Source organism: Carassius gibelio, chromosome A22, assembly GCF_023724105.1.
Source record: "Carassius gibelio isolate Cgi1373 ecotype wild population from Czech Republic chromosome A22, carGib1.2-hapl.c, whole genome shotgun sequence".
NCBI classification, from domain to species: Eukaryota; Metazoa; Chordata; class Actinopteri; order Cypriniformes; family Cyprinidae; genus Carassius; species Carassius gibelio.
In genome coordinates this window covers 7,440,879-7,554,783 of record NC_068392.1, presented here as the reverse complement: position 1 = coordinate 7,554,783, position 113,905 = coordinate 7,440,879, and the positions used below count along the sequence as shown (strand labels likewise).

The 113,905-nt window shown below is 40.8% G+C and overlaps 6 protein-coding genes across 20 annotated transcripts; 2 read left to right on the top strand and 4 right to left on the bottom strand.

The window, feature by feature from the left end:
* The first annotated feature begins 4,309 nt into the window (after positions 1–4,309).
* Positions 4,310–4,867, top strand: LOC127942449 (transcription factor 15-like). Its single transcript, XM_052538152.1, has one exon. It carries the CDS (start codon positions 4,310–4,312, stop codon positions 4,865–4,867), a length of 558 nt encoding a protein of 185 aa, XP_052394112.1.
* Positions 4,868–7,166: 2,299 nt separating this feature from the next.
* LOC127942462 (eIF5-mimic protein 2-A) lies at positions 7,167–12,035 on the bottom strand. The gene is made up of 12 exons (XM_052538161.1): positions 11,887–12,035; positions 11,093–11,165; positions 10,836–11,012; positions 9,853–9,947; positions 9,646–9,711; positions 9,410–9,545; positions 9,211–9,320; positions 8,678–8,848; positions 8,398–8,544; positions 8,177–8,315; positions 7,926–8,048; positions 7,167–7,831 (listed from the first exon to the last, which is right to left on the bottom strand). Exons 2-12 carry the CDS (start codon positions 11,154–11,156, stop codon positions 7,800–7,802), a joined length of 1,260 nt encoding a protein of 419 aa, XP_052394121.1. The 5' UTR covers positions 11,157–11,165; positions 11,887–12,035; the 3' UTR covers positions 7,167–7,799.
* Positions 12,036–12,536: 501 nt separating this feature from the next.
* On the bottom strand, positions 12,537–73,568 carry LOC127942464 (hatching enzyme 1.2-like). 5 transcript variants are annotated; one of them, XM_052538175.1, is made up of 5 exons: positions 73,457–73,568; positions 30,543–30,621; positions 13,362–13,502; positions 13,161–13,278; positions 12,537–13,061 (listed from the first exon to the last, which is right to left on the bottom strand). In XM_052538175.1, the coding sequence occupies exons 1-5, from the start codon at positions 73,523–73,525 to the stop codon at positions 12,671–12,673; spliced, it is 798 nt and encodes a 265-aa protein (XP_052394135.1). In that variant the 5' UTR covers positions 73,526–73,568; the 3' UTR covers positions 12,537–12,670. The 5 variants fall into 5 exon arrangements, with proteins under 5 accessions (XP_052394135.1, XP_052394134.1, XP_052394138.1 ...); XM_052538174.1 differs by lacking the exon at positions 73,457–73,568 and adding an exon at positions 30,702–30,841; XM_052538178.1 differs by lacking the exons at positions 13,161–13,278; positions 13,362–13,502; positions 30,543–30,621; positions 73,457–73,568 and adding exons at positions 26,617–26,653; positions 26,747–26,864; positions 27,206–27,284; positions 30,702–30,840 and having other exon boundaries at positions 12,537–13,024.
* Positions 19,162–76,460, top strand: LOC127942463 (hatching enzyme 1.2-like). 11 transcript variants are annotated; one of them, XM_052538170.1, is made up of 5 exons: positions 19,162–19,309; positions 32,565–32,631; positions 32,738–32,878; positions 32,962–33,079; positions 33,192–33,745. In XM_052538170.1, exons 1-5 carry the CDS (start codon positions 19,241–19,243, stop codon positions 33,580–33,582), a joined length of 786 nt encoding a protein of 261 aa, XP_052394130.1. In that variant the 5' UTR covers positions 19,162–19,240; the 3' UTR covers positions 33,583–33,745. The 11 variants fall into 11 exon arrangements, with proteins under 11 accessions (XP_052394130.1, XP_052394122.1, XP_052394128.1 ...); XM_052538162.1 differs by lacking the exons at positions 32,565–32,631; positions 32,738–32,878; positions 32,962–33,079; positions 33,192–33,745 and adding exons at positions 19,390–19,468; positions 19,576–19,716; positions 19,800–19,917; positions 20,038–20,576 and having other exon boundaries at positions 19,173–19,309; XM_052538168.1 differs by lacking the exons at positions 19,162–19,309; positions 32,565–32,631; positions 32,738–32,878; positions 32,962–33,079; positions 33,192–33,745 and adding exons at positions 28,357–28,476; positions 45,851–45,929; positions 46,037–46,177; positions 46,261–46,378; positions 46,493–47,054.
* On the bottom strand, positions 62,576–63,647 carry LOC127942466 (uncharacterized). Its single transcript, XM_052538179.1, has 3 exons — positions 63,377–63,647; positions 62,972–63,244; positions 62,576–62,695 (listed from the first exon to the last, which is right to left on the bottom strand). Exons 1-3 carry the CDS (start codon positions 63,645–63,647, stop codon positions 62,634–62,636), a joined length of 606 nt encoding a protein of 201 aa, XP_052394139.1. The 3' UTR covers positions 62,576–62,633.
* A 13,922-nt stretch (positions 76,461–90,382) lies between the features above and the next one.
* aox6 (aldehyde oxidase 6) lies at positions 90,383–113,218 on the bottom strand. The gene is made up of 35 exons (XM_052538627.1): positions 113,087–113,218; positions 112,776–112,833; positions 112,161–112,257; positions 111,852–111,960; positions 110,771–110,897; positions 110,630–110,691; positions 110,173–110,256; positions 109,660–109,740; positions 109,283–109,427; positions 109,074–109,166; positions 107,994–108,145; positions 106,536–106,629; positions 106,292–106,401; positions 106,032–106,216; positions 105,335–105,497; positions 105,167–105,256; positions 104,774–104,943; positions 103,105–103,231; positions 102,877–102,999; positions 102,691–102,787; positions 102,497–102,621; positions 101,605–101,738; positions 96,763–96,854; positions 96,591–96,673; positions 96,232–96,423; positions 95,531–95,758; positions 95,336–95,431; positions 95,138–95,266; positions 94,907–94,981; positions 94,411–94,463; positions 94,132–94,246; positions 93,961–94,026; positions 91,507–91,695; positions 91,092–91,259; positions 90,383–90,959 (listed from the first exon to the last, which is right to left on the bottom strand). The coding sequence occupies exons 1-35, from the start codon at positions 113,138–113,140 to the stop codon at positions 90,903–90,905; spliced, it is 4,023 nt and encodes a 1,340-aa protein (XP_052394587.1). The 5' UTR covers positions 113,141–113,218; the 3' UTR covers positions 90,383–90,902.
* Positions 113,219–113,905: the final 687 nt, after the last annotated feature.

Genomic DNA, 113,905 nt, shown 5'->3' with positions numbered 1-113,905 from the left:
CATCATTCATTTACCTTCATGTTGTTCCAAATCTGTTTCTTCATGTTGTTTTGAAGAATGTTGGTAGCCCCATAGTTGCTGGTAGACATTGACCTCAATAGCATTTTCCCCCATACTATGGAAGTCAGTGGCTTCCAGCAACTGTTTAGTTACCAAGAATACCAACATTCTTCAAAATATCTTCTTTTTTGTTCAGCAGAAAGAAACTCATACAAGTTTGGAAAAATTTGAGGACGAGTAAATTATGACAGAATCTTATTTGCAGGTGAACTATCCCTTAATGGTCCTAAAAAATAGCCTTGTTTTTTATTGAAAGCTAAATCAACTTTTCATGAAGTCCTGACCTCATACGTAAATGAAAACTAGATGTTTAGTTTATTATTTTGCTGTTGTTGTTTTCAGTTAATATTCAACAGATTGCTGAGAGTCGGTCCTTTAGATCTTGGAAATGTCTCATTATAATGTGACCCTGAGAAAGGAATTTATAGCTATAAAGTGTTTCATTTTTAAATACCCTCTGGGTGTGCATCTAATATGTGATTAATCAGGCATGTGCATGAATCATTTCAGTGTGAATATGTTTCGTTTTAAGAACTGTGCTTCTCTGGTTTATGCTTATTAAATAATAAATTAATTAATAGTGTAGTTAATCTAATGCACTGTTTTTGTATTATATGTATTTATTACTTATTGAACACTAGTTTCGTTTATGATACTGCAGATTTAATAGAAATATGACATGAGAGGCTGTACATTACAGTCATATAACAAGAGTCAAAGGGGTTAGTTTATAAGCTTCACTTTGTATCATAACGCACTACCTCACATTATTGCTTTTATGTACTCTAATTAAATTTTGCCTGTCTAGAGGTCATATTGAAAGATCATATTGAAGATAAGTGAGCTTAATTTGATCTATTATTTCAACTAGACATGAGTCATGAGGTGAGATTTTACTTATCAGCAATGCATTGTTTTCTATGGTCAGTTAGCAGATTAGATTCAAAGCAGTAAGGATGCAGAGAAAATGGTCTCAGGTAGGAGTTGGAAGAACATGAAAATGGCAAGAAACACAAAGCTGGGAGGAAAATCTGAAAGCGGATTAAGACAGGTTACTTTGTCAATAAATATGTTGTTAGCTTGGATTGCAGATTAGCATAAGCTTGAAGTTCAGCAAGTTATTGTGTAGGCTGTTTTCCTCAAAGATGATTTTAATTTCATTTTTTTTAAGTGTTTGCTGAATGAATAAATGTAATGTAAATACAAGTTAATTAGTTACCTGACCGTGTATTTGTCTGTTGTTTTGTTTAAAGTAGTTGTGTAGCCAGTGGCTAGCTATTCATTAGTATAGCCTAATATAAACCTCTTCAGAGCAGTCTGCTTCCTGCCAAGGCCCTAATCACCCTGATTCTGGGTTTATTTTGTGTTAATGACCAGCTAACATTACATTATTGCTGAATGAACAGTTCATTCAGGAAGATAAATGAAATTGCTTCTTAATGTAACTGTATGCTAGTCATGTAGCTACAAATGTATGTGGACAATCCTGCTAAAACTAAAGTGCTGTAGTCCATGCTCATAAAACCACCACACAGGAGATTAGAAAAGGGAAAATAATAAGGGAGAGCAGTTTTCTGGCCATAGTTCAAATCTCTCAAGCATGATTACTCAGAGAAAACCATATATCCCAGAAACCTATCACCTCAGACTTTTTTCCTTTCTCCCTTGTGTTTTGAGTAACAAGAAGGTACATGGTGGACTGTGGTCCAAAACTGCAGTAGTATTTACTTTTTCCCTTGTAGAGATCTTCTCTGGGAACTCTTTTCTTTGAGAGGTTTCCGTAGCCTTTGGGGCTGTCTGTCCCTGGGCTCCAATTAGTTCCCTTTAATGGTCAGCAAGGGCACTAGAGAGACCCTCATAGGGTTCTCCAACCGAGCTGGAGAAATGAAAGCATGAAGTGTGTCTCTCATCTGTGCTGGACTGTCATACATTTTTGTTTTGTACCTTATTATATGGTCTCCTACTCGGTCTCTTCCATTCCAGTCTTTTGTTCTGTTTAATGGTTTGTTCTCGTTATGGAGTTGCTTTTGATCTCTATAATTTAGAGTGGCACAAACAAAATTAAAACCACCACAAAGCATCCGAGAATTGATTAAATTCTTCTTTAATACTTTCATTGTTCATTCTGCTTTCCAAGCTTTTAGAAGTTTGCATGCATTCAAGGGCAACATGCATTCAAACCAGTATTTTATTTATAAAATTCACCCCTTTAGTTCACTTAATTTGGAGATAATATGGTTTACATTTTCAAAAAGAGTGAATTTAATACCAGATGTAATATATTAAGGACATGAAAATGTACTACAGAACAAGATGCTAATGGTCTCTTTGTGCTTTTGTGCAATAGACTACCCAGGATCTCACAGACATTATTTGCAATTGACCTTAGCACTTGGTTTATGTTTTATGGTATGGTTTCAAAACGGATTAGTTACTTTTAAAGTGTGCAAATGTGTAGGTGGATGGGGTGTCCTTTGTATGGCGACCTGTATATAAGAGCAATCCAAAAGTGAAAACTGCCAATAACATGTGAAGTTTTCGTTGGGGGTTTGTAAGTGCTCTAATTTGGGAATCTAATCATACTCTTTCCAACAGCGTTTTAAAACAGGTGCTTAAAAGGTGTGCACAGAGCTTTATAATCTTGCTCCACAGGAAGTTAGGCCTTTAAAATGCTAATTGGCACTCAACTTCGTTCAACTGGAACTGGATTGTAAACTGTCATATTGTCTTTGTAAACTTGAAGCTGCAATGAAAATATGAACCATTTCATGCTCCACTTGATTCCACAAAGGTGTGTATCCAGGAAACCATCGCTATAAGCCAATGTCTGACTTCTGCAACTTACCAGGTGCTTTCACCTGCAAATTTAAGTGCCATGCAAACTCTCGGAAGATTATAATGACATACCTTTGTTTTGCATCCCTGCAGGCACTCTTAAAGATTAGAAGCGATGCTGTCAGGATAAACAAGAAACCCGTTGGAGCGTATGTTTGGGCAGCTCATTGTGGATGCAGCACGTGTTAACGTCCATGCATGAACTTGGGAATGCCAGTATAGAGTAATGTAGGTCTTCAGGAAGAGCTAAAAGGTTAAAGAAATTAGTGAAGAGATGTCATTTTGTGAATTTCTAAGAATAATTTATTCAGGCAAACCTACCAAATGGCCAAAAGGAAGTCGATAGCAATTTAGGTTTAAATGAAGCACTGACATGTTCCACGTGATTTGATTGTTCGTAAAACAATTTCCACACTGGAACCTCTAACATGGTAACTGTGCATTGAAACCTATTTTTGTTTTCATGCCTAATTAGTTCACTTATATTCTTGTCAATTCTTAGACTTTACTTGTGCTTCATGCCTTAAAAAGCTGGAGCAACTATCTCCAGTGGTGCACTATTGACATCTAGTGGTGAATACTGAAAAATATGAGCCGAGAACTCCAGAACACGAGTATACCTACAAGCAAATGATTGCTTTTGTTACCTTAATATTAGTTAATTATGACACCTTGATTTGAGTAAAACATTTTCCAAGAACTCTCTTCACGGTTATTCTCATTGGTAGCATGTCAAACGGGTGTTCTGAATTACATTTTGTCAGATTTGAAACACTGCCCCCCTGTGTGCAGTAAAATCCCTGGAGTGACACACAGCTCATGTGATACGAATTTTACAGGCAATGACAACAGTCTCTGTCTGTAAACTTTTCTGAGCTAAATTTAGCACTGGGTCAAACACAACAAGGTTGCTTAGATATTGCATACACATTATATAACATAAAAATAAATGTACAAGTCATAGAGAATATGAAATGTTGAGCAAACAATATCAGGGGTGAGGGATGAATGGATCAGAATGAAGGGACAAAAGCAGAGGTGGGTCTTCTCTGAGAAGGTAGATCAGATCACTATTCTGGCTTCCTGTTGACTTGCACAAGGTCACCCACAGGACCTAGTACCGACATATTTCCAGCCAAAATCCATGTACGTGTGTTGGTCCGTGCATTTCTTTATATATCTTCAAACGTCCTCCTTCTTTGGGGCATGACAGGTGTAACCCCCCATCCCCCCCCCCCCCCCAGCTCCACCTGTCCATCCTTCTCCACAGCCACATGGTGGCGGACAAATCCAGAAAGGGAACAGTCATTCAAGAAATGGCATGCTGAAGTGCCACGGGGCCACGGAAGATCTCTGGATACCGGATCAGACACAGCTGCCCCCCGGCTGCTATTTTCACTCAGCTTAAAGCACCATGGGCAGCCAGCATCTACGCCATGGACTAACGACAACAACAAGTCTGTCTCTGCATGCCATGAAGTCCACCACAGGGGAGCACGAGCATCCTGCACACGATACCTTGAGCTTGCCCTCGGACCCTGACGAGCTGGACAGTGGCAGTGAAAGCTCAGAGAAATCCACCGGAGCTGGGAGCCCCATGCAGGGCCACAGGGAGGCGGGGAGACGCAGAGGGGGTCGTAGACTTGCAGGGGTGAGCAAACAACGCCAGGCAGCTAACGCTCGGGAGCGAGACCGCACACACAGCGTCAACACTGCCTTCACGGCTCTGCGTACCCTGATCCCCACGGAGCCGGCCGACAGGAAGTTGTCAAAAATCGAGACCCTGCGATTGGCATCGAGCTACATTTCACACTTGGCCAATGTACTTCTGCTAGGGGAGGACTGCAGGGATGGGCAACCATGTCTGAAATATCACAACATCTTACAAAGCAACTCCAACCTCAAAACTCCACCAGTCCGCCCCATCTGTACCTTCTGCTTGAGTAACCAAAGGAAAATGGTGAGTCCTTGAAGGTGTTGAACTATCAACTGCCACCTGTTGATTCTGTGAAGGTTAGTTGGTAATGTATTTGCATGCCTAAACTTCATATTACTTAAGGAGTACCTTGCAACTCCCTGTATTGTTCTCTTAAGTCTTCAACTGCAATAATGCATGCCTATGTACTTTGCATAGAATTGTAAACTGATTGCTGTGCAGGTGTGAATTCTAACACCTTTTAATTATCATGTACTTCTGCAGCTTAGAGACGGGGAAAAGCACACAACTGCGTGACAGCAGAAGTTCTCCCAAGTGACGCTGCTACATACGAGCTCTCAACTTCTGAATGTTTACATGTAAAGAGACATTGCCTTGCACAGAGACAAAACAATTTTTTTTTAATCTCTGAGGACAGACAAAACAAGCAACATGAAAAGAGACGAATCTGCACTTTTTCTGCATGTGTGTTCACCTTATCAACTGTGTTTTGGTTAATGCAACCTTAGAATATGTGTAAAGTTGCAACTGGTGGGAAGCTATTTCAGTATCAGATATAGTAAGCTACACCATCCCTCGCCATAAAAAAACTGTCTTGTGTCTGCCTCTTGCACGTCACATGATGGTAACTGAAACCCTACGGTTTGCAGTGGTCGCTGTCAGTACAACGGTGGGCAAAAATCTCATCCCCTCCCTCTTGTCTCCACATCTAAGCCAGGACCACGATCCCAACATGGCTCTCGGGAGACTGTAAACAAGATTCTAACCTCAGCATGATAATTTGGGTCGGGCAAAGCATGCTAAATATTTATAAGAAAGTTCAAGAGGCACATGACTGAATGTTTTAGTTGGAAGTATTTCATAAGAGCATAATCTTTCTTGTCTTGGGAACTGGTGTTGGTCAAGGTACATGATCCCTAACACGGGACCTGGGTTATGACCCTGATCCCAATTGTTATGTAGCCTTGTCTCGAATGCTACCCTAAATCCTTTGAGTTTATGAGATAATGTCGTAAAGACTGTTGAGTAGCAGTGATCACCAAGGCAGGTTCAGGAAGAAGGAACATCGAGGTCACACCGTAACAAAGGGCATGCTTGTGCTTCTAAATCAAAAAAATGCCAAATTCAGTTTTGTACATTTAAATGAAATTGCACGAAGGAAGGCCATTTGAGCATAAGTTTAACTCACGAGCGCCTAGGTCAAGGCAGAAGCTTACTGCATTGCATGCATTTCAATAATTGTTGTGGTTGATGCGTCAATTCTGCAATAATTTGCTATATGCAATCGTCTATACTATATCATAGACATACTATATACATACTAAATTGATTCAGATGTCAAAATGTTTTTTTGTCTACTGATTTGCACCAAATTTAAAAATATATATTTACGAGAGTGGTCTTCTGAAAAATTAGTAGCTGCAAGTTTCATCTGGGAATTTCACTGCCTATTGCTAATTGCCGCTCTCTTGCTTTTTATAAAAAGTGTGCATGAATTAATGAAAGGCCAATTTGATTTGGAAAAATGTGTCAATGTATCCCACAAGTTGGCACATTTTAAATTGACCGTCTAGGGGCAGGTTAGGTCTTGTAGCATGTGCTACGTTCAGGTACACCACTGAAACATCAACTACTGAACCTTTTATGTTGTTTACATTAAGAATGACAATTTTGAGCTTAACAGTTACTGTGATTAGAATTTATTTTCAGATACTGCATCTTTGATGTGACGTTTGAAGGTAGAATTATTTCAGTGAAAGCATCAGGATGCATCAACCAGTCGTTTCTATCCAAAATGTTTACTTGCGTGTCTTGCACAAATCAAAACTTCAGCTTGTAGGTTTGTCTAAATCTGGAGAACGACAGTTGTCGTTATATGGTTGTTATAAAAAAATAAAATAAAAAAAAGTGCAATGCACTGGAAATATAGTATTCCAGTAAGGCTTTTGTAAATATTTGCACTTTCATTAACCATTAAATTTATAGGTCAAAATTCATAACAACAACATGGCCTACCTTTAAAAATCTTAACACGAGCATGTCGTATTTTATTACTTGAATTGTCCGCTCTTCTAAAAAGTGGTCCTTTGCACATGCCAAGCATCAATTGAGCTGCTAATAAGTATTTTGTACAATAAAAACATCTGTACTCATGACTTTTTCAAACAATAAAATTATTTTTGAAAACTGTTCTGAATGAGCTCCATCTTGAGGTGCCCCCTAGAGGAAGCCATACTGCACGCAATTTTAAAATGGTGGACTGAAATCTGATTTTGCAATTAAACAAAGCAAGCCAAGAACCACAATGCATATACTTCTAGGTTTTTATTTCTTAAAAAAAAGTCAAATCGCTTTTCAATTCAGATTAAAGAAATCTGTGACAAATAAGATGAAGATACACAGAAGTTGGGAGTCATTTAAGGGTCTTTACAGGGTGATCTGCAATTTGATTTCAGCACTGTACAGTTTCATAGGCAGGGAACAGAACGCTGATGATGTTATGGGAGAAGGACTTAACCCTTTGGCAATAACATCACAATGAGACCGTTTTTCCCCTTTGTGGACACTGATCATGACAGGGCATGAAGGCGTCAATACCATATAGAAAAGGGCTTTTTAAAGGCAAACAAGGCAGCCTGATCTAATTCAATGGAATGTCAATTCATAAAGGAATCACTGTAACAATAATTTAAGATGTCCAAACTGTATCAACACTTAAAAGTTCCTTGAGTGAGTAAATAATTACAAAGGTTGACCACAACTTGTGCTATTTTAAGTGTAAACCTTAATATTAGAAAAACCTGTTAAAATAAATCATGTCATAAAGCCCTTAAATGACATCTAAATGTTATGGTTTGAAAAAACAGGGAGGTAGAAATCAAAAAAAAAAAAAAAAAAAAAAGCCAAAAGAAATATAAAAAAAGAAAAGACAAGCACTTCTGTAACAAAACATTCTGCTGACATTGTTTTAGTCTCCCTCCTCTTCCTCAGATTCGGACTCTGAGAAAAACGACAAAAAATATAATTAGAGGAACTATTTTAATGAGAAAGTTTCAGAGAGAAAGAATATAATAAACCCATGAAACCTGCTTACCCTCTTCAGCGTTCTTCAGCCACTCTACAAACTTCTTCATCTGCTCAAGGAAGACGCTCTTTCCTTTGGCCACATGGGATTCTGTGTACCACTTCAAAATAACCTCCTCACTCAATACATCAGCTAGAGGAAGAGGAGAAAAAAAAAATATATCTTCAAAACACTTTACCTCTGCACAGACTAGGTACAAAAACTAGCAAGCCTTGGGCTGAAGTGCAAAGTTTTGAAACGATCAGCCATCGAAGACACACCTTTGTAAAGCAGCACCACGATCTTCTGGAAGGCCTTCATGAAGTGGATGTTGTCGTAGCAGTACTCCTGGATCTTCAGGAGGAGGGTGAGCTCAGACAGGCCCTGGGAGGTGAAGGCCTTCAGCAGTGGGCTGTATTGCTGCAAAGAGTTAGACCAGATTAGTACCAGTCATTTGATTAAAGGAAGTATTGTGGATCATTCCAGAAGCATCATAGATAACCTTCAAGAGTTTGATGGCTTGCTCCGTGACGAGCTCCTCCTTTTTATTCCACTCGACAGAGCTCATGACACTGGTCCACACGATGCCGATCATGGTCTGCTCGGAGATGCTCGTTTTCTTCATCTCTTCACGAACGTAGGCAATCATCTGGGGAGCAAGCGAGACGAACGTTAACCAAATACAGGCACGGTAAAGCTTCAAAGCCAAAATACGGATGAGGAGTCAAAATATTCTTGTTTTGAATACAAACGAGAATTCACTTAAATGGGCAGAAACTCACGTCTTTGAGGGTCTCGCCGCGTGACATCTGCTCTTGCAGCTCTTTCTGAAGCTCTTTGCGGGCTCCAATGGACTGCTGGTTGCGAGCGAAGTCTGAGAGCTCCTTCAGCCCAGCGTCGGTGAAATATTTCGAAAAGTGTTCACAGCTACGCTTGTTGGCAGGGAACAGCTCCTGTTTCGCGCAAAAGAGGTTACACCAACATCAAAGAGGAAAAAAATAATGTTGTATTCTTATTTTATTTAATTTTCAGGTTTAGTTCTAGTAATGCCACTTAATTTTTGTTAATTTAATTCATTTTTATTAATTATTGCCGAATAATGTTATTAAACTGTTTACAGATTTAAGAAAATATTCAAAGACCATGTTTAATTTCTGATTTTTAATAACATAACCAAAGTACTATCCACACACTAAACCTTTACCATTTTGTTCATAGATTTTTACTTCACTTTTACATTACTCCACCCAAGCTCTATTTTGGACGCTTTTGGGATTTTGTGTGCTGCATCCCAAGGCTGCAGTACAATATTTACCATCAGCCTGTTGTCCATGCCAACTTTACGCAGGCTAGCAGAAACTGAGTTGATGTCTTTTTCGTGGATCCAAGATTTGAACAGTTTCACAGCGAAGGAAGCGGACACACCTGCAATAAAACCCAGATGACAACTGTTACAAATTCTTCACTCAAAGTGCCACTGCTAGTCTAGAGCCAGTAAACAGGTCTGTCCTTACCTTCCTTGACCAAGTTCTCATTAAAGAGGCTGTTCAGGATGGAGGCTGATATATTGCCATTGGCCAGCAGGATTCCGGTAAGCATGGCCAATTTATTCCTCTCCGACTCTGTGAACCCTTTTAAAAACAGCAGCAGCTGTGAAAGAAAAAAAAAAAAATGATACTTTCCAGATGTACAATGACACACTTTGTTTGACTAATATAAATAATATCCTGAGTTCAACAACTCTGCTTGCCTTCTTGATCTCCTCTTCAAACCCTTTCTCCAGGTACTTGTAACGCCTGATCAGCTTGTTAAAAACCTACAACACAAGGTGAACACGTTCAGACATGTAAAGAGAAAGCTGGTGAAGACAAAATTAAACCCATCACAACGACATTAATGCAGAACAAGCTCCAAAACTAGACAATTTTCCAGTCGGGTAGCACATAATTGTAAATACCTGAGCGTAAGCCTGCATGGTCTCCAGGTCTTCACTTGCCGTGAAGAGGCAGTACTCAGTACGGGTCATGTCATCAGACAGAGTCCCTCCTGGGGCTGCAGGGAGGTTAAAAAAATTTTTTTTTTAGATGTATACTTATATATATATATATATATATATATATATATATATATATATATAAAAAAAATACTAGTTCAGTCTTAAGTGTATTGCCACATCAGCTTCACAGGATATTTAATGGCAAAGATTATGCATTTAGTAGAACAATACAAAATACAATAAACAACTATAAAAAGTATTGCACATACATTTTGATAAAATATAATTTAAATGCACTTTTGAAAGAAATTGCAAAAGTGTTTCTGGGTCCACCTTAAAAAAACAAGTCCTTAAAGAGTTTTATGCACATGTTGTACAATCAAGTGAGACCTGTGATATTAGAAAAATACTAGTAAAATAAGAAATATTTGGCAAAAAAATATTTTAACTAAACAGTAGAAAATATTTAGCAAAATAAGATGTTCACATTACACAAATTAGTTAATTATTTAGCAAAGGTAAAATAATAAGTGTATAAACTGAAGTGGTTAAAATATTTCGTTTTTTTTTTTTTTAAAGTACACTTCATAAATATACGAATACAAATTTTACAACACTTTTAAATCTACACTGTAGATATATTGACAAATTATATTAGTTGAAAACATTAACCATTCAGATGTACACTACATTAGTAAATTACTAAAAGTAAAATATACAAATGTCAATATTCATAAATGATTAGAACACTTAGTAAAAAAACTTTAGATATATTATATATAAATTAGTGAAAATATTTAGTAAAATTTTATAAATATATTGTAGATACACATTTATACAAACATATAAAAAAAGACTGATACACTTATTTCTAAACATTTAGCAAAATTAAATATATATTAATAATTAGCTATAATTTTGTGTGTGTGTGTATGTTTGCTTACCCAGCATTCCTCCAGCCACCAGGATGTCGAAGAGAGTCTCAGCATACCGGCGGTAGTCAAGCTTGGCACCGGAGGCGTCGAGGAACTTAGCAACCGCTTCCAAATCTGTGCCAGTTTGGTTCAAGCCTTGAACAATACTTTCTTGAAACTGAGTAGGGTCAAATCTCTCCTTTTCATCTGCGAGGAAACAGAGGAAAGTTTCAAACGGGAGGCACAGCTTTAAACCACACTTAATAAATGTTCCTTAGACTACGTACCTCTTTTCCGAGTTTTAAAACGCTGGCCAGTAAGCGTCGGCTTTTGCTGCTTTTGATTATTCATAAAAGACACCTAAAAAGACACAAAATTAAAAGAAATATTAGGGTGTGTGTGGAGTTCAGATTCATTTCACTGAAGAACATAAAGAAACAGCAGACGTGGGATGACATTCCCAACCCAACAAAACGATCAAAAGATTCGAATAGAAAAGGTGCAAAATAAAACACTTAAAACTTTAATAAACTGGGTTTAATCACGGCTCCAGTAAAACTTGTATTAATCCAGCGTGTGGTTACACGAGTTAGCGTTATCACGTTGTCTCTTGAACAAACTACATACGTTCATGCTATTAATAGAAAAATCAATCATGGTTGTATACAGATATATTGCGACAAAAGTATTTAAGAATGATTTTTATGTATCTGCATCTCACGCGCCGGTCTCGTGCTAAAGCTAACCGGCTAATATGAGAGCTAACCGGCTAATATGAGGCCTAACCAGTTCGAATCACATTTTATAACAACCTATCATCACTACATATATAGATATTTAAAATTGAAATGAAATAATAGTTCACAGACCTAAATAAAATAAAAAAATATAAAGGACAACACATTACATTGCTTTCATTTAATTGGCATCATGTCGTTAGCTCCGCCATCATGATTTAAACAGCTGATCGCAAACGTGAGCCTAAAAACCGCCATCCTTTTAAAACACAGGTTTGCAACAACTCCGGATTAAGCTGTATGCGCTCATTATAGGTATATTAACAAAAATATGGAGGGCTTACCGAAATGAATGCAGATAAAAAACGGCTTTTTGAACCCAAGAACAAAGCAAGACAATGGAAGGTCCGAAACCGACACACAAAACCCCTCTAGGATGGATGGCAGAGGCTGCTGCGCATGCGCGGAGGAACCACTGAAAAAGCAATGGATCGCTCCATTACAGGGGAGAGCAGAGGTTTGAAAGGTGCTGTGTTAATATGGTCAAGCAAAATATATATTTAAAAGTATTCTTTTTGCAACGGTACATAGTATAATGTCACAAAATGTTCTTCGAGTCAAAAATTTGCTTGTATTACTGCTTACGTGGAAGTTTATAAAAAGATCACCCCTCTGTGCTAACAGTGATTCATAAGTCCGATGCTGGTCATACCATTGCAATGAGGGGTGTGATTTCTTTATTGCCAAGGTCGAACCATAGAAAGCATTTAGTTAAAAGGGGCCAACTCGAAAATATATATTTATATATTTTACTTTAGATTGTAGAAATTCGAATATGATTTTTATACTTTAATTCAGTCATGATTTTACACCGACATATATCAATATTTCATGTCCATTTATTTATTTGGTAAAAAGTCATGTATACGTGCTCATGTATTATTGCAAAATAAATACCTTTACCTTAATAATAAAAACTGCAAACAATATAAAGTTTTATGTACTTTGATTAACTTTATTTTTCCCACCACAATCACACATTTCAGAACTTGAACACCACCATAAAGTAAGGACCATGATCACTACTCATCTACAGACACGTGATCCATATTTAATTATTTCTCATCTTCAGCATCCATACAGCTTGTTGACCCTTAGAATGTCGATGTTGGACATTCCCTGGCTCTGTCCGATTTCCACCGTGTCATCAGGAATGGGAATGATGGTTTTCCAGCCGGGCTGGATGGAGAAGGTAGTTTTTCCATAGTGCAAGACGGAGCCGTAGTCATATGGAGTGTTTTGGTTGTTGGTTTTTTGTTTCTGGAAGTTGTCAACCTTATCAGAAATGATGTTATCCCAGTTGATCTTGACGTACTGGTCGCGATCGCTCCTGGTGTGCTCATGGTAGAAGCCCAGAGCATGAAGGAGCTCATGCTGAACAAGGCCGTGATACACACAGTCATTCCTTCTGAGGGAGACCACCTGCATGCCACCGGTTCTACCATAAGAAGAGAAGCACCTGAGAGCAGAGAGGAAATAATGGGGTTAAATATAATCAATGTTTTGGACTAAGTTAATTTGGACTTAAATGTTTTTAGTTTTGTATGATAGTTCTCACCCATCTCTGTTCTCAATACTGAGGTAGTCGGTCTGAGTTGATCTGGGCACAAAGCGGATGCAGGTTCTGGAGTGAAAGGTGGACATGGCGTTCGTCATCACTGATTTCTCATTAGAAGCTGCAAACAAAAAGACACACAGGTTTAAAATGAGATCTACACGAATGATAGATATGTTTAGTGAATGAAGAAGATTCACTCACAGTATTCCCTGCTCACTACGTAAGGGACTTCCACTATGTTGTTAGAGTTTTTCTTCCAGAAACAGTTGTTGTTAAAACAGATGAGAGCATTTCTGGTTTTGGGAAACACCAGATCTCCTTCAATCAAGACTTCAGAAGATCCTGTATTAAAGAGGACCATACTTATAAAATAACAGAACATATTTATACATCTTGACCCCTTTTTATCACTATTTTGTGAAACCCATTGCAGTCTTTATAGAAATCTACAAGGTGTCTGACCATTGTTGGTCTCCAAAATCCTTGTAGTGATGTCCACTCTTTCTGGCTCTGACACAAACCCTTCCTCCTGCAAAAACAGATGTTTAAAAAGACTCATAATCATTTGAAGAACGTTGATCATTTAAGTGAGACACTAGACCGGATCTTACCCTGAGAGGAGACGCCTGTGAGACGCCAAACAGCAGCAGCAGAATGGAGAGGGAGGCTCTTGTGTCCATGATGTCTCAGTGTGTAGAGATGTTCAGGATGCTCCTGTGCTGAGCTTTGGTGTCTTTGTGCTGTCAGACCTGGACTTTATATTCACTTGAGCAGGTGGGTCTACTGGGGGATTATGGGTAGGGTCTTAGTGTCCAGAGACTAATGTGTGTAACTAATGGGAGGAAACTCTGACCTAACCTGTTAATCCAAAGCCTAGCAGAAACAAATACTACAATAATGTTCAAGTAATGTATTTATTGGTAACCCTAAAGTGGACATTCAGTGATGTTGGTGTTTTAGTGCGTGCATACAGGGGAGGCCCCAGAACTTCAAGCACTGAAAAACAAAACTGCTTCCATTTCAGTGGAACTGTATATTTTATTCCAGTTTAGTCCAGTTATTTTCCTCAGTTGCTGGGATAATAATAATAATAAGTTATAATAAGTTGTATGTATGTATTGCTGTTGAAAAGGCTTATTATATTTTACTGGTTTGTTTTATTCTTATTGATGGACTGTGAATTATTGACAGCGTAGTCTAGTCTTGCCCCCAGAGTTTGACGCAACATTTAATGTTCCGCTTTAACTTGATGAAGGGATCACATGTATTCAAGCCATAGATGAGTGTGCGTAACTTTGAAAAAGACCACGCAGACATTTGTAAATCCATACACAATCATAAACTGCATTGTGTATGTCAGCTGGCTTGAAATTTTATTAAAAACAGTGATTGGACTCATGGACTTACGTGCATTCTTACAGATGCCCCATGACGATCCCATCTAAACCAAACCGGTTTAAGAAACATACTTAACAATTGCCTTTCCAATTCTCAAGCATACTTTATAATATGTTTTATTATAAATGTTTATTTGGTCCTAACCACATTGATAATTTGGTGCCTGCACTTAAAATCCATGTTAATTTTGTTGGATCAGTTAAGCAAATGTAAGAACCATTTCTGATTTTGTATGTTTTTGGACTAACAAGCGAGTTTCCTCCCTGTAGTTACACACATTAGTCTAGACAAGACACTACCCATAATCCCCCAGTAGACCAGACATAAGAACCAATGCGGTTTGTGAGCAAGTTCTTCTTTTCCATATATGCTGTAAAGTGCACTAACTTTGCTGCACTTAAACAAAGCAAATGATTTCTCATAAACACCAGGTAAGAAGTGAAGTGTTTTAGCAAATACAGCTTCAATTATAGTCAGTTTTTCAAATTCAGAAGACTTGAATAATGCACACAAATCAAGTATTGTTATGGGCTTTTTGGAGCTTGACAGTCAGAATGACCATCCCTTGATTCTTGTGTTTCACGGATGAAATGTCATTATGATTTGGAGAGACATGCAGGTGAGAAATGATGGTATCAATCATGCTCTGGGCTTCTATCATGAGCAAACAAGGAGTGATCGCGACCAGTACGTCAGGTTCAACTTTGAGAACATATCTCCTGATATGGCCTACAACTTCTAGAAACAAAACACCAACAACCAAAACACTCCATATGACTACGGCTCTGTCATGCACTATGGAAGAACAGCCTTCTCTATCCAGCCCGGCCTGTAAACCATCACCCCAATTCCTGATAAGACGGTGGAAATCGGACAGAGGCAGGGAATGTCCAACACCGACATCATGAGGATCAACAAGCTGTATGGATGCTGATGATAATTTGTATATGTATGTGGTGTGTCAGATAATATAATGTAGTTCACATTCCCGTAAATGAAGAATCGAATGAGGTGATGGTCTTTGTCTTTTATTGGTGTTACATTTCTGTAATGTGTGGCTGAGTAGAGAAAAATCAGTTAATAAAAAATAGACATGCGGTTCAATTGTGTTTTTTTTTTTTTAAATGAAATGTCTGATTTCATAAATTATCAGAAGACACATTTCATTTCTGTCCTATGTCAAAGATGGTGAGTGATGACATACATGTATAGCTAGCGCTAGTGTGCGCTGATTGTAATAAAAGCTTATTGCAGTCATAAAAAGCTTATTAAGTTAGCTGAAGAAAAGGTAGATTTGTCTAATGTGAATCCAAAAAGTAAGACTTATTACTCCTTGGCCAACTGTTATTTGGTCAATCTAACTTGTAAGACACAGTCTTAACACAATGTCTATATTTAAGCAACTGTCCCCAGGGCAGAGCAAATCATCTTTTACTCTTGAGTAACATCCAGATTCTTTTTTTTCTTTTTGTCACAAATATCAAGTACAACTGGATTCCATTAAATGACTTAGATTCATTTTCATTTAAAAAAAAAAAGTTAACCAAAGATAAACTGCAGTTCTTTACTACTATAGGACAGGAAAAGCCACTACATCTAAAAGAACAAAATGTTTATTAGATCCTGTACCCACTAAATAACTGAAAGATTTGTTACCTGTAGCCGAATAACTGCTTCTCAATAGTATTGACTTGTAGTTATCTTTAGGTCACGTCCCAAAACCATTCAAGCTGGTGGTTATTATGCCTCTTATTAAGAAACCACAACTAGATCCTAGTGAACTGGCAAATTATAGGGCCATTTCAATTTTTCCATTTATGTCTCAAATTTTAGTTATGTCTGCTCAATTGTGTTCCTTCCTGCAAAAAAAAATCTGTATGAATAATTTCAATCAGGTTTCAGGCCCCACCATAGCACAGAAACTGCACTTGTTAAAATTACAAATGACTTGTTTCTTGCGTCAGATCAAGGCTGCATCTCATTGCTAGATTTATTTGATCTAAGTGCTGCATTCAACACCATAGATCATGACATATTCATAGATCGATTACAAAACTATACAGGTATTCAAGAGCAGGCTCTAAGATGGTTTACTACCTGTCCGATCGCTACCATTTTGTTTATTTAAATGGGGAGTCATCTCATTTATCACCAGTAAAATATGGAGTGCCACAAGGATCTGTCCAAGGTCCTCTGCTATTTTCAATATGCATGTTGCCCCTTGATAATATTATTAGAAAATACAGGATTATATATCTCACTATATATCTCAACGAGACCAGATGAAACTTCTAAATTATCTAAGCTAACAGAGTGCATCAGATGATGCTAACCCTGAAACAACATACAGAACTACCAAATATTGCTACAAGTGTGAATGCATCACATAATACTTGCTGTTAATAGTGTTCATTGTCTGGTTGACTACGTCTTGTAATAATTTTTCTGAAAATTTCTGTCATATGCACATAAACTGACAGTCACCACTGATACTAAATATTGTAGAAACTTAATTTTCTGTAAAGTTGCTTTGCAATGATTTGTATCGTAAAAAAAAACGCTATACAAATAAACTTGAATTGAATTGAATTATCTAAAAAATTTATCCAGTCAACACCTATTTTGGTTCTTCCAAATCAAACACTTTATACAGAAGCAGTTCCCTCACTGTCCTTATTGTCCCACTGAAACGCACATTGACTATTTTCTTGATTTGAATATCAAACATAAGCATCTAATCTCAGTGATTTATAATTAATAAAGTCAAATAATGAGGATCTTACTGACACTCTTAAAGATACCTGGGAGCACAACCTAGGAGTTACTATAACAGAGGATCTAAGCCATAACATCTTGACACTCCTCTTCCTTAGGTGCATGGTTTAATGTAGAGAAAAATATTATTCAGAGCTCAATGCCCAATTGGCAAAATGTTTCCCAGACAGGAGCGCTGCCTGTAACCGCTTCAGGCTTTCACTTGCTGAAGATGAGTTTTATGCAGACTACTTAATATAGTTCATGTGTCTGTAGGTGAATAATGTTTAATGAAGGGATGGTCTTTCCGATGGTGTTGAATTTCTGAAATGTGCGAAGAAAAAAAGTTAAACGTTTTAACAAAAGTGAACCTTTTTGTGGACTGTCTTTACATCTAATAATTCATTTTCAGACACTGACAGCACAGAGTGAAATAAATGAATGAAGGAGTATTTAAAGGAATATGTGTGTGTGTGTGTGTGTGTGTGTGTGTGTGTGTGTGTGTGTGTGTGTGTGTGTGCGTGCGTGCGTGCGTGCGCGTGCGTGCGTGCGTGTGTGTGTGTGTGTGTGTGTGTGTGTGTGTGTGTGTGTGTGTGTGATTCTGTATGTTTTTGGACTAACAAGCAAGGTCAGAGTTTCCTCCCTGTAGTTACACACATTAGACTAGACACTAAGACCCTACCCATAATCCCCCAGTAGACCAGACACAAGATCCAATGCGGTTTGTGAGCAAGTTCTTCTTCTCCTCATATGCTGTAAAGTGCACTAACTTCGCTGCACTTTACAAAACAAATGATTTTTCATGAACATCAGATACGAACTGTACTGTTTTAGTAAATACAGCTTCAATTACAGTCTGTTTTTCACAATCAGAAGGCTTTTCAAATTCAGAAGGCTTGGGATAATTCACACATATAAAGTAGTGTTATGTGCTTTTTGGAGCTTGACAGTCAGAATCACCATCCCTTGATTCTTGTGTTTCACGAATGAAATGTCATTACATTTTGGAGAGACATGTGGGAGAGAAATTATGGCATTTTTATTATTGGGAGAGCTATTCTGTTTATATAACTATAAATGTATTAGTAGTAGCACTTACAATTCATTTAAATTTGGGAAATTTTAAGAGCCCTATTTGTATATTTACATTTGTAGTTCTGTATTTTTACGAAAATTTACAGATGATAATAGCATAATGTAAGGCTACAATAAGTAAATTCTCTTTAAATTTTCATTATTCATCAGGAACAAACTACAATACATTTTGGATGAAAAAAATAACTTAGGATACTGTAGGCTTTTGTTTCAGATTAATTTTTGTCAGCTGAAGTAATAATTTAAATGTTTTTTTTTTTAATTATTATTATTATTATTTATCTTTTATCATTAATTACGACTCTCTCAAAGCAGCTTTAGGCCAATGAAGCAATCTTATTGTTGAGTCATGATGGGCTTCAATTGAACTCAACTTTGAACAGTTGTTGTACTGAGACATTTACTAAATTGCAGTTAAGAACACAGAAACATTTAGCCAAATTATTATGAAGCATCCCAACAACTGATTAAAGTATCCAGACTACATAAAATATAAAGTTTTGAAGAAATGGAAAAAGGTTAATTTCTGAATGATTTAGCACGATACTGTTCTAGGGCACTAAAAGAAAAATTGCTAGTCTGCTTTATTGATAAAACCAAGACATAGCATAAACTAAAACATATTATCTATTTCTGCAAGGATTTGGACTAAAAACTAAGTTTAGAGTTTCCTCCCATCAGTAAAACACATTAGTCTCTGGACACTAAGACCCTACCCATAATCCCCCAGTAGACCCACCTGCTGAGGTGAATATAAAGTCCAGGTCTGACAGCACAAAGACACCAAAGCTCAGCACAGGAGCATCCTGAACATCTCTACACACTGAGACATCATGTACACAAGAGCCTCCCTCTCCATTCTGCTGCTGCTGTTTGGCGTCTCACAGGCGTCTCCTCTCAGGGTAAGATCCGGTCTAGTATCTCACTTAAATGATCAACGTTCCTCAAGAGTCGTTTTAAACATCTCTGTTTCTGCCACCAGGAGGAAAGTTTTGAAGGAGTGTTTGTGTCAGAGCCGGAAAGTGTGGACATCACTACAAGGATTTTGGAGTCCAACAATGGTCAGACACCTTGTAGATTTCTATAAAGCCAACAATGGGTTTCACAAAATAGTTGGAAAAAAATAGTTGTGAAGTACAGATATTTCATTTATTCTCTTTAAAAACAGGATCTTCTGAAGTCTTGATTGAAGGAGATCTGGTGTTTCCCAAAACCAGAAATGCTCTCTACTGTTTTAACAACAACTGTTTCTGGAAGAAAAACTCTAACAACATAGTGGAGGTCCCTTACATAGTGAGCAGTGAATTCTGTGAGTGAATCTCCTTCATTTACTGAACATATCTATCATTCGTGTAGATCTCATCTTAAACATTTGTGTATTTTTGTTTGCAGCTTCTAATGAGAAATCAGTGATTACGAACGCCATGTCCACCTTTCACTCCAGAACCTGCATCCGCTTTGTGCCCAGATCAACTCAGACCGACTACATCAGTATTGAGAACAAAGATGGGTGAGAAGTATCATACAATATTAACATGAAACATTAACCAGTCCTTAATCCAAAGTCATTAAAAAAAAAAAAAAAAAAAATCTATATAAATAAAACCCCTATATTTCTCTCTGCTCTCAGGTGCTTCTCTTCTCTTGGTAGAACTGGTGGCAAACAGGTAGTCTCCCTCAACAGACAAGGCTGTGTGTATCACGGCATCGCTCAGCATGAGCTCAATCATGCTCTGGGCTTCTATCATGAGCAAACAAGGAGTGATCGCGACCAGTATGTAAGGATCAACTTTGAGAACATCTCTCCTGATATGGCCTACAACTTCCAGAAACAAAACACCAACAACCAAAACACTCCATATGACTACGGCTCTGTCATGCACTATGGAAGAACAGCCTTCTCTATCCAGCCCGGCCTGGAAACCATCACCCCAATTCCTGATAGGACGGTGGAAATCGGACAGAGGCAAGGAATGTCCAACATTGACATCCTGAGGATCAACAAGCTGTATGGATGCTGAAGATGAGTTTTACATGTATGTGGTGTTTAATGTAGTTCACTTTCCCGTAACTGAAGAATCGAATGAGGTGATGGTCTTTGTCTTTTATTGGTGTTAAATTTCTGTAATGTGTGGCTGAGTAAAGAAAAATCAAGTTAATAAAAAAAAATGAACATGCAATAAAATGTATTTATTTTTCTCTTTAAAATGAAATGCCTGATTCCATAAATTATCAGAAGACACGTTTCATTTATGTCATAGATGGGGAATAATGACTAGCACTGATTGTCATAAAACAAAGCTTCTTTCAGACATACAATTAAGTTCCAGGGGCATGTTGCATAAACTGCCTAGATTAGACTTAAAAAGTTGGTCATCCAATTAATTTTTTTCAAGACTGGTCATAAATTTTAAAGTCAGCTTTAAAAAGGTAGTTTGGTCTAATGTGAATCAAAAAAGTAAGACTGCTTATTCTAAGTCAAGTCACCTTTATTTGTATAGCGCTTTAAACCAAAAAGATTGTGTCAAAGCAACTGAAAAACATGAATTAGGAAAACAGCTTGTCAATAATGGAAAATTACAGTTAAAGGCAGTTCATCATTGAATTCAGTGATGTCATTATTCTCAGTTCAGTTTAAATAGTATCTGTGCAATCATGTGCAATCAAGTCAACGATATCGCTGTAGATGAAGTGACCACAACTAAGCAAGCCAGAGGCGACAGCGGCAAGGAACCAAAACTCCATCGGTGACAGAATGGAGGAAAAACCTTGGAAGAAACCAGGCTCAGTCGGGGGGCAGTTCACCTCTGACCAAACGAAACAAGCAGTTCAATTCCAGGCTGCAGCAAAGTCAGATTTTGCAGAAGAATCATCTGTTTCCTGTTCTTGTCCCGGGGGTCATCTGAGACAAGGTCTTTACAGGGGATCTGTATTTGGTGCTGTAGTTGTCTTGGTCTCCGCTGACATTCAGGGCAGTAGAGGTCCTTTCTAGGTGCTGATCCACCATCTGGTCTGGATACGTACTGGATCCGGGTGACTGCAGTGACCCTCTGATCTGGATACAGACTGGATCTGGCGGCTACGGTGACCTCGAAAAAATAGATAAACAGGTTATTATAAGCATAGATGTCATTCTTCTAATGATGTAGCAAGTGCATTGGTTGTTATGAGAAGTGTTCCTGGTTCCAGTTTACCTAATCAATGCAGCCTCAAAATCCATTAACGGATTTTGATATTAGAAGCATATTTTTGTGTTATGTGTAAGCCAGGTTAAAGAGATGGGTCTTTAATCTAGATTTAAACTGCACTGTCTGCCTCCCGAACAATATAAGGTAGATTATTCCAGAGTTTAACCTGTTAAATGTCACCCCGTCCCGTATACGGGACGCCTACGTTGACTATACTATATTACAATCAAATCTAATCTAATCTTGACAAACTATATATCGTTGGAAAGGTCTAAGACTCCCAAATATATATTTTACCAATATTTTTTGTTAAAAATTATGTAGGAAAAGTAATAGATGAATTTATGACAAGAGTGCACCCTCAGAAATCTACATTACAAAAGGAGCTTTTACCTTTGTTTAAAAAAAAGACTTCCTCGTTGCCTTTTTCCCTATCACTTTTTAGAAATCATCAGAAGTTATATATCACTTGAAAACATAAAATCTCAAAATTCATCCTTCAAAACCCATTTTAAAATCAGACATTGCATTACCATGTAAAATGGTACATCAAAAACATGTTACAAAATGTTTTCAGTCATGAATTATAAAAATTTAGGTTTGTATCATGCACATTCATGTCTATCTTCAAAAACATGAGTGACAGTTAACAGGTTAAGTGTTAAAGAGGAAAAGGATCTGCCGCCTGCAGTTGATTTTGATATTCTATGTATTATGAAATTAAAGTTTTGAGAATGCAGAGGATGTGGAGGACTATAATGTAACAAGAGCTCATTCAAAAACTGAGGTGCTAAACTATTCAGGACTTTATAACTAATAAGCAAGATTTTAAAATCTATACAATGTTTGATAGGGAGCCAGTGCAGTGTTGACAGAACCGGTGTAACATGGTCAAACTTTCTGGTTCTAGTAAGAACTCTAGCTGCTGCATTTTGGACTAACTGGAGTTTATTAAGCGTGCAGAACAACCACACAATAGAGCATTACAATAATCTAACCTTGAGGTCATAAACGCATGGATTAACATTTCTGCATTTGACATTGAGAGCATAGGCCATAATTTATATATATATTTTTGAGATGGAAAAATGCGAATGTGAAAAATAAATGTGGCTTTATAGGGAAATAATGCTATCAAATAGCACACCTAACTGAGCAGCCATTAAGTCTTAGACAACGTTCTAGGTTATTACATGCAGAGTTTTTAGGTCCTATAATTAACACCTCTGATTGATTTTACAGAATTTAGCAGCAAGAAATTACTTGTCATCCAGTTTTTATATCGACTATGCATTCCTTTAGTTTTTCAAATTGATATGTTTTGTAGAAATATAGAGCTGAGTATCATCAGCATAACAGTGAAAGCTAACACCGTGCTTCCTGATGATACCACCCTAGTGTAACATGTAAATCGTGAAAAGTAACGGCCCTAGAACTGAGCCTTGAGGTACTCCAAACTGAACTTGTGATCGATATGATACCTCTTCATTCACTGCTACGGATTGATGGCAGTCATTTAAGTACAATTTAAACCATGCTTCTTCACTTCCATTAATGCCAAAGAAGTTTTCTAGTCTATGCAAAATATTGTTGTGGTCAATAGTGTCGAACGCAGCACAAAGATCCAATAAAACTAATAGAGAGATACAACCACGATCAGATGATAAGAGGAGGTCATTTGTAACTCTAAGGAGAGCAGTCTCTGTACTATGATACGGTCTAAATCCTGACTGGAAATCCTCATAGATAAAAGTTTTCTCTAAGAAGGAATATACTTGTGAGGATAATACCTTATCTAGTATCTTGGACAGAAATGGGAGATTCGAGATTGGTTTATAATTAACTAGCTCTTTGGGGTCAAGTTGTGGTTTTTTGATGAGAGGCTTAATAACAGCCAGTTTGAAGGTTTTGGGGACATATCCTAATGAAAATGAGGAATTATTTAATAGTCAGAAAAGAATCTATGACTTCTGAAAGCACCTCTTTTATGAGCTTAGGTGAAATAGGGTCTAACATACATGGTGTTGGTTTAGATGAATTAACAATTTTAATTGTTATTTTAATAATTTTTGTTTTCTTCTAAAAGAGATGAAAAGTAATCAGATCTAGCCGTTTTTAATGCTTTTCTGTAGGATAGGTTACTTTCCTGTCAAGCAATACACAATACTTCTAGTTTTGTTTTTGTCCAGCTGCGCTCCATTTTCCAGGCTGGTCTCTTTAGGGTGTGAGTATGCTCATTATACCATGGTGTCAGACTGTTTTCCTTAACCTTCCTTACGCATAAAGGACCAACTGTATTTAAAATGCTAGAAAAGAGAAAGTCCATATTTTCGGTTACATCATCAAGTTGTTCTGAGGTTTTGGATATGCTAAGGAATTTGGATACATCAGGAAGATAACTTAAACAGCAGTCTTTTGTGGTAGAAGTGATGGTTCTACCATACTTGTAGAAGTAGAATTTACAATTTTAGTTAAATGACATTGCAAAAAACTAAATAATGATCTGAGATATAATCGATTGGCTGCATAATTTCAACACCATCAACATCAATTCCATGTGACAGTATTAAATCTAGAGTATGATTACGACAATGAGTAGGTCTTGAGACGTGTTGTCTAACCCCAATAGAGTTCAGAATGTCTATAAATGCTGATCCCAATGCATCTTTTTCATTAATAACATGGCTATTAAAATCACCAATAATTAAAACTTTATCTATAGCCAGCACTAACTCAGATATGAAATGACCAAACTCTTTAATAAAGTATGTATGATGCCCTGTATAAATAAATAAATAAATAATATTCTGATTTTTCCAGATCAAACAATTTATACAGAAGCAGTTGCCTCACATTCCTAATTGTCACCCTGAAATCGCTCATTTCTAATTTACTATAACAGAGGATCTATGACATAACATATTGATATTCCTCTTGCATTCCTCGTGCATGGTTTAATGAGGTGTAAAATACTATATACATATATTTTTGTCCTTTTCATTTTAGAGTTGGAGTCGAATATGATTTTTACACATTAATTCAGGCACGATTTCACATTGACATCAATATTTTGCTCTGCATTTAACCCATCCGAAGTGCACACACACAGAGCAGTGAACACAAACACACACACGGTGTGTGTGTGTTCACTGCTCTGTGTGTGTGCACTTCGGATGGGTTAAATGCAGAGCACAAATTCTGAGTATGGGTCACCATACTTGGCTGAATGTCAAGTCACTTTTACTTTCACATTTCATGTCCGTTTATTTATTTGGTAACTAGTCATGTATACATGGTCATGTATTATTGCAAAAAAAAAAAAAAAAAAAAACACCTTTACCCGATTCATAAAAACTGCAAAAAATATAAAGTCTTATGCACTTTGATTATCTTTATTTTCCCACCACTATCACACATTTCAGAACTTGAACACCACCAGAAAGTGCTAGATGCTAGAAAAGCTAGAATGCTAGAAAAGAGAAAGTCCATATTTTCGGTTACATCATCAAGTTGTTCTGAGGTTTTGGATATGCTAAGGAATTTGGATACATCAGGAAGATAACTTAAACAGCAGTCTTTTGTGGTAGAAGTGATGGTTCTACCATACTTGTAGAAGTAGAATTTACAATTTTAGTTAAATGACATTGCAAAAAACTAAATAATGATCTGAGATATAATCGATTGGCTGCATAATTTCAACACCATCAACATCAATTCCATGTGACAGTATTAAATCTAGAGTATGATTACGACAATGAGTAGGTCTTGAGACGTGTTGTCTAACCCCAATAGAGTTCAGAATGTCTATAAATGCTGATCCCAATGCATCTTTTTCATTAATAACATGGCTATTAAAATCACCAATAATTAAAACTTTATCTATAGCCAGCACTAACTCAGATATGAAATGACCAAACTCTTTAATAAAGTATGTATGATGCCCTGTATAAATAAATAAATAAATAATATTCTGATTTTTCCAGATCAAACAATTTATACAGAAGCAGTTGCCTCACATTCCTAATTGTCACCCTGAAATCGCTCATTTCTAATTTACTATAACAGAGGATCTATGACATAACATATTGATATTCCTCTTGCATTCCTCGTGCATGGTTTAATGAGGTGTAAAATACTATATACATATATTTTTGTCCTTTTCATTTTAGAGTTGGAGTCGAATATGATTTTTACACATTAATTCAGGCACGATTTCACATTGACATCAATATTTTGCTCTGCATTTAACCCATCCGAAGTGCACACACACAGAGCAGTGAACACAAACACACACACGGTGTGTGTGTGTTCACTGCTCTGTGTGTGTGCACTTCGGATGGGTTAAATGCAGAGCACAAATTCTGAGTATGGGTCACCATACTTGGCTGAATGTCAAGTCACTTTTACTTTCACATTTCATGTCCGTTTATTTATTTGGTAACTAGTCATGTATACATGGTCATGTATTATTGCAAAAAAAAAAAAAAAAAAAAACACCTTTACCCGATTCATAAAAACTGCAAAAAATATAAAGTCTTATGCACTTTGATTATCTTTATTTTCCCACCACTATCACACATTTCAGAACTTGAACACCACCAGAAAGTAAAGACCATCATCACTACTCATCTACAGACACATGGTCCATATTTAATTATTTCTCATCTTCAGCATCCATACAGCTTGTTGACCCTTAGAATGTCGATGTTGGACATTCCCTGGCTCTGTCCGATTTCCACTGTCTTATCAGGAATGGGAATGATGGTTTCCAGGCCATAACGGATGGAGAAGGTAGTTTTTCCATAGTGCATGACGGAGCCGTAGTCATATGGAGTGTTTTGGTTGTTGGTTTTTTGTTTCTGGAAGCTGTCAACCTTATCAGGAATTATGTTATCCCAGTTGATCCTGACGTACTGGTCGCGATTGCTCCTGGTGTGCTCATGGTAGAAGCCCAGGGCATGAAGGAGCTCATGCTGAACAAGGCCGTGATAAACACAATCATTCCTTCTGAGGGAGACCACCTGTTTTCCACCAGTTCTACCATAAGAAGAGAAGCACCTGAGAGCAGAGAGGAAATAATGGGGTTAAATATAATCAATGTTTTGGACTAAGGTAAGTTAAATGTTTTTAATTTAGTATGATAGTTCTCACCCATCTTTGTTCTCAATACTGATGTAGTCGGTCTGAGTTGATCTGGGCACAAAGCGGATGCAGGTTTTGGAGTGAAAGGTGGACATGGCGTTCGTCATCACTGATTTCTCATTAGAAGCTGCAAACAAAAAGGCTGACAGATTTAAAAGGAGATCTACACGAATGAGAGATATTTTCAATGAATTAAGGAGATTCACTCACAGTATTCCCTGCTCACTATGTAAGGGACCTCCACTATGTTGTTAGAGTTTTTCTTCCTGAAACAATTGTTGTTAAAGCAGTAGAGAGCATTTCTGTTTTTGGGAAACACCAGATCTCCTTCAATCAAGACTTCAGAAGATCATGTATTCAAGAGAACCATACTGATAAAATAACAGAACATACAGTATTTATACATCTTGAACACTTTTTACTACTATTTTGTAAAACCCACTGCTGACTTTACAGAAGGTGTCTGACCATTGTTGGACTCCAAAATCCTTGTAGTGATGTCCACACTTTCCGGCTCTGACACAAACACTCCTTCAAAACTTTCCTCCTGGTGGCAGAAACAGAGATGTTTAAAACGACTCTTGAGGAACGTTGATCATTTAAGTGAGACACTAGATCGGATCTTACCATGAGAGGAGACGCCTGTGAGACGCCAAACAGCAGCAGCAGAATGGAGAGGGAGGCTCTTGTGTCCATGATGTCTCAGTGTGTAGAGATGTTCAGGATGCTCCTGTGCTGAGTTTTGGTGTCTTTGTGCTGTCAGACCTGGACTTTATATTCACCTCAGCAGGTGGGTCTACTGGGGGATTATGGGTAGGGTCTTAGTGTCCAGAGACTAATGTGTGTAACTAATGGGAGGAAACTCTGATCTTACCTGTTAGTCCAAATCCTTGAAGAAACAAATACTAAACTAATGTTCAAGTAATGTATTTATTGGTAACACTAAAGTGGACGTGCAGTAATGTTTGTGTTTTAGCACCAGAACTTCAAGCACTGAAAAATAGAACTTCTTCCATTTCAATGGAACTGTACGGATTTATTCAGTTGCTGGGATAATAATAATAAGATATAATAAGTTTTATGTATATGCAATATTGTCTTTCCAGTTCTAAAGCATGCTTTATAACATCCTTTATAATAAATGGACTTAAATTTTTATTTGGTCCTAACCACAATGATGGGTTTCATTTGACCTCAACTTTGAACAGTTTTTGTTCTGAGACCTTTTACTAAATTGCAGTTAAGAACAAAGAAACATTTAGCTAATTATTATGAAGCAACCCAACAACTGAATAAAATAACCAGACTACATAACAAAATATACAGTTCTGCTGAAATGGAAGCAGATTTGTTTCTCAATGACTTAGCATGATACTGTTCTAGGGCACTAAGAAAACAAAAAACTACAGCTAGTCTACTTTATTGTTAAAACAATTAGATAGCGTAAACTAAAACATATTTTCTGTTTCTGCAAGGATTTGGACTTACAAGTATAAGGTTACAGTTTACTCCCATTAGTTACACACATTAGTCTTTGGGAACTAAGACCCAACCCACAATCCCCCAGTAGACCCACCTGCTCAAGTGAATATAAAGTCTAGGTCTGACAGCACAAAGACACCAAAGCTCAGCACAGGAGCATCCTGAACATCTCTACACACTGAGACATCATGTACACAAGAGCCTCCCTCTCCATTCTGCTGCTGCTGTTTGGCGTCTCACAGGCGTCTCCTATCATGGTAAGATCCGATCTAGTATCTCGTTTAAGTGATCAATGTTCCTCAAATGACTCTTTTTTTAAACATCTCTGTTTTTGCAGGAGGAAATGTTTGTGTCTGAGCCGGAAAGTGTGGACATCACTACAAGGATTTTGGAGTCCAACAATGGTCAGACACCTTGTAGATTTCTATAAAGCCAGCAATGGGTTTCACAAATAGTTGGAAAAAATTGTCGTGAAGTATAAATATCTCATTAAATCTCTTTAAATACAGGATCTTCTGAAGTCTTGATTGAAGGAGATCTGGTGTTTCCCAAAACCAGAAATGCTCTCTACTGTTTTAACAACAACTGTTTCTGGAAGAAAAACTCTAACAACATAGTGGAGGTCCCTTACATAGTGAGCAGTGAATTCTGTGAGTGAATCTCCTTCATTTACTGAACATATCTATCATTCGTGTAGATCTCATTTTAAACATTTGTGTATTTTTGTTTGCAGCTTCTAATGAGAAATCAGTGATTACGAACGCCATGTCCACCTTTCACTCCAGAACCTGCATCCGCTTTGTGCCCAGATCAACTCAGACAGACTACATCAGTATTGAGAACAGAGATGGGTGAGAACTATCATTCAATATTAACATGAAACATTCACCAGTCCTTAATCCAAAGTCAAAAAAAAAACAATAATCTATATAAATAAAACCCCTATATTTCTCTCTGCTCTCAGGTGCTTCTCTTCTCTTGGTAGAACTGGTGGCAAACAGGTAGTCTCCCTCAACAGACAAGGCTGTGTGTATCACGGCATCGCTCAGCATGAGCTCAATCATGCTCTGGGCTTCTATCATGAGCAAACAAGGAGTGATCGCGACCAGTATGTAAGGATCAACTTTGAGAACATCTCTCCTGATATGGCCTACAACTTCCAGAAACAAAACACCAACAACCAAAACACTCCATATGACTACGGCTCTGTCATGCACTATGGAAGAACAGCCTTCTCTATCCAGCCCGGCCTGGAAACCATCACCCCAATTCCTGATAGGACGGTGGAAATCGGACAGAGGCAAGGAATGTCCAACATTGACATCCTGAGGATCAACAAGCTGTATGGATGCTGAAGATGAGTTTTACATGTATGTGGTGTTTAATGTAGTTCACTTTCCCGTAACTGAAGAATCGAATGAGGTGATGGTCTTTGTCTTTTATTGGTGTTAAATTTCTGTAATGTGTGGCTGAGTAAAGAAAAATCAAGTTAATAAAAAAAAATGAACATGCAGTAAAATGTACTTATTTTTCTCTTTAAAATGAAATGCCTGATTCCATAAATTATCAGAAGACACGTTTCATTTATGTCATAGATGGGGAATAATGACTAGCACTGATTGTCATAAAACAAAGCTTCTTTCAGACATACAATTAAGTTCCAGGGGCATGTTGCATAAACTGCCTAGATTAGACTTAAAAAGTTGGTCATCAAATTAATTTTTTTCAAGATGGGTCATCAATTTTAAAGTCAGCTTTAAAAAGGTAGTTTGGTCTAATGTGAATCAAAAAAGTAAGACTGATTATTCTAAGTCAAGTCACCTTTATTTATATAGCGCTTTAAACCAAAAAGATTGTGTCAAAGCAACTGAAAAACATGAATTAGGAAAACAGCTTGTCAATAATGGAAAATTACAGTTAAAGGCAGTTCATCATTGAATTCAGTGATGTCATTATTCTCAGTTCAGTTTAAATAGTATCTGTGCAATCATGTGCAATCAAGTCAACGATATCGCTGTAGATTAAGTGACCACAACTAAGCAAGCCAGAGGCGACAGCGGCAAGGAACCAAAACTCCATCGGTGACAGAATGGAGGAAAAACCTTGGGAGAAACCAGGCTTTGTTGACAGTTGTTGTTAAAACACGTAAGAGCATTTCTAGTTTTGGGAAACACCAGATCTCCTTCAATCAAGACTTCAGAAGATCCTGTATTCAAGAGAACCATACTGATAAAATAACAGAACATACAGTATTTAAACATCTTGAACACTTTTTACTACTATTTTGTAAAACCCATTGCTGACTTTACAGAAGGTGTCTGACCATTGTTGGACTCCAAAATCCTTGTAGTGATGTCCACACTTTCCGGCTCTGACACAAACACTCCTTCAAAACTTTCCTCCTGGTGGCAGAAACAGAGATGTTTAAAACGACTCTTGAGGAACGTTGATCATTTAAGTGAGATACTAGACCGGATCTTACCCTGAGAGGAGACGCCTGTGAGACGCCAAACAGCAGCAGCAGAATGGAGAGGGAGGCTCTTGTGTCCATGATGTCTCAGTGTGTAGAGATGTTCAGGATGCTCCTGTGCTGAGCTTTGGTGTCTTTGTGCTGTCAGACCTGGACTTTATATTCACCTCAGCAGGTGGGTCTACTGGGGGATTATGGGTAGGGTCTTAGTGTCCAGAGACTAATGTGTGTAACTAATGCGAGGAAACTCTGACCTATACCTGTTAGTCCAAATCCTTGCTGAAACAAATACTAAACTAATGTTCAAGTAATGTATTTATTGGTAACACTAAAGTGGACATGCAGTAATGTTTGTGTTTTAGCACCAGAACTTCAAACACTGAAAAATAGAACTGCTTCCATTTCAGTGGAACTGTACGGATTTATTCAGTTGCTGGGATAATAATGATAAGTTATAATAAGTTTTATGTATATACAATATTGTCTTTCCAGTTCTAAAGCATGCTTTATAACATTCTTTATAATAAATGGACTTAAATGTTTATTTGGTCCTAACCACATTGATAATTCGTCCCTGCACCAATGTTAATTACCATGTTAATTTTGATAGATCAGTTAAACAAATGTAAGAAGTATTTTTGACCCTGGACAACAAAACCAGTCAAAAGGGTCCATTTCTCGAAACATATATATATATCATCATGTACAACCATACATTAACGTAAACCATACAGGTTAGGGTCGGACAATATTTGGTCAAGAAACAACTATTTTAATATTTGGAATCTGACGGTGCGAAATCACCTTTAAAGATATCGAAATGAAGTTAGCCAGGCATATTACTAATTAAAATTAAGTTTTAATATATTTACAGTAGGACATTTACAAAATATCTTCATGGAAAAAAGATCTTTACTTAATAACATAATTAAAGAAAAATCGATAATTTTGACCCATACAAAGTATTTCATGGCTATTGCTACAAATATACCCCAGCGACTTAAGACTTGTTTTGTGGTCCAGGGTCACATTTGTGATTCTGTAAGTTTATGGACTAACAAGCAAGGTCAGAGTTTCCTCACTGTAGGCTTTTGTTTCAGATTACTTTGTGTCAGCTGAAGTAATAATTTAAATATGTTTTATTTTTTTTCATTATTTATTATTATTTATCATTAATTACGACTCTCTTATGGCAGCTTTAGGCCAGTGAAGCAGTCTTATTGTTGAGTCATGATGGGCTTCATTTGAAGTCAACTTTGAACAGTTTTTGTTCTTAGACCTTTTACTAAATTGCAGTTAAGAACAAAGAAACATTAAGCTAATTATTATGAAGCAACCCAACAACTGAATAAAATAACCAGACTACATAACAAAATATACAGTTCTGTTGAGATGGAAGCAGATTTGTTTCCCAATGACTTAGCATGATACTGTTCTAGGGCACTAAGAAAACAAAAACTACAGCTAGTCTACTTTAGTGTTAAAACAATTAGATAGCGTAAACTAAAACATATTTTCTGTTTCTGCAAGGATTTGGACTTAAAAAGTATAAGGTTACAGTTTACTCCCATTAATTACACACATTAGTCTCTGGACACTAAGACCCTACCCACAATCCCCCAGTAGACCCACCTGCTCAAGTGAATATAAAGTCTAGGTCTGACAGCACAAAGACACCAAAGCTTGGCACAGGAGCATCCTGAACATCTCTACACACTGAGACATCATGTACACAAGAGCCTCCCTCTCCATTCTGCTGCTGCTGTTTGGCGTCTCACAGGCGTCTCCTATCATGGTAAGATCCGATCTAGTATCTCGTTTAAGTGATCAATGTTCCTCAAATGACTCTTTTTTTAAACATCTCTGTTTTTGCAGGAGGAAGTGTTTGTGTCTGAGCCGGAAAGTGTGGACATCACTACAAGGATTTTGGAGTCCAACAATGGTCAGACACCTTGTAGATTTCTATAAAGCCAACAATGGGATTCACAAAATAGTTGGAAAAAATTGTCGTGAAGTATAAATATCTCATTAAATCTCTTTAAATACAGGATCTTCTGAAGTCTTGATTGAAGGAGATCTGGTGTTTCCCAAAACCAGAAATGCTCTCTACTGTTTTAACAACAACTGTTTCTGGAAGAAAAACTCTAACAACATAGTGGAGGTCCCTTACATAGTGAGCAGTGAATTCTGTGAGTGAATCTCCTTCATTTACTGAACATATCTATCATTCGTGTAGATCTCATCTTAAACATTTGTGTATTTTTGTTTGCAGCTTCTAATGAGAAATCAGTGATGACGAACGCCATGTCCACCTTTCACTCCAAAACCTGCATCCGCTTTGTGCCCAGATCAACTCAGACCGACTACATCAGTATTGAGAACAGAGATGGGTGAGAACTATCATTCAATATTAACATGAAACATTCACCAGTCCTTAATCCAAAGTCAAAAAAAAAAAAAAATCTATATAAATAAAACACCTATATTTCTCTCTGCTCTCAGGTGCTTCTCTTCTCTTGGTAGAACTGGTGGCAAACAGGTGGTCTCCCTCAACAGACAAGGCTGTGTGTATCACGGCATCGCTCAGCATGAGCTCAATCATGCTCTGGGCTTCTATCATGAGCAAACAAGGAGTGATCGCGACCAGTATGTAAGGATCAACTTTGAGAACATCTCTCCTGATATGGCCTACAACTTCCAGAAACAAAACACCAACAACCAAAACACTCCATATGACTACGGCTCTGTCATGCACTATGGAAGAACAGCCTTCTCTATCCAGCCCGGCCTGGAAACCATCACTCCAATTCCTGATAGGACGGTGGAAATCGGACAAAGGCAAGGAATGTCCAACATTGACATCCTGAGGATCAACAAGCTGTATGGATGCTGAAGATGAGTTTTACATGTATGTGGTGTTTAATGTAGTTCACTTTCCCTTAACTGAAGAATCGGATGAGGTGATGGTCTTTGTCTTTTATTGGTGTTAAATTTCTGTAATGTGTGGCTGAGTAAAGAAAAATCAAGTTAATAAAAAAAATGAACATGCAGTAAAATTGATTTGATTTTTCTCTTTAAAATGAAATGTCTGATTCCATAAATTATCAGAAGACACGTTTCATTTCTGTCATAGATGGGGAATAATGACTAGCACTGATTGTCATAAAACAAAGCTTCTTTCAGACAAACAATTAAGTTCCAGCGGCAGGTTGCATAAACTGCCTAGATTAGACTTAAAAAGTTGGTCATCCAATACATTTTTTTCAAGACAGGTCATACATTTTAAAGTCAGCTTTAAAAATGTTGGTTGGTCTAATGTGAATTAAAAAAGTAAGACTGTTTATTCTAAGTCAAGTTAACTTTTTTTCTATAGCGCTTTAAATAAAAGTGTCAAAGCAACTGAAAAACATTAATTCAGTGATGTCATAATCTCAGTTTATTTTAAATAGCATCTGTGCAATCATTTGCAATCAAGTCAACGATATCGCTGTAGATGAAGTTACCCCGACTAAGCAAGCCAGAGGCGACAGCGGCAATGAACCGAAACTCGAATCTGTGATAGAATGGAGGAAAAACCTTGGGAGAAACCAGGCTCAGTCGGGGGCCAGTTCTCCTCTGACCAGACGAAACCAGTAGTTCAATTCCAGGCTGCAGCAAAGTCAGATTTTGCAGAAGAATCATCTGTTTCCTGTGGTCTTGTCCTGGTGGTCCTCTGAGACAAGGTCTTTACAGGGGATCTGTATTTGGTGCTGTAGTTGTCTTGGTCTCCGCTGACATTCAAGGCTGTAGAGGTCCTTTCTAGGTGCTGATCCACCATCTGGTCTGGATACGTACTGGATCCGGGTGACTGCAGTGACCTTCAGATCTGGATGCAGACTGGATCTGGCGGCTACGGTGACCTCGATAAAAGAGAGAAACAGATTATTATTAGCCTAGATGTCATTCTTCTAATGATGGAGCAAGTGCATTGGGTGTTATGGGAAGTGTTCCCGATTCCAGTTTACCTAATCAATGCAGCCTCAAATACATTAACGGATTTTGATATTAGAAGCATATTATTGTGTTATGTGTAAGCCAGGTTAAAGAGATGGGTCTTTAATCTAGATTTAAACTGCACTGTCTGCCTCCCGAACAATATTAGGTAGATTATTCCAGAGTTTAAGTGTTAAATAGGATAAGGATCTGGCAATTTTTTTTATATGGACTATGCATTCCTTTAGTTTTTCAAATTGGTACGTTTTGAAGAAATATAGAGCTGAGTATCATCAGTGTTAGGGGAAATTACAGTTAAAAGCCAAGGACCAGATATTTGGCAATGAAGACCAGGAATCAGAGATAAGTTCAATTAATAATAATAATTTTACTTGAAGAAAATAGTTTGCAATTTCATCAGCAGAAGTGAGCTTCAATACTCTCGACGGAGTTCGTAGGCCGCCCCCCTTACAACTCAAAATCAACCACAGTTATACCCTGACAGAGGATACTAATTGCGTCAATACATAAGTCAACAAAATTCTGATTGGTTTAAAAACCTATATAAACTCTCCAAAGACGTATATCTGATACGCTGGACACTGGCAGTTGATCGTTTGTCCTGGGACTGTCTGAGCCTCTCCCTGTACAGACACATACTAACACACATACACAGAGAACTTATCTAAAATTCAAGGCTTTCTAGCACTGGTGAGTTTCTTATTATTATGGTTGGATACACACACATAATATGTGGACATTAATCTTCATGAAAATAAATACAGGGTAGAAAAGGATTCTTTAATATCTCAGAAGCGCACATAAGGTTACACATTTCACTCTTGCCATAACTTGATTAATAGTCAAACAATAAATCATGTAATAATATAATTAATATCAGTATGAAGGATATGGCAACTCGGCATCCACTCCTTCATCAGCATAACAGTGAAAGCTAACACCGTGCTTCCTGATGATATCACCCTAAAGTAACGGCCCTAGAACTGAGCCTTGAGGTACTCCAAACTGCACTTGTGATCGATATGATACCTCTTCATTCACTGCAACGAATTGATGGCGGTCATTTAAGTACAATTTAAACCATGCTAATGCACTTCCATTAATGCCAAAGAAGTTTTCTAGTCTATGCAAAATAATGTTGTGGTCAATAGTGTCGAACGCAGCACTAAGATCCAATAAAACTAATAGAGAGATACAACCACAATTAGATGATAAGAGGAGGTAATTTGTAACTCTAAGGAGAGCAGTCTCAGTACTATGATACGGTCTAAATCCCTTTTATGAGCTTAGGTGAAACAGGGTCTGACATACATGCTGTTGGTTTAGATGAATTAACAAGTTTATACAATTCTTCCTCTCCTATAGTAGAGAATGAGTGGAACTGTTCCTCAGGGGGTATATAGTGCACTGTCTGATGCGATACTGTAGCTGACGGCTGCATGGTAACAATTTTATCTCTAATAGTATCGATCTTAGAAGTTAAGTAGTTCATAAAGTCATTACTGCTGTGATGTTGGGAAACGTCAACACTTGCTGATACTTTATTTTTTGTTCATTTAGCCACTGTATTGAATACATTTCTGGGGTTATGTTTGTTTTCTTCTAAAAGAGAGGAAAAGTAATCAGATCTAGCCGTTTTTAATGCTTTTCTGTAGGATAGTTTACTTTCCTGTCAAGCAATACAAAATACTTCTAGTTTTGTTTTTGTCCAGCTGCGCTCCATTTTCCAGGCTGGTCTCTTTAGGGTGTGAGTATGCTCATTATACCATGGTGTCAGACTGTTTTCCTTAACCTTCCTTATGCATAAAGGAACAACTGTATTTAAAATGCTAGAAAAGAGAAAGTCCATAGTTTTGGTTACATCATCAAGTTGTTCTGAGGTTTTGGATATGCTAAGGAATTTGGATACATCAGGAAGATAACTTACAAAGCAGTCTTTTGTGGTAGAAGTGATGGTTCTACCATACTTGTAGAAGTAGAATTTACAGTTTTAGTTAAATGACGTTGCAAAAAAAATTAATAATGATCTGAGATATAATCGATTGGCTGCATAATTTCAACACCATCAACATCAATTCCATGTGACAGTATTAAATCTAGAGTATGATTACAACAATGAGTAGGTCTTGAGACGTGTTGTCTAACCCCAATAGAATGAAAGAGTTCAGAATGTCTATAAATGCTGATCCCAATGCATCTTTTTCATTATCAACATGGCTATAAAAATCACCAACAATTAAAACTTTATCTACAGCCAGCACTAACTCGGATGTAAAATGACCAAACTATTTAATAAAGTCTGTATGGTGCCCTGTATAAATAAATAAATAAATAAATAAATGATATTGTGATTCTTCCAGATCAAACAATTTATACAGAAGCAGTTGCCTCACATTCCTAATTGTCGCCCTGAAATGCACATTGACCATTTTCTTGATTTGAATTTTAAACATAAGCATCTAATCTTAGCATCTAATCTAATCATAAGCATCTCAGTCATTTCTAATTTCAAATAAAGTGGACCTTATTGACACTCTTAAAGATACAGTACCTGGGAGCCCAACCTAGGAGTTACTATAACAGAGGATCTATGACATAAAATCTTGATATTCCTCTTCCTTAGGTGCATGGTTTAATGAGGTGTAAAATACTATATACATATATTTTTGTAAGTTACATTTTAGAGTTGGAGTCTAACATAATTTTTATACTTTAATTCAGGCACAATTTTACACTGACATCAATATTTCATGTCCGTTTATTTATTTGGTAACTGAACTGCTTCCATTTCAGTGGAACTGTACGGATTTACTCAGTTGCTGGGATAATAATAATAAGTTATAATAAGTTATATGTATATACAGTATTGCTTTTCCAGTTCTAAAGCATCTTTATAACATGCTTCATAATGGACTTAAAGGGGGGGGTGAAATGCTATTTCATGCATACTGAGTTTTTTACACTGTTAAAGAGTTGGATTCCCATGCTAAACATGGACAAAGTTTCAAAAATTAAGTTGTACGTTTGAAGGAGTATTTCTGTTCCAAAAATACTCCTTCCGGTTTGTCACAAGTTTCGGAAAGTTTTTTTCGAATATGGCTCTGTGTGACATTGGATGGAGCGGAATTTCCTTATATGGGTGCTAAGGGCACGTCTGCCGGAAGAGCGCGCACTCCCGTATAGCAGAGCACAGAGAGGCTGAGCACAGACAATCATTGATCAGAGCGAGAGCGTTGCAAAATGTCACAAAAGAAGTGTGTTTTTGGTTGCCAGGGCAAGACAACCCTGCACAGATTACCAAAGAAAAAACAGCATTAAGGGACCATTTTTATTTTTACAGAGCATCAACGGAGTTGTGGAAGTGTTTGTGTTTGTTCCCTGCATTTCGAAGATGCTTGTTTTACAAACAAGGCCCAGTTTGACGACGGATTTGCGTATCGTTTATTTCTTAAGGATGATGCAATCCCAACGAAAAAGGCTCACGATCGTGTGTTGGAACCGCAGGCGGTGAGTAAAACTGCTTAAAATATCTCTGCCTCCTTGTTAGTGCATCCCCTCCCATGCCGGAGACCGTGTTCGAGCCCCGCTCGGAGCGAGTCGTTGCTGCTGCTGCTGCCTCGGGATCTGATTCTGGATCATAAATAAACGGCTGAATCTGACTGTTAGCCATGGTTTGTTTTGGATGATGGTTTTTTCCTCAAGGTAATGTCACAGCTTCCAAATGCTTTCAACGCAAAAGCCTACTGGTGCTCGTGATTCTTTAGCTCCGCCCACACGTCACGCCTCCAGGCGCTCGTGTTTTTCTGGGAAATATCGGTACAGACTATCTTTCTCTTATGAATATAATAAAACTAAATACTTTTTGGAGTTATGAAGGATGCAGTACTACTCTATAGGTACTCAAGATTAACAGGAAACGAGCATTTCACCCCCCCTTTAAATGTTTATTTGGTCCTAACCACATTGATAATTTCATCCCTGCAATTAAAATCAATGTTAATTTTGATAGATCACTTAAAAGCCATGTTGCAGGTTAACCACCACTTTCGATTAATGGGTACATAAATCACTCAAGATATGTATATCATTTTTAAAATGTCTCAAAAATGGTCTTAAAGACCAGTTCCTCTTCAGGAGGAAAGCGTCAATGCGCTTTGGGGAATGCGCCCAGCGTGTGCGACTCTGAATATCGTGTGAAATCAGACCAATGGAAGAGAGTGACGTCACCGGCGGAGTGACGTAAGCGACCAGGAAGCTATAAAAGCACGTGCCACGCAGCTGGCGTCAGCTTCGCGTCTTTCAGCAAGCGCTCTGTGTGTGAATGTCAAACTGTTTGTCTTGTGAGTCTTATTTACTCTTGTCTGTCCAGTTAAGAGCTCCTAGACATGGCAAAGAGCAAGGCGAAAGTTAAGCACACTCATGGTGATTCCAAATCGCGCTATAGGTTGTGTGTTCTTCCCTGCCCGAGATATATAACGGGTGGGGATACACACAACCTGTGCGTGGTTTGCCTAGGTTCAAAGCACGTTGAGTCGGCTCTCGAGGGGGCCGACTGCCCGCACTGTGAGCGTATGTCAGTGCGGCTGCTTCGTTCCCGGAGGGCCCTCTTCGAGGAGGGGGCCTTCGCCAGCGTTCCCCGCGGTGATTGACCCGCTTCTGCTGAGGCAGAACGGCGGCTGCACTCATGGGGTTCGCAAGTGGATCTGGTGGAGGGAATGGAGACTCCTTCCACTTCTGCCAGATCCGGCACCCAATCCCAAGAGTCGAAAGCACGCTCAGCGGTTCCTTTCACTCAGGGAGAGGGGTCGACGCTCCGCCTCTCTTCCTCCGAGGAGGTTGACGTGGAGTCGATCGACAGAGATTTGCTACCCCACTCGCCGCAGTATGAGGAGCTCTTGGAGGTGGTTACTCGCACGTTGGCCAAGTTAAGCATCGATTGGCCCGCCGAGAAAACAGCTGAACCTCAGAGAAGCAAGCTCGATGAACGCTTCCTGCGCGCGAGTCAGCCACCTCCCAGCCGGGGCCTGCCATTTTTTCCCGAACTGCACAAAGAGATCGCCAGGTCGTGGAAACGCCCATTTTCGGCCCGCCTCTACATCCCCTCGTCAGACTACTATGGAAACATAGTGGGGATGTGAGAGCACGGTTATAGAGCACCCCGGGTGGAACAGACGCTCACGAGCTATCTGTCCCCTGGCGCGGCATCGTCTCTAAAGGCCCCGGCATTGCCGTCAAAGCCACTCAGAGCAACATCGGCTTTGGTGGGCAAAGGGTATGCGGCTCCAGGTCAGGCAGGTGCATGTCTGCACACCATGGCGGTGTTACAGGCATACCAAGCCGACCTGCTTAAGGAGCTAGATGAGGGAGAGGAGATCAAGTCCTACGACATTTCAGAGCTAAGAAGGACCGCTGATCTCTCCCTCCGTGCCACCAAGGAGACCGCCGAGCGATTGGGTGGTCCATGGCAGCTATGGTGGCCGCGGAGAGGCACTTATGGTTGACCCTGTCTGATATGAAAGAGCAGGACAGGGTCTGCCTCATGGACGTCCCGATTCAGCCGACTGGCCTGTTCGGCGACGCAGTCAATTCTGTCGTCGACAGGTTTCAGGAGGCTCGCAAACAAGCGGCAGCCCTCGTCACTCCCTTGGGGCATCTGTGGGGGAGATGCCCCAGCCTCACCCTAGCTCCTCGTACCACGAGGCCCAAAAACAGAGGGTCGCCTCTCGTGCTCCTCCACTCTCAGCCGAGGACTTCCAAGCCGAAACAAGATCTCAGGGCAGTTATCGAAGCTAAGAAGTCCTCGGCCAAGAAACCATGACGCCTAGAACCAGGGTTTCAGAGGGCAGCCTCTGCTGGGGTAGAGCGGTACACACCGCATTACACGGTGCCCGTCTCGCCTCAGCGCCCTCTGGGGGCCGGTCTGCCAACCCTGCCAGTGTTCCAGGACGCAGCAGGTCCCAGCGAGCATCACTTTCAGTATCTTCCGCACGTGTGCGTAGCGGGGCTGAGACGCTCGCCACCCCTGCGGGGGCCTCTTACACCAGAAATCAGTCTCGAGAGACTGATTCCCTTAGTAGATTATTGGAAACTACTGCCAAATGTATATCGATGGGTCCTGCACACAGTAGAAAAAAGATACCGTATTCAGTTCGGCTCCGTGCTGCCAGTATACAATGGGGTCGGCAGGGTCTGGTTATGGAACAGGAAGTGAAAACCCTATTAGAGAAGGAGGCCATCGAGGTGGTCCCTCCTCAGGACAGGGAGTCCGGATTTTACAGCTGGTATTTCATAGTTCCAAAGAAGGATGGGGGGTTGCGTCCGATTATAGACTTGAGGGTCTTAAATCGTTCAGTTATGAGACTAAAATTCAGAATGCTCACAATCAAGCATGTTGTAGCTCAGATCAGGTCCGAGGACTGGTTTGTCACAATACATCTCAAAGACGCATATTTGCACATATCCATCCTTCCACAACACAGGAAGTTTCTGAGGTTCGTTTTCGGGGGCGAAGCTTACCAATATCGAGTACATCCCTTTGGCCTTGCACTCTCACCCGCATGTTTACAAAATGTGTAGACGCGGCTCTGGTCCCCCTGCGCATGCAGGGCATTCGCATTCTCAACTATATCGACGATTGGTTGATCTTAGCTCAGTCAGAACAGGTTGTGGTTCGGCATCGAGATGTCGTCCTCGCACATATGGGGGAGCTGGGTTTGAGACTGAACGCCAAGAAGAGTGTGCTTTCTCCGGTTCAGAGAACCACCTATCTAGGCGTAGTATGGGATTCGACCGTGATGCAGGCACTATTGTCCCCTGCTCGTATCGAGTCAATCCGCATCTCAGTCAAGAGAGTCAAAGAAGGCCAGTCACTCACTGTCAAACAATTTCAGAGATTGTTGGGTCTGATGGCAGCTGCGTCCAACGTGATACCTCTTGGCCTGCTGTACATGAGACCCCTGCAGTGGTGGCTCAAGACCAAGGGATTTTCCCTGAATGGCAATCTACTTCGCACTATCAAGGTCACGCTGCGCTGCCTCCGTGCCTTAGACATGTGGAAGAAACCTTGGTTCTTGAAACAGGGCCCGGTGTTGGGAGCTCACCGACAACACATCGGTGGTCTCTTATATCAACAACTAGGGAGGTCTGCGTTTGCGCCCTTTGTACAAGCTGGCGCACCAGATCCTGGTGTGGTCCCAGAGCAAACTCCTCTCATTAAGAGCAGTATATATTCCTGGGAAACAAAATATGGGAGTAGACATACTGTCGAGGCAGGGGCCGAGGCCCGGGGAATGGAGACTTCACCCAGAAGTAGTGAAGCAAGTTTCTACAGGCTAGGCTCTCTGCAGGGTTGACCCACTCCACACTGAAGGTCTACGTGGGGGCTATTGCGGCCTACCACGCCCTTCTCGATGGCCAGTCTCTGGGAAGACACCCCCTAGTTACACGTTTCCTCCACGGTGCGCTGAGACCTCCAGTACGGTATTCCCCCGTGGTTGTGGTGTTAGAGGCAATGTGCAAACCCCCGATTGAAACTATTCAAGATATCTCAGACAGACATCTCTCACTTAAAACCTCCTTTCTGTTGGCTATCACCTCTCCGCAGAGAGTAGGAGACCTTCAGGCCCTCTCTGTGGCCTCTACTTATCTTGAGTTTGCACCAGGCATGACTAAAGCGTTCATATACCCTCGAGCGGGATATGTTCCTAAGGTTCCCTCTGTTACACCACAACCTGTAGTGCTGCAGGCCTTCTGTCCTCCTCCCTTTCGGGAGCCCGACCAGGCGAAGCTAAATTGTATGTGTCCAGTTCGAGCGCTGGACGCATACGTCCACAGAGCTGCCCTGTGGAGAAAGACCGACCAATTGCTTGTATGCTATGGTCCCCCCAAGAGGGGTTCTCCTGCTTCTAAGCAGACTATTAGTCGTTGGATAGTCAAGGCTATCAACGCTTCCTATGAGTCCTCTGGTTTTCCCCTGCTGTCAGGAGCCAAGGATCACTCTACTCGGAGTATGGCGGCCTCCAAGGCCTTCTTAGCAGGTGTATCCATGCTGTACATCTGCAATGCTGCGGGGTGGTCCACGCCCTCTATGTTTGTTAAATTCTATGGCCTAGACATGCCAGTCACTCCAGGCACTTCCGTCCTCCTGTCCTAAGCTGTGCTCTTCGGATACACACTAGGCAGGGGTTTGGTAGTCTGGCAGCGTTGGTACTCGTTCCCCAAAGCGCATTGACGCAGCTCGAGTTCCTGAAGAGGAACGTCTCTAGGTTACGTATATAACCCTAGTTCCTCGAGGGAACGAGACGCTGCGTCTCGGAGCCATAACCCCGGCACCCCTGCCGGCGCTAGCTGGTACTCGAAGCTGACGCCAGCTGCATGGCACATGCTTTTATAGCTTCCTGGTCGCTTACGTCACTGCGCCGGTGATGTCACGCTCTTCCATTGGTCTGATTTCACACGATATTCAGAGTCGCACACGCTGGGCGCGTTACCCAAAGCGCATTGACGCAGCGTGATGAAGTCACGTTAGGGAGAAGTGGAGGAAAGGTAGCCTCAGCCTAGTATGATGCCGCGTTGCAGGCAACCCGTAACCCGTGTTTTTCCAACCTTAAAACCGTGAAAGTGCACTGGAACGGCAGTCAAACCCGTGACTTCCCACCCGAGTTCAGAGGTCACACAGCACGCAAAACAACGATGGCAGCTCCTACGAATAATACTGCCTACGGATGCAGTGTTTATGCAAGTGGTACACGTTGAAAAACAATTTTAGGTCAATGTAACGTTGCAATAAAATAAATAATCTAGCTACAATTCCTTGCGCTCAGAAAGTTTTGTGTAACTTGCCTGGAACGATACAAAGTCGTTAGTATGGAATAGTGATTACGAGCTCAAAAACCTGCCTGGAACGCAGCATCAGAACTAACGTTATAGCGACTGACTGGGATAAGGAAGAGGTGGCAAGGGCCAACATGTATGATGGCCCGCAGCCGTGTAATTTCAAACCAGCCATACGTGAGAGGGCAAATGAGGAGAACTGATGTCCGTCAAAGCCTATGCATGGTCCGAGGAGAATGAGTGGAGAGTTGGTGAAGTGTCCTGTGTTGCTATCATTTAGCATCGCAGCAATGAGCACTGGAGCTAGTCTACGAGCAGCAGTGCACAATAACGGCACATATATTTTTTTTTACTGTCATTGAATAGCACCGAGTGAAAAATCAATGTTTTCTTTATACCTAGTGGCAGTGATCGTGACATTAGTTCAGATAAGTACCGGTAACCTTTGTCATAGTGTCGTAAACTGGTAAACTGGTAAACTGGTAGAAATAGAAGGCATCATGCTAGCTATATGGACGTTTCTAAGCATTTATCTCATCCTCCGGTGAAAATGTTGTTGCAAACGTAGCCGCGTGTCTGTCGCTGTGTTTGGCAGGTGCTGTCCCATGGAAACTGTGTTGGGAAACTTGTGCTGTAGGGAAGCGGGTGCGTTTGGGTCGCTGTTGGTTGATATCTATCTATCTATCTGTCTGTCTATCTATCTATATATCTAGTCTATCTATCTATCTATATCTATCTATTTATCTATATTCTGTGCTATCTGAATACTCTCGTCTACGACTCCTCTCTATAGTCACTCTCAATGCTCTCAAGGCGTTGGTAAATTCTCTCCCCAACTTGACGTGTTGCAATGCTTTGTGGAGGAAAGGAGACCGCTGTAAGATAGTACCTAATTTTCGTGTTATATTCCGTTTTGTGATACCAAACAACATAAAATACATTGGATAGCAGTTTAAATGTTTATTACCAACAAGCATATTTCACAAATTCGTTAAAAAATTAACCCTGCAACACAGCCTTTAAGCAAATGTAAGAACCATTTGTGACCCTGGACAACATAACCAGTCATAAGGGTCCATTTCTCAAAACTAAGATGTATATATCGTCATGTACAACTATACATTAACATGTATGGTTTGTTAGGATCTGACAATATTTGGTTCAAAAAATCACCTTTAAAGTTATCCAAATGAAGTTCTTAGCCAGGCATATTACAAATCAAAATTAACTTTTAATATATTTACAGTAGGAAATTTACAAAATATCTTCATGGAAAAAGATCTTTACTTAATAGCTTAATGATTTTTGGCATTAAAGAAAAATCAATCATTTTGACCCAAGAATTTCATGGCTATTGCTACAAATATACCACAGACAATTAAGGGTAGCAAGGGTCACATTTGTGATTCTGTATGTTTATGGACTAACAAGCAAGGTCAGAGTTTCCTCCCTGTAGTTACGCACATTAGTCAGATTATATTTTATTATTCATCAGAAACAAACTAAAATAAAATACATTTTGAATGAAAAAAATTATAATTTATGATACTGTAGGCTTTTGTTTCAGATTACTCTGTGCCAGTTTAAGTAATAATTAAAATGTTTTTTTTTTTCATTATTTCTTATTATTTATCATTAATTACAACTCTCTTATGGCAGCTTTAGACCAGTGAAGCAATCTTATTGTTGAGTCATGATGGGCTTCATTTGACCTCAACTTTGAACAGTTTTTGTACTGAGATCTTTTACTAAATTGCAGTTAAGAACAAAAGAAACATTTAGCTAACTATAATGAAGCATCCCAACAACTGATTAAAGTAACCAGACTACATATCAAAATATACAATTCTGCTGAAATGGAAGCAGGTTTGTTTCTCAATGACTTAGCATGCTACTGTTCTATGGCACTAAGAAAACAAAATCTACAGCTAGTCTACTTTAGTGTTAAAACAAATAGATAGCGTAATCTAAAATGTATTCTCTGTTTCTCCAAGGATTTGGACTAACAAATAAGGTTAGAGTTTCCTCCCATTAGTTACACACATTAGTCTCTGGACACTAAGACCCTACCCACAATCCCCCAGTAGACCCACCTGCTCAAGTGAATATAAAGTCCAGGTCTGAAAGCACAAGGACACAAAAGATCAGCACAGGAGCATCCTGAACATCTCTACACACTGAGACATCATGGACACAAGAGCCTCCCTCTCCATTCTGCTGCTGCTGTTTGGCGTCTCACAGGCGTCTCCTCTCATGGTAAGATCCGATCTAGTGTTTTGTTTAAATGATCAACGTTCCTCAAGAGTCGTTTTAAACATCTCTGTTTCGGCCACCAGGAGGAAAGTTTTGAAGGAGTGTTTGTGTCAGAGCCGGAAAGTGTGGACATCACTACAAGGATTTTGGAGTCCAACAATGGTCAGACACCTTGTAGATTTCTATAAAGCCAGCAATGGGTTTCACAAAATAGTTGGAAAAAAATCGTTGTGAAGTACAGATGTTTCATTTATTCTCTTTAAAAACAGGATCTTCTGAAGTCTTGATTGAAGGAGATCTGGTGTTTCCCAAAACCAGAAATGCTCTCTACTGCTTTAACAACAACTGTTTCTGGAAGAAAAACTCTAACAACATAGTGGAGGTCCCTTACATAGTGAGCAGTGAATTCTGTGAGTGAATCTCCTTCATTTACTGAACATATCTATCATTCGTGTAGATCTCATTTTGAACCTTTGTGTATTTTTGTTTGCAGCTTCTTATGAGAAATCAGTGATTACGAACGCCATGTCCACCTTTCACTCCAAAACCTGCATCCGCTTTGTGGCCAGATCAACTCAGACCGACTACATCAGTATTGAGAACAAAGATGGGTGAGAAGTATCATACAATATTAACATGAAACATTAACCAGTCCTTAATCCAAAGTAAAAAAAAAAAACAATAATCTATATAAATAAAACCCCTATATTTCTCTCTGCTCTCAGGTGCTTCTCTTCTCTTGGTAGAACTGGTGGCAAACAGGTAGTCTCCCTCAACAGACAAGGCTGTGTGTATCACGGCATCGCTCAGCATGAGCTCAATCATGCTCTGGGCTTCTATCATGAGCAAACAAGGAGTGATCGCGACCAGTATGTAAGGATCAACTTTGAGAACATCTCTCCTGATATGGCCTACAACTTCCAGAAACAAAACACCAACAACCAAAACACTCCATATGACTACGGCTCTGTCATGCACTATGGAAGAACAGCCTTCTCTATCCAGCCCGGCCTGGAAACCATCACCCCAATTCCTGATAAGACGGTGGAAATCGGACAGAGGCAAGGAATGTCCAACATTGACATCCTGAGGATCAACAAGCTGTATGGATGCTGAAGATGAGTTTTATATGTATGTGGTGTTTAATGTAGTTCACATTCCCGTAATTGAAGAATTGAATGAGGTGATGGTCTTTGTCTTTTATTGGTGTTAAATTTCTGTAATGTGTGGCTGAGTAAAGAAAAATCAAGTTAATAAAAATGAACAAGCAGTTAAAAAAAAGTATCTCTTTCAAATGAAGTATCCTATTTCATAAATCATCAGAAGACACATTTCATTTCTGTCCTGTGTCATAGATGGGGAGCAATGTTATATTCTAGCTCTAGTGTGCGCCGATTACCATAAAACAAAGCTTATTTCAGACAAACATTTAAGTTCCTGAGGCAGGTTGCATAAACTTCCTACAATAGTCTTTAAAAGTTAGTCATCTAAATTTATTTTCTTCAAGACTGGTCATAACTATTTAAAGTCAGCTGCAAAAAGGTAGATTGGTCTAATGTGAATCCAAAAAGTAAGACTTATTACTCCTTGGCTAACTGCTAGTTGATCAAACTATCTTGTGAGACGCAGTTTTCAGTTTAAATACTATTTGATTAACTTGATTAACATAATACTCTTGATTAACACCCAGATTTTCTTGTCTTTTTGGAATTTCTTATTTTATTTTTTTGTCACAAATAACAAGTACAACTGGATTCCTTTAAATGACTTAGATTTATTTTTCATTTTAAAAGTATTATGACATTTTTAATGTAAATCTCAAATTGGGCTGACAGAAGTTTTTCATGCTCTGCACGTCACTAAGCATGACACACACTAAAATACCCATCCTTTAATAAATACAAATAATGTGGATCTTATTGACACTCTTTAAGATACATGGGAGCACAACCTAGGAGTTACTATAACAGAGGATCTATGACATAACATCTTGACACTCATCTTCCTTAGGTGCATGGTTTAATGCAGTGTAAAATACTATTCAGAGCTCAATGCCCAGTTGGCAAAATGTTCCCAGACAGGAGTGCTGCCTGAAACCGCTGCAAGCTTTCACTCGCTGAAGATTGAGTTTTATTCAGACTACTTAATATAGTTCATGTGTCTGTAGGTGAATAATGTATAATGAACTGATGGTCTTTCTGATAGTGTTGAATATCTGAAACGTGTGAAAAAAAAATTATTAAACATTTAAAAAAAGTTAAACTTTTTGTGGACTGTCTTTACATCTAATAATTCATTCTCAGACACAAAGTAAAATGAATGAAGGAGTCTCCAAAGCAATATACATACATTCATGTGTAACGGAAACAGGTCAATTTAGCTCAAAGGGAATCATTTAATATTTTAAAGGGAATTTGAACAGAATCACTGTTTCACGGCTGGTCACTGAGACGCCCTGCGATTCAGTGAACGAGCCGTTTAACATCAAATTTGCGCTGGATACTAATATCCAAACTATAGTGAAACTCTATCAATTAGCACAGCAACAAGATCGGCAGTTTAAGACATTAGCTTGTAAGCACAAAACACAAGATACTTCTCTTTTCAATACGAATAAGGCTTTATTAGATAAATCTAAGACATATAAACTAATCTAACCCATAAACGCATGCACTCACACATTCATACAAGTTGCAGGAATATCGAAAGTTAGGGAAAGATGAGATTAAGAGAATGGAAATATGGAATCCCAAGTTTACAACAATACGTTAAATTGCATAGAAATGAACAACCATCAATCACGTAATTAGCCCTCGCATTGAGTTCCTCAGTGAGGTTAAAATTATATTAGATACACCAGTAAAGGTCAGAGTCTGGAGGTAAAGTTACTTGCATCTCCTGTGAAAAAGGAGTGTCGGTGAAAGGGCTATCCCGAGGTCGTTGATTGGCTGGAAGTTCAGTCGCTGGAGTGACGTCTTGGGAAGCCCGTGGTTGTTGGGCGTTGGTTGAAAGTGCAGAGTCGTGTGCACTGGTTGAAGTTGAACGGGCATCCGAGGTCAGGCGTCGGAGACTCGACGTTACAAAACTTAACTCAGAACACGAAACTCTCAAACGGAAAAGAAAAGAAATAAAGTTTGACGAGACAAGGTTGTGTTCCTTCTCATCGTGGCTAAGTAGCAGCAGGCTTGCAGGCCGAAGCACGCTGGAACCGCGCTCAAACAGTGATGACTAAACAGCATGGCTAGAGAAGCTAAAGCTAGGTTGCAAAGCTAAAAGCTAAGGGCAGGCATGACTGATAGCACAAGCAAGGCTAGAACTAAAAGCAGACATGGCTAATAGTAGCAGCATTGCTAGAGACTAAAAGCTGGCATGACTGATAGCAGCAGCATAGCTAGAGACTAAAAGCAAAGATTTTATGGTGTCCTCACTATTTAAACTGGCCTGTTGGCCACACCTCAAATGTTGTCTTGACCAATCAGATATTGTCTTGGCTCGGGGGTATCATAAATCATATATTTATCTTACCAAGCATGTGGTCCGAATTTTCCTGCCTTGCAGGGTCTAATTTTGGACATGATTCCTATTACCAGGTTATGATATACTTGACAAATAAATGATTGTCAGGACAATATCAAGCAAGAAAATTCAATCACACACATACCAAACACGATTATGAATCGTTAAGCTATACCATAGTTATTAAAAAAAAACATACACAATAAGTGATTATAACATGATAGTCAAATGTGTGGGTTACACATAAATGAATATGGAGTGAAGTGATGGACTGATTCATTTATAAGTCTTTTTAAGTTCATTCTGGTCCATATACATGTACAAAAAGCAGTTTCTTTGCCATTCTCATGACAAAGAGATGTTCTGTGAAGACTAGAGGTGGGCAGATCGATACTAATATCGATAATATCGATACCAACGTTGGTATCGGTATTGATCGATACCAACGGGAAAATATCGATACTTAAGTTTCAGTTTCTCTCGTTTTGCGACCTGGCCGTGTTTGCCAAAATGCTGCTGCTGTCACAGAGCAGAGCAAGCTCTCAAGAGTGCTGCTCGTGCTCGACACTGCTCTCCGCCCCCTCTCCTGTGTTGTACCGTCACGTGACTCACCACTAGCGCTACCACCAGCAGTCAGGCGCGCGCACCGCTCAGCCGCGCATTTCTAACAGCAGTCAGTCAGAGGCGGAGAGAAAGAGGAGCGTTGTATGGCTGTATTTTCAGGCCGATCTACCCTTTTTGTGTTAGCTGTGAAAGGGATACTAGTTTCTATATTTAAACTTCACCTAGATGTGCACCAGACTTAATTATTTTTATTATTTTATCAATAGCTGATTCTCCAAGAGCAGTGGATATTACAAGGCGCCTATCAGAAATGATTGTGAAGGACCTGCAGCCTCTTTCCATAGTGGAAGATGTCGGCTTCAGGAATTTTGTATAAGGAGAATTTGTTTTACATTGTGAAGTAAAACTTTGTGACTTTAAGAAAAAAATCCTGAAAAGAAGTGCACTAAAGAGGAGAAACATTTTTTTATTAACATGCTACTTGAAAAGAGAAATTGTTTTTACATCTTTTATATTTGTGAAGTAATCATTTTGTAACTTTGTTTATTTAAATAAATCAGAAGTAACCAAAAGTTGTTTCTGAACAAAAGCTTTTGTAGTACTGAGTAATAACCCAAAATGCAAATCACAAAAACAAATTAAAAGTCATGAAAATTCATTTAGATTTAGGTTGAAGACGCATCCACCTTAATTATTAAAAAGTATCGGTATTGGTATCGGTATCGGCGATACTGGCCCTGTATTTACTTGGTATCGGATCGATACCAAATCTAGCGGTATCGCACACCTCTAGTGAAGACAGAGGTTTAAAGCCCCTCCCCCCTTAGGAATTTCAGTCTGGTTCTGCTAGGTGGGGGGAAGTCAATGGAAGTGTTTAACTCATGGGTTTCCATGTGATGTCCAGCGTTGCATTTTAATTACGAACAACAAATTTGACACCAAATTTATCTTCTTCGAATTGAAATTGTAAATAATTGTTCTAGTGGTGTTAATGTTGAAAGCTGTTGTGTGAACAAGTTGGTTGGTCATCTTGCTTGGTTCTTGTGGCACTAGAACTGATTTATGACTTCCTGAGGAATTCGGCTCGTGTTTCAACACACAGCTTTGATAGACTCTTTAATTGTTCTGGTTCGACTCATTTCTGTTACACATGTGACCCTGGACCACAAAACCAGTCATAAGGGTCCATTTCTCATAATTGAGATGTAAACATCATCTGACAGGTTAATAAATAAGCTTTCCATTGATGTATGGTCTGTTAGGATCAGCCTATTAAAAAAAAATATATATCTTCATGGAACATGATCTTAACTTATTTGGCTAATGATTTTTGCCATAAAAGAAAAATCGATAATTTTGACCCATACAAAGTATTTTTTGGTGATTGCTACAAATATACTCCAGCGACTTAAGACTTGTTTTGTGGTCCAGGGTCACATTTGTGATTCTGTAAGTTTATGGACTAACAAGCAAGGTCAGAGTTTCCTCCCTGTAGTTATGCAAATTAGTCAGGATACTTTTTATTTTCATTATTCATCAGAAACAAACTAAAATAAATTACATTTTGAATAAAAAAAAATAGCTTATGATACTTTATAGTTCATGAAGAATCGAATGAGTTGATGGTCTTTGTCAGAAGACACGTTTCATTTCTGTCCTGTCATAGTTGGGGAGCAACGATATGCTAGACATGGGCGTAGGTTTGGTCTCAGCTTTGGTGGGGACACCCCCAATCCCAAGTTTACAGCAATACGTTAAATTGCATAGACATGAACAACCATCAATCACGTAATTAGCCCTTGCATTGAGTTCCTCAATGAGGTTAAAATTATATTAGATACACCAGTAAAGGTCACAGTCTAGAGGTTACATTGCCTGAAGGTGTCCCTTTGTTGTCGCTGATTGGCTGGAAGTTCAGTAGTCGCTGAAGTGACGTCTTGGGAAGCCCGTGGTTGGACATTGGCTAAAGATGAAGTTGTGTGGCTGGTTGAAGTTGAACGGGCACCCGAGGTCAGGTGTCGGAGGCTCGACGTTACAAAACTTAACTCAGAACACGAAACTCTCAAACGGAAAAGAAAAGAAATAAAGTTTGACGAGACTAGGTTGTGTTCCTTCTCATCGTGGCTAAGTAGCAGCAGGCGTGCAGGCTGAAGCACGCTGCAACCGCACTCAAAGAACAGTGATGACAAAGAGCATGGCTAAAAGCTAAAGCTAGGTAACAAAGCTAAAAGCTAAAAGCAAACTAAAAGCAGACATGACAAATAGCAGAAGCATAGCTAACAACTAAAAGCATGACTAGTAGCAGAAGCATAGCTAACAACTAAAAGCATGACTAGTAGCAGAAGCAAAGCTAACAACTAAAAGCAAGATTTTTTGGTGTCCTAAGTATTTAAACTGGCCTGTTGGCCACACCTCAAATGTTGTCTTGACCAATCAGATATTGTCTTGGCTCGGGGGTATCATAAATCATATGTTTATCTTACCAAGCATGTGGTCCGAATTTTCCCACTCTTGCAGGGTCTAATTTTGGACATGATTCCTATAACCAGGTTATGATATATTTGACAAATAAATGATTGTCTGAACTAATTCAAGCAAGCAGATTCGATTATATCAATACTAGACATGACCATGTATCCTATAGTTATCAAAAGACATACACAATAAGTGATTATACATGATAGTCGAATGTGTTGGTTACATATAAATGAATATGGAGTTAAGCGATGGAATGATATTCATTTAGAAGTCATTTTGGAGTTCATTTTGGTCCATATATATGTACAAAAGACAGTTTCTTTGTCATTCTCCGACATAGGGATGTTCGGTGAAGACCAGAGGTTCAAAGCCCCTCCCCCCTTAGGAATTTCAGTCTGGTTCTGCTAGGTGGGGGGAAGTCAATGGAAGTGTTTAACTCATGGGTTTCCATGTGATGTCCAGCGTTGCATTTCAATTATTCAAATTTGACAATCTCTTCTGTGAATTAAATTGTCAATAATTGTTCTAGTGGTGTTAATGTTGAAAGCTGTTGTGTAAACAAGTTGGTTGGTTGGTTATCTTCCTTGGGACTTGTGGCACAGAATGTTTTATGACTTCCTGAGGAATTCGGCTCGTGTTCCAAACACAGCTTTGATAGACTCTTTAATTTGTCTGGTTGGACTCATTTCTGTTACAATCGTTTGAAATGGTTAGCATCTCCAATAAGCATTAATCCACAAATGACTTAAGCTGTTAACGTTTTTTAACGTGTCTGACACTCCCTCTGAGTTAATTCATTTACTCAAACAGTACACTGAACTGCTGTGAATAGGTAAGTCAGAGGTATTTATAATATGGTATTGATTACTTGATTGTGGTCCACCGGTGTTGATTAGGCTAAGTATCTGATGCGCTCCTATGGCCTATGCTCAACAGGAGCTCACAGCGTTGGAATAGTGAGCCCTACCACCTATGAGGAGGAGCAGAATGGTTGTATAGCCCGACCAGGAGGGCCCGAGTTGCCTCGACAGGAATAGGTCATGGTGTCGGCTTATGGGCCCTACTGGTTGATAAGTCCCTGCTACTCAGAGGACGAATGGCAAATGGGTGACCGAGAGGGCCAATGAAGCCTCTGACTGGAGATGAAGACTCAGGTTGTAGGACTTCTGGCTCCTCTCAGTTTGGCAGGTAAAAATGTTTTTGGGCTGGCCGGCAAGAAGACTCTTGCGACATCCAAAGGGAGATCGATACTCACAGCATCGGATGAATGAGACTCGCTTGCGGGGGGGCAAGTATGGATCCTGACCAGGAGAACTTTCACAGACATCTGACGGGAGCACACGCATCAGATGTGTAAGCCTCACCAGACGGAGAGAGGAAAAGAACACCCGTGCTGGAAGGCTCTCGCAACATCCAATGGGATGAGAGCGGAGAGAGTTTAGACAGTATTTGGCGGGAGGTCGAGACTCGTGGCGTCAGACAGTTAAGCTTGCCTACCATTGAATGAAAAGGTAAAGTAGTGTGGCCGGGAGACTCTCGCCAATGTCCGACGGGAGCACACGCATTGAATGTGAAGCTTCGCTGGCTGAAGGATGGAAAAGGTAAGTTTGTCTAGCCTGAAGTTTGTCTAACCTGAAGACACTGCCACTCCCGCAGCCCTCTCCACTAATTTCACTTGTTCCCACACTCCTCGTACCACTGGGAGGGGTGGAGGTACTGTTCTCCTTATATCAAAAGAATGGAAATTTGATCTTCAGCCATCACCTACAGGTAATGGTTCATTTGAATCACATGCCATTACTGTAACCCACCCTTTTAAATTCCACTTTGTGGTCATTTATCGTCCCCCAGGTCAATTGGGAAACTTCTTTGATGAATTGGATGTGCTGCTATCAAACTTTCCTGAAGATGGTACTCCTCTGGTACTGCTTGGTGACTTCAACATCCACCTAGATAAACCCCAGGCTGCTGACTTCAAAACTCTGCTCGCCTCATTTGATCTCAAGCGGGTGTCTACTACAGTGACTCACAAATCGGGCAACCAACTGGAACTCATATACACGCGCTGTTGCTCTGTGGACAACTCTTCAGTTGCTCCACTGCACACCTCAGACCACTTCCTCATTACTGCTAACACTTACTCCTGAAGTGGCACACACTCCAACGCAGGTCACCTTTTGACAGAACCTACGCTCACTCTGTCCATCTCGCCTATCTTCTGTGATTTCATCCTCGCTTCCTGCACTCTCTCTGTTTTCAGCTCTGGACATGAAAAGCGCTATAGACACTCTTTGCTCCACTTTAATATCTTGCTTGGACAACTTTTGCCCACTGTTGTCTAGACCAGCACGCACCGCCCCATCTGCCCCCTGGCTGTCTGAGGTTCTCCGTGAACATCGCTCTAAACTCAGGGCTGCAGAGAGGAAATGGCAGAAATCAAGAAACTCTTCTGACCTCAGTGTGTATCAGTCTCTCCTCTCTTCCTTCTCTGCAAATGTCTTCACAGCTAAAACATCCTACTACCACATCAAAATTAACAGCTGTTGTGATGCTCGGACACTCTTCAAGACTTTCTCTTCTCTTCTTAATCCGCCTCCACCACCTCCTCCATTGACTCTTACAGCGGACAACTTTGCAGTTTTGTCCACTTGATCCGATCCCCACTCACCTCCTTCAAGCGATCTCTTCTTCAGTCATACCTTCGCTTATCAACTCCTCTCTTCACTTTGGAACATTTCCCTCAGCATTCAAACAGGCTCGGGTTAGCCCACTACTCAAGAAACCATCTCTAAATCCAGCGCTTCTTGAAAACTACAGACCGGTATCCCTTCTTCCATTCATTGCAAAGACACTTGAGCGAGCTGTGTTCAACCAGCTTTCTATGTTCCTTGTACAGAAAAACCTCCGGGACAGCAACCAATCTGGCTTCAAAAGTGGCCACTCAACTGAGACTGCTCTGCTCTCGGTTACTGAAGCCCTGCGACCAGCAAGAGCAGTTTCAAAACCCTCAGTACTCATCTTACTGGAACTGTCTGCTGCTTTTGACACCGTTAATCACCAGATTTTCTTCACCCTCAGAAAGATGGGCATCTCTAGAACCGCACTACTGTGGGTTAAGTCCTACCTCTCTGACAGATCCTTCAGTGTGTCTTGGAGGGGTGATGTTTCTAAGTCACAAAACCTTGCTAGTGGGGTTCCTCAAGGCTCAGTACTTGGACCACTTCTCTTCTCTATCTACATGACATCAGTAGGATCTGTCATTCAGAAGCATGGCTTTTCTTATCACTGCTAAGCTGATGACACCCAACTCTACTTCTCATTCCAACCAGATGACCCAACGCTCGCATTTCAGCCTGTCTGAGTGACATTTCTTGCTGGATGAATGACCATCACCTTCAGCTTAACCTTACGAAGACAAAACTCCTGGTGATTCCAGCTGACCAGGTCCTGCAGATTTGCCTTATACAACATTAGGAAGATTAGACCCTTCCTGTCAGAGCAAGCCATCCAACTTCTTGTCCAAGCTTTTGTTCTCTCCAGACTGGACTATTGTAATGCTCTCCTGGCGGGCCTTCCTGCATGTACTGTCAAGCCTCTGCAATTGATCCAGAATGCAGCAGCGAGGGTTGTCTTCAATGAGCCAAAAAAAGCTCACGTTACTCCTCTCCTCATCAGGTTACACTGGCTACCAGTAGCCGTTCACATCAAATTCAAGTTACTGATGCTTTGCTACAAGATTACCACTGGCACGGCACCAACATACCTAAACTCACTGGTTAAATCTTATGTGCCCTCCAGAAGTCTGCACTCTGCAAGTGAACGATGCCTTGTGGTGCCATCACAAAGAGGTTTAAAGTCACTCTCACAGATCTTTTCCTGGAATGTGCCCAGCTGGTGGAATGACCTCCCAATCTCAATTCGTACAGCTGAGTCTTTACTCATTTTCAAGAAACATCTAAAGACTCATCTTTTTTGCCAGCACTTAACCAACTAATACTAGCACTTACTTTCTTTTCTTGTTTTTTCATTTATTTAAAAAAAAAACACACCTGTCTATGTGTTCTGTACTAGACTAACTGAGACTTGTCATGGCACTTGTATACTGTTGTTGTTCTCTTGTTGACCTGACTGCTTCTATTGTTCTCATTTCCTCACATCCGATGGGAGCACAAGCATCGAATGGGTAAGTCTCACCTGCCGTAGAAGGAAAGGTACAGTTCTGTGGCCGGGAGGCTCTCACCGGCATCCGATGGGAGCACACGCATCGAATGGGTAAGTCTCGCTAGCCGTAGAAAGGAAAAGGTAAGTTTATATAGCCTGGAGTCTCTCGTCGACATCCAATGGGAGCACACTGCATCGAACGGGTATGCCTTGTAGGCTGTAGAATAGAAAGTAAAGATGTCTGGCCAGGAGGCTCTCGCTGACATCTGGTGGCAACTCAATACTCATGGCACCAGATGGGTAAGTCTCGCCGACCATAAAAGGAGGAAAGTTGGGGTTGGCTAATTGGGAGGCTCTCGCCGATGTTTGATGGGAGCCCACGGCATCAAACGAGTAAGCCTTCTGGCCATGAAATTTGGAAGTTAGAGTTTCTACTCGGAAGGCTCTCTGCAGGCATCTGGTGGGAGCTGAATACTCGCCACACCAGATGGATAAGTTTCGCCGACAGTAAAAGGGGAAATGGATGCTATTTAGTTGGGAGGCTCTCGCCAGTTTTTTGGATTTGTCTATGAATAGTGGTTCGTCTGGGTATTTTACCTGTATGTTACCTAGGTATTCTAAGACGGATTGGTAAGGTTGGATTGGAGATGAGAGATTGAAAATGTAGATAAAATTACCTTACTTTGTTTGGTCTGTCCTGCTTTGTTTGATAAGGAAGGAAATTGTTTCGTTGTCGAGTATGGTAAGGTCTGATAGGTCAAGTTGATTTTTTGATTGGATTTAGCACTGGGTGAAACTGCCTGGAGAATGGTGTCGTGCGATGCATCGAAAAGTGGTTTTAGAGGGTGGGTTACGGGAATATAAATTCTGAATAGAGAGGAACTTGTATGGGGAATTTGTCCGCCACTGGAGCCAGCGTCCCGAATTTCTGAAACAGAAAGCGAGACGGGCAGGCAGTGATTGGGTTTTCTGAAGCTGGAACGTGCTTCCTTTATTATAAATTGGTTGCATAATGCAATCCATATTAAATGTCTAAGGAGAGACATTACGGCAGGAGAGTGAGAACGGCCATTATTAATGCACTGAACAACTGCTTCATTGTTGCAGTGCACTAAGATGCTTTTAGATGCCCATTCATCCCCCCAACAGAAAGACTAACTACAAGGAGGTAGAGCTCAAAAAGAGCTCACTGGGGAGAGTCCTGCTGCTGTGTGTGTGTGTGGGGAGGGGGGGGTTTGGGCATGTAGATGCAAACCAGCATCCTAGGTAAAAACCTCCGCAACCGATTGAGGGAGCTGCATCTGTAAATAGTTGTATGTCAATGGGAGACGAAATGAGATTGTTGTAGAAAAGGGAAAGCCCATTCCATCGTTTATACATTAATATCATTATCCATAATTTAAGTTTGTCGCAGCATGCGAGGGATAAGCGAACTAGGTCCTTGAGTGAGTGGACTGAAGATGCGAGTATTAGGAGATGCAAGATAAAGGCTCGTCCTTGGGGAATTATGTGTATTGCAAAATTTAAATGCCAGAGCAGAGAAAGGAATTTGTGTTTAGAACAGCTTGGGCTGCCAAGCAGGGTAGAGGAGACGAGGATAGTTCTATCTATCTTCTCCGCATCTAAGTTCAAGTATATTTTTAAATATCCTTCTTGTAGCAAGTATACACATGAGTGTTCTAGTACTTGTTAGAATACTGTTTCAATACTTCTAGGGACTAAATTGGCACACTTTCTAGTAAATAAAAGTAAACTTCTAACTATACTATTACTATAACAGTAGCTGTATGCAAAAATAGTTTACCTCTATGTCTGTAATTTGAACTGCAATTATACTAAAAGTGAATTTATAGGTATACTGATAGTTTAATAATTAAATATTTTGTACATTTTGAAGTATAGCCTCAGTAAACTACTAGTTTAGCAGTTTTGTACTGCAAGTAATCTCATGAGTTTTCTTTAAGTGAACTTTACATCATATTTTAGTGTAGTACTGGTATAGTACTATGTCCCTATTTAGGTTTGAATTTGTCTGTGTTTTGTTTGTATTAATATCTGAACATCCAAAGAAAGAACAGGTATCTGCTTGTAAACAATATATATATATATATATATATATATATATATATATATATATATATATATATATATATATATATATATATATAGCTTCATGCATTAGTTTTTCAACACTTTAATGTGTTTCATTAAAAACAATAAAGAAATAAAATTTTGAACCAAAAGCTTCAGAATGATAATCAAAACGTAGATGGAGTCAATCAACACCCCAAAGCTTGACTGTCATTATTACCTTTTCCTCTGTCGACATTTTATTCCATAAAGTTACAGTTTTGATGCTGTTTCATGTCAGATTATCATGTTACATCTATCTGTTGTTCCCCTTTTCTTCTTCACTTGTTTTTGTTTTGGAAATTCTGTACAGAAGATGTGTACTAGTACATGAAGCCCATTTCTGAGTAGTACATAAAAAGTAACTAAAAGCATACTTTCCTATTTTTTGTTTTTGTTTTTTTGTTTAAAATAAGTAATAGCACACTTGAATAAACTTCTTTTTTGTAAGGGTAGTCATGTAAAGGTGCTGGTCATATAATTAGAAAATTAGAATAGTTTATTTATTTCACTAATTCCATCCAAAAAGTGAAACTTGTAGTCAAAAGTCATGAGTCAATAGGCATTTATTTGGCATTTGCATATTTAAAACTGGGGAAAACTGGGCATTGAAATGCTTGTGACGAGGCTCAGACATACAGTGACAATAACAAGACATAAAAGACATAGATGTACGTGGAGATTTTTGAGTAAATTCAGTGCCCATAGACAGAAAGACAATGACACGGAATTCAAGAAAACAAGTGAACAATTCAGGGGCATAATTTATGCATGCCGCAATGCATGCTGGGAGTCATGGATGAGTTTTATCCTGTGCTGGTACGTTAAGTCAAGGAAAAACAGTAATATACTGTAAAATGTAAATGTCAGATTTACAAAATTAAAAAAAAAAGTTAATTCAACTGAAATATCTGTGAACATCCATAGAAAAAAAAATTTATGCAAAGTCATACACTGATAATGAGAGTAAATACTGAACTTCAATGTATTAATGTGTGTTTGCACAAGTCATATTGACTGAACATAATTCAGTCAATTATGAGACACAAATTCTGATCTTCTGCTGCTTTATATAAAGACAGTAAATGTGGAGTAGCTGATACAGTGGTGATCTCTGTGTTAAGTACTTCAGCACATACATGTGTGCTATAGACGGTTTCAATGGCATCAACATAAACAAACGTTACTGCGCGTGCACACTTTTGTGGACTTAACTTAACTTCCGGTAGACTCAATAGAATCAATAACAACAGCCAAGTCCCTCTAGAGTAGATATTTTTTGATGACAAACAAAATATGTTTGCTGCGTGGATCAGGCGGACTTAATGAAAATGCAAATTCATTCTTTGCCAGCAGGAGATGTTTTAAAGCATAGACATAAAGCGCGAGATATAGAGGTTTCCCCAGTAACAGCTGTAAACAAAGCAGATCTGGTATGCTCACACGCTGCTTTATCAGGCATATAACATGCAAGCCTCCGTCAGAAATACAGCGATATAAAAACACCCGTGCCTCGTTTTGATATTTAAACATATAAATGTAAGGAATTATTATTATTAAACGTGCAGTACGTACTGTTACGTTACTCATGTTTATTTAACTAAGCCTTTTTGAAAATCGATCAGTTTTGAAATTGTGGCGAGTCTCCAAAAATAAATAAATGTATGGGAAACACATCCCGCAGCACAACCACCTGAGCCCAACTTAAGTCTACTCATCACCTTGACTTTAACTGCGTTTGTAGAAGGCACCGCAGCCAGACCGATATACAAAACACAGACTGGAAGTTAACTTAGGTCCAGGCGCGTTTGCCCGATGAAACTGTCTATAGCTGACAATGAGCTGCAGTGATTTGAGTAAAAGCCATGCTTTTAGTTACTTTACTACTACACATTAAGTGTTTGCATTTTTATATTAAGAAATATTCCTTCTCAGTGGACTCAAATGAAATAAGTTCATAGTACCAACTCCGTAAGAATGTTAGCAGTGGGAGTGGAGTTAATTTCCATGGTAGAATTTACGGTAAAATACTGTAAAAAAAATAACAGTGGTAAATTAATGGTTGAAAGCTGTATATTAACAGTACTTTACTGGCACCCCTGCTCTGACAACAGATCAGTAAACTGGGCTTCTCCTTTATTCACATGAAAAGGCTTTCTCACTCTCACTTTATCTCCAACCGCAATACTAAGAAATTTAGATCCTCTTTTACAATCGTTGTATTGTTTGCTTTTGTTCTGTCTTTGTGTCACATGAGCTCTAACCTGAGCAAATTGATCAGGGGTATCCTCAGGCAGAAGAACATTCAACTTTGTTCTCATAGGTAGACCTCTCAAAAGCAGAAAAGGGGGCTCACCTGTTGTAGCATGGGGTGTCGCTCGATAGCTCTTCAACATGGTCAGGACTGCTGATTTCCAGGGCTTATGCGGCACTTCAGCTGCCTGAAGACACTCTTTAGGCCCCCTGTTGAACCATTCGATGGCCCCATTAGCCTGAGGATGATAAACACTGGTCTTTATGTGCTTTATTCCCTGTGTTTTCACAAAATCAGCAAATTCAGATGAAGTGAAGTGTGGCCCATTGTCTGTCGTGATGGTGCAGGGGTTTTGTTGTCTTGACAGCGCACGCACGTGGATACCAGACACACTGGGAAGGAACTTTTACATGCACTCTTTCCAATTCGAAAAATGGAGAAAGAGTCTCTGAGGCACCGCCATCATCAATTAAAAAGGAGAAGGTGTGTCCTGTTTCAAACTTTTTTTTTTCATGCACCTACCTTTACTAACATGCGAGTTCACCATCCTTCCTCCTCGTTAACCTCTAGAGTTGTGAGTTTAGACTATTTTTTTAACTGTTCCTGTGGTGTTGAGCAACTAAAATTCATTTTAATCCTATAATTTTATATTATAATTTATTTAAAGTGAATAAATTGTAATTAAAAATAAATTAAATTAAATAGCTAAAGTAAATCGTAAGTGGAAGTGCATATGTCAATTCTGTCATGTGCAGATGTCACAAGGTGACGATCTTTAGGGGCGGAACCAAAATTCGCCACCAAGTAAGGGAAGAGAGGGATATTAGTTTAGAAAAACAGAACACCGGAACTTCCGGTAGCGCCGTAAGAGGGAAAATCAGGGAATTCGATGCACCTGTGCCTAGTTAGGGACAGCGGTTGGTGATTGGAGGATACGCTGGACAAGGCAGTACTTAAGGCCAAGTTATTTCACAGTCTGGGAGCTCTTTCTGGTGTGTGTGAAGCACTGTGTCGTGCCCGTCTTGGTGCGCTGCTGGTGGCTGTCTAACTCTCTCTCTCCCTCAGGCTGGAATTGTATGATTGTGAAGACATCGCGAACCTTAAAGGTTGAGAAGTGAACGGATTATTCGGCGAATTGAGACGACGTGAAAAAGGGGATTGGAAGCGGCATTGATGTGAGTACTAAGAGCAAGCCGAAAGTGCCCTGTATATTGACCTGGCGTTGTGTAGATCTCCCCAGGAGGAGGAGGGCGGCCCTACCCCTAATATAGCGTGGTGGGAGAGCCGAAGGAATACTTATTGAAGTAGTCACAACGACGACATCACTAGCTAGGCCGCATATTCCATCGCCAGATCCGAACCAAGCGAAGTGAAGGAAGACGGGTGTCCTTTTCGTACACTGAGTGTGGTGGGTGAGTCTTCGTGCTGTGAAAACCTATAATTTTGACGTGGTGCTGTATATTGCTGTGGGTTGCTGTGTATTGCCGTGTGTCCTGTCAGATAAACCCCCGCCTTCACGCACTCCGCCGCGGGAGGACAAGGAGACTGCTGGTTCTAGCCTAGTTCAGTACAGTATATGTTGTGAGCGTGCTTCAGATCTCCGGAGATAGCACAGTACGCTGTGTTCAGCCCAGAGGTGAGAGCCATTCAAAGCAAACTAACTGTGCTTTGTGTCCAATCTGATACCTGCGGAGAGAAAAGGAAAGAGAGAGTGAGTAACACAAGGAGAAACAGAGGAAACCTGTACTTACAGTACGCTGTGTTCAGCCCAGAGGTGAGAGCCATTCAAAGCAAACTAACTGTGCTATTGTGCCCAAGTTGATACCTGTGGAGAGAAAAGGAGAGAGAGTGAATAACACGAGGAGGAATAGAGCGAACCCTGTACTTGCAGTACGTTGTGTCCAGCCCAGAGGTGAGAGCCATTCAAAGCAAACTAACTGTGCTTTGTGTCCAATCTGATACCTGCGGAGAGAAAAGGAAAGAGAGAGTGAGTAACACAAGGAGAAACAGAGGAAACCTGTACTTACAGTACGCTGTGTTCAGCCCAGAGGTGAGAGTCATTCAAAGCAAACTAACTGTGCTATTGTGCCCAAGTTGATACCTGTGGAGAGAAAAGGAGAGAGAGTGAATAACACGAGGAGGAATAGAGCGAACCCTGTACTTACAGTACGTTGTGTCCAGCCCAGAGGTGAAAGCCATCCAAAGCAGAGTAACTGTGTTTTGTGTCCAAGTTGATACCTGTAGAGAGGAGGAGAGAGAGTGGATAACGCGAGGAGAAATAGAGCGAAACCTGTACTTACAGTACGCTGTGTCCAGCCCAGAGGTGAGAGCCATTCAAAGCAAACTAACTGTGCTATTGTGCCCAAGTTGATACCTGTGGAGAGAAAAGGAGAGAGAGTGGGTAACACGAGGAGAGACCGAGGAAACCTGTACTTACGCCGCTGCCTGTGGAGAAAGAGAAAGCGAGTGAGCACCCAAGGAACGAACTGTGTGAACCAGTACTTACTGTGAGCTGCAATCAGCGAAGAGGTGAGAGCAAAACCAAGCCGAATTAACTGTGCCTTTGCGTCCCAGCCGTTGCCTGTGGAGGAAGAGAAAGAGAGTGAGCACCCCGAGAACGAACTGTGTGAACCAGTACTTACCGTGAGTTGTATGCAGCGAAGAGGAGGAAGAAGGAGGGCGCTACGGATACCTAAGACTCTGGCCGGGCCCCGAGTCCCACGCCCCGGATCCCCGTGGCCCCCTTGCTCCCTGACCTCTTCCCGGCCATAGCCCATCTGGAGGGCCGAGTCAGAGTTTAGTTTTAATTGCCTTTCCCTATTCCCCAAGCTATTTTTAAATATTTAAATAAAGATTGTTTTATCACTTACTTGTTCTCGTGTTGTTTGGCCATTGGGTTGGCTTTGGGGACCTCCTCGAGGTGGAAGTTGAGAAGGGGTGTGGCTTAGTCAAAGCATAGCCGCCCCTGGGTGTGACAGATTTTGGCGTAGTCGGCAGGGTTTCCACCTCGAGTTGAGTAACCAAGGTCGTCCAATGACCGACGACGCGGGGCCTTCAGCCCAACCCCGTGCTATGCCCGTTTTTATGGGGAGCCCCTGGATCCAAAAGTATGGGGGGACAGAATCCGAGGTACGATTGTCTGAATGGAAGGCCCAACTAGAGTACCTGGCCGACCTACAGGGCCTTAGTGCAGCCCAGCGGCTTCAATTTGTGTTAAACTCCCTGGATGGAGAAGCGCGGCGAGAGGTGCATAACGCCCCCGAAGCCGTTAGAGCCAACGCCCAAACCGTGTTCCAGTTCCTCACTGAACAGTATGGTGACCACACCCCCGTAGCTGTCCTTCGCTCCCAGTTCTTCAATTGTAAGCAGGGCCCCCGTCAACCGATTAGAGCTTTCGCCCTGAGGTTGCGAGAGCAATTCGCCCGACTACAGACCCGTCAGGACCACGGGTTGGGAGATGGAGAGACTCTATTGCAGGACCAGTTTCTTCTGGGGCTGAAGGAGGGTCCGGTGAGACAGAGTCTACGTATCCAGTTTCGAAGGGACCCGGGTCTTACGTTCGAAGATCTGAAGAAAGAGGCACTGGCCCTGGAAGGTGATGAGACTGAGGTGAGTGGTCCCCCAGTGTGTGCGGCCGTCAGTGAAGTAGCACCAGCACAACCCGGAGGCCCTGACTGGAAGCAAGCACTGAAGGCTGAACTTTTGAAAGATGTCCGCGATCAGATGTCTGAACTGTCTAAAGCCCTCGTAGGAGAATTGCGCCAAGGACGGGCGCGGGAGGAACCATGGCCGGCGCCCCGAGACCGAGTGTACTCAGAGGGAGGCCGAGAGCCGTTCAGGCGCCCGAACCACTTTAATCGGCCCCGTTTTAAATGGGACGAGCAAGGGCGACCCATCTGCAACCGCTGTGGCAAACTAGGTCACTATAGCCGCCAGTGTGGGCCCCGCAGGGCGTCAGAAGGGGGTTTTTAGGTCGGCCGGCCACTGTGGGTCGTGTGGCCGGGACCCCTCGAGAAGACCCTGGAAGAGGATATGGCTCTAGGAGCCAGATGATTGGGCGTAGCCCCGTGGCGAAGGTGAGAGTGTGCGGCAAGGAGATTCAATGCCTGGTAGACACAGGCTCCCAAGTGACGTTATTTGCTGAGAGTTTATCTGAAGAAGTGTTTGGGAAACAAGGGGCACCAGGGGCGGAGGCCCCCTGGCTTATTCTGAAGGGCGCAAACGGCCTCGACATCCCATATATTGGCTACCGATTGACGGACCTAGAGGTTCACGGAGTGATGGTCCCCCAGAAAGGTGTGATTATCGTGCAAGACCATTGTCTGGGTGCACATCGAGCCCTGTTGGGCATGAATGTCCTCGCTGATTGCTGGGAAGAGCTATTTCGGGCTAGGCCCGTATCGAAGATACCACCTGCAGAGAGGCCCAAGTGGGAGTGTGTGGTAGCTGACTGTCGAAGGGTGCAAATGAGCCAAGTCCGCAGAGAACAGGAAGAGGTAGGAAGAGTGATGTGTCGTTTTGCTTTTTCTGTCCCCGCAAAAAGTGAGGCTGTTGTGTGGGCGCGAGTACCGCCCCGAAGAGCGGGCCCAGAAGAGTGGGTGCTGGTGGAGCCCCATGTGGATTGTCCACAAGTGGAAGTGGCACGAGGACTAGCGACGGTCCGGCGGGGGAGAGTCCCCGTGAGGATACGGAATGTACACCCATACGCGGTGCAATTACCTCGGCACCAACGATTAGCCCGTCTGACAACGGTTACACCCCACCAAGTAAGGGAAGAGAGGGATATTAGTTTTCGTCAGGTGTGCCCCACTGTCATCGAGGTGGCCCTGACACAAGTAGACACCCCATGGGGTGGTATGGAGAGGAGTGTGCCGAGCCACCTGGCGGGTGAGTCATTACAAGGGGAGGATTTAGAACAAGCACAGACACAGAAGTTACAGGCCCTCCTTCGGAGATGGCAGCATGTGTTCGCCACCCACGATGAAGACTACGGATGCACCCAGGTGGTACAACATCATATACCTACCGGGGATGCAGGGCCCAGCCGGGAGAGGTATCGCCCAATTCCGCCCACTTTGTATACCGAGGTACGTACACTCCTGCAAGGCATGCTGAAGCAAGGAGTTGTCAGGGAAAGCAGCAGCCCGTGGGCGGCCCCCATAGTGCTGGTGCAAAAGAAGACGGGGGCTTGGAGATTCTGCGTGGACTACCGTAAGCTGAACCTCGTGACTAAGAAAGACGCTTTCCCTTTGCCGCGGATCGAAGATTCGCTTGCCAGCCTCACGCAGTCGGCATGGTACTCTACCCTAGATTTGGCCAGTGGCTACTGGCAGGTGCAGGTGGCCGAAGCAGACCGGGAGAAGACTGCCTTTACAACCCCGTTTGGACTATTTGAATGGGACCGGATGCCTTTTGGGCTCTGTAACGCTCCGGCCACCTTCCAGCGGCTGATGCAGCGGTGCTTGGGAGGTCAGTTAATGGAGTCAGTATTAGTTTACCTGGATGATGTGATTGTCTACTCCCCAGATTTTGATTCACACCTGAGGCACCTCGAGGAAGTCTTTCGGGCCATGGAGAAGTACGGATTGAAACTACAGCCCGATAAGTGTCACTTACTACGGAGAGAAGTCAACTTTCTGGGCCACGTGGTCAGTGCGGCTGGAGTGTCCGTAGATCCTGGAAAGGTATCGGCCGTGAAAGACTGGAAGGCCCCGAGGACAGTGAGGCAAGTGCGATCCTTTTTAGGATTTGTGGGATACTATAGGCGTTTCATAAAGGACTTTTCAAAAATTGCTAAACCCCTTAATCAGTTGCTGGTTGGCACAGGTCGTAACCGGGGCCGGGGGTCGCCCAACGTAGACTGGGATGCAAATTGTGAGTCGGCGTTCCAGACATTGAAGCAGGAGCTGCTACAGGCCCCTATCTTGGCATACGCAGATTTCACAAAACCATTCCTTCTGTATACAGATGCCAGCAATCTCGGGCTGGGAGCGGTGTTGGCTCAACGGCAGGACGGAGTCGAGAGGGTCATCGCGTACGCCAGCCGGAGCCTCCACCCAGCCGAGAGGAACGATGCGAACTATAGTTCTTTCAAATTGGAGCTGCTGGCATTGAAGTGGGCCCTAAGTGAGAAATTTAAAGACTACCTCTGGGGTGCCAAGGTGACGATCATTACAGACAATAACCCATTAGTACACTTACAGACGGCGAAGCTGGGAGCCGTGGAGCAGCGGTGGGTGGCCCAACTGGCCAACTTTGACTATCAACTACAGTACCGACCAGGGCGTGAACACACGAACGCGGACGTCCTCTCAAGGCTGCCCGAAGCGGAAAGCCCCGGAGGGGCCAGCCCGGAGGAGGGCTATATGGTAGGAGCAGTAGAGGCACCAGGCAGCAGACAAGAGGCCGTGCCTGAGAACTGGGGATGGGATCCCCGTCGGTGGAGGGAGAGACAGGCCAGGGATCAAGATGTGCGGCTGGTAAGAGAATGGCTGGAACAGGGCCGACGGCTGACGCCAGCGGAGAGGTTAGCCCAGACGGATACTGGGAGGAGGCTGCTGGGGCAATGGGACAGGCTGGAGCTGAGAGATGGCGTTCTGTGCAGAAGGGTCAGTGACCCGAAGTTGGGCGAGGAAGTACGCCAGATCGTGGTACCCGCAGATGAGGTAACGGCGTTAGTTTCGGCGTACCACAACCAGTTGGGGCACCAGGGACAGGAGAGGACCGTGTCCCTGCTTAGGAGATTCTTCTTTTGGCCCGGGCTAGAGGCATCGGTGCACGCCCTAATTCAAGCTTGCCCGAGATGCATATTGTTTAAGTCCAGACGGGAGGTCCGAGTGCAAATGGTACCCATCCATGCGAAGGCCCCCCTTCATATCATGGCTATGGACTTCTTGACACTGGGCCGACCACGAGATCGCTACCAGAACATCTTGGTAATAACGGATTTGTCCACAAAGTACGCTTGGGCTATCCCCACCCTCGACCAGACTGCAACCACCACCGCTACAGTTTTATGGCGGGCCGTCTTCCAGACGTTCGGATGCCCGGAGTTTCTGCACTCCGATCAAGGAGCCAACTTTGAGTCCAGGGTAATTAGAGAACTATGCCAGTTGTACGGTTGCACGAAAACTCACACCACTTCGTATCATCCTCAGGGGAACGGCGGCTGCGAGAGATTCAATCAGACCCTATTGGGGCTGCTGGGGACCTTGGACCAACAACGGCAGGACGATTGGGTGAGTGCATTGCCAAACCTCCTACAGGCCTATAACAACAGTATACATAGTACTACGGGTTACGCCCCCACGTACCTGATGTTTGGCAGACACATACGAATGCCTACTGACTTGGTCCTAGGAGTGACAGCCGACCAAGAGGAAGCAAGTGTAACGGAGTGGGTGGGGCGCCATCACCAGCGCTTGCATTTCGCCTACGAGCAGGTGTCGAAAAGGATACAGACGGCAGGAGAGAAAAGTAAGCGGTTGTATGATCGGACTGCTAGAGAAGCCCCTCTACTGCCAGGAGAGAGGGTGTTGGTGAGAGATAATCGGCGGCAGGGGAAGGGGAAACTGAGTGACCGTTGGGAGGCCACCCCTTATGTAGTCTGCCGGCAGCAGAGGCCGGGACAGCCGGTCTATACCATCCGGCCAGAAGGGAAGTCAGGCCCCGACCGTGTGGTGCACCGGAACATGATTCGCCCATGCCCTAACTACCCTGAAGCCGTGGAAGAAGTCCCCACGGAACCTGTACCAGCGGCCCCCTGGATTGAAGGTTGGGCTGTGGTACCAGGGAGACCCGTGGTGGCACCACCCCCGATCGCCCCGAGAGAACCGGAAGCAGCCCCTGAACAAGCTGAGCCCGATTCACCAGTGAGACGATCCCAGCGAGAGAACCGAGGCCGACCCCCTGCCCGCTATGGTGAGTGGACAGCCCGAGGACGTTCTAGGGACTAGAACGGATTGGCGGGGGAGGATGTCACAAGGTGACGATCTTTAGGGGCGGAACCAAAATTCGGGAAGTTTGCCGTAAGAGGGAAAATCAGGGAATTCGATGCACCTGTGCCTAGTTAGGGACAGCGGTTGGTGATTGGAGGATACGCTGGACAAGGCAGTACTTAAGGCCAAGTTATTTCACAGTCTGGGAGCTCTTTCTGGTGTGTGTGAAGCACTGTGTCGTGCCCGTCTTGGTGCGCTGCTGGTGGCTGTCTAACTCTCTCTCTCCCTCAGGCTGGAATTGTATGATTGTGAAGACATCGCGAACCTTAAAGGTTGAGAAGTGAACGGATTATTCGGCGAATTGAGACGACGTGAAAAAGGGGATTGGAAGCGGCATTGATGTGAGTACTAAGAGCAAGCCGAAAGTGCCCTGTATATTGACCTGGCGTTGTGTAGATCTCCCCAGGAGGAGGAGGGCGGCCCTACCCCTAATATAGCGTGGTGGGAGAGCCGAAGGAATACTTATTGAAGTAGTCACAATGACGACATCACTAGCTAGGCCGCATATTCCATCGCCGGATCCGAACCAAGCGAAGTGAAGGAAGACGGGTGTCCTTTTCGTACACTGAGTGTGGTGGGTGAGTCTTCGTGCTGTGAAAACCTATAATTTTGACGTGGTGCTGTATATTGCTGTGGGTTGCTGTGTATTGCCGTGTGTCCTGTCAGATAAACCCCCGCCTTCACGCACTCCGCCGCGGGAGGACAAGGAGACTGCTGGTTCTAGCCTAGTTCAGTACAGTATATGTTGTGAGCGTGCTTCAGATCTCCGGAGATAGCACAGTACGCTGTGTTCAGCCCAGAGGTGAGAGCCATTCAAAGCAAACTAACTGTGCTTTGTGTCCAATCTGATACCTGCGGAGAGAAAAGGAAAGAGAGAGTGAGTAACACAAGGAGAAACAGAGGAAACCTGTACTTACAGTACGCTGTGTTCAGCCCAGAGGTGAGAGCCATTCAAAGCAAACTAACTGTGCTATTGTGCCCAAGTTGATACCTGTGGAGAGAAAAGGAGAGAGAGTGAATAACACGAGGAGGAATAGAGCGAACCCTGTACTTACAGTACGTTGTGTCCAGCCCAGAGGTGAGAGCCATTCAAAGCAAACTAACTGTGCTTTGTGTCCAATCTGATACCTGCGGAGAGAAAAGGAAAGAGAGAGTGAGTAACACAAGGAGAAACAGAGGAAACCTGTACTTACAGTACGCTGTGTTCAGCCCAGAGGTGAGAGTCATTCAAAGCAAACTAACTGTGCTAATGTGCCCAAGTTGATACCTGTGGAGAGAAAAGGAGAGAGAGTGAATAACACGAGGAGGAATAGAGCGAACCCTGTACTTACAGTACGTTGTGTCCAGCCCAGAGGTGAAAGCCATCCAAAGCAGAGTAACTGTGTTTTGTGTCCAAGTTGATACCTGTAGAGAGGAGGAGAGAGAGTGGATAACGCGAGGAGAAATAGAGCGAAACCTGTACTTACAGTACGCTGTGTCCAGCCCAGAGGTGAGAGCCATTCAAAGCAAACTAACTGTGCTATTGTGCCCAAGTTGATACCTGTGGAGAGAAAAGGAGAGAGAGTGGGTAACACGAGGAGAGACTGCCTGTGGAGAAAGAGAAAGCGAGTGAGCACCCAAGGAACGAACTGTGTGAACCAGTACTTACTGTGAGCTGCAATCAGCGAAGAGGTGAGAGCAAAACCAAGCCGAATTAACTGTGCCTTTGCGTCCCAGCCGTTGCCTGTGGAGGAAGAGAAAGAGAGTGAGCACCCCGAGAACGAACTGTGTGAACCAGTACTTACCGTGAGTTGTATGCAGCGAAGAGGAGGAAGAAGGAGGGCGCTACGGATACCTAAGACTCTGGCCGGGCCCCGAGTCCCACGCCCCGGATCCCCGTGGCCCCCTTGCTCCCTGACCTCTTCCCGGCCATAGCCCATCTGGAGGGCCGAGTCAGAGTTTAGTTTTAATTGCCTTTCCCTATTCCCCAAGCTATTTTTAAATATTTAAATAAAGATTGTTTTATCACTTACTTGTTCTCGTGTTGTTTGGCCATTGGGTTGGCTTTGGGGACCTCCTCGAGGTGGAAGTTGAGAAGGGGTGTGGCTTAGTCAAAGCATAGCCGCCCCTGGGTGTGACACATACATCAGCAGTTACATGTTTAGGGGAATAGGGCATTATTAATATACCATGTAAGGTGGTATGTGTTAGAAATGGGTAAACCACTATCAGTAAGTTTGCCCATGGTGTGGGGGCACCGCCGAGCAAGGCAGTTTCCCACATTGTCCCTCAGAAACATACCCCTTGTCCCCCCTTGGGCTATTTAACAGGTGGTCACCCTACTGGGTAGTTGGAGGATGAAAGAAGAGCAGTTGAGCACAGATCGATAGATAGAGTTCATTGGCGCACAGGACTCCTCTTGGGACAATCACCACCTACATTTTGGAGCATAGTACGTACCTGCCATGAAACAAGGAATGAGTGCTGAATGCCGACTGACTTGACCACCATGGATCCGGTGTGATGAGAATTTTTTTTTAAATATGAAAGACAAGAAAAGGAAAGTGCTAGTATTAGTTGGTTAAGTGCTGGTGAAAAAGATGAGTGTTTAGATGTTTCTTGAAAATGAGTGAAGACACAGCTGTATGAATTGAGATTGGGAGGTCATTCCACCAGCTGGGCAATAAAGGAAATTTCCAGGGTTATTCATCCAAAATACGGGAAAATTTCAACATTCATCTTTCTGTTGCTATCCCTCTTCTTACAGCAAAAATTTGTTACTTCAAAACTGCTGCATTAACTAAGCGACATGTGAAGCTAGGTCTTACGTGACTTTGCTTACAAACACTCACAACAACCATTCTAATCTTAAAAAGCTCAACATCACGCTAAGGTTGCTTTCAAGTAAGCAAAACTAGGAGGGTTGACAGCTAATAACCACACTTTTGAAACACATAGTTAAAAGTACGTGTGAATGGTTGTTGATCTGCTGCTCCTGAACCCATCCATTTGTGAACTGTACATGAGACTCCAATGACTTGTATCCTCGGTACTGTTCTGAAGTGGAGGCGCTCATAAAACAAATAAGGTAACTGAAAATATCTGTAATGCAAAAGTGCGGCAGCAAGTTGTCATCGGTGATCCGCTCTTTGTTGGGAATTTCATATGGATCCAAACTGTTAATAGTGCCGATATTGTCCATATACGAGTCTCTGGCATCCATATTTAGCATATCTTTTTAAATCCCACAAACTTTTCACTTTTTTAACATCTTTTTTCTTTCTCCCAACTCTGCTTCTTCTCATTCGACTTGCTGTATGTTACATTCGCGAGGCCATTAACATGGCCGCCACATCCCAGAATGCAATGCGGCACCCAAGCCCTATAATGGCCACAAATCTGTGTTTTTAGAGTGGTAAAAGCTTTTTGATGTAGTCGCACTGTTGTATTGAGTCATTGTTTATCATAAAATACTGAGCATGTATAAAAGCATATACCCCACTGGATTAGTATTTAAATAGTACGATAATGTTGAACTTTATTCCCGAAAATATGGCGCTGTATTAAGCATTATGTAAAAACTGTTCTGTTGCTTGTGAAAACGTTTCTAAAAAATATTAAAAATATTTTTAAAATATTGCATTTAATTCACCATCTGTGATAAAGTATGCAAACACCAAGTGAGTGTCACTAACGGGACTTGAAACGGCTGCTCTCGTTGATCGCTGTCTGTAGCACTGCTTCAAGTCGAACGCACCCATTGCGATTGAACCAAATCATTTAAATGGTTGATTCATTCAGGAACTAAATACTAACATGTTGCTCAAAGACGCAAAACAGTGGCTGTTTTTGGAATGAATTTTGTTTTTAGAAATGGAGCAAAAACAGAGAATATATTGTCTAAAACTTATTGTTTATTGAACTGTTGCATAATATCAATATCACATTTGTAATTATGCTGCCTTTGGAGAAAAAACTTTGGAGTTTTGCTTTTGGAAGTTGTCAGCCTTATCAAGAAATATGTTATCCCAGTTGATCCTGACGTACTGGTCATGATCGCTCCTGTGGTGCTCATGGTAGAAACCCAGGGCATGAAGGAGCTCATGCTGAACAAGGCCGTGATACACACAATCATTCCTTCTGAGGGAGACCACCTCTTTTCCACCAGTTCTACCATAAGAAGAGAAGCACCTGAGAGCAGAGAGGAAATAATGGGGATAAATATTAACAATGTTTTGGACTTATGTCAGTTTATTGTTTTTGGTTTTCTATGATTATTCTCACCCATCTTTGTTCTCAATACTGATGTAGTCGGTCTGAGTTGATCTGGTCACAAAGCGGATGCAGTAGAGAGCATTTCAGGTTTTGGAAACACCAGATCTCCAGAATTCTCCAGATTTCCATTGCTGACTTTACAGAAGGTGTCTGACCATTGTTGGACTCCAAATTCCTTGTAGTAATTCCTTAGTGCCCTGCCTAGTGATGTCCATTCTTTCCGGCTCTGACACAAACACTCCTTAAAACCCTTCCTCCTGCAAAAAGAGTTATGTTTATAAAGACTCTTTTGAGGAATGTTGATGATATAAACGGTACACTAGACCGGATCTTACCCTGAGAGGAGACGCCTGTGAGACGCCAAACAGCAGCAGCAGAATGGAGAGGGAGGCTCTTGTGTCCATGATGTCTCAGTGTGTAGAGATGTTCAGGATGCGCCTGTGCCGAGCTTTAGTGTCCTTGTGCTTTCAGACCTGGACTTTATATTCACTTGAGCAGGTGGGTCTACTTGGGGATTGTGGGTAGGGTCTTAGTGTCCAGAGACTAATGTGTGTAACTAATGGGAGGAAACTATGACCTCACCTGTTATTCCAAATCTTTGCAGAAACAAATACTATACCAATGTTCAAGAAGTTAACTTATTGATAAGACTAAATTGGAAATGCAGTAATGTTTGTTTTAGTGCATGCAGCATACGAGGGAGGCCCCAGAACTATAAGCACTGTAAAACAAAACTGCTTCCATTTCAGTGGAACTGTATATTTTATTCTCTAGTCCAGTTTTTTTTTTTTTTGTCAGTTGCTGGGATAATAATAAGTTATAATAAGTTGTTTTTATATAGCGCCTTTCCAGTTCTCAATCATGCTTCATAATATGCTTTATAATAAATGGACTAAATGTTTCTTTGGTCCTAACCGCATTGATGATTTGGTCCCTGCACCTAAAATCCATGTTCATTTTGATTCATCAGTTTAGAACCATTTCTGATTCTGTATGTTTTTGGACTAACAGGCGAGGTCAGAGGTACACACATTAGTCTCTAGACACTAAGACCCTACCCATAATCCCTCAGTAAACCATGCGAAAGAACCAATAGAGTTTGTGAGGAGGTTCTTTTACCTCTTACTGCTTATATAAGTCCACTAACTTTGAAAAAGTGACTTGACATACAGCCAAGTATGGTGACCCATACTCAGAATTTGTTCTCAGCTTTTAACCCATCCAAAGTGCACACACACAGCAGTGAACACACATACACCGTGAACAAACACACACAGCAGTGGGCAGCCATTTATGCTGCAGCTTCCGGGGAGCAGTTGGGGGTTCAGTGCCTTGCTCAAGGGCACCTAAGTCATTATCAAAGAGTCAAACCCTCTAACCATTTTAACAAAACAAATGATTTCTCATGAACAGCAGTAACAAACTGACTATCACTGTTTTAATGAACAACTTCAAATATGGTCTGTTTTTCACAATCACCTTAATTCAGAAGACTTGAAATAATGCACACAAATCAACTTATGTTATATGCTTTTTGGATATAGACAGTCAGAATCCCTTGATTATTGTGTTTCACGAATGAAAATGTCATAGCGTTTTGGAAAAACATGAGGATGAGAAGTTATTGTACTTCAAATTTGGGCCAGCAATTCATTTTATAAAACTAAAAACTATAAACATACTGGAAGTATCATTTCCAATTCTATCAAATTTTGGAATTTTCAAGAGTTCTCTTGCTACTGCTCTAGGGCACTTAGAAAATCAAAACTACAGCATGTCTGCCGTACTTCAGTGTTTAAACCAATAAGTACTGTAAACTTAAACTTATGGTCTGTTTCTGCAAGGATCTTGACTAAAAGGTGAGGTCAAAGTTTCCACCCTTTAGTTACACACATTAGTCTCTGGACCCTACCCATAATCCCACAGAAGACCAACCTGCTCAGGTGAATATAAAGTCCAGGTCTGACAGCAAAAATACACTAAAGCTCAGCACAGGAGCATCCTGAACATCTCTACACACTGAGACATCATGTACACAAGAGCCTCCCTCTCCATTCTGCTGCTGCTGTTTGGCGTCTCACAGGCGTCTCCTCTCAGGGTAAGATCCGATCTAGTATCTCACTTAAATGATCAATGTTCCTCAAATGAGTCGTTTTAAACATCACTGTTTTTTTCCACCAGGAGGAAAGTTTTGAAGGAGTGTTTGTGTCCGAGCCAGAAAGTGTTGACATCACTACAAGGATTTAGGACTCCAACAATGGTCAGGCACCTTGTAGATTTCTGTAAAGTCAGCAATGGATCCCATTTCTAAAGAGTGTTCTGAGGTTATAAATATATTGTGTTATATCATCATTGTGGTTCTCTTTAATACAGGATCTTCTGAAGTCTTGATTGAAGGAGATCTTGTGTTTCCAAAAAACAGAAATGCTCTTTTCTGCTTTAACAACAACTGTTTCTGGAAGAAAAACTTCAATAACATAGTTGAGGTCCCTTGCACAGTGAGCAATGAATTCTGTGAGTGAATCTCCTTCATGCATTGAACTTATCAATCCTTCATGTTAATCAAAATCAACATTTAAAGCTGGTGGCCCCTTTCATTTGCAGCTTCTTTTGATAAATCAGTGATTGCGAACGCCATGTCCACCTTTCACTCCAGAACCTGCATCCGCTTTGTGGCCAGATCAACTCAGACCGACTACATCAGTATTGAGAACAGAGATGGGTGAGAACAATCATAGAAAACCAAAAACATTAAACTGACCTTAGTCCAAAACATTGATTAAATTGAACCCCTTTATTTCCTCTGTACTCTCAGGTGCTTCTCTTCTCTTGGTAGAACTGGTGGCAAACAGGTGGTCTCCCTCAACAGACAAGGCTGTGTGTTTCACAGCATCGTTCAGCATGAGCTCCTTCATGCCCTGGGCTTCTACCATGAGCAAACCAGGAGCGATCGCGACCAGTACGTCAGGATCAACTGGGAGAACATCTCTCCTAATATGGCCTACAACTTCCAGAAACAAAACACCAACAACCAAAACACTCCATATGACTACGGCTCTGTCATGCACTATGGAAGAACAGCCTTCTCCATCCGTCGTGGCCTGGAAACTATCACTCCAATTCCTGATAGGACGGTGCAAATCGGACAGATGCAAGGAATGTCCAACATCGACATCCTGAGGATCAACAAGCTGTATGGATGCTGAAGATGGGGGATAATTAAATATGTAACATGTTTCTGTAGATGAATAGTGATGATGGTCTTTACTTTCTGGTGGTGTTCAAGTTCTGAAATGTGATTGTGTTGGGAAAAATAAAATTAAGCATCATACAAAACAACTTAAGTTTTTTTGCAGTTTTGTGTCTGATCATGATATAAACAAATTTAGATTTAGATTCTTGCAATACACTCCAAAAAAGGTTATGACAGAGAAAAAATAAAAGTGAAAAAAGTATAATAGAATATCCAAGTGAAAATGTTGTGAATCAGTTCACAGTAAACAGATGAATGGGTAAACAGTGAAGGTATCATGTTTGGGGTATTTTCGATCTTTCACCAACTACTATACATAATACTGTGAAAAGATTCAAAGATTCTTGAATCTAGAGAAGTCATTAGTACATCTGAATGTAATAGAAAATCAACCTCAAGAAGCAGAAATTTCAAATCATTAAATCATCACATTATTCAGTTTAGATCAACAAAATCTACACTAGACATAAGATTGATCATCTGCAGAACAGCTAGGAAAAGATTTGAATATAACAATGCGGTGAGGACCAAAGAAATATTTAACCCAACTAGATCCAGATCAGAGGGACACTGCAGTCACCCGGATCCAGTACGTATCCAGACATGATGGTGGATCAGCACCTAGAAAGGACCTCTACATCCCTGAAAGACAGCGAAGACCAGGACAACTAGAGCCCCAGATACTGATCCCCTGTAAAGACCTTGTCTCAGAGGACCACCAGGACAAGATCATAGGAAACAGATGATTCTTCTGCACAATTTGACTCTGCTGCAGCCTGGAATTGAACTACTGGTTTCGTCTGGTCAGAGGAGAACTGAAGGTTTTTTTCTTCATTCTGTCACCGATGGAGTTTCGGTTCCTTGCCGCCGTCGCCTCTGGCTTGCTTAGTTGGGGTCACTTCATCTACAGCGATATCGTTGACTTGATTGCAAATAAATGCACAGACACTATTTAACTGAACAGAGATGACATCATTGAATTCAATGATGAACTGCCTTTAACTGTCATTTTGCATTATTGACACACTGTTTTCCTAATGAATGTTGTTCAGTTGCTTTGACGCAATGTATTTTGTTTAAAGTACTATTATATAAATAAAGGTGACTTGACTTGACTTGACAAAAACTACAGCCTGTCTACTTTATTGTTGAAACCGAGCTGCAACCTGCCGCTCTCTCTCATGAAGCCAACACGGAAGAGATTAAAACATGTTTACAGCCGAGAAGCTTGGGTTCGGGGGAACCTGAGTGCCCTGCCGGAACGTTCGCAGCTGGCTAAACGATGGATGCGTGGGAGAATTGGCGGGTCATGTGTCAGATGGCTCTTTCCATAGAGGACATTGAAGATATCTACCTATTCACAACATTGATAACAGGTATTCTGCTGATTGGAATAGGCTTTGCCCTGGGTTATCAAAAAATTCAGAAAACGGGAACAGCTGTCCAAATTCTCACAAGGCTGTCCGTCATGACTGAAGCAGTGGGCAGAGCGATCAGCATTGAGACTGAGACTATTAACCGCTATATGGATAACATCACTGTTACGTCCAAGATGTATTGCATGCTGTGGATGTGTTCCCTGTTTTCTCCTCTCTAACAGGATTGGTCCCAGGCTTAATGAGGGACTGACCAGAGACGGGAACTGTACTATAAATCCCATGGATCTCGCTGCAGGGCGCTTTCCCTTTTTGCTCTCACCTTTGTTGTTGATAGCCATGAGCAATGTGCTGTGTGGCTCTATTTGTTTGGACATGCTGTCTCCTGTGTGTTAAGCTGTAGTGAAAATGCTGTTAGATCTTAAGTAGTTAACAGAGTGATGTTAACAACATATTTTTGGAGAGCTTTATGACTTGAACCCCAACAGTTCAGTGTTTGTTTGTGAACTACACGTGAGGCCGTAGGGGGTGAGTGCCTTCGGCCATTACCCTTTTCTCCTGTTTTTGGATAGGTAAGGAGTGAGATGGGATTTTTTTTTTCTACAAAATTGCTACAGCATCAGATTGATCCAAACATCAACCAAGAGAATAAAAGAGTATTTAAACAGCTAATCATTGGTGTGTCATAGGTTGCGATCCTGACCTAGACCGGGGCCGTAACATAAATTGGGGGCTCATCCAGTCGGTTGTTTGTCACAGATGGTCTAAATTGGGCGTTCGTCCGTTGCAGATAACAAATTATAGAGGCTCACTTGATGCTGGTAATAAATTGTGGAGGTTTATTTTTGGCATATTAGTGAAGGGCAAGATGATTTGGATATGTATTTATGGCTTGTTAATGAAGGTACCCTATGTTGCGGATTCGTTCAGTATGTATCAATGAGGGTATTTGGCAAATTAACCATGCGTTTGTTTGCCTGGTAATTTTTCTTGTGGTGCAGGATGAGTTTATGGTCAAATATTGAATTTGATTTAACGTAATTTATGTTAGCTCCTACTACAGAGGAATTTAATAAGTGTTTTAAGGCTGATTTGTTGCTGATTTCTTAAATTTTCCTGTTCCTAGGGAGGGGCCAAAACGGGTAGTTAAAGAGAACTTGTATAACAAGTTGGTAGAGGCTGGAATTTTCCTGGATGAATGCGTGGAAGGGTTGCCACGGAGTGTTGAAACGGAGGTAGGTGGAGAGCCTCTTTCTTTACCTAATATAGATCCTAGTCTGTGAACTCACTCCCGAACTTGCCCCCCCCCCCTCTTCTGCCACAGGCACCACTGAACTATGAACCCCCCCCCACCAATATACGATGACATGCGTCAGTCACTTCTCCATGGAACTGACATCATTCCACTACCTCATCAGTCAGTTAAATAAAATAACTGCTCTTGAGCCCTTTTTCACTTTAATCAGACTTAATAATCTTTTGTTTTTGCACTAAAAAACCTTTTTATCTGCACTTTTGTTCACTTCATTGATTTGCACTCTATCTGCCTTTTGCTTTGCGCTGCTTTAACTTCATTTTTAATTTTATTATATGTCTTTTTTAACATTCCCTTATTGTATAATTGTCTCTACATTTTATATTTTGATCTAGATTTTTAGGCTTTAATGTTCTCTGTGGGCACTGGGGGTCTGAAAGTAACGCAGTTTCGATTCTCTGTATGTATGTACTGGACATGTGGAAGAATTTACAATAAAGCAGACTTGAACTTGAACTAGTCATCCGTGTTTTGATCCTATGTTAGTAATTAAATTGAAGGAGTTGGATCTACAGTTAAAGAAACAGGATTATGATGCGCAGCTGCTTCATTTTCAAACTTTGGAGGTTGACAGTAAGTTTAAATTGCGTAAAATTGCGTATAACTGCAAGCCAAAGAGCAATTTAATGCACCTGTGCCTAGATCGAGACCTCCATCTCCTCTTTTGCCAGTGAATGTGCCAGTTTCAGCTGTCACAGAGCAAAGTCCGCCAAGCGCTACTTCGTCTGTTGGTGAGTCCATAACTAGTCTTGATGTGAGTAAATATGTCACACTTGCTCCCCAGTTTAGAGAGACTGAGGTAGATTCTTACTTCATTGCTTTTGAGCTTATTGCAGCTTCTTTACATTGGCCAAAAGGATTGTGGTTGTTGCTTCTGCTGTGTAAGTTAGTGGGTAAAGCTGAGGAAGTGTGTACAGCTTTACCTATCGAGCAGAGTCTGGATTATGATATTGTCAAAGCTGCTGTGTTGCGAGAGAGTGAGTACCTGAAACTTATCGTCAAAGATTCCGAAACCATCAGATAATATCCAACAAACATTTAGTGAGTTTGCTCGTGAGAAGACCGTGTTGTTTGATGAATGGTGTACAGCAAGCAGAGTTACCACTTTTGAGCAGTTACGAGAACTCTTTTTGTTGGAGGTTTTTCGGTAAAAGTCCATACTGCTTCCATTGTTTCTCAATTTTCTAGTTCACATACTGATTTATACTGTCAATTTATTATGAATGGTTCTGTATATCTTTCAGCGGAGCAGAGAAATTTGAAGCCTATTACAATCTTACGAGATACGGGTTCAGTCTTTCATCTTGGAAAGTGCACTGGAATTTTCTGAACAGTCATACTGCGGATCGAGCGTGTTAATCCGTGGCATTGAGCTTGGTTGAGGAATAGTGCCCTTACATTCAGTTTATCTCCAGTCTGACTTGTTCACAGGCTTCACAAAGTTGGGAGTACGATCTCAGCTTCCCATTGATGGTGTGGATCTAATCTTGGGTAACGATATTCCTGGTGGTAAAGTGTTTCCTCAGCCTATCGTAGTGGACACTCCAGATGTGACCGAGTTGCGTGAACAGATTGATGTGGGTCAACAATTTCCATCTGTCTTTTCTGCCTGTGCAGTAACACGTGCTCAGACTAGGAAGTTTGATGTTCTAGATGTGTCTGAAACATTCATGACTGATAGAGTTGACAAAAAGGAATGTGTGAAGGATATTTTTTCTAATGTCTGTATTCGCACAAATAATTTGTCCGTCACTAGACAAGTGTGTTGCTGTGGCTGTACAGGAAGATGTAGTAGCAACTAAGGATGTGGTTTACGTTTGGGAAGATGGGGTGCTCATGTGTAAATGGTCTCCAGTAGGGAAGGATCTGAGCTGGAAAACAGTATTTCAGATAGTGAGCCCTGATAATTATCATGAACCGATTTTACGTTTAGCTCATGATCATGCTTTCTCTGGCCATTTGGGAGTAAATAAAACTTTCAATCGCATCATTTATTATTTCTATTGGCCGAGGTGGAAATCAGCTGTTTCAAAATACTGTCATTCTTGTCATGTGTGTCAGTTAGCTGGTAAACCTAATCCGGAAATTCCTAATGCTCCTCTTCATCCTATACCAGTTCTGTCTGAACCATTTGAGAGAATCATTATCGATTGTGTTGGTTCTTTAGCAAAGAAAAGGTCTGGTTATCAGCACCTGTTAACCCTTATGTGTGCTGCTACTCTGTATCCTGAGGCGATTCCTATGCATACAATTAGAGCTAAAAACGTGATCAAAGAACTGATTAAATTATTTTGTACATTTGGCATTCCCAGAGTCATACAGTCAGATCAAGGTACACATTTCCCCTCTAAACTGTTTTCTCAGGTCTTGAACTGTCTGTCTGTGAAGCATATACTCTCTTGTGCTTACCACCAAGAGTCGCAAGGGGCACTAGAATGATTCCATCAGACATTAAAGAGTATGTTGCGTTCATACTGTTTAGAAACAGAAAGATTGGGATGAGGATTCTGCGTTGATCATGTTCGCTGTAAAAGAGACCATTCAAGAATTCTTGGGGTTCAGTCCGGCCGAATTAGGGTTTGGGCATACTGTGCATGGCCCGTTGAAATTGTTGCGAGAACAATTGTTGGATGAGACAAAACCACAAGTTAGTGTACTTGAGTATGCAAGTTCTTTTTGAGAACGTCTACACAGAGCTCGTAAAGTGTCACTTTATAAGTTGAGCAGCACACAGATGAAAATTAAAACTCGTTTTGATAGTATTTATCGCAGTTTTCAGGAAGGTGATCTGGTGCTTGTATTTCTTCCTTTGCCTACATCACCGTTACAAGCAAAGTTTGCTGGTCCTTATACGATCAGGCAGAAACTAAGTGACACTGATTATGTCGTCGATACACCTGACAGGAAACCAGAGTGTGTCACATTAATATTTTGAAGGCCTATGTAACGAAAGATGTACCACAGAATGTGTCCAAAATCACTGTTGCTGTCTCTGCTGTCATAGCTTCATACTGTCCTGAGGAGGACTGACTCAGGGTGCGAGAGGTATCGTATGCTCCCTTGGAAAATTCAAAGCTCTTGATGAACTTATTAATTTTTAACTTGCAGTTACACATTGTCGGTTAACAACAAGAAATTGGCTGGTAAAAACATTGAGTGGCTTGTAGATTTTGAAATCCATCAGCCACAGTGGTCGGTGAACAAAAAAAGTCAATTTCCATCCCTGACACACACACACACAAACACACACACACATATATACAGATATTCATTCACCCCCCCATCCCATTCCATCCTTTCACTGCTTTGTACCGGCAGTCTGACAAGCAGTTCTGTGACCAGTGCTGTAATGGCTGTTGGACTGATTACTGATTACCTGGGCTGGATTACCTCGACTCCACCCCCCCAATTTCTCTTGACCTACTGTATTTCGTTGCTTTGTTCGCACAGGTGCAATGTCAAAAAAGTTGAATCTAATCGAATTGCATATGATTGCACAGATACTATTTAAACTGACCTAGGATGATGACATCACAGAATTCAATGATGGACTGCCTATAGCTGTCATTTTGCATTATTGACACACTGTTTTCCTAATTAAATTTTTTCAGATGCTTTGACGCAATCTTTTTTGTTTAAAGTGCTATTTAAGTAAAGGTGACTTGACTACAGTTAATGGGTCTGTAGGTGAATAGTGTCATGAAGTAATGGTCTTTCAGATGGTGTTGAATATCTGAAATGTGCAAAGAAAAAGTGCAATTTGTTTGAGGACTGTCTTTACATCTAATAATTTACTGAATGAAGGAAGTAGACTCTAGCACATATACCGTAATTCCTCAAATAAAAACCGATAGTCAAATAAATGCCGGGCCTCTGATAGTGACCGGGGGCGTGGTCAACACGGACAAATAAAGGCCGGTCTTAAAGGCTGGGGGGAAATTTGTAATATTATACAAATTATACAATATTATACAAAATAAAGCGTTGGAGATCTACAATTATGTGAGTGATGCAGGAGATTTGTTTGTGGCTAGCAGGGGTTGGTTAGAAAGATTTCTACAGCACAATGGTTTTTCACTTCGACGTCACACCACCATGGCCCAGAAAGACCCAGATCTACTAACTGAAAAAACTTGTTTTATACGTTGACTACAGTAGCAAGGCTGTCAGTTCTAAAAATATTTTAGAAAAGGACATCATTGCAATGGACGAGACTGCAGTTTGGTTTGATATGGTGTCTCAGTGTCTGCTGTTGACACACGAGGAGCAAAGAGCGTGGCTCTAAAAACCACAGGACATGAGAAAAGCCATCTTACCATTGAATCTGCTGATGTAATTACAAACGCCAAGTGATAGAGAAGGGGAGGGGGAGGTTGGGGAAGAGGTGACTCATCAGCATCGAGTGTTCACTTTCAGCGCTGAGGAGTGTTGAGAAAAGGAACATCATAGAGCAGGCTAGCCTCCCTTCGGGTATATTAACCAATCACCATATAGAGCTATTAGTTTGAATGTCTCCCGTTCACGTTGTGTTCACTTCTCACTGTGTGTGCACACTTGGATGGGTTAAATGAAGAGCACAAATTCCGAGTATGGGTTACCATACTTGGCAAATATCACAAAAGAAGAAAAAGAAGAAGCAACAGGGAAATAATATTTGGAACAATTCGTAGCACTTGTGATTAACTGTAAGATTTGTGTTGGGCAAGACACCATGGTTGGACACAGCTGCCGCATGTTCATCTCCCATGTTTAGAACATACCATGTGTGTGCCCCGTCCTTCGTAGCATGTTATTCACTGTGTGAATAATAATTCTTCTCTAGACAAACAGTTAAATGTAGTTAAATTAAGATTTAATTAACTAGTTACTGAGCAACAGTATTCAGGAAGGATACGTCTAAGTTTGAAACGTTAGCTGAGAAGAATGGAAGATATGGATACAGAGAATAGAGAAAGTGAAAAATCTGAAACCAGGGACTAGGTTATATTCAAATTTCTTCACACTGCATACACACGTGCTGTATTTAAAAGCTTCAGGTAAAATATATTAAACCCTAATTGTTAAAGCTATTCGGTAGCTAAGGCTACAATGAAATGATGCTAAGTCGTGTTAGCTTAGCCACTTATTAAAGTGGTCTGTGTACAACATGGCACCACCCGTGACAAGTCATTGTCATGGTAACCAATGCAATTGCAATTCAAGCAGTTTAGTGTCTGCCCATTTCAAAGAAGTTGCACACAGTCCGCAGTCCTTTGTTGCATTAAACAAACACTTCTGTGAGTGCTTCTCTGATTTCACAACAAACTTCTTGCACTTGTTTAAAGAACAACAATAAAACTAAAGCCAGTTTAAACATATGTATTTATAGTATTTGTGTCTTACACACAAATACTGAAGTACAGTATTACACCTTTAGTTTCACTCAGCGAGTGAACCACAGTAATGACCACCAGGTTGCTAGACTTGTATGCGATCGGTTGTCTAATAGGTGTGCTTCACCTATAAATGTTTTAGCCTTACGGTGCATTCACACCAGACGCGAATAGGAGCTAGGCGGTTGTCTGATGTTGATCGATTCAAGGCTTTTCCACTTTTTCCTGCACACATCCTCTGAATGAACACACATTATCAGAATCAGAATCAGAATCAGAATGAGCTTTATTGCCAGGTATGTTTACACATACGAGGAATTTATTTTCGTGACAGAAGCTCCGCAGTACAACAGAATGACAGCGACAGAACATAAAACACATAATAAAAGAATAAAAAATACAAATATGTAGACAGTGAATGACAATATACAAATGACAATTGTAGGTAGGTATATTACAAAATGGAGTTATGTATGTACATATATATTGTGTGCAAAATTTAAGTGTATACTAAGTATGTGTGTTAGATAAATAAAGTGTATGTGTATATAAATATAAAGTGTAGTGTGTTCGCAGTTATTGTCAGCTGTTCATTAGATGGATTGCCTGAGGGAAGAAACTGGTCCTGTGTCTGGTCGTTCTGGTGCTCAGTGCTCTGTAGCGTCGACCAGATGGCAACAGTTCAAAGAGGGAGTGTGCTGGATGTGAGGGGTCCAGAGTGATTTTGACAGCCCTTTTTCTCACCCTGGATAAGTACAGTTCTTGAATAGATGGGAGAGTTGAACCGATGATTCGCTCAGCAGTCCGGACTACCCTCTGTAGTCTTCTGAGGTCAGATTTAGAAGCTGAGCTGAACCAGACAGTTACTGAAGTGCAGAGGATGGATTCAATGATGGTGGAGTAGAACTGTTTCAGCAGCTCCTGTGGCAGGTTAAACTTCCTCAGCTGGTGGAGGAAGTACAACCTTTGCTGGGCCTTTTTCACAATGGAGTCAATGTGAATGTCCCACTTCAGGTCCTGAGAGATGGTGGTTCCCAGGAACCTGAATGACTCCACTGCAGTCACAGTGCTGTTCATGATGGTGAGTGGGGGGAGTGCAGGGGGGTCTCTCCTGAAGTCCACGATCATCTCCACTGTTTTGAGCGTGTTAAGCTCCAGGTTGTTGAGACTGCACCAGACAGCTAGCTCTTTTACCTCCTGTCTGTAAGCAGACTCGTCACCGTCCTGAATGAGGCCGATGAGTGTGGTGTCGTCTGCAAACTTCAGGAGCTTGACAGAGAGGTCCTTAGATGTGCAATCATTAGTGTACAGGGAGAAGAGCAGTGGGGAGAGGACACAGCCCTGGGGAGCTCCGGTGCTGATTGTACGGGTGCTGGATGTGTATTTACCCAGCCTCACTAGCTGCTGCCTGTCTGTCAGGAAGCTGTTGATCCACTGACAGATGGAGGTGGGCACGGAGAGCTGATTTAGTTTGGGCAGGAGGAGGTTTGGGATGATCGTGTTTAAGGCCGAGCTGAAGTCCACAAACAGGATCTGTCTGTCTAGGTGTTGCAGAACATAATGCAGTCCAATGTTTACTGCATCGTCCACAGACCTGTTTGCTCTGTAGGCAAACTGAAGAGGATCCAGCAAGGGCCCAGTGATGTCCTTCAGGTGGGCCAGCACCAGTTTTTCAAATGACTTCATGACTACAGACGTTAGAGCCACAGGCCTGTAGTCATTTAGTCCTGTAATTTTGGGTTTCTTAGGGATGGGGATGATGGTGGAACGTTTGAAGCATGAAGGGACTTCGCACAGCTCCAGCGATCTGTTGAAGATCTGTGTGAAGATGGGGGCCAGCTGGTCAGCACAGGATTTCAGACAGGCTGGTGTAACACAATCTGGGCCTGGTGCTTTTTTCCTTTTCTGCTTCCGGAAGACCTGGCGCACCGCATCCTCGCTGATCTGAATTGCAGGTGCCCCACCTGAGAGGGGGGATGCAGGAGGTGTGAATGGTGAGAGTGCTTGATTGGAGAGGTGTTCAGGATGGGTTGCAGGAGCTGTTAATTGTGTGAACGGTTGTTTGGAGAGGCATTTGGGTCTGGTTGCAGGAGTTGTGAAGGGTGTGAATGGTTGTGTGGGGAGGCGTTCAGGGCAGGTGATGGGTGTTCTTTCAAACCTGCAGTAAAACTCGTTCAGATCGTCTGCTAGTCGTTGATTCTCTACAGTGCTGGGGGGTGGTGTCTTGTAATTGGTGATGTTCTTTAGACTTTTCCACACTGATGCGGAGTCGTTGGAAGTGAACTGAGTCCTTATTTTTTCAGAATAATTCCTCTTTGCCACTTTGATCTCTTTTTCCAGTGTGTATTTAGCCTGTTTATACAACACATTGTCCCCCTTCACGTAAGCATCTTCTTTGGCCTGACGGAGCTGTCTGAGTTTTGCAGTGAACCACGGTTTGTCATTATTGTAAATTAGTTGAGTCTTTGTAGGAATACACATATCCTCACAGCAACTGATATATGATGTTACGGTCTCTGTGAGTTCATCCAGATCGGTGGCAGCAGCTTCAAAAACACTCCAATCAGTGAGGTCAAAACAAGATTGTAAATCCTGCTCTGCTTCATTAGTCCATCTTTTTACAGTCCTTGATACAGGTTTAGCTGATTTTAGTTTCTGCCTGTAGGACGGTATAAGATGAACCAGAAGGTGATCAGAACGTCCCAAAGCTGCTCGTGGAACAGAGTCTTGTGGGACAAGTAACATGCTGTCTGTATTTTGGCAGTTCACGGGACAGATTGGCTTTATTAAAGTCCCCGAGAATGATTAAAACAGAGTCCGGGTGTTGTTGTTCTGTCTCTGTGATCTGATCAGCGAGTTTCTGTAAAGCTGAGCTCACATGAGCTTGCGGAGGGATGTAAACACTGACCAGAATGAACGAGTGAAACTCCCGCGGCGAATAGAACGGCTTGCAGTTAATGAAGAGTGTTTTGAGATTTGAGCAGCACGTCTTCTTTAACACAGTTACATCTGTACACCACCGTTCATTGATTTAAAAGCATGTCCCGCCGCCGCGCGATTTCCCAGTAGATTCTGATTCGCGATCCGCTCTAAACAGCTGAAAGTCCGGCAGATGGAGCGCGCTGTCCGGTATGGTGTCATTCAGCCAGGATTCTTCCCTGGTGAAACTGATGGCAGGAATATAACTAAAGACAGGACAAACTAACAAAAACACAAAAACATATGCAGAGCTCGTCACGGAGGCAGCCATCCTGTATCGGCGCCAGCGTGATCAGCGTTATCTTGTTAGCGAAAAGTAGCTGTATTTTAGGGGGAAAATAATTGTAAAAAATGGCTGGAAGGCCGCGGCTCGATAAACGTGTACGTGACTCAAAAGTGAAATGTGTTTTTACAACACACCCTTCCAAGCGAGGTCCTTTTTATTCCTGTCTCTATAGAAATATGAATGTGTATCATATAGCTCTGGGTGACTGCTCACTGACAATATCAGTCAGAGTGACTCCAGGCAGGCCTGCCGCAGTGTTGCCAGATTGTAAATGCCCAAGTATAGTACCAGAAGTTCAAAAATATCGTAAACGAGTGAAAACAGTTATATATCTATTCTAAACCAACAACATCTTGACACGACCTGCATATTTCCATAATAAATAACTAGCCATATGGTTGGACGGAAGCAGTGCGACAAAATACTATCCCATTGTTTTCAGTGACCGTCTGTGTGGCGGCGCATATTAAAACATATTAAAATTATTTTAAACACTTGTTTGTTGCATCCAGTGAAGAAGGAATTTAGCTGTTGCTGCGTGCAGTTAACTCCACATCTGAGCCGCTGTCATTGGAAGACTGCGTGTTGCCAGATGTTGAAGGGGTTCTTGCTGTCATGGACCACAACAAAGTGCTCGTTGGCTTTAAAGCTGGGCACCCTCCTGCATTCTTAACACACCCTGAAGTGCACACGAATGCATTTATAGTGTTTGTAATGAGCTGATTTCGTGTATGAGTATAGAAGCCCTATGACTGCAACTACCATCATTTGAATTTTCATAAAATTCTGAAATAATTGTACATTATGGGATTTTTTTCATTACTGATCGTACATCGTACAGAGGTAAAAATGATTGTACAAATACAATAATTATCGTACGTCTGGCAACACTGGTCTGCCATCACAGCAGCAAGCAGGCTCCTGATTGGTTAACGTGGTGCGAATTGACGCCAAAGTTCACATTTTTCAACTAAGGCACCAGACGCAAATTTGCATCATTCGCGCAAACTAGTTGTTTTTCTGATTACCATATTTTTCTGACTATAAGTCGCACCTGAGTATGAATCGCATCAGTTCAAAAATGTTTCATGATATTAGTCGCACTGGACTATAAGTCGCATTTCTTTAGAACCAAGAACCAAGAGAAAACATTACCGTCTACAGCCACGAGAGGGCGCTCTATGCTGCTCAGTGTACTGTATACTATAGGAGCACTAAGCAGCATCTCTGGCAGCATAGAGTGCCCTCTCACAGCTGTGCACGGTAATATTTTCTATTGGTTCATTTCTCTCTTTTGTTTCATGTCAAATTAAATTTGATAAATAAGTCGCAACTGACTATAAGTCGCAGGTACCAGCCAAACTATGAAAAAAAGTGTGACTTATAGTCCGGAAAATACGGTAGTCTAAATGCTACAATGTCATGTCTTGTCTGTTTGCCCTTTGCAGGTAATTTGTGTAGGTGACATTAACGGCACCATTGTGGCTGAAACAAGAGAACAAGCCAAATGAGCAGCCGAGCAGATGGCCATAAATTACCAGGGCATCCACAACCTGTTATTTCCATAGAGGTATTTGTAAACAAAATCATATTCAGAAAAAGACGGCATAATAGAGTACTAAACAAATGTCGAGGAGCAGCACATTCATCTAATCCTACTAATGACCACAACATCTTTATTATTAAGGAAGCCATTGAACACCAGTTCAGATTTTGAGAAAGCAGATCACAGCAGAGGGTTTGTACAATTCAATCTGAATCAAATTTTGGATGGTTTTTTTTAATTGTTCTTCGTCTCATGCAGCTTTTACTCAGGTCTGAATTGCCCCATTGACATAAAAGATTGGATATTATTTAATATAAAGATATATGTGTTTGTTTTATTAATTATTAATTTATTAATATAGCATGACAAAAAGTGATCAAAAATCCCTCTTGGCACTGACTCCAAAAATATAACATGTCAAGTGAAGAGGTAGGGAGGTGGATTTGGTGGCAAAGTCACAAAGATTGTATCATTATCTACAATTGCTGCTACAGCCACTTAAAAGTGTGGCAAAATGAGACTTGTACCTTTTACAGAAAAGGCACTTATTTAACTGCTTTTATATTTGCCCTCATTGCTTACATTTAAGTGCACTGCTTTCTCATTTCTGTGAAGTGCAACGAAAGTATGCTATGAAAGCAGCCTTTAACACAATACTAAAAGATAATGCTAAGTACAGACTGTACGCTCAAATTTAACCACAGGACTAGTCGTGCTGTACGATGTGAACTAGAACATGGAGATGACATGTTAATAACCAGTGGCAGGACCCCTTTCTGGGGAAAGTACAAGGTAATGTTCCATAATTGGTAACGATATGTTGACTGTATAACTGTGAAGCATCACAAAAGTTTACCTCCTTCCTTTTTCCTAAAGGTTGGAAACATGAATGATGGAACAATCCTGGCTGCTGATATCACATACTACATAAATGGAGGATCCACTCTGGACGAATCCTCCGCTGTGTTGGTTTTTAAGACTTGATAAGAAAAACTGAAATGTTTTACATTTTGAAATGGCCAATCCCTTTCTGAAATGTTGAAAATCAATCAAGTAAATCCTTTTTTCCCCCTTTTTTTTGTTTATAGAAAACGCTGGAAAGGAAAGTAAAAACCAAACCGTGTACCATCAATGTGTGAAGAAAAACATTATTCAAACTCTGTATTGCCAAACATGCTGACAATTTCTTTTCATTGAGACTTTGAGCTCATAAACTGGCTATCATGCCAAACTCTTAACCTCAATTCACATGTCGGGGACTTTAATACCTTCTTTAATATTTTTATTATGCAGTTAATGTTTTATAAAAGTAACAAGGAACTTGCTTAGGCAATTGTAAGATGTAGATTAATTCACATTTGTTATAATAGCCATTAACGTCTAAGCATAAATGTTAAGTGAACTGATTTTATGAAAATTGAAGTATCTCAACAAGCGTGAATAACGATAAATTGTTCTTGAGACATGATTTCATGCAGAACTTCTTTAGTAGATTGCTTATCATTCCGCAAACATCTGGTAATAGTTGGATGTTAAATCAGGATTACTGCTGATGTCTACATAAATATAATAAATGTTGTGTGATTTGATAAGATCAACTCAATAGCTTTAAATCAGAATAAAATGTAATAACAAGATAATGATTATGATGTTTTCATATGTTCAGAGCCCACGGCTGAGCTGGTCCAGAAGTTGATTCACTTTGTGCAACCTACAGAAAAGGAAATTATATTTTGTATATATTTCAATTATAACAATCAAATAAGTATTTATTAGGATTTTTTAAAAGTATTTATTTAATCTAGATTTGTAAAGCAGAAATGTGCTACTGTAACTCTCATACCATCTTTGTGAAGTGTGTGGCACAGGCCAGACATGCCCGCTCTGGGGTGGCAGGGCTGTTCAGCTGGAAGGGGCCAGTTAAACCTGCATCTTTTCGAGCTGCAGTCACAGCATCTTTAATAGCGAAGAATACAGAACTGCCCAGAAAAAGAGTCGGCTCTCCAATTCCCTGAAATAAGAGGATCAGAATGCTTTAGTTTGCAGTGATGTTAACTCTAGAGCAGATCTGGAAAAACACTAAGAATATTACAAAAAACATTACTAGGGTACAACATTAAGTTTAAATGCAATTAGATGTGAAGTAAACCATGAGGATTCAACAAAATCCAAATAAACGAACCCTGAAGTGACCTGAAACTTGGTAAAGTATCGTACAGTAGCAGATATCCATAATAAAGAGAAGATGAGTGAATCACCTTTGATGAATAGATGGCGTGTGGGTTGGATGAGCCGGATAAAAGGTAGACGTTAAACTTCAGAGGGACGTCACAGAAGGATGGGATCTTGTACTGGCCTGGTCCACGTGTGTATAGAACACCAGATGGAGAAAACTTGAGCTCCTCCATGGTGTAGAGACCCAGACCCTGCATGAATGCTCCCTCAATCTAAAACGGACATAAATTTTGTATAAGAATATTTATTTTTGTGAACAATAACACCGTACATGCTGTAATATTGCAAAATATTACTACAATTTAAATGAACTGTTTTCCATTTAAATATGTTTAAAAAAATGTAATTGTTATTCCTGTGACAGCAAAAGAAGATTTTTTTTCTGCAGCCATTACTCAAGTTAAATGATCCTTCAGAAATCATTCTAATGATTAGGTGCTGACGAAACAGTTATTATCAATGTTGAAAACAACTTAATAATTTTGTGGTAAACAAAAGATTAAAAAAGTAATTTTCTAAGGTAGTATATTTAGGTCAATAGCCCATATGTATAGTATAGTATAGTATAGTATAGTATAGTATAATATAATATAATATAATATAATATAATATAATATAATATAATATAATATAATATAATATAGGGTACTAGATTGTGAACAATTTGGCCACACGTGTGACCTAGGCTGACATTTAGGAAATTTTTCCACCGATTAAACGATGTGTGACAACCCCCGCAAAACTGATATCACTGTGGTGGGGTGGGGGGGTCGTATGAATCTTCGCTCGAGTTTTTCTCTCTTTCCCTCACTTTCCTTTGCTTAAATAGCTTCCGTGTGCATTTTACTTTCAATTTTAGCGGCTATTCGGCATCAACTGCTTTAAATTCAAGCAACAACAAAATACGACGTAGAACATAGAACTTTTATTAACAAACCGAATAAAAATACACCATGCTTCTGTATATGCCTAATACAAAAAATAATAACTTACAAAGTTTAAGTAGCTAGAGGTACAAAACTAAAAGTCAATAAAATTTTACATCAGAATAATGGGGCCTCCCCTAGTCCAAAATATGTATAAAAATGTGATTGAAAAAAAATATAACAAATCTTTAATGGGTTCTCCACTACGTATTTTTAGTAAGGACATCATTTACGTTATACTAAGCTATACAAGTCTTAATACCCAGGGACATCTTTAAGTTTACATTTCAGCTCAGTAAAGCACTTTAAGCACCAACACTTTTTTTTAGTTGCCTTTGTTGAAGAATTGTGCTTCAAATAAAGAACTTTATGTTGACCAGATTGTTAGTTAATCATTTACAAGGTAATATTGCCTATATGGACAGCGATTAACAAAAACCTTGTAAACTGCTCTGTTAAATGCAATACAGTCGAAAATTTGGGTGCACCTAACTTTTGTGCTGGTGCACCTAAGAAAAAAATAAAATAAATGTAGGCACACCAGTGCGAAAAGTTAGTCTAGAGTCCTGTTATACAATATAATGCTAGACAAAGTTATTATGTTTACATTTACACAATTTATGACAATTATGAACAAAATATATTACAATTTTTAAAAATACATATATTTTGCTCAATATTTACTCTTGGACCTGACACAAGGGGTATCTAACACTTCTGTTACTGGGCAAAATAAAAAAAAAAAATAGGTTAATAATCAGACATATTATTCACTTGTGTATTTTATGTATTTTACAATTAAATAAAAATAATAATTTTTCCGTTAAGAGAGGAAACAAGTCTGGGAGGGTGCTAAAAAATATCAGTCTGTAATCGTGCAAAAGCAATTCAGCTGAAGATACTGCACAGGCTAAATATATCTCCTAAATCGCCGACATACTTTAAACTGTTCCTTTTCACAGTTTTGTCTTAAATGTATGACTGAAATTGGTACTCTGGTCATGCCGCTCGATACAGGATTACTAGTGTGAAATACTTTGAGAAATGCAAATGATTTCGAGTTTGGATCTGGATTTAAACCCTTTGTCATTATTACTAGGACTGCCTGATAGTAAGGTAACTTCTCTGGCTAACAGAAGACTCTTCAGTGTGTAATCATGACATTTTCAGCACGGAAAAATATTATTTTGCTTTGGACCTCTGATAAAGCCCCCACTGTGAAGCGCTGGCAAAAAGTGTTAATGGATCTATTAACACTGGAATACCTTACTTGTATCATTCATTCAAAGAGGGACCATTTTTACAAAATATGGAAACCGTTTGTAAATTACCCTGGGATTGCCAATATTGTGCTGTGTGGTTTTCTTGGACGAAAACTTATGCACTTCCGTAAGATGAGAACTTCAACCAATATGACGAATCTTTGGTAATTTGATTTAGTTCTTGTTTTTATTTTCTTAAGATCCAAGTTAATGGATTTTGTTGATGTCTTTGTCTATTGTGACTTGAAGTTTGTGAAAAATCAATAAAAAGTTGTAGAGATCATTTTACCTGACCAATGTCAATAGATGGATTTATACTTCTGCCAATGTCAACAACAATATCTGTCCTCAAGGTCTATGAAGAAAAGATATAGTATGTCAGATTAGTTTTAGATGAGTGACAAGACAAATAGCAGAAAATGTACATGCCACAAATCTTCTGCATCATATTTGGATTTACCCTATACTCTCCATTCAAACAGTCCAGTTCAACCTCACTGCAGCCCACTGCATAAGTGAAGTAAGCATATGGCCTGCCTTCCTGCTTCTCCCAGTCCATGTCTAGATCATGACCTCTGAAAAAAGACAAAATACTCATTAAACTCGATGTTTTGTCTAGTTTTAAGCCTTTGTTTGCTCTTTTTGAAAGGAGCTGATGACAAACAACTTCCACTTTAATTTCTCAAAGTACATTTAAAAAACAAAAACGCTCCTTTTAAATGAAATTTGTCCGGTTTACCTGTAGTATCCTGTGGCTGACAGACTGATCTTCTCCAAAAATGCTGATGTAATCTTTAAAGACAAAAAAATAAAATAAACATTAAATATCTAAAAAATAAAATATATACATTTTTCTTTAAATGGTCTGTAACACGTGGTTTTGAGTATCTTATTGTTTTTATTAAAAGGAGCAATACTAATATTATGAAATTATAATAATAAATAATATTAAATAGATTAAATCTCATATTTTAATAAAACACAAATATTAAATGTTTAAAAAAAAAAAAAAAATTATAATGAAATGTAATCTTCCACCAAATAACACAGCTAATTTACCTAACTGTAGATTATATTAATATACAATTATTAATACAAATCAAATAATGTGCAACTATTTCAGAAATGTATTGAACGTGGCAGATTTTGAAGTCCGAACTATGTGTACTATCCACACAAAACATGTTTAAATTAAGCATCAAAAAGCAACAACTTTAACGGTTTGTCCACTTTACCCAGTTCTGCCATGTTCCCTTGGGATTCTTCTTTCTGACTGGTTCTAGTCTGTTGTATAGTATTTCACACGCATCCTGCAAAAGTATTATTTGAACAATCCAAAAATAATGCATTAATAATATTTTGTGGTTTCTTCAAATGTGCCTCCTTTTAGACAAAATAAATAAATCTTTCAAGATCAACAAATATCATGTCATCCGGACAGCATTTCAAAATCTGGTGTTCGATACCTTCACAGCCATTCCATTAGCGTCTGTACCAAAGGACGCAGCAGATGGGCAGGTATTCGGAACGCATTGTGTGCTTGTCTCAGAGATGTGGATCAAAGAAGCAGGAATATTCAGCTCTCGACTCGCCACCTGTGAGAAAACCGCTGAGATTAGCCCGAAAACTACGAAATGGTTACAGATACATGCAGGAAGTGGTACCTGTTGGACTTTAGTGTGTATGCCTTGGCCCATTTCCGTCCCACCGTGGCTCACTAGCACAGACCCATCCTTATAAATATGCACGAGAGCGGCAGCCTTTGTTAAAAACAAACAAAAACGCCAAAAGGTCATTTGGAGTTTAAAATAACATTTGAAATAAAATAGACACTTTGGCATGTTTTAGAAGATTGTAACCTGGTTGAGGAAGCCCTCAGCAAACCCAATGCCATATTTGATGGGCACAATGGCGATTCCTCTCTTTTTGAACTGGTTCTGCTGATTAAAAAGATCGATGTCGTGCCGGCGCTGCCTGAAGTCAGCTTTTTCCATACACTCGTTCCAACAGCGGACAAGATTCTCTGGGTCAAACTCCATCTTGTAGTGAGTGACGGACACTTCCTTGTACATGTTGATCTCCCTGATCTGCAAAAATAAAATGGACAAAAGCACAAATGATGAGAAATTAAAATAAATAAGTAGACTAAATTTACTATTTATTTACCAGAAAAGCTTTATTTATGACAATCAATCAATAATCATTAACATATCAGCATCAAAGGCTATATTGATTCCAATAAACAAACAAATAAATAAATATTAATTACGACATCAGCAAAGGCTATATTATTGGCAATAAATAGTAGTGTTCCTGTGGCTCAAGTAGTAGAGCATTGGGTTAGCAGCGCAAGGTTGTAGGTTCGATTCCCAGGAAACACATGTTAAGTAAAAAATGCTAACCTGAATGCAATGTAAGTCGCTTTGGATAAAAGCGTCTGATAAATGCATATATAAATGAATGAATCATAAATATTAATTTTTATATTAGCATCAAAGGTCATAATAACGAATTTATACTGCATAATGATGTGACAGTTTTGTGGCTGAGTGACACCGACCTCTTCAGGCAGACGGCTGAGTTTGAGTGCAACATCATCGATCATACTTTCAACGACCAGCATGCACTGGGGCACACCGAACCCTCGGAATGCAGTGTTGGAGGGCAGGTTGGTCTTGCAGGCCGCCGATCGGCCACGCAGGTTAGGAATGTTATAGGCATTATCAAAATGCAGGAGGATCTTCTCTGCCACCTTCAGAAGTCAAATATAAGAAAAGGGATAGAGTGTTCATTTCGTACTATATATTGTCCAGTGACTTTCACACAGGTGTTTATAGTGGACAAAGCAGCTCCCTGAACAAGTAGCTTCCACTTTTAAACCACTATTTTGATCCCCAGCAGGAAGGCAAATCATCTTACCAGTACGGATTCATCTACTACGTTTCCAGCGTTGGCATAGTACTGGAAATCAGCTGCTGTTATCCTCCCGTTCTTCATAAAGCCTACCTGTTGAAGTAAAATTATGCAAATAAATTGCATTGTTACAGATTAGATAATAGCTGTTATTAGCTTAAGTGTTTAGAAAAAGCACTAGCCTTGTATTTTCCCCACACCGGGTGGCGTCCTCCGGTAATTAACATGTCCTCTCCTCTCTCCAAAACACATCGCACTGCCCGTCCAGTCCTGAACATAGAGAGAAACTAAGTGACTACGTTTACATGCAACCAATAACCCGTTCAAAACCGGGATATTAGCAATAACCCGGTCGCGCACGGCCATGTAAACACCGGCAAAAACCCGAATATGCTCATATCTCGGTTTTTAAAAACCGGGATATTATACCTGGGGTTCCCCTTTTCTAACCCGAATATTTGGTCTTGTAAACGCGTTTCGGCATATCCCCATCAAAATGTGTGTTCTGCGCATGTTCTATTCGCAAGGAATCTTGGTATTTTGAGTCTTTGGATACAGGAAGAAGAATCGGAAATGCCGCATATTGCGTATTATGTCCAGATGCTAACCGTGCGTTGCCGTTTACATCGGGATATTGGCGACTGATTACACATTCCATGTATACAGGAGTAACTCTCTCTGCTCACGCATGTAAACGGGTTATCCCGAATGTTTCTGTGATGGTAGGGTTGTGGGAAAAACACAAGGAGAGGGTAAGATCCAATTGCAGGTAAGGTTTATTGCACAAACAGGTTAAATACAAAATAAAACTGTCTTGAGAGACAAACCAAACAAAAAGGGAACCGGATGAAACGGATAAGAACGCGGAGGAACAAGAAGGTAACGAGAAGACTCGCGAGACAAGCACAACTCACACATAGGGTAAGGACTCCATACAGATGACAGAGAAAGACAGCTATACATAGGGAGACTAATGACAGAGGATTGTCAGCACCTGTGCGATTCTAATTGGAGTGCAATTACTGTGAAGACACAACCAGACTAGAGGAATTAAGGTGCCTATGGTGAAGTGCCTAAGGAGAAGTGAGCTCACTAGGGAACACCCAGGAAAACAGAGACTGAGAGCGTGACATTACCCCCTCCCCTACGGAGCAGCTCCCAGATGCTCCACCTGAAACCCCGGAAAACCCAACAGAAAGAGGTAGGAGGGAGGTGAAGCGGCGGCGGACTAGGGGGAGGGACGGAGGGTAAGAAAACAGAGACGGAACAACCAGATGGAATGGCGAGGCAGAAGCAGGAGAGGTGAAACACAAAACAAGGAGTCCAGGAGGGTGGTGGACTGGCGGAGGAAAAACAAAGGGGAGGGACGGAGGGTCAGGTCCAAAGGAGGAAAGTAGAAAAACAAATGAAAACAAAAACATAGGTAAATGGAGGACATTAGGTGATGCCCACCCGGGCGGAACAGAGGACCATCACACCCATGTGGTCAAAGCAGAAGCCCCCCCAGGGCGGAGCGGATGACCACCACGTCCTCTTGGTCACCGCCAGAGCCCCCCAGGGCGGGGCAGATGACCACCACGTGGTTGCGACTGGAGTCCCCCAGGACGGAGCGGATGACCACCACGTCCTCTTGGTCACCGCCGGAGTCCCCCAGGGCGGAGCGGATGACCACCACGTCCTCATGGTCACTGTCGGAGTCTCCCAGGGCGGAGTGGATGACCACCACGTCCTCATGGTCACCGTCGGAGTCCCCCAGTGCGAAGCGGTCTCGGGCACCGCATCGGGAACGGCCTCCGGCACCGCATCGGGAACGGTTTCGGGCCCCGCCTCGGTCTCCGGAACCGCAACGGACACTGCCTCGGCCACCGCCTCGGCCTCTGGAACAGCATCGGACACCGCCTCGGCCACCACCTCGGTCTCGGCCTCTGGAACAGCATCGGGCACCGCCTCGGCCTCTGGAACAGCATCGGGCACCGCCTCGGCATCGGCCTCTGGAACAGCATCGGGCACCGCCTCGGCATCGGGCACCACCTCGGGCACCGCCTCGGCATCGGGCACCGCCTCGGGCACAGCATCGGGCACCGCCTCGGGCACAGCATCGGGCACCGCCTCGGCATCGGCCTCTGGAACAGCATCGGGCACCGCCTCGGCATCGGGCACCGCCTCGGGAACTGCATCGGGCACCGCCTCGGGCACCGCCTCGGGAACGGGCACCGCCTCGGGAACAGCATCGGGCACCGCCTCGGGAACAGCATCGGGCACCGCCTCGGCATCAGCCTCTGGAACAGCATCGGCCTCTGGAACAGCATCGGGCACCGCCTCGGCATCGGGCACCACCTCGGGCACCGCCTCGGCATCGGGCACCACCTCGGGCACCGCCTCGGCATCGGGCACCACCTCGGGCACCGCCTCGGGCACCGCATCGGGCACCGCATCGGGAACGGGCACCGCCTCGGCAACAGCATCGGGCACCGCCTCGGGAACAGCATCGGGAACAGCATCGGGCTCCGCCTCGGGAACTGCATCGGGAACGGGCACCGCCTCGGGAACAGCCTCGGGCACCTCCTCGGGAACAGCATCGGGCACCGCCTCGGCATCGGGCACCACCTCGGGCACCGCCTCGGCATCGGGCACCGCCTCGGGCACCGCCTCGGGAACCGCATCGGGCACCGCATCGGGCACCGCATCGGGAACGGGCACCGCCTCGGCAACAGCATCGGGCACCGCCTCGGGAACAGCATCGGGAACCGCATCGGGCTCCGCCTCGGGAACTGCATCGGGAACGGGCACCGCCTCGGGAACAGCCTCGGGCACCTCCTCGGGAACAGCATTGGGCACCGCCTCGGCATCGGGCACCACCTCGGGCACCGCCTCGGCATCGGGCACCGCCTCGGGCACCGCCTCGGGAACCGCATCGGGCACCGCATCGGGAACGGGCACCGCCTCGGCAACAGCATCGGGCACCGCCTCGGGAACAGCATCGGGAACCGCATCGGGAACAGCATCGGGAACCGCCTCGGGAACTGCATCGGGAACGGGCACCGCCTCGGGAACAGCCTCGGGCACCTCCTCGGGAACTGCATCGGGCTCCGCCTCGGGAACTGCATCGGGCTCCGCCTCGGGAACTGCATCGGGCTCCGCCTCGGGAACTGCATCGGGCTCCGCCTCGGGAACTGCATCGGGAACGGGCACCGCCTCGGGAACAGCCTCGGGCACCTCCTCGGGAACTGCATCGGGCACCGCCTCGGGCACAGCATCGGGCACCGCCTCGGCATCGGCCTCTGGAACAGCATCGGGCACCGCATCGGGAACGGGCACCGCCTCGGCAACAGCATCGGGCACCGCATCGGGAACAGCATCGGGCAACGCCTCGGGAACTGCATCGGGAACGGGCACCGCCTCGGGAACAGCCTCGGGCTCCGCCTCGGGAACTGCATCGGGCTCCGCCTCGGGAACTGCATCGGGAACGGGCACCGCCTCGGGAACAGCCTCGGGCACCGCCTCGGGCACCTCCTCGGGAACTGCATCGGGCACCGCCTCGGGAACTGCCTCGGGCACCGCCTCGGGAACTGCCTCGGGCACCGCCTCGGGAACAGCATCGGGAACGGGCACCGCCTCGGGAACAGCCTCGGGCACCGGCACCGCCTCGGGAACAGCCTCGGGCACCTCCTCGGGAACAGCATCGGGCACCGCCTCGGGAACTGCATCGGGCTCCGCCTCGGGAACTGCATCGGGCTCCGCCTCGGGAACTGCATCGGGCTCCGCCTCGGGAACAGCCTCGGCCTCTGGGACTTTCTCCAGGCCTTGAGGGACGGTCGACGCCTGTCTCCTCCTCCTCCGTCCTCCACGATGGCGAGTCGGCGGCACCTTGTCTGGAGACTCAGGCGTTGAGTCGTCCATCTTAAGCTGTTGCTCTGGGCTGGCGACCATCCTGTGCTGTGGCTCTAAGCTGGTGGCCATCGTGTGCTGTGGTGTTAGGCTGGCGGTCATCTTGTGCTGTGGCGCTGGGCTGGCGGCCATCTTGTGCTGTGGCGCTGGGCTGGCGGCCATCTTGTGCTGTGGCACTGGGCTGGCGGCAGTCTTGTCTGGAAACTCTGGTGTGGTTGTTGCATACCACTGAGCACGATGGTGCAGGTAATTGGTAAACCCCCAAAAGTCCAGGATCTCTAACCCCTTCATCTCCCATTGAGGTAAAGGATCATCCAGGCAATTATTAAACAAATCTTTTAGTGCTGCATCATTGTAACCTAACCCGACTGCCAAAGTCCAAAACAATTGCGCCAGGCCACCCACCTCACTTCCCTTTTGATGAAGGGTGGTTAAGTTCCGGAATCTCCCCCTCCGTTCCTCCATGGTGGCTGGGGAACCGATTCGAAATCTCACACCGCTGGATCTAGGCATGATGGAGTCCTTCTGTGACGGTAGGGTTGTGGGAAAAACACAAGGAGAGGGTAAGATCCAATTGCAGGTAAGGTTTATTGCACAAACAGGTTAAATACAAAATAAAACTGTCTTGAGAGACAAACCAAACAAAAAGGGAACCGGATGAAACGGATAAGAACGCGGAGGAACAAGAAGGTAACGAGAAGACTCGCGAGACAAGCACAACTCACACATAGGGTAAGGACTCCATACAGATGACAGAGAAAGACAGCTATACATAGGGAGACTAATGACAGAGGATTGTCAGCACCTGTGCGATTCTAATTGGAGTGCAATTACTGTGAAGACACAACCAGACTAGAGGAATTAAGGTGCCTATGGTGAAGTGCCTAAGGAGAAGTGAGCTCACTAGGGAACACCCAGGAAAACAGAGACTGAGAGCGTGACAGTTTCAGAAACCCAAATAGTGACCTTAACCCGACCATAACGCGAATTTTAACAGCTTGTAAACGTAGTCAGTGTTATACTTGCCAAACTTCTACATGTTAAAATATTAATGTGGTAAATACAAAATCTAATTTGTAATTTAAATAATCATGATGAATCTAACGTTAGTGTCCAACTAATTTTGGCTCACTTCCAAGCAGCAACAGCAGTGATGGAGGCCAAAATGGCGGTTTTGGTGACCTTGCCTCCAAAGGCTCCACCCATTCGCTTAACGTGACAAGAAACACGATTGGATGGGATTCCCAGCGTCTCAGCTACTGCCTCCTACAACAGATTAGAACAAAACATATTTCTTGCACATTTAAATCCATGATCTGAAAAAAATAAAATAAATAATAATAATCAATTAATTTAATTAAATAAAACCTCAGTTGCTAACTTTTAAAATGAATTGGAACAAACTTCAAAAATGTTTATCTCTCACGATTTCCCAATGGATTGCCCATGATCTCCACTAGTGGGGACAAGCTACGCAATATCGCGCTCATTATCACAGATGAATCGCCTTCAATAATGAACGCGATATTGCGTAGCTTGTCAGCGATCTACGGCTCTGTCTATTAAATGCCACTCCAATTATAAGCAGGTGATGGCGATTTTAGCAGTGATCACGGAAGCAGCTTTACTGATTAGATGCGCATGATCATATCGTTAGATATATCGCCCAGCCCTACTGTCACGCCTCCTATATTACAATCTCCTTGACCTGCAAAGGATCTGACTATGATAACAAAACTAAATAAAAATACTGCTACTGACTTCCTATAATTAACAAACTTTTTTTGCATGTACATTTATCCTGCAAATTATAGAATAATGCAATTAATACAATATTAAATTTTTTTTAATTTAAAGCAAAATAATACAATAATACACATATACATCTCCTTACTCCTACAAGGAATTGGAACAAACTTTTACAAATTTTTGTACGTTGATCTGCCTGAATCTACCAAATTAATTAAAGGCCACTTTTGTTTAAAAACTATTTCTATGTGTAACTGAGCAGATCTTAAACATACTTGTGTAAATGCTGGGTGCTGAGTGGACAAATAAACTTTCATCTCCTTCTCTTCCCCAACTGGAATGACCAGAAAACTCTGTGTTTCCAAGTAGAAATGCTCCTGTCCTCCAATCCGAATCTCTCCTGTAAAGCATGTAGAACTATGTTATAGAACATGAATGAGGTAATCTGAAAGAAAGTGCCCAATCTTACCTTCATACACATGTTCAGCCTCTCTCAAACCCTTTTCCACATCTCCTCGCTCAATCTGTCTCCTGGGTAGGAAGAAAGACTCTTTTTCGATAGCCTCCTGAAAACAAGATGCAAAAGCAGCTGTATAAGAACATAATATAGTTAGGTGAGAATAAAAATGAGAGCAGCTAGATCATTTCTTCTCACCTCCAGAGTGAAGATGCGATCCTGCAGATCTTCGTAGCTGATCTTCACTGCTGCTGCCCCACGTTTAGCATATGCTTTGGAATCTGCAACCACAGCGCAAACCATCTGACCAACACATGTCACCTGAGGATGCAGAAGAGATTCCAAATTGTGCCTTAATTTGAGGAATTTGAATACTTAAAACAAATACCTCACATTTAAAAAAAAAACACTAAATAATACACAGACCTCATCTACAGCCAGCAGTTCTTCGTCATATCCTGTAAAGGTTCTGAACCTTTTGCCTGGTATGTCTTTAGCAGTGATAACGTCCACCACACCGGGCAGCTTTAGAGCTTCACTGATGTCAATATGACTGTGATGGTAAGAAAATGCAACCATTTAGGTATGAAGTTACTCATTTGTGCCACTGCTGGTTTTAATTTTGTGTCAAAGTATTGAGCAACCATATAAAATAAAATAAATAAGATGTTATATTTATATTTACATACACAGTCACTGGCCACTTTATTAGGTACACCTTGCTAGTATCGGGTTGGACCCCCTTTTGCCTTCAAGAACGGCCTTAATTCTTCGTGGCATGGATTCGACAAGATGTTGGAAACATTCCTCAGAGATTTTGGTCCATATTGACATGATAGCATCACGCAATTGCTGCAGATTTGTCGGCTGCACATCCATGATGTGAATCTACCGTTCCAACACATCCCAAAGCTGCTCAATTGGATTGACATCTGGTGACTGTGGAGGCCATTTGAGTAAAGTGAACTCCTTGTCATGTTCAAGAAACCATTATAGTGCATTATCCTGCTGGAAGTAGCCATCAGAAGATGGGTACACTGTAGTCATAAAGGGATGGACATGGTCAGCAGCAATACTCAAGTGGCAAGAAAATATCCCCTACACCATTACACCACCACCACCACCATCCAGAACCGTTGAGACAAGGCTACCATCTGAATGTTGCAGCAGAAATTGAGACTCATCAGACCAGGCAACATTTTTCCAATCTTCTATTGTCCAATTTTGAATTGTAGGATTGTTTCCTGTTCTTAGCTGACAGGAGCGGCACCTGTTGTGGTCTTCTGCTGCAGTAGCACATCTTCTTCAGGGTTCGAGATTCAGAGATGGTATTCTGCATACCTTGGTTGTAACAAGTGGTTATTTGAGTTACTGTTGCCTTTCTATCATCTCTATTCACTCTGCCCATTCTCTTCTGACCTCTGACATCAACAAGGCATTTTCATCCACACAACTGCCACTCACTGGATATTTTCTCTTTTTCAGACCATTCTATATAAACCCTAGAGATGGTTGTTCCTGAAAATCCCAGTAGATCAGCAGTTTTTAAAATATTCAGACTTGAAATACTCAGACCATTCCATGTTCAAAGTCACTTAAATCCCCTTTCTTCCACATTCTGATGATCGGTTTGAACTTCAGCAAACATCACATCTAGATGCCTAAATGCATTGAGTTGCTGCCATGTGATTGGCTGATTAGCACAGGTGACAGGTGTACCTAATAAAGTGTCCGCTGAGTGTATTTATTTATTTATTGCCTCATCATCATTGAATGAATGAATGAATGAATGAATGACATATCATTGACATATCAGTATTCAAGGCTATATTCATGACAATTAAAAATATTTATAATAAGAATAAAATATAATAAGAATAAAATCGAATAAAAATTCAATGTCATATCAGCATCAAAAGCTTTTTTCATGACAATACATACACAAATAAAAACGTAAAAACTCCATCTTTGAGATTTAATTTAATCTGAATTCATTTAAATGTGTATGATAAAATATATACATGTAAAAAAATAATAATAATAATTTATGTAATTTTAAATTTTTTTATACATTTTTAAAAGGTGTTTGGCTTACGTGATTTTAGCGTGTGGCCTGGAGCTTGTCACGATCACAAGGAAAAGTTCACCATCGGTTCGCGGTAGGTCATCACAGTATACGGCCTCTCCTGTAGCTTGACTAAGAGCTGTCCGGTGCACCATGGGTCGGCCCACCGGATCTTGAGCCGACTGACCCTCCAAGACATTCTGTACACAAAAAACACACTACCTGCTGTTTACCTTCTATAAGTTCAATGTTTTTTGCTTTTTGCTGGCTTTAAATAAAAATAAAACAGATCCAGACAAGAAATAATAGGTTAGAGAAAAAAGAAACAGGTTTGGTAATTGCAAGCAGGATTCAAACACAAATTTCCCATTGAGCACCATGAGACCATGATTTTGCCTATATCAAAAGACCATATAGTGCTACCTGAAACTCTTGGTAACCAGGCTGGATATGTTTAGGAAGAGGTTGAATTGCACTCTGCATCTTTTGGGGTATTTCCCCCCGAGTGACATCCTGTAAAAAGACACAGAAACAAAACAGGTAAACAAATTGAAACTCCATGTGATATTGATTTCCTAAAGTGGTTCATACTTTTTCCTTCAGATATTGGAGGATGAGCAGGTTGAATTTAAAAAACAAGCTTAAGGTCAGGGATCTGCGGAAATCAACTTTGCCGCCTGGTGCTGACGGCCCAAGTTTGATCTCATCAACCAGCGCGCTGTACGCATCACTTAACATCGCCTCCTCCCAAGGCCTTCAAGAAAGAAAAAAATTTAAAGCACAGAAACAACGCAAACTATAGCAACTCAAAAAACAATGCAACTTATTATGCAACTTTTACTCCAATACCAGAAGAAATTAAAAACAAAAACCACACAAAAAACTAAAACAAAAACCACGCAAAGCATTAGATAACTAATTTTTTTTTTTGCATCCCAGAGGAAATGCAACCAACCAAAAAACAAAGCAAAGTATTACGCAAAGCATTAGACAACTCATCATTTACTACAAAGAGAAAAGCAACTCAAAACAAGCTTTAAAAAAACGCTAATTATTAGCCAAATTAACTTTTACCCCATTCCAACAAAAAAGGTAACTAAAAAACAATGCAAAGAATTAGACATTTTAACTTGTACTCCATTCCCATAGAAAGTGTTGCAAAAAAATCAAATAAAAAAAAAATCAACTGAAGTATTTCACAATTAAAATTTTACTTTGATTTACTAATACTCTAATTCCAAAGGAAACAAAACTTAAAAAAATAACAATAACATAACATTAGATATACCTTCCTAGAATCTGTTGACATGCGCGGTCAGCGCTGAGGATGGTGGCTCCCACTCCTCCGTAGTAAATACTGATCTCCTTCACTACATTTGAGCTCTCGTTGAACCAAACACGCATCCCAGCAGTCACCGTAGCTAGAGCGCTCTCCTTACGTGGGGCGTGTCGGAAGGCATGGACGATCTCGTTCTGGGGAAAACAAAACATAATAGTTTTGCAAACAATGTGTAAAGCACTGAAACTAGCCAACGGTTCGTTTCTTACCGGCCTTGTAGCTGGAATGAAAACGGACAACACTATCTCATCTGGCTGTAGGATTGTCTTTGCAAATCCAAGGAAAAAATCTTTATCGATAGGCACCCTCCTTCGACCGTCTGTAATGAATATTGGGTAGAAAAGTGAGAATTAATGCAAAATGTGTGCAAAATGAACTGTGTTCTGCAGTGCGAATATTAAACATAATTTAACACCGATTACAATATTATAAATTATATAGGAGTTTGGTCACCTTTAGAAAGTGCCACTAGTGTGCATCTTCCAGCAGCTAAGACGGGGGTCAGGTCAGAGTTTGGATATGCGCTTGCAATATTGCCGCCCAATGTCTACATATGTTAACAAACATAAAAGATAAATAATATGTAAGCAAAATAACTACCAAATTTTGCTATAAGTTCGATTGAAACATATAATAATTGCTGTTAATAGAGTTTCCGTACATCTCTGCCATATGTACATTGACTGACAGTCACCACGGATAAACTACTGCTAAATATATTGTAGAAACTAAATTTTCTGTCAAGTTGCTTTGCAATGATTTGTATTGTAAAAGGCGCTATAAACTTAAATTGAATTAAATTTGGACAGCTGACAATTTGGCAATTACATTTTTTTACCTCAACAATAATATTAATAATAATAATAATGCATTTTATGAACAATAAATGAAGTTAATTTATTAATTTAACTTATTTAAAAAATAATAACAGTGTCATGCCTTCTATTAGATTATTTTAACTTAATGTGAAATTAAATGCTAAAATATCTTTTAATAACTTTAAAAAAAAAATAACTTTTTTCAGTAATCAAGATGATAGAATAATAAATAACCAAGTAATCAAGAATAATAATAAATCATAATTAATTCATTAAAAATGTATTTAAAAAATAATTATTTTATTAATAATTACTTAAAATTAAAGTATTTTTTCAGATCAATGTTGTTCTAGTTAACTAAAACTATTAAAATTAGCTTTCAGTGATTGAAAAAAAGATCAAATAAAGTAAAATATAAATATACTTATTTTCAATCACTATGAACTAGATATAATATATATATATATATATATATATATATATATTATTGTGTTAACGCATTAATTGATTGATGCCAACAATTATTTTATTGTGCCTTAACACAGTTTTTTATTATTTTGAAAGTCCAATGGTCACTGGCTCTGAATACACAAACAGACAGATAATGGCTCACCGGAGCGGATGCTCCCTATCAAATTATTTGGGATGCGTTATGGGATGTGTTAACATGCTTCTGCTACTCAGAACTATTTTCTGCAATCATGCAGCATGTATCAGAAGATATATGCTATGGCAAGGCTCACATCCATTAATCTATATAGAACTGAACCGCTCTCTTGTTCTCTCTTCTAATCGAGCCAGGGACTGCTAAACGGAACGATCACACTAGTCAAACGAACCAGGCTTTGGGGGTGCATTGCAACTAATTGTGATTAAAAAAGATTTATTGTGGCCCTGCATTAATTAATAGATATATATATATATATATATATATATATATATATATATATATATCAGCAGTTTTTTTTTTTTTCACTGAAGTCATTGCAGTGCATTCTGGGATTCTTGGCCTTCTCTGCATAGAATACAATCAATGCAGAGCGAGTGAATTTGGGAGAGCAGTGAAAGTGATTCAGGGTTTGTTTACACTTACAGCCACGTTTCGGATCTGTTGTCCTCCCACAAGCTTTATCTGCTGCAGCAGAGCCTGAAACATGTGCGTACTCTCCGGTGGAAAATCATTTATACTTCTCTCCAACACACTCTTCAGAACCGACATGCTGCATCCGGCTCCAACACACACACCTACAAATATAAACCATTCATTAATGCTTCTTACAAAATGTCTCTTCTTTAAAGAGATAGTTCACCCAAAAAAGAAAAATATGCCATTATTTACTCACCCTCAAGTTTTTTCAAAAGTTAACAAAAGATATTTTGAAGAATGTTGGTAACCAGACAGTGACGGAAGCCACTGACTTCCATAGTATTTTTGTTTTCATGCTGTGGAGGTCAATGTCTACCAGCCACTGTTTGCATACCAACATTCTTCAAAATATCTTTATTTGTTCAGTAGAAGAGAAAAAAAGAGGAACAACTTGAGGGTGAGTACTGACACAATTTTAATTTTTGGGTGAACTCTTTAAATTTGACTTTCGGCACTGTCAGATTTCGAATTGACTTCTGAGTATTCACTCATTGTTGTGACGTATCCATAAGATTTGCTATTCTTGGGCAATATTTTCATAGATTCTGTCTGCATGTGAAGTGTTGCTATCAATTAAAAATATTAAAATTGTTTCTGATAATTGAAAAAAAAAAATTAAGTAATATATTACTTGCAAAATAAAATTACAAAACTTAAACTAGCATTTATTTTTATTTTGAATTAGGTTTCTATATATTCGGGTTTCTTCTTAATTTTAGGTTTAGTTTGTGATGTTTATTTTATTTTTTATTTATTTTTATTTCTCCAATTTTTTGTTTACATATATACATTTTTATATATATAAAAAAGCTAAAAATGTATATTAAAACTTTAATAAAATAAAAATCACAAACTAAACCTAAAATTAAGAAGAAAACCGAATATATAGAAACCTAATTCAAAATATAAATAAATACTAGTGTATTATGGTATATAAAATGCTTAATAATAATAATAATGAAAAAAAATAATAATAACCTGCCCTTGTGAACAGTAAAATCTGCTCATATGCAAAAACACACATACCCTCTGGTTTTTGTGTGATCTTGTACAGTTCTGGCACTCGTGTTGGTGATATTATTACAGGATGGAAAATACCCTTGAACTTCATATCTAGGCCTGTAAAGAAAAACAAAATAAAATGATTCACATGTCTAAGACTTCTTAAACAACAATGGGGTAAATGTCACTCCATTGGAGTTTATTAGGTTTGGCCTGACTTGCCAATACACAACCTATGTTGGTGTTGCCCATGACAAGAGGGGCTTGTGGGTAATCAGCCTTCAGCTGGAGCAGCTCATCAAGAGATCCAGGGCTGATCCAGGTCATTCTCTTCCCACAAAACTTCTGAGTGGTTTGGTCCTTGCCCTCTGCCAATCTCTAAACACCAAAAAGCAGAACAGACCACGATTACACCAGATCTAAAAGTGTTGTTGAGCTGATAACAACATCTGACCTTCCGACAGGCAGCTTATCAAAGCCTAAAATAGAATGAATGACAAACTTGTTAGACCTTGCTTAAACATTAAACTTCATTTCAAATCTCACAGTCATCATTGCATAACCTCCTTTGAGAGAAGTCAAATGATCTATTCTGAACAAGCTGACGAACCATGAGCTCAGGGGGGAAGATCAGATCCTGGGTCGGGTCGAGGGGAAGCAGGCCACCTTTACTAAACAGTTCTGGTTGACCCTAATAAACACAAAAATTGAATTGAATTATATTTATTATATGTGTATCAATATATTATATATATACCACACGCTAAGATCACATAAGACACTTTGCACAAACACCTTTTAAAAATGTATAAAAATTTAATTACGTAATTAATTTAATTATTATTATTATTTTACATTTTTATTTTATCATACAAATTAAATTACAACTTAAAATGAACTGAGATTAAATTAAATCTTATATAATATATATAATTTCTGATACAAATAATAATATAATTATTTGTTATATATTTTTCTTATCAAAAAAAATAATATCTTATTATATATTTAATGACAACATTACTTATTATATATTAATTTCACAGTAAATACACACTATATGGAACATATTATTTATTTTAAAGTGTGTGCAATAGTCAAGATTAAAAAAAAAAAAACTCACATTCTCTGTGGGCTCCACAGATCCGTTTTCATTTCCATTCGCCATATTGCATGCGGAGCCATTTAACTGGCAACAGTTTTCACTCTATAAACAGAAAAAGTGGGGAAAAAAAATAAAATACATACATAAACAATAGACAAATTTCAGATCAGTTTTATATATAGTTTAGTTGACTCTCATGTTGTAGAACTCTCATTTTAATTCCCAGAATCCCAAACATGTCATGCATGGACCACAAAAAAAAAAGAAAGAAAGAAAACCCCTTTCAAAATATGCAAAATCATAAAGGGAGGTTTTGAGATAAATGGAGAATATTAGACACAGTCTGAAATGAGAACGGTTGGGCAGCTCGGAACAAATCCATAAAGGATCTGAAATGCCATGCCAGATGAGTGCCACATGATTCAGCAGCTGAAACGAATCAAATTAAGGATGAATCCAGACGACTGCTGTTCACCTCACAGAAGGTTCTGTAGCCATCAACGATGGGCCGGTACCCTGTGCATCTGCATAAATTACCTGCAATAAGAACAGTCGTGTTTGATCATGATTGAAAGTCTTTTTCTGTGTATTTAAGATGGTGTATGTGGCATTGTACCAGCGAGACCCTCGGTCACATCCTCTATGGTGGGCTGTGGGTTATTTCTTAGCAATGCGTACATGGACATCACCATCCCCGGAGTACAAAACCCACACTGAGAGCCATGAGCCTTTGCTATACGCTCCTGATGAAGCAAACATACGGCCAACGATGATCAATAATATTATACTGAATATCTGTGTGTTATTTTTAATTATATAAAAATTTTACTTAATTTTACTTAATCGTTACAATATAGTTTACAAACATCAATGTCATTGTTTTTGGGGAGTCAACCACATATTCAAATATTATTTAATAATAACTACTATAATATTACTTACGTCAAAAAGTAACTATAAATATTACAAATATAATAAAATGCAAAAAATAATAATAATATATATATATATATATATATATATATATATAATATTTTATATGTACACATACACACACACACAAACACACATATATATATTATATATAATTTGATATTTAGCATGATAACAAAAAATTGTATGCTTTAATTATTCATCAGACTTACAATTATAATTATAAATTACAGTATGAGTAACATTTACAAATGTCCACAGATATTACACTGATTATGCATACACGATTTAATAATAACGTTTTGAAATATATTTCTGAAAGATTTCATTTTTCAATTAACTGTTTTTGAGTCACACCACATGAAATTTTACTAGCAGAAATATGATTTATATATAATTCATCATTATTATAATACATAAAAATAATTTTAATTATGTTGAAATAAAAAAGGGATTTTTCATTTAAGGCATTTTATATATAAATTGCATTTAAATTATTTTTTTTATTAATAGATCATAAAAAAAAATTACATCACTGACCTAAGGATGAATGAGAATAAATCAAGTCATGATTGATCATTTAATCTCATAATCTGAATTGAATGTAATCTTTATCATAAAATCATATTTGAATTGAAAGCAATCTAATTTATTAATCTGGATTGAAGGGACTACATATTATAATCCATCTGAAAACTAAAATCACGATCTTGATCTCATAATCTGGACAGGGCATGATATAGATTCTAATGTGAATCTGTTACCTGCACTGGGTGTAATTTGGTTTTGGTGCTTCCAATGCCTTCAACGGTGGTCACAGCTGCTCCGTGAAGTTGGCACACAGGAAGCAGACAGGCATTGACAGAACAATGACTGGCCAGGGAAGGAAAAAAAGCATTTAATACAGATTTTTAGCAGATTTGCATAACAAAAACTAGTTATAGCAACAAAAGTGTACAGATATTAGCAGCATGCCTATCTTCCTTAAGCAAAAGAAGGAATCTGACTTTAAAAAAAAAAATAACATAGAATTTAAGTTTGATGAAAGGAGAAAGAGAGAGTGAATAAAATACTTGATGTTCTTGGTTTGAGGGTCATATCTGGACACCATGACAGTACAGGCTCCACATCCTCCTCCACCACAGCCGTACTTAGTGCCTGTCAACCGCACTGCACGCACACACACACACACGTGACACACACACACACACACCCACACACACACAGAGAGACAGAGAGAGATTCAAAATACAAAACTAAACCACAGTTAAATAAACCTCTGGAAATAATCTATGTAGTTAACATTAACAAATCGTATCTCTATAAATATATAATCATAAAATTATTTACATATATATATATATATATATATACATACACACACACACACACATACATTTCCATTACATGAAACATCATAACATGTACACACACACACACACACACACACACACACAGACAGACACACACACACATATATATATATATATATATATATATATATATATATATATATATATATATATATATATATATATATATATATATATAGACATACAAATACATATTTTTATTTATTTTCTTACAAAGAGAGAGAGAGAGAGAGAGTAATTATAATGTATTTTTTATGTAAGAAAATAAATAAAACTTAAATATTTGAATATTTATTGGAACGTTTAAAACAATACAGTTCTTCCTCAGAAAAGACAGCAACATAGTCTCGGGGTCTGGATTCTTCTCAGTTATCTGTTAAACAGAAGCATATGCAAAACACATTCAGTTTATGCAGATTATTTAAAATGTATTTAAACAGATTATAATCGCTGTCTCTGGGTTTTTTTTTTTTTTATCTTTGTCTTTGTTAGTCTATGTTCTATGCGGAACTATACGGATTGAACTGTGAACATCACAACCATAAATCTAACAACAAACACATGATCAGGATACACTTGCACAAAGAGTTTCTGCAGATGATTGATATGCATGAGAAAATAATCACCTTCTCGCCGTTGACATAGAAAATCAAGCCATCTCTCCTGGTTTGTTCGGCCATATTCTCAAAGTTTATGTCCAACACAAACAAACTGAGGCAAATCTGCAGTCTACAACTCCTCTGAGATCTCCGCCAAAAAAAAGTCTTCTGCAAAGTGCAAAATAGAAACTGGGTTAGAAAAAGGCGGAGCTTCTGACTGCAAGCTATAAAGTTGTCAGTTCATTCGAGTAAATCATTAATTTCATGTGTAATTTTTTTTTTTTGTGTGTGTGTGTGTGTGTGTGTGTGTGTGTCTGTGTGTGTGTGTGTGTGTGTGTGTGTGTGTGTGTTTTTTGTTTGTTTTTCCTCGATGCTATTAATGTCCAAATACTCTCATTCTGGTCTAAACTAACTTTTTCGATTTCACATGTAATCTGTTACTTTTCTCAGCGCTGACTGACTGAACCAATTACATACGTTTGAGACTACTAGTGCTTTTAACAAGCCTTTAATAAAGAACAATTATATTACCTATATTGTTTACATATCAAATACAAATTCGCAAAATTAGTAGATTTAAATGATGAGGGGTTTTAGAACAGAAAGGTCTCGATCTATTCAGTCAAAACCCCGTTTGAATGTTTGTATGTTCCTCGAGTTTTGAGCAACGGTGCTTCCTTTAGCACTTTTCAGTGGCTCTCTGTCACTGAATATTTCGTTTTCGTTTGGATTTGTCTTGCTGACAGGCTTTTAAAGGTGCATGGCAGACTGAAATGCTGTAGTTTGCAGTATTTTAATTTTATTTGCCTATATTTACCACACGATGGCGCCAGATACATAAATGTA

Coding starts and splice junctions, on each gene's coding strand:
- aox6 (XM_052538627.1), bottom strand. CDS start 113,140: ATGGCCGAACAAACCAGGAGAGATGGCTTGATTTTCTATGTCAACGGC. Junction 108,146..109,073: donor GATCACACAAAAACCAGAGG/GTATGTGTGTTT, acceptor TTATATTTGTAG/GTGTGTGTGTTGGAGCCGGA. Junction 95,267..95,335: donor TACACACTAAAGTCCAACAG/GTACCACTTCCT, acceptor GTTTTCTCACAG/GTGGCGAGTCGAGAGCTGAA.
- LOC127942464 (XM_052538175.1), bottom strand. CDS start 73,525: ATGGACACAAGAGCCTCCCTCTCCATTCTGCTGCTGCTGTTTGGCGTC. Junction 13,503..30,542: donor GATTTTGGAGTCCAACAATG/GTCAGACACCTT, acceptor TCTTTAATACAG/GATCTTCTGAAGTCTTGATT. Junction 13,279..13,361: donor CGTAGTGAGCAGGGAATACT/GTGAGTGAATCT, acceptor TTTTGTTTGCAG/CTTCTAATGAGAAATCAGTG.
- LOC127942463 (XM_052538166.1), top strand. CDS start 28,408: ATGTACACAAGAGCCTCCCTCTCCATTCTGCTGCTGCTGTTTGGCGTC. Junction 45,930..75,494: donor GATTTTGGAGTCCAACAATG/GTCAGACACCTT, acceptor TCTTTAATACAG/GATCTTCTGAAGTCTTGATT. Junction 75,636..75,725: donor CACAGTGAGCAATGAATTCT/GTGAGTGAATCT, acceptor TTTCATTTGCAG/CTTCTTTTGATAAATCAGTG.
- LOC127942462 (XM_052538161.1), bottom strand. CDS start 11,156: ATGAATAATCAAAAGCAGCAAAAGCCGACGCTTACTGGCCAGCGTTTT. Junction 9,546..9,645: donor TTGAAGAGGAGATCAAGAAG/GCAAGCAGAGTT, acceptor TTTCTTTCACAG/CTGCTGCTGTTTTTAAAAGG. Junction 8,849..9,210: donor GCATGGACAACAGGCTGATG/GTAAATATTGTA, acceptor TGCGCGAAACAG/GAGCTGTTCCCTGCCAACAA.
- LOC127942449 (XM_052538152.1), top strand. CDS start 4,310: ATGGGCAGCCAGCATCTACGCCATGGACTAACGACAACAACAAGTCTG.
- LOC127942466 (XM_052538179.1), bottom strand. CDS start 63,647: ATGGGCTATGGCCGGGAAGAGGTCAGGGAGCAAGGGGGCCACGGGGAT. Junction 63,245..63,376: donor TTCGCTGATTGCAGCTCACA/GTAAGTACTGGT, acceptor TTCTCTCCACAG/GTATCAACTTGGGCACAATA. Junction 62,696..62,971: donor CTCTCCTTTTCTCTCCACAG/GTATCAACTTGG, acceptor TTCTCTCCACAG/GTATCAACTTGGGCACAATA.